Source organism: Megalops cyprinoides, chromosome 25, assembly GCF_013368585.1.
Source record: "Megalops cyprinoides isolate fMegCyp1 chromosome 25, fMegCyp1.pri, whole genome shotgun sequence".
Lineage (NCBI taxonomy): Eukaryota > Metazoa > Chordata > Actinopteri > Elopiformes > Megalopidae > Megalops > Megalops cyprinoides.
This window is the reverse complement of record NC_050607.1, coordinates 14,468,128-14,603,327: the sequence shown is the minus strand read 5'-3', so window position 1 is coordinate 14,603,327 and position 135,200 is coordinate 14,468,128. Positions and strand designations below refer to the sequence as shown.

Below are 135,200 nucleotides of genomic sequence, written 5' to 3'. Positions count from 1 at the left end.
TCTTTTAGGACAGTATCTGCTTTCAAATAGGATTTGAAGCGAAAGGCCCAATTGTCAAAAACACAAATGCTTTTATTTTACCAAAACTTTTTGCGTTACTTTTAAGTGTCTTTTAAGTGTAAGTAAGTGTTGTTTTGAATAGTATTTTAATAAGCTGAACAGATATAACATGATTTTTTATTATTGTTATTATTATTCTTATTCTTATTGCTACGTAAGTATTAAGGCCTGAATATAATAAGTTGCCAAATTGTCTTGTTCACTTGGTTAGCAGGTGTCTGGTTGCATGCTTCGTGGAGAGGTGAAGCGTTTTGCCGAAATTGGAGTGGTCCTCACCTCAACTATGCACAGCTAGGTTTCTCTCTCTCTCTCTCTCTCATGGTTTTTCAACCAGTGCTTCTCCTCTCAAAATTTACAGTCTTAAAACAGAAACTGGAAGTTTATAATCAAAGGGGCCAATGTAGTTGCAACACCTGTTTGCGGTCAGCAGTTTGGTGTTGACATGCACACAGTATTCAGATGGAAAAATTTTACTGTGGAGGACATGATCCTCTAACATTTAAGTAGCCATTCTTGCCCCTTACCCCCCCCTTGGGCAGAACAGGACAGCAGCTTGGGTTGTGGAGTGGTGGGTTGGGAGCGGGGCAGGAGTGGTGGGGTTAGGGGCAGAGCATGAGTGAGGTGGGGTTAGGGGGGCGGGTCAGGAGTGGGGTGGGTTTAGGAGCAGAGCAGGAATGGGGTGGGGTTAGAGGCAGAGCAGGAATGGGGTGGGGTTAGAGGCAGAGCAGGGCAAATACAGTATGTAAGAGTGCACATCTATGAGAACCATTGGATGAAAATAACGTTTTCCAGGTTTCAGGTTTAAATCAGGATGATAAGCTAACTAACCAATTTGAAATGACAGACGCTCATCTGTAGCTGGACGGATGGGGAATCCGCAAGGCCCTACAATCTGAGGAGACATCCGTCTCCATTGCCGAATTTTCGTGGCAGATGCCACTTGCATTCGCCACATTGCCAAGCCCTACTATGTGTGAGCATGCGCAAGCCAATCAGGTTCATCCTGACAGCCCATGTGACCTTGATAATGTGAATCTTGTTTACTGAAAATATCCAAATAATCGTATGCTCGTCATATCTTATATTAACGTGCACTACGTTTGCATGTAAAATTTTATAAGAGATGCACCCATGTTTTTCTCTTTTTGTGAGTAGTGTGGGTTTGTTTTTTAAAGACAGTACAAAATGGCCTTAAATTCTCACTGACTTCTTTGACTTGTGGAATGCCTTCAGTTGTTAAATGAATCGCTCTCTATTTTGTGTCAGTGTTCAGTTACTTTTTCATGTATACTTTCTTTGCACAACCTCATGTATTTGAAAAAATAATCTGTTGTACTTTTGGAAACAGTGGTTACTTGGCAAAAGCATGTCTGGAAGTAATGAACTAATTGCCTGATTGTCTGATAATCCATATTAAAAATGACTATTTCTGTAACAAAATATCAATTTTTAAATAAATATTCTTACTAAACACACATTTCCTTCTAAGTATACTTCTGTTTATGCAAAATAAATGGGGTCTAGGTGCATATTTTGCTGTTAAATGTGTTTATCATTAACACTTAAGCACTACAAAATTATGCAGTCATTTTCATTTTAGACCCATTAGGAATAATGACTGTTTTGCATAGAGGTGTGACAAGTTTGTTTCAGGATGCCAGAGGATCATTTTAGGATGTCAGGATTTCAGAATACGGTCTTCCTGGTAAGTACATCGTGGAAAAAATGGAGACAAAGCAGACGGGTTCTGGAGCCAGCTGTAGAGGAAGACAGAGGCAAGGTCAGCTCAAGGTCACACGTTACAGACAGGAAGGACAATGGAGGAATCAGGACGCAGAAATCTACTGTAAGGTGAAAAAAAAACAAAAAGGAGTATTGCTTTTTAAATGAAAGGAGTATATACTATGATTGCTTAGGCTTCTTAAAGAGTAACAAGGTGAAAATTGTTTTTACATCACGATTATAATGCATATTTAATGTGTATGAGTGTATCTGATAGTAATTTGAATTTGATTTTAATGGTGTGAACACAGTCAATACCAATTTGAAAACATACCGCAGCAAACATCAAGTTTTTACTGGTTAGTATGTGTAACAAAAAACTTTCATTCCCCCACAGAGGCAACCCTTGATGGTTTAAAAAAAAATTATCTGTCAGTAATTGCTGTAGAAGAGACTGTGTGTGCCAGGTGTGAATGCGTCGGAAAGGTGCAAACAGCTTTTCTTTAGTGTTGTTGTTTTCGACGGGGGCGGCGATTTGACTCTCTCCCGACCTCTCCTGCACCGCAAGCAGCGGCAGGCAGCGGGCGAATCGGCGCTAATTGACACGCGGTAGACGGCCGGCTGAGGACCTGTCTCCGTGGCTTCCCTTTGAGCCGGATCGAGTGAGCTGCGTCGGCGTGGCCTTCCGTCGCTAATTAGAGCTGAAACTGCCGACTGCTCTGACGCGCTCCTCTGATTGGGCCCACTTTATGTGCTTTTAATTAAGTGAACTGCAGGTTGCTAGCTGTACTCTATACTGTTATGCCTCTTTTGTCCAGCCTTTTTACCCCTACTTGTGGCTTGTCATTCTAGCTCTTTTAACTAGACTTCTTTTACTTGTTTGTCTTCTGCCCAAGCCCCCTGTTCCCCTCCCCTCCCCAGTAGCCCAGAGTCACTCTTTTTAGTGGTAACAGAATCACAGGCTGCCTTCTGACTCATTGGCCAGGCTGAGGAATGCACATTCCACCGAGATACTGTCGGAGTATCTGTCAATCTGCCATTGCTGTCGGAGGCTGCGTGGCCCAGCATCCCTCTGCTGTAGTAGCGCAGGAGCCAGAGGTGTCACCAGCTGGTTGTGGGTTGGACCTCACTGTAGGCGTGAGATTACAGTTGTATCCTCAGGTGAGAAGTACAGTAACATCAGTTTATTACTTACCTGTACAAAATAGAAACAGTATATATACCTAAGCATATATGTACAGGAAGTCCCCAGCCCAGCCAATTCGTTAAATAGTGTAATATCACCCTGTCTCAAGTGTCACAAGTGTGGCTTTTTTCGTTTGCGCCAGATGTGTGGGCTGATGCAGGAGGAGGCTTGGATCACAATATTTACATACATCATCTCCCGGGGGACCAACAGCAGTGTCGGAACTAGGATTCAAATCTCTAACCTGTTGGTGACGATTTGGTGTTTTCTTCAGAAGAGAAGAGCAAGGAGGTGACCCTCAGCCCATACACTGCAAAGCTGTCAGCAGTGTCTCTGTTCAGGGGAACTTTTATCAAGCAGACACCTGAACCTCGAAGCTTTTATCAGGTGAATTTCATCTCTCAGGTCCTGGTTTTCTCAAGTTGCGCTTTAAAAATCTGCACAGGTGTGCTTTGTGCTGTGAAGTGAAGTTTCCTTTGCTTGTTATGAACACAAAGTCGAGGCTGCACCACACACACACACACACACACACACACACAATTTTCAATTATTGACTGTAGGCGAGACAAGCTCTCAGCACACAAGGTGACACTGAGAAACCATGAGGATGATGGGCTATAAAGGGCAGGCAATAATCAATTAACCATCCCCTGACATCAGCAATCCAATGCGACTGCTTTTTAGAACAAAAACCCAGAAATGGCACTCCACCTATTGACATATCCAGGGGAGAGCTTCTGCTGCCATACAGGCTGGGAACAAGGAGTATTCCTGTTATTTAGTATGTGAGTGGAGGCAATGTTACTGGCCCTGCAGAAGGTCACGGCGGTAATTGCTTTGCAATGGAATGTCAAGGAGAATTCTGGGTAATCGCACTGTGTGGCGTTCACTTGAGCAGCGTGTGAGAGCCACTCGAAGGCCTCTGTCATAAAGGAGGTTGTGGGTAATATGCAGATGAAGCGTGCAGCTCTCTCGCGTCTAGTGCTGGGTCAGGGAGAAGCCGTATATCATTTGAAACGCCCACCCTCCCGTCAGGGCATTAAGTAGCGTGTGGGTATAGGGATGGCGGGTTGCCCGAGATGGCTGGTCGAGCGCTCCGCCTCACCAGGCGACGAAGGTCAGAGGGTGACGCCCCGTTTTACATGTCTCCAGCAGGAGAAGAAAAGAGGCTAAGGCTCAAGGCCCGCTCTCAAGGACATGTTTGCTTGCAGAGACCTGCCTGACAGCGCCGACCGCCCCTCGGAGACCCAGCCAAAGACCCCCTCAAACCGCCAGGCCCTAAGGGGCCTGAAGGTGCTTCAGTCCTCCTGGAACAAACATAGGTGGGGGGAAAGAAAAGGGAATGATGGGACCTTGAGTGCCACTCTCACAAGGTCTCCATTGCTATCCATTCTCTTCTAATCCAAATAGCTCTTATCAGTACAATACAATAAATGATGTCACCTAAGCATTATACATTAATAATATACAATATCTATACTAGTTATTCATTTATGGGTCAAAGTGATTTATTTACTTTGTAGGTACTCTTATCTAGCAGAAAGTCTCTTATGGCAAGATAAATCAGGATCACAGCAGCAATGATAACAACCAGCACATAACTCACCAGTCAAAAGTTTTGGACACACTTTTCTTTCTTTATTTTTTACCATTTACCACATTTTAGAATAATAGTAAAGACGTATAAACTATGACACTATATGAACTATGAAACGTGTTGTAAACAAATCAAATCAAGTGTTATAAACAAATCAAAACTGACTAACTTATATTTTAGATCTTCAAAATTGCCATTATATTTTTTAATTAAAATTTTGGAAAGAAATTCATACATAGACATTTGTATAAGAAAAAAATTCAGACATTTAAGCATAAGTCTTTCGATTAAAATGTCTTTGAATGCACGTTTCCCCTAATCTTAATTAGCTGTGTCGAAACTTTTGACTACTACTGTATGTGCAGAACAGCCAGTCACACTGTAAATTACCACTAAATTGAAAAACTGTGATATGAGAAATAATGCCTGACAATTATTATTTAGAGCAACATTATAGTGAACTAATAAACAAGCTTTAGAAACAGCATTACATTAATGGCAGCTATGAATAGCGGTAATGAAGCACATTGCATTAACCATTTTTTAAACGATTTATGGCTTAACTAATGGGTTTTAGGTATTTACCATACACATCTGCTCCGAATAGGCATGCTCAGCAGAGAGTATTTAATATATTTATATATTCAGACCCCATTGTGTGCATTTACCTGTAGTCAGGTATTTAGGGGATGTCCTGAATTGTATTGTGATCATGTTTAATGCACTTTGTCCTCAGCTTTAAGTTATGAACTAGAGTATAATGGGCTTTTTTCTCTTTTTTTTGCAAGCATTTTGCATGTTTCAGTAATGGATGAACTTACGATGGAACTTAAAAAAGTGTAGCATACTGCTAAAGAGCAGTATTCATAACCAAAAGGTTACCGGTTTGATCCCCTGCTTGGGCACTGCTGCTGTACCCTTGTGCAAGGTACTTAACCCACAATTGCCTCAATAAATATCCAGCTGTATAAATGGGTAAAATGTAGAAAACTGTAACCTGTGTAAGTCACTCTGGATAAGAGCATCTGCTATATGCCAGTAATGTAATATAATATAAACTTAAGTCATTTTTTATGAATACTGTTCCTCGAAGTTAAGAACAAAGGCTATGGAATGTGTCTGTTCATCAGTGGCGTTCTGGATTCCACAGAAGGGTACACCCAAGGGGCCTGCACGCTGAAGCTCCCTCAGGCGAAGAGTAATGAGCACGGGTACAGCTTCAGCATCTGACAGGGTCGGGGGGTTAAGACGTCTGCGCCCGGCTCCACACTCTGAAAGACACACGGAGACGCACTGCATGTCTCACGGCCCACCTATGCTCCCACACTCCCACACCCCGCCTTCAAAAAGGCGCTGTAAATACCCTCCTCCTCCCCGCCGCAGACTCGTGGCCTCTCTGGCCCTCCGCACGCACCTGCTCTCGTTTCCCACGCTCTCCTCTTCACCTCAGAGAACCTTTCAGCTCCATCCCTCCTCTCCCAGCCCACACAGTCTCGCACACACTCAGCCAAGGCACCGAGCCCTCATGCACCTTTACATAATACAGATCCCAGGAAGACGATGGCAATAACACAGAGACCAAAGAGCAATAGGTGAGATTGCGCTTGTGCGGCATCCGCGATGCTCTCAAGATGCTGACGCTGAGTCTCCATGTGGCCGAGTTGCATCCGCTTGTCCTCAGCACGGGCAAAATGTTCGGCTGTTGATGTAGATGTGATTTAGAGTCAGCTGGTTTTTCCTTTCATTTTATTCAACCAGGAAGGCCACATGAGAGATTATTTCCCTATGCCAGTGATGACCTGGGGCATCACGGGAGATAGGGAATGGAAGTGGTTTAGGTAATGAGTCATGTGGAGGGTGATTTTGTGATTGGGACCCAGACGCTGGGGTTACGCCGCTAATATTTGTCCTCCTTTTTCAATCTTCTTAAGCTTGTATTGCATTAAGCTCACTTGTCTGCCACATCCTCTTTGCTCATGCTGGAGCGTTGAAGCGACAGGAATGCAGTCTTCCCATGCTCACGTATGCAGCAAAAGGACATTTTTTCACACTCCAAGCGTCACAGTGCCCCACAGCAGAGCGAACACAGACTGAGGGATGGTTGCACTCATACTGAGTTGATAAATGTATTATGTGGTAATGAAGCCCACCCTGCCCTGTTGAGACAAAGTCAAATGTGTTCCGCTGTGGCGGCCATTGTCAGCAAATGACACCCGAGTGAGACCCGAGCCTGGATGGGAGCCATAGGGCCACATCACCTTTCCCAACTGGGAACCACACCCCTGCTTTTTCGATGAGTATCACGAGATCCTTAATGATAACAGTGAGTCAGGGCCTTTTTTTAATGTGTCTTCCGAAAGACAGCACCTCCTGCTGCACAGTGTCCCCATCACTCCAGTGGGGCATCAGATTTCTGACTGATGCCAAGATGAGTGCCCCCTGCTGGCTCGCTGACAGAACTTCCAGCAGCAGGCCGCTTTGCTGGCCCTCCCATCCAAGCACAAAAGAAGCCCAGCCTCATTTATTTTCAGGTGTTTGGTCCAGGAAGTCCATTCCAATAATAAGCTCTTATTTTTTATTGACCTGTTTTGTCATATTTCAGGAGTATTTATTCTTGATTGAAGTGCAATAACTGCTGACCACAGTTTCCTTTCAGCTCTCGGAGCCTTGGTACTTTTTGTCTTGCCACCAGACGACTGATATTGCTTGTCCTCTTTCTCAAGAGCTCAATTTTCCATGGCTGTTTTACTTAACGAATGAACCAACTCTTAATTAGGCCGACAGAGGAGTCGTTCCGGCAGCAGCATTTGGGAACACATTGTGGGAGTGAGGTTCAGAAGGAGCAGGCTTAATAGGATCCTCTGCTATGATAATTAATTAGTACCCAGCTAAGTTTGGTAAATACCTTTATTAGCATGCAGATGACTGAAGTGTTTACAGTACCTCTCTCTTTTCACCTAAAATGGCTGTCAGATTTCTGCTTTTCTTAGACCATTCCATGTACTTATATATCCTTTCTTCCTTCCCTCCTTCCATGACATTTGCTAACATTTGTTTTCCTTCCATGGGGTACCTAAATAGAATTTAGAAAATGCCTTCGAGTGAGTTAGTCTTAATCTGCCATATTAAAAGGAACTGTATACCTGTAGTGCTAACCATGCTGTCATAATGTGCACATCATAATGTGCAGACAACTCCCAGTGCAAGAGCCTCTAATTCAGCGTTTCCCAAACTCCTCCTGGAGGACCAATCATCCTGCATGTTTTAGATCACTCGCTGCTCCAGCACAGCTGATTTATGTGATCGGTTTGTTATTAGGCAGCTTCAGGAGTTCATAACGAGTTGATCATTTGAATCAGCTGTGTTGGAGCAGGGAGAGATCTAAAACATGCAGGACAAGTGGTCCCCCAGGAGAGGTTTGGGAAATGCTGCTCTAATTAACACCATCAGGGTGCCTGTGCAATGCGTGCCAGCCCCGCCCTGGCCGTGCGAGGCCGCGGTATTCAGGAACACCCTCTCCAGGTCCGGGCGCCCCCCTCTGCGGTCCACCGGCGTGGTCCCAAGGTCAGAGAATCCCGGGACGTGCATGCAGGAGACGGTGCAGGTGTGCACCGGTCGGGAACATCCAAGCCTTGGCTATAAATAAGGCCCCTGCTGTCTATATATACCCGCCTCCTCATACCCCAGGAAGCATCTCAGCTCTGGGCCCAACACGGGCCAAACAAACCACCACCACAGTGTTCAGGGGGGCGTAATCTACGCACGACTGTCAAATATTCATTTGGCTAAATTTAGCGTGGAGGGGGGTTGGGAGATGCTAAGTATAGCCGCCTTTCCGTGAACTTGTTTTATTTTAGCTGCGTTCCGCTCGGAGGCCGCTTCTCCGGGAGTCATCTGGTCCGCGGCTGATGTGACCGCGTCCGCCCACGCATGACGGCGTCGGCCGTGCGCACGGCTTGTTTAAGGGGACCGCGCTTATTTGAAGGCGGCGTTTCTCACCGGTTTGGGAAGCTGGGTTTGTAACATGTGAGGTTTGCAAACTATGCTGGATATGCTTGTTGTGAAGGCCTGCCTATAGTGACAAATCTTCAATGCACTTTGTTGTAAAGATCAGTGTGGAGAATGGGGGTATATGTCACCCTAAGCCAAGTGACACATGCATGAGCACACCCTCGGAATTGATGTGACGTATGGTTTCTATGACTGCACATTACAGTCGCTATGCATTGCTAGACAGCATGTGCTTCCATGCCGTTTTTATATGTGCCCTAGCATACCATAAAGTATTCATCATACAGGCAATAGTATGTTACTATGTTATATATTTGTAGAGATGGTTTACTAAAGCAATTCAGGTTGCCCAAAGATACGATAGCAGTGTCCTACCTGGGAGTCAAACCAGTAACCTTTGTATTGCCAAGCCTGATATTTACCACTACACCACACCTCAGTCAATCAGTCCAGCTCAGACTCAATGTATATTGAGCATTGTGTGTGTTTCTGCGTATATATATATATATATATATATATATATATATATATATATATATATGTGTGTGTGTGTGCGTGTGTGGGTGCATGTGTGTGCGCATGCACGTGCATGTGCGTGTGTGTGTGTGTGTGTGTGTGTATTTGTATGCCTGTGCATGCATGTGCGTACATATGTGTGCGTATGTGTGTGTGTGTGTGTGTGTGTGTGTGTGTATGTGTGCGTGTGTGTATGTGTTTGCATGGTGTCAGAGCTCACCAGCACTCACCCAGCCCTTCACTGTGAAAGTGTGTTTTGCTAACAGTGTGGGAGTCATGAAAAAAGGAGTGATAATATCCCCTGCTCTATTTCCAGTTTCCCCTGAGACCAGAAAGAGAGAGAGAGAGAGAATACATCCAATACCAGCGCCACTCACAATGGATGCAATTCTCCCAGTACAGTGTCCCAGACAGCTCTATTAAGATGAAGATGTACTTACCTTGTGAACAGAAGTGCTTTCAGACATCCGGGGGGACAGGCGATGCATTTTCAACGCTGCTGCGCCTTAAAAAAATGCAATTTCATAATTACGCTTCATTTAATCAGAGCGAAAATAGTATCATTATCATAAAGCAAAAAAAAAAAACAACCTGCAAATGAAAGCGTGCCGACGGATGAATTATGCCTGTAACAGTCATTTCTCGACCTTCATGTCTGCGGCTCTCTCCTGTCCTTTTATAGCTATTAATTCAGATGTAGATGCCTTTACTAAACTATATTTTTAAAAAAAACATCACAGCAGCATTTTACTGCAGAGTGTATTTTTTCCTCTAAGGGCTTATTATTCACCATTATGGGGAAAAAAAAACTTGCATTTTGTAAACTGGAGTAAATAGCAGTAGTTCATTAAGCCATTATCCTGATCATTTGACATGTGTCTCAGTCGTCAGAACAGGTCTTGCGAGGTTACAGTCTTTAAAAAGAGGCCTGAGTTTGTCATTTACTAACAGCTCAGCCACACCAAGGAAACCTCTCTCCCTGGAACAATGAAATCTTTGCAGTCACATGTCTGATTCCTGACAAACAGCCCAGCATAGCAACCGAGGAATGAGTTGGACAGTAAGCACACCTCTTGGTTTCTTAGCAGGTTATCCGCGGTTACTTAAAGCACATTAAAGTATCTTACATGTTTTCCATGTGGCCGTGTGCTGAAGCACTGTGCAAAAGTCCTCTGGTCAAGGGTATTATAGCAGTTCGCAGAACTGAACCTCATAATTCTTGTTTTCAATCCCATACCCACTCTCTCACACATTATCTACACATATATCGAATAGTCTTCAAATCCCAGGCTGACGTCGTCGTATTTTGAGGTCTTGCTTGCGGGCCATGTGAAAGGTGAACTCTTGCAGGCGCACCTAATGCGGACCTTTCGCCCACACACCCGCAGCGGCACCTGAGGAGGGCGCCCAGGTGGAATTTCTTCCGCTGGTTTTACGTTTCCCAGAATGCACCTTTTCACCGTACAGTCCAGCAAAGTTATTTTTGCTACTTTTGCTATTTTTATTCCAGCTCCACTCTGATGATGGTGTCTTAAAAGACACAGCCTGTGGCATGTCACACTGTAGTGGTGGTGAGTGACAGGGTGATCGCTCCTCTTTGGTTTGGCTGGCCTCGGGATTGCCGTACAGCTTCATGAGAAGTGCCTGCACCTTTTAGACAGCGGCTTTCACATGAAGGCGGTTGACCACCTTGCCAGTTCTCTGCAGTGGTTATCTGCTGATGATGCAGTCAACCAGCGTCTGCGTTCTTCTATTGAGGCTGCTGCATCACCGCCTGGGACTGTCTGTGGGAGACTCCATGTTGCTCTTAAAGGGCCAGACCAAATCCCCAATATGGGTGCATGACCTATCACTTTTAGATTAAAGTCACTGGATTTCCTGACACATTAGATTCAGTGCTACCAACCGCCAGTCCTGTAAGGACTCTGAGAACTAGGAGGAGAGAGTAATTGGCGCTATCGAGACAACAACAGCTTAAATCAGGAGGTGGATTCTAGCTGAAATGAATGTCTGCAGACACTCTAGGCCTCCAGGACCGGGGCTCGGCGTCTCTGCATCTGTCTGAGAACTGCTGCTCATCCCACTGACATAAGGCGCTGTGGAGTCACATGACATCACTGCATTTCCTTGATTGACGCCTGTGATGAGGTCAGCGCAGCCACAGCTCTGTGTCACTGACTAACATGAGCAACGGCCGGTCGTTCCCACGGCTCTTTGCTACTGAAACCTGTCGAGTCATCCGTACAGCAGCAGATTTCCTGCCTTAAGCTGAAGCTAAGCTAAAGTGCTACCACACTGCTTTTCAAGAAAATATCAGCCACTCCTGAAGTCACACTGTATCAGCGATAGCCCTGATTTAAGAAACTAAGCATCTCCCATCTTGTGGCCAGGTCCTGGCTTTGCTTTGGCAAGTTTAAAACAGGCACTTTTTGTGTCATTATACTGTGCTTAAAACCCCACAAAAAAAACTGAATAACAAATCTTCAAGAACTTCAGCGCACCCCCTTGTGTTAGCTACAACTCAAACGTGTCAGTGTCTCTGTTCAAGGTGACCACGACAGTTCTGTGCTCTCCCTCATGAGGTCCCTGTCTCTGTCCAGCTGGCACGGTTCTACAGCTTTGTGGGTCACACGACCCCTCATCATCACCCCATTTCCCACAGTGCATCTGAGCTACACAGCACAGCCAATCGGGTCACCCCTCACAACAGCACGGCAACCAGCCAGACCAGCTTCCACGACCTGCTTCTGAACTGATCGCAGCCTGTTTCTAAGCCTTGGCTATTGTGAAATTTTTAAAATCTATACTTAATACTAAAAAATGAAACAAAAAAAATCACAAAGCAAACAATAGATACAATCATATACAGTACCAGTCAAAAGTTTGGACACATTTTTCTTTCTTTATTTTTACCATTTTTCAGATTTTAGAAAAATAATAAAGACATCAAAACTGTGAAACAACACAAATGGAATTATGCAGTGGCCGAAAAAGTGTTATAAAGAAATCGAAAATATTATATTTTAGATCCTTCCAAATAGCCAAAAGATATTTTTTAAAATCATTTTTTTGGAAAGAAATTCATACGTAGGCATCAACTTCATGCTTTATGTTTGTCGAAGAAAAAAAAAGTCAAGCATTGAAGCGTAAGTCTTTAGATCAACGTCTTTGAATGCATGTTTCCCATTAGCTTAATCAGGTGTGTCCAGACTTTTGACTGGTACTGTACAAATGTATTATTTATGATTTTAAGAGGGGGGGGGGGAACAGCCGTCGATTTCATAAGCTGTAAATAATACATTTATCTAGGTAACAATTCATTATTGATGTGAAATGAAGTCCTCGGTGATAGATGCAACGCTAATGGGTCTATACGTGAATCACACAAGAAGTGGTGGGGAAATCCATTAGCGCTGCCTGCCTCTTCCATTTAACTCTCATTGGAAAATGAGCACAGACTACATGTACTGCCAGGCTTGTTTTACATACATCTCTTCCGTGTGGCATCACACTTCAGTGAAGGCACAATAAATCATCTGCATGTCAATAAACCGAAGCACATGCTTGGCTTTATCAACCCCCAGAACACCCACCGTTTGTATAAATAGTGCCTTGCCTAACATAATTAGATCTGAGGGAAAGTTGGTATAGGCAAAGGACGCAGTTATGTTGCTCATAAACATGTAGTTAGATGGCTTTTCTTTAAGTGCAAAGAGGAGGCCAATTAATGTAAAATGTAAAATCAGGACACAGTAATGAAGTATGAAATGAACTTTTGAAGGAAGTTCATGAAGTAAAAAGACATTTTGAAAGAGAAATCTTTCTAAGAAATAAAATACAAATATGAACAAATGAATTACTATTATGGTAAATAACGAACACTCGGTGATTCTGGGTGAAACTTGATATGCCATAGAGTAAAACTGTATCCTTTACTCCAACCATAAGGCTGAAAAAGTGCAAGCATAAGGTGGCCAACATCCCCCTGCCAAAATCATAAGAATAGACGGATAGAATCAGAGTCGCTTGTTGAGTCTGCTGGGAGGAACTGAGACATTGGCCTCCTTTTTGGATCTATGTTGTGCAGATAGAAACAGATTCAATCATTTTTACTGGCTGTGAATCAGCTAATATGAGCTCTGATGAGTGTTCCAGATGATATAGGGATCCGCTAATCTGTGCAGAATCTGTGCAGCTCTGAGTCCCAGGTAGGCAGGATAAGCTACTGTGATCAGCTGGTCCGTGCGTCCCATCAAGAAAGACTTCAGGAACCCAGCCACAGGCCACGATGTGCACAGTTTGTGGGAAAAAACATGTTTCAGCGCTGAGTTCAAACCAGATTGATGTCCGCAGCCCTGTGAGACTGTGGTCCAGTCTGAACACAGCGATGTTGTTCACGACACCTCTGATTGTAGTGGTCTCTGGTTCGAGGTGCCCATGGCGAGGGTCCAGCCTCTGCCCTGCAGCTCCGCCCTGGGGCCTGACGCACTCGCCTCCGGCAGCTCTGATCTTCCAGAGACTGCCTCCCGGGAGCCATCACAGGGCCAGCCGGGCCCCGGTCTAGAACAGCCTGGCCGAAATACCCTGGAGCTGGTCATTATCGAAAAAGGCCCCAAGGTCTGTCCAGGAGGTGTGCACAAAAAAATCCTGACTCACATTCTGCACCACAGGTATCATGCAGGTTTCCCTGCACATTGACCTCTTTATCCCGACAAAGCCTCCTTTTCCTACTACAGGTGCAGCTAAAATGATTGGCAATGTTCACGAGGTGCTTTTCATCTTATTCCTATTCAGCACAGCCAATATCCCTTTTCCAGCATGACTCACGGTGCTTAGAAATGTAACATATTCCATATCCCAATGGATGCGGCGCTTTGAGCAGTGCTGGGATTCGGGCCCTTCAGCCTGGCCTAGCTTGTCAGTTGCAGCCCGGTGTTGTGTGAACTTATTACCGGGATACAGCAGGGCTGGAATGTGTGGGAATGACACGCCCCTCCATCCTTCTACGCCCCCATTGTGTGTCTGTGTTAGGTTTCCATCCCAGTGGACTTAACACCCAAACGCCACTGGAGACAGGAGTTGGAGGCTGAGAGACAGACTGAGAGAGTGTGACTGCGGAAACAAAAAAAGCAACAACAGCAAAAACAAACACACGGGTTTGTTTTTCATAAGATGTCATCGACTTTTTAATGCACCACCTGTTCTGTTCTGTTTCACCCAAGAGGAGCCTCCCAGAGGTCTGTGTTTCTCACGTTTTACTGCGTGATTAAGACTGTAATTTATGACTCTGTGATTCCGAGACGCGAGCTGTTTGTTTTCTATCGTTCTCAGCTATGACCTGATTGGCTCCTTTTTGAGAGAAAAAAAAATTTAATGAAACCAAAACAGAAGGTCATTCGAAGATGATGTTGTCATGTCTTGGATAAACGTGCCATCTTGTTTCATAATTGCAGTGAAATTAGGGAAATGGATGTTCTTTTACTTTTTTTAAGCAGCAAAGTCTTTCTGGCTTTTGGAAATGACACAAACATTCAGAACTGTGTGGCTGCCCAGAAAGCCTTGGATAAATATCTCTAATGCATTGTGAAGAAATGTCAGAACAGAGAGTATATCTAAGACCCCGTGAGGCATTTTCCTTGATAGCTCTACCATAAGAGAAGCTAAGCTCCGCATGCATGCATTACATAGTGAAGGATGAGAGCGCATGTATATTCAGAAGGAAGACTGGCTGAGACTGCAAACAGAAGGGGGGGGGGGGGGGCTGGTGTGGAGGGGTGGGGGTCAGAAGCAGAAGATTGATTCACAGTGACAGCGTCTTAAGGCGAGTGAGGGGAGTGGAGGAGTGGGGGTGGGGGGTTGGGAGGAATCAGACAGCCTTGCACTCATCCCTTGAATCGCCACTCGCCAAGCGGGAGCTCCGCCCACCCACACCGACAGCAGAATGCACCCCCCTGGCAGATCGCCACAGTCCGACCATGTGACATATGTTCGACCCCCCTCCTCGCCAGAGGAGCACTCTGAGCATGGCACACACCTGATCCTCGCCACTGATTGGTCACATCCGCCTTCTGTGCGTTATCGGCCTTCAGCTGCAGTCAGCACTTAACCTGCCCTGACTGAAATAGCAACCAGAAGGTTGCGGGATCGCGTCCCAGGCGAAGTATTGCTCTTTTTTTATCCTTGAGCGGGTAAAGCATCCAGGTGTATTATGGATAATCTGCTGTGTACCATGCAGCCTTTGTGAGTTACCCAGAATAAGTCTGCCTGTCATGCAAATGGACGATGTTATAAAACAGCAGAGAAAATGAGGCACGCGTGTGTATGCCAAACCAGCAGCGGATTAAATTCATGGAAAACGGGCGGCAACAGGAAAACATACGAAAAAGGCTGGCTTGCAGCGCGCCACAGACATGCATTCATTGCAGGGTAATATTGCAGATATCCTGTAGCGCGTTTCATCGATTTCTCGCGAATGCCGGAAAGATGATCCCTCCCTACATGTAGATCAATCAGCTGCGGCACTGCTTAAGTGGATCACATGGCCGAAATCAACCCATTTGTTCTTGTTTTTTTTTCTGTTCAGAAAAAAAAAACGTAATGTTCTGTCCTCTAGCATCCATTAGTGTGCATGGTCTTTAACCTCAGCTCTGGAGAGGAGAGGTACCATCACTGTGGACATTAATCACGGAATGTTCGGCGGAAAGGTTTTGTCAAACAGTGGATGACAAGTACTCTCCTGCACCTGTTGTCGTCCCATCTTCTTTCATACTCTTCTGCAGGTGTTTGGCTATAACGACTGTCTAGTGTCATTACAATGGGAATATAGAACTATTTGCAAAAAAATACCTCCAAAACCATTTGAAGTCCTCGGTTTTTTTTTATTTAAGAGTACTTGTGCAGCTCGTGAACAGCATCTAGGCACTCACCTGAACGGGTTTCTCTGATATTGCAACACGTTTACTCGAACATTTCCTTGTGTGTGTCTCTTTTTAGAATAAATTAAGAATAAATCCAGCAAAAACTGGTTCTGTGCATTCACAGTGTGGTCAAGTGACATTCAGCTGTGCCATATTTCAGAGCAACTGCACCGACAGTGTAACTTATCACATGGAAACACCACTAAAAATAATTACAGCAGATAGGTGGTAGGCACGAGGCAGCTACGATCTCATGCAATTTCTTAGATCAATAATGTAGGCGGGGATTGAAACGGCTCGATGCAAAAAATAAATGTTAGATGATAATTGACGACCAAAGCTGTCGAGATAACGCCTGTGACTCTTACTCAATATAGTGTTTAAGATTCAGAGCAGACATTCTTGATAGTCTATCTTTTCTCGAAACTCCACCTTTAATTGCCTTTGAAAGATTAAAGAAGACATTTTAATAATCTTCTGACTTGTTCCAATTTATTCCTCCTACTCATAATGACTTAGTTTTAGATGTAAAAATACTTTTTTTTTTTCTAATGAAGAGGATATTTAACTCCACCAAGGAATTGTCTCCTCGGCCTGTGTGCAGTCTTTATTAACGTTTATGAAACAGTAAGTGCAATACCTCTGATGAAGACACAGTACGGTAATAAACTTCAAGCAGGTCTCTTAAATAAATGTACGCGTGGTGCTATCGATGTCTCCATTAATTAATGTGGGCACATGCTGTATAGAAATCAAGGCAAACAAAACCAGGGGCAAAATTCTTAATGACAATCCACATTAGCCTTGTAGAATATATGCAATAAAATGTTTTGCATTAAACTATTTGATACAATTACCATGTCTGTATAATAACCACATTTGCTCTAGGGGACAAACTTGCGCAATTATCGCGTTCTGTGCGAGTTCTTATTAGCTGAACTTCAACAGTAACTTGTTGTGAACGCTTATGTTACCCAAAGGGTATATACCGTAACACTCCTTTGGAAGCTGATACACTGCTAAACTGTTTTATTATTCATGGCTACAATTTTGTACAATATTTTTTCGGTGGTTATCCACAATGGGCACCTTGTGCATCACAGACAGTTAATGGTTTAGGCTGCAAATGAACTGAAGTGGCAATTTGAAATGGATGCAGACTCCTTTCCGTTTGGAGGCACGATAAAGCATCGGTTTCCTCTAGGATATCATAAGGCTTCAATGTTGAATGGTTTCTTAAGCCATAAAAAGTAGTCTGGTTTTCAGAATTCCTCAGAATATTTACTGAGAAAGGGAAATCTCACCGCGTGGGTCTGCGGACCCTGAGACGGATTCTACGGTCAATCTGAGTCGTATCTCCTGCGACAGATTCTCACGATGCTCGGTATAAAAAAAAAAAACTCTGTCCCAAGTCTTTTTCTCCCTAGTCTGCTCTTCTCCCTCTCCTAATCAGCTGCTCTTTCGCTTTCGTTGCGGAGGTCTCACAGCATGAATGAGCAATTAAAACACGGCTCCTGATTGCTTTGTGTAGCTAACGTCTGCTCAGTGCTTGTCAGCTTTACATTTTTTTTCTATCCGCGAGGCGCAAATACCACTTCTCTTTATCTCTTAGAATTACTAATCTTCCCACCGTACACAGAAACAATAAGTCAGAAAATAATTACTTTTCTCACATCTTCTTAAGTATGTTTAAATTACATCAGAGGAGACATACCTATCTTTATGTCTATACATACAAAGCAAGTGGATGTCCATTATTACAAAGTTAATTAGCATTTTTGTGCATGCAAACATTTTCTGGGACAAATTTAACATATATATAAAGGTAGCATGTATTGATTTGGTCTTAATATTTCCAACTGTGTGTGTGTGTGTGTGTGTGTGCGTGCGCACGTGTATGTGCATGCGTATATGTGCGTGGGCATGTGAGTGCGCAGTTAGGTGTGTGCGTTGTACGCGTGTGTCTGTGTGCGCACACACTAGCGCTGTCTCCAGCTGTCCTCTCGTTCGTGGGCCTCTCCTTGGCTCGTGTTAAGTTTGTGGCAGCTGTCATCTTGCCATTGGACAGAATCTGGGACATGTGAAAGTGATTCCGACTCGCAGTGGAGGCGGCAGGAGGCCGGGGGAGAGCGGGCAGGAAGTGACCGGACCGGCGCGGAGACAGGTGAGCGCCACAGGACAAACGCTCCGCCAGGTCTACTGCCACCGCAAAGGGGCTGACAAGGAATTACAGAGAGCCCCTGGCGACTCAGGTTACTAAGATCGACTACAGTGGTCAGGTTCAGCTCCTTCTCCTCTTTGCATGATAGAGAGCATTTAGAACAGGTCAGGGGGGATCCAACACAGTGGCCAGGTTCTTCGGTCATCATTTGTTCGCATGACAGGTTTCAGATGCAACTTTGCGGAACTATTATCTTATTCTAATATCTTTCTAGCACTCCTATATAGTCACCGATCATACCAGCCTGTCCGCATCAGTTGGTATGTGCCATATGGAGTCTGTATGGATGGTATTATCTTTCTCTGAATATATCACTTAGCGTGCCTCGGCTCTATGCAGTTGAAAAAATTGCTTGACACGCCATGAGTGATTACCGTACATCGCGAAAACGAGCTGATATGCCGACGGCTGATCGTTCACACATGTGGAGCTCACCTTTGACCCCGCGTTGCGCGGCGCAGCAGTGACTGGCGTATACTTATATGACCTGCATGCGGCTATCGTAATAGTGTAATAGCCTCCTGGCCATTTGCACAAACACACGGCTTTTCGTTGTGAGCCCTGGAGACGCCCGCGAATGCTTAGTAAACCCATTTATCCAAACGCGCTCCACTGCGAGCGCACAGTGCTTCGTAATTGGCCATTTTTAAACCTTTTCCTTGCTCACCAAAGGCATACGGTATGTCTAATTCAGGCTATTTCACTGTTATCTTACCTAATTGCAGCTCCTCTTTTGAATAGGAAAGCACTCGTGATGGAGAGGGTAATTATATGCCTGTATGAGTACAGCATGGTGCCTCAAAGTATTCATAATTGCTCATTGACAGACAGTCTCCTCTCCCCGATGGGTGCAGCTCAGTGGCTTACTGTAGAGACAGATATTACACAAAAATGACCTTAAAAGAATAAAAGCATTAAAAGAATAAAGCGTTCTGGAATGATAACTCGGAATGATGCAGAGATTTCGTTGCAGTGTCCGTGTACAGTCACGGTGGGAGATGCGGAGAGTATCATTGTGCATGGTGAAATACTGTTGTGTCTGTAAAGTTACAAAGCGCCGCTTTTGCGACTGCTGGAACAACAGTGCCAATACAGCTGAGATTTGCTACATGCTCACAGTGTCCTTGTTCAGTTGTTCCCGGTTTATACTGAGCCAGCTAAGGGTACTTGAATGGCAATTGCCTTATCATTCTGGGGCCATTCAATCCACTCTCTTGATTTGTGATTTGTTGTTTACTTTGACCGTTAAATTTACTTGCATGGCACTGTTTGGTGGCTGTGGGGATTGATGAAAATATGAAAATCATATTGATGAAAATCATGAGAAAACAAGAGAAAAAAGAAACCCTTCCTGAAATGTCAAACTTTGAATAGGCTGTTACTGTCCTCCACCTGTAGCTAACCCTGCAAACATCCCAACTGGGTTAAACCGACAGAGTGATGCTGTCATGTGACTTTAACTTCTGCTCAGCCAACAGCAGGCGAGCGTGTTAAAAACACACAAAGGTGCAGTGTTTCTAAGTTTGATGGACAGGTGCATCCTGCTTTACGTTGACCCAATGCAGCCCTGAGACAAAAACCTCACATACTTACTATTATGCCCCAAACACTTTATGATTTATTTAAACCACACGTTGGCAGTACATTTTCCCCCATACCATGGTCTTCATCGTGGAATTTCTGCAACCCTCACCTGTTTTTCAAGCTGGCAGGAAGCAAGCTGGTGCAGCTTGTCTTTCTCTGCTCCCTGCGATTAAACCCACTCCAGGCACCTGAACACAGGCACATGCCTAGACGGCTAAATTCATCCTCATCACCGCAGACAGGCACACCCAGCTGAGAGCGGGGTCCGGGAGGGGGTTCTGCGATGTTAAGCGAGGTGGTTAAGCAGAACCGTCCCTTTATGAATCAGCAAGCACGGTATAATCATCACTTCCATCAGCTATGAGCAAAAACACTGTGATTCACTGCCGCTGATGATCCCTTTCAACATTTTAGGTATTTCATGGGCTTTTATTGAGATGGAATCCAGTGTCAAGTGCTAAACACATTTCTCGGGCTTTCGTTTTGTTCCTTTGCACTATTTTAAAATGTTTAAAGTTGAACCCTTCAAGGTCTGGCTGATGATGCCGGCAAAGAGGCTATTGTAAAGCCGCAGAGGGAATGACACTCTAACAAGCACGCACATACACACTGCTGGCGCCTGAAGTAACACAGTGAGAGCGTAATTGTTTTCTTGCAGCAGCACAGCGTGATGGTTGACAGTCTTCATAATTACACACTGACAGCGAGTCTTCTGGCTGGTGTATTCAAAAGAGCGGTGCACTGTAGAGACCCACAAAAATGGCCCGAAGCAACGCCATTATGAAAGCATTATAGGGTGGCGACAAATGGCAGGAACACAGCTATGTATGACCACAAAATGTAGACCGGAAAGGAATGTGTTATTCTGCATGAGTGTGTTTTTATAAGCTGGCACGAGACTGGACAGTGGAGAGTGGAGACTTAAGAGCTGTTGCAAAAGGACCTGCAAGCAGGCATGCACGTGCACAGACACACACACACACACACACACACACACACTCACACACACTCACACACTCACACACACACACACACACACACACACACACACACACACACACACACATATACACATACAAACAGTTCTGCCAACGTTCTCCAAACAATGACGCAGTGGACATTACCTGCCGTCCATCTATGACATGGGACCAAATTATTGAACCCAAATTATTGAACCCAGGAAAAGTGAACTGTGACTCCACGAGAGAGAAAACTAGCCAGAGAAAGAGTCTCTAGATGGCAAGCCAACAGAACAGCACCACAGCAGCAGCAGCAGCAGCAGCGGGGTCAGAATTCACTGTGCCTGGAAGAGGTACTCTAATGAAGAGTGTCATGTTGTGCATTCGCTGCTGAAAGAGTCACCCGGCCTTATAAAGACATTACAGAACAATGCTCCTTAATAACAGTGTAACCCCACCCCCAGGCTCCAGAGCACCCAGGCCAATTAACTACTTTGATTTCAACAGTCTAAACACTTTTATATGTAAATTAATTCCGCTGCTTGGTTATTTTTATGCTGACACGTTTGGATGGGTTTGTTTGATGGACGGTGAGTGTGTGGCGCTTTCGATGAGGAATGTCCCTCCCCATTATGTGAGTCACGAATCTGATTTGTCAGTAATAACTAAGCAGCCCCCCCCCCCAACACACAATTCTGAGGGTTACCTGTTATCCTGTTCACACACTGTCATTTGTCATAATAAATCAATGGAGTGATGCAAAAAAAAACACAACCCCACAATCTGTTGCTGCCCAGCTGAAAAACATCCAGCCACATTGAATGCACAGCATAGTATTAAACTGCCACCTAGTGGCCCACTGCCAGCAGCAGGACAGTTGCACAGCATACAACTGACTGACACAACAGGTACAAGGCAGAGGGTGGTTATTACTGTGCTACAGACATTCCTGTCCTGTAGTGTGCCAAGCAATGGAACACAATGGGTTTTCAACAACATCTCATCCAAAGCCATCATTAACAAGGCCCTGGGGAAAGAATCCTTGAGAACTTTTTCTTTCCACAGTGCGCCGCTGGCACTGTGGTGTGATTCTAGTCCTCATCCATGACAGAGAGGGCTTGCCTATAAGGACATATGACTTCCACTGCCAGGTGTCAGAGAAACACTCCCTAACAGGCTGGCATGGCATCCTAATGAACTCAGGGTGTAAGCCACATAAACTCTGTATATGGCTACTAGGTAGCTCAGTACACGTCACGCTGGAAATTCAGCTTCTGTCTCTGTTTAAGCAACAAGTGTTCTGATTTTAACGTTCCTGAAGGGCCTTGGTCTAAAACAGAACATCTGTGGGTAGCACAAGAACACAGACAGCGCCAGAATCTCGTATTACCAACTGGAATCTTCTACACGGAAGACGGAAAACATGCTGGAGCTGAATACTCTATCTGGTCATAACAGAATATCTGTATAAGCAATCCTGATTCTGCCAGTGCATGATGGGAGTTAACATTGTCACGGACTGGGATTTCAGCATTTGGATGTGCAAGGTGATTGTGCAGCACATCCAGCAGAAGGTCCGACCGATGCGCTGAATTGTGCTGCTGTAGTATTCTTGTCACGGTTCTGTTTTCTGTACTCGCATCTTGTACGTCATCCTCAAGGGTGTCTGCTAAGTGACAAAATGTAAATGAAATGGCAGGTTTATGCTGCCCCCACACTGGCGCTGAACATAGACTGTAGCACAGCGGAAAGGGTCATTCTGATCACTCAGTCGACGTATGGTCGTATTGAAGTCTACTTCATTAGCACGCAGGAACTCACAAGGGTAAACACTTGCATTAAGCCTTCTCTTGATAACAATATTTTACATTACATTACGAGAATTTAGCAGATGCTCTTATTTTCGTCTGTTATTAATTACCTTGTTTGTTATCTTATGCATTGGTGCCAGTTACATTTTCCCAATATTTACTGCATAACCAGAAGAGAGCATGATTGCAACAACACCAAAATATTTAGTAGAGCAGTACAGTCCCCCCCCCCCCCCTTCCTTCCTGACCCTTATATGTCAAGATATTACAAATTCCCTTTGAAATTCCTCTGGTCATGGTGTCTTTTCTTGACGTGCTGCCCAGTTTCTAGGCTGCCCCATTAAATAACCTGTTTTGCCATGTTGCAGGCATTAATTTGTGGTGCCGGTCCCATTACCAGCTAGTGTAGTCTAATCTTACAGTCCCGAATTATTATAAGATCCCGAATTCACCCTTCTACGGTATAGTTTTGCTTGAGTTTGGTTTCTTCCTCCATTGCTTGTTGTAGATTGTATGAAAATAAATTTCCTGGTTTAAAGTCTTGCTGATTCACAAATGTTCAGTTGGAAACGTTTTATAATTTCTTCATCCCTTTCAATTTAATTTTTTACATCCGTAAGAATGTCCAAACAAAATTCTGTGTTTTGGTTCCGGCGCCTCACAAGACATTGTGTATGTGGAAAAGTGAAGGACATTCTGTAAAATGTGGAAAAAGTAGAGCGTTCATTCCTCCGTAAAAGATAAAATAATAACATATGCAGTCCAGATACAAACGGTACACTTTTCAGTGCTTTATCCAATCCAAGTGTAACAGAGTGAATTATTCTGAGTGCCTTCAGTCATATATTGAGTCTAGCGCCAGAACTTTAAATCCAGGTCTCTTTGAGATGAAAGCCAGACCTCTGCCCCTCTGCCTGCGCCACGCACAGTACCCATAGATGCAGTGTCGAACCCAAGGCGCACACCTGAACTTTGATCAAGAATTGTTCACGTTAAATCAAATCGTATATGCGCACATACAAATTTACCATACATCATTATAGGAATCACGGTATTCACACAGGCAATACGGCCCTTAGTAAAAGGTCTCTGGCCTAAGAGCTAGCCTTAATTTTGTGGCCGTTTTGGGCTCTTGTCTGTCAAATTCAGTGTCATTTTTTTAATGCGTCACGTCTTTTCTCTCGTCTCATTTGTGATCGCTTTGCACACAAGTTGAACAAGTGTTCCGCACGGGGAGAAGCAGGACTTAGTGTTCAATCTGACCACGTGAATATAAACATGTATTTTATCCTTTCATTATTCCATTTTAGTGACCACAGAACGCACAGAGCTGTGTAGATAAGCCATAATATCGGAAAAGTTTATTCAAAGTCGAGGACAAAGTGCATCGCGGTTTTGGATAGAGGCCACGAAGTGAGTTGCCACGAAGAAGGTACATCCGTATATACATACAGTATGTTTTAGAGGACGTGTAATGACATGGGGATCCATGTTAAAGTTTGTGAGTCGCAGCGTCCTGACAGGATCTGCTCTATATCATCACTGATGGCAGACCTCATTTTCCATCTTCTGTGTTTGGGTAGAAAATTCCACCAGCTCTTTTGTTTTAAATGATCACTCACCGCCAGCTTTTTGAATAGTACTGCAATTAAATGTGGCTATGGAGAGACAGACGCATTGAACTGACCCATGTCCTCCGTCTCTTTACATCCAGAACTACAATCGTGTATGGTAAGATACATTTTCAGTCTACGCATTCATGCAAATCCCCTATTAGAATTGGCAACGCAAGGTTGACTTTAACCACACAACCAAAGATTAAATGTTGTCAAAATGTGATCTGAATTTTTTGTGCAGTTGCCTTGACGTGAATACTGTAAATAGGCCAGTTTACCCATGTGAATTCATTTATTTTCAGCACTGCACTGAGTTTAACAGACTTTACTCAACATTCCACTGGTAGGCCCACATATGACAAGCGAGAACTTTTAAAATAGTTACGGCGATTTTTTTCCCACATTCCAATAGAGACTGGCACATTGCATTCGATACCTACCTACCTACCTACTGTAGGACATTTTTCATAAAAGACTTTGAGAGGCATAGCCTACTTATGTTGTTTCGGCGTTTTCTCTTTAAAATTTACATACAAATTTAGTTAAATGCTCCGTATTTACGTGTGTGACATTCAATCTGTAGATAAATCATCTAAACATACTACAGACTTACAATAACTGCACAAATGCTTATGAAATTTCGTTTTTCAGATTGGATTCAGTTGGATGAAATGTTTGAAGTAATTTCACTGACGGGGAAAAAAAGTTTCGTTGCAACTTGTACACAATTAAAAAGTCACTCGGTTATGATTTCGTTCCATCGTCGTCTGTCGCGCTCTGCCACTCCTTGCACTGAGCCGAACAAGGATCAGGTACCGCTGTAGCCTACAGCTGCTGCGTCCACACGTACCACAGCGCTGTGATGATCACCGCTACGAAAACTGCGCAAGCAGCGAGCTCCTCAATGCTCAGGGATCGATAGCGGGTCTCTCCCGTTTCCTTCTCCCCCCATAACTTCTGCCTTCGCGCTCGGAGAGGCTGGATTCTGGGGATTCAAGCACAGCAGGCACAGACAGCCCCACAGTGAACCCCTTCCCAGCACTGGCATAAACGACCACCGGTACAGTGTACTTTTCTAACACTCACTGGCTGATGTCAAAAAAACATAAAATTTTAATATAAGAAAATGTGCGAAATGGGGTTACAACATGATTATGCAAATAAAGTGAACAGATGTTGTTGTTTTTTTCCCCACATTACACGCGAGAACCGTTGAAACACAAATTTGTAATTGACAACAAACAAAACAGCCTGTAATAAACTTATATTGTTTTAACAGCGTATGTTAAATAAACATTTTGCATATCATTATTTTCCCAACGAGAATAATATGTAAGAATTGATCGCGTAATACATAACTACTCAGTAAATGGCTATAATAAAATGACGGATAAAACGATGAATGAAACGATGAGCCAGCAACAACTAGTCCAGTATTTTAAAAATTAGGCAGGTAATAAAACCGTACCTTCGAATTGCGTTCATCCTCAGTCTTCAAATGAAATCATGTAGGAATATTTAAAAGGCTTCGGATGATTGTCAACAGATTCAACACATTGCCGTCAGGAATTAGTGTCGCTAATTTCCTGTTGGTTTCGGTCATTTGAAGTTGGGATGGTATCTATGATTTAAAAAAAAATCAGCGTTCGAAACAGGTGACGGCGAGACCCAGATTCCAACCTCTGAAAAATGCTAAACTTCCCAACTGAAATGCTGTTGCTATCACCAGAGTGAGCGTGCATGCCAAATTTACTGAAAAAAATCAATGATACAGTTATCGGAGACTCACGTAGCGAGTGAATAATTTCATTACCGGTAGGCTAAATGAATTGAAGTAGGCTTGTTGTGAAGAGAGAAACAGGCTGCAAAATAACAACACTAATAGTCTATCTTAGTTGACTCAAGACGACATTCACGACGATTTTCATTTAAAGTTCATATACGTTCTTTGTGTATGTTTAAATTAAAGAGTCTCAGAATTAAAGAAAATTTGCCTGACGGAATGAAGTTGTGTCATTTGTAGGCGTTCATACATCACATGAACTACAGTTCCCAGAAGACAACGGGCGAACGACAAACGTGCAAAAAATTCAGGGCTTCCTCCGCGAGACTTTATACACCAATCATATGGAGCCTATTAGTCACATGACCATTCAAACGCGGTTGTTCCCATAATTTGAAATGTCTCGTTTGTTGATGTGAAAAAAGGTGTATGTCTTATCTAATGTTAACTATGTCTATTTCTTGTCTTTAGATGTATGAGTTACGTGAGCTTACTGGACTGATCTGTGTGAATTTTATAACAGTAACACTTCAAAAAACCTGATTTTTATCTAGGTACTAGCAAGCTAACTGGTTTACTGAAAATCTAAGAAAGACACGGCGTGAGTGATTTCGAGTAGCTTACATTAGCTAGCTAGCTAAATACCAAAATTCGTAATACGATACAGTAAGTTTAGCTTGGTGCCTCTTTTAAGAAACAGAGCTGTCTTCCATACGTTTTCAGGTAAGTTCCACCTACTCGATTATTTGATCTCAAGTGTGATAGATGGCTAACTTAATACTAGTACACACCAGCTGTTGGCTAGCTAGCCTTTATATCTTTTTGCAGACAACCGGGCCTAGGCGGCTAGCTGGTAAGTTGTTTGGCAGTGGAGACATGGTTAGCTCAGTAGGTAACTAACTAGTTTGCTGTAAGGGGTGAAACTTTTTTTTTTAAATGTAGATAGCTAGATAATTTCCCGATTCCTGTAGCTTGCATAATTCAGTTGGTTGAAAGTGCCCGTTTGTTGGATAGCTAATTACTTACAGAGGGCTGGATTAGCTTGCTTGTTAACTGTATTACGGGGTAACAAAGTCTTTCCAAGATGCAACCAGTTAATCGATGAATTATGTTGTAGATGTGTGCCTGCTGTTGATGTTTAAATGAAAATGTCAGTGACTACAACTAGAAATATTTTGCTCCTAGCTCGGCCTTGAGCTGTCAGCACTTTGGACCCCGTGCCCTCCTCCAGAAAAATATGGCTTCGCTGAATAACGACGGTGAAGATTTTTTTTTCTTACAATAAATGAAATAGCGGAATTTTATTTGCAGCATAGCATGGAGGTGAATTATGATGGATTCGGTTCTAATTGGAGTTCATTTTCGTTTCTGTTCCAGATTTTTTCTCGTTGGCCGAGGAGAAGTTTGACTTCGACCTCTCCCTGTCACCTGCAAGGTGCTGAATTAATATATACCTTGTGCTCGCCTGATCTGAAACAAACCTTATGGATTAGTACAGCAAAACGTTTGCCATGCACTGTCTGCTCACATATACCTTTCCTATTGCTAGATGTAGTCGATGTAATGGCAAAACGTATGTGTTAGTGTAGATAATTGAGTTTTTAAACCTTTTTAGATAGTTACTCTCACTCTAGTTACTCCTTATAATTATATGTTTAATTTATCACTTGCAAAAGGTATTGTAAAACAGACTGTTCATAACATAAATTCAGGTGGTGCAGATAATTCAGAATACTTGTGGCAGTTTGGATTTGCGGTCCATCCGATGCTGCTTCCAGAAATTTACCACTACTTTCTTTCTCCAAAACCTGCTGTTCTTTAAAAGATGGGAGTTTAATGATGTTAATGGTCATGATTTAGGCTAAACATCAAGCAGCAAAATATATTGTGAGCACAACCTTATAGAATATCTGTTTTAGGTTTTATTAACATCAGAGTAGATGCTTAAATTGAATGCAGTTATTGGGAGGTATTTGCAATACACTGTTTCTCACAACGACGGGTGAAGATGAATCAGCAGTTTACTGTGGAACAGCACAGCTTCTTCTAGGTCTTGTGGTTGTTATAGCCACATCGTATTTGGACTTTAAGATCTGCTTCACTGTGTGAATGAATTTTTCCACCCCTCTTGTGGGCAGTGAGAAGGGGGGCGAGGATGACGACAACGAGGTGTTTGTGGGTCCCGTGGGGCACAAGGAGAAGTGCATCTCGGTGGGCATCGAGAGCCGCACGAAGGAGGGCAGCAGCACCAGCAGCGGCCTCTCCCTGGGCGTGGAGATGGGCAGCTGGAGCCCCCTCACGGGGGACAAGTTTGAGCAGATCGTCAAAGAGGCCCACCTGGTGGCCCACCAGATCAAGAGGAACGACGACGACGGCGAGGCCTGCGGCGGTGGGCGGGCCGCTGGGAAGGAGAAGGAAGAGGAGGCCGTGCCCGCCGCCGAGGGCAGCGCGGCAGAGTGCTTCGCGGAGGACGCCGCGGCCAAACTGAGCGCGCTCGGCGGCCCGCCGGCAGCGCCGGCCGCACTCAGCCCCATCAAACGGGAGACCTTCTGCATCCAGGACAGCCCCCTCAAACAGCTGCCGCCCGCCATCCAGCGGCGCCTCCTGCAAGCTGGGAAGAGCAGCAGCCCCGCAAAGCCCGCGGCGAAAGCTGGCGGCATGGCCAAAGTGGCCCCTGCTCAGCCCAAAGTCGCTCTGAGAGGGAAATCTGCCCTGTCCTGCAGCAAGGAGGTGCTGCCCAACCGGCCCACTGTTCCCGCAGTGAATCAGCGCTCCGCTAACGCCAGAGCGAACCCTCCGGGCAGAGCGAACCCTCCGGGCAGAGCGAACCCTCCGGGCAGAGCGAACCCTCCGGGCAGAGCGAACCCTCCGAGCAGAGCGAACCTGCCCCCTCCTAGCAAGGTTTGGAACAATATTTCATCAACATTCGATGGGGACCTATACAGTGCTTCACAGAATTTATACCCTGTTGTAATTTCCATAGCTTTTACAAAGATGAGCTAATACTTGTTGAATAGAACCTATTCAGTTTAGTCAGTAAAACGGCTGGTTTTTGGTCATCCAACAGGCCCACATCTGTTCCTTGTGCCAGCTGTGCTGTGCCATGCCTTAAAGGTTACGCATGCTTGTTTTTGTTACTGGTATACTATCAGTTTGCTCTGGCATACTTGATAAATGCGAATGATATGCAAAGAAATCAGAATTCATTATGTAATTGTTTGGTAATATTAATACAGTTCAAATTAAAAGTAGTTTGAGGCCTTCAGTGGGCACTTAAGTGTGAGCAGATCGTCAAAGAGGCCTGAAATAAATGACAGTGGGGATGTGAAATGGATTGGGGTCTCTTGGCCCACTGGCTTAAGCAAGCATACGCGATAAAGTCCCACTCCCTGTTAGGTACCGAGTTCAGCATGTTAAACGGAGAGCCGGATAAATGGCTGTCGTTGGCGTTTTTAGGGGAAGGTGGGGCGGAAGCTGAGCCCCTGCGGCCGTCGGCTGAGCAGTGCAGGCTCCTCGGAGGACCTCCTCTCGGACACGGCGAGCGTGGCGTCCGACGTCAGCGACTCGTCCTTCAACACCAGCCTGCCTGGGAGGAGGGGTCTCCCCGCTCCCAGCAAGGTAAGGAGCACATGACCAGCAGCAGTACTGGTCTACACACCTGGGTAGGAACTGCCTCGCGTGTGTAGTTGATAACTACTCTTAGCATAGTGATGCACTTATTTGGAAGTCGCTCTGGGTAAGAGCGTCTGCTAAATAAGGTAATGTTATGTTGTCTGAGGTGTAGTTTTAGCAATGTGCATGCGGGCCTTTCTAGGGTAACTCAGGATATAAGGACGTGATCAAACGGTCGGCCATTCAGCTCCTTGACCACAAAGACATTTTGTAGTCGCATAGTCCGAATCTCGAATGTTCCTGCTCATCTAGATGCAAAGATTCTGGGCAGCTACATTGAAATCTCTTTCTGACACATGCGGTCAGCTAGAAGCTAGAAAGGGAAAAACGAGGAAAATTTGTGTTTCAAGTAACAAAAAAAAAAAAAATCAGTTAAAATCACAGTGCAAGTGATGATACATTAGTAAATATATTTGCCATTTGATGGGAAGTTGTGGATCCCTCAGTTGCCAGAAATTCTGTCATGCTTATCCCTGTTTTCGGCAGTGGTGAAATCGGGTCACTGAAAATGCGTGCCGAGTGGTAGCTGGGCTGTGAATGGGTGCCAGCAGCAGTAATATCAGTGCTGTGTAAACCTGATTAAAGGGCGCACTTCCGCTGTGGGCATGAATCGCTTTTCTCATGTCGCTCAGGCAGGGCTCCGGGCACCTCCCGCCATGAAAGCGCCACCTCCGCAGAGCCGGCGGACCGTGGACAGGAAGAACACGTCCTCCTCCTCTTCCTCGGTGTCCAGTCTGAACTCCAGCCTGTCCACCTCGCCCTCGGCCAGAGGTGAGGCCTTGCAAGCCCTGCTGTGTGTGCGGAGGGAAGCCGTGTCGACTTCTAACAGGTGAAGATGAGGTGATGACGTTGCTAGGAGACGGTGCTTAAGACTGCTTGCGTTTGTTCTGGCCAGGTAAATTCAACACCTCCCTGAGCTCGGGTGCAAGTGCGGCGAAGGCTCGGGTGTCAAGCAGCTTGAGCAGGCTGCCCGGCTCCGGCCTGACCTCCGTGAGGCCCCGGGCATCCTCCGCTGCGAGCCGAGCCCCGGAGACGGCGACAGCAGGGAGGCCGTCTGCCTCGGCGGCGGGCAAGAAGCCGGCCGAGCCCCAGCCCAAGCCGGTCAAGTCCACCCCTGTCAGGAGACAGGACCCCGCCCCTTCGCAACAGACCCCCGCCAGTCGACCCCTGTCGAGGGCCGGCTCCGTTCCCAGCCTCCCCTCCGCCTCGGCATCGGCCATCAAGCCCGGAAGCGTCGTCCAAGCCAACGGCAAGCCCAAGGCCTTCGTCGCCCCGACTCCCACGAATCAGGTCAAGGGACCGCGGCGATCAGAGGGTGAGGATTGGTCTGCTTCACCACATGGGTTCATTCTGTTGTCAGCAGCCTGTGTGGCTAATGTTTATCAGTCTTTGCAGTCACACCTACTATGGGTGTTGGAAACCTCATCGTTTCCATTTCTCTTTTTCAGCTCCTTCACCTGATGTGCCGAAGATGATGAAGCCAAAAAGACTGATGTCTGCAGGCAGTGCTGGAAGGTAGCGATGAAAGATTATTATTTATTATTATTATTATTATATTTACTTACTTCACAGGTTAAACACATAGCTCGAGGGCTCGTTCTGTTCAGGAGTTGAACCCACAACCTTAAGGTTACCTGGCCCGTTCCCTTACCACTGGACTCCGTGTTTGGTGTGGTCTCCTCCCGCAGCCTCCATCAGAAAGCGGAAGTCTCCCGCACGCCCCCCGAGAGGTCCAAGTCCGTTTCGGCGCAGGTCCGGCGCTCCTCCGCCCTCCCCACCCCGGTGAACAGGCGGATTTCGGGAATCCCCATAATGACTCCCAAGAGTATGAAACCCGGTCTGACCGCAGAGCGGCCGCAGCTTCCAGCGTCGGCCAGGAAGATCAGTCAGGGGAGGTGAGACTGAACCGGGACTGAACCACTCTCGCTCACTCTCGGCTGTTAGAAAGGCCTTCCAGCCAGCAGCAACATCCAACCAATCAGTGTTTCTGGGTAGTTAAGACCTGACCTGAAATGAGACTGTATTGGGTGGTTGTGTCATGTGGGATTGCTTTGTTGTATAACTGTAGGTTGCAGGTCGTGGTAATGTTGGATGGTTCAACGCTTGTTGTGTTGGATCATTGTATTGGATGTTTCTGTGTCTCCTATTGAGCCTGAGTTCTGCTTTAGGTTTCTTCCGTTTAGCTAGGCAGTTTTCCCTTGCCACTGTCACCATAGGCTTGCTCTTGCTCTGAGTTTCAGCCCAGGATCTCTGCAAAACAACTTTGTGAGAAAATCCCTTTTAAAATGCACTATATGAATATAGGTGAATTGATTTGAATTGTTTTTTTGGCTCGTTCTGCAGCCCCTCTCAGATGAAGCCGGCCCAGCAGTCAGGCACTTCAGGCCCTGAGCCCGCTCCCAGGGAAGGTTCCTCCTTCCAGCCCTGCTCCCTGGTCTTCTCCCTGGAGGACGAGCCCGAGGGAGTGGCCAGCACCGCCCACGCCCCTGACACGCCTGAAGACACCTCCGCCTACACCGCAGAGGGTCCCTCTGGGCACGGCTCGGATGACCATAGATCCACCGAGCACAGCACAGAACAGGAGGTGCCTGAGAACAGCAGCATGGACCAGATTTCTAAAGAAACGAGCACCCAGCAACAGGAAGTGCCTGAGAACATCAGCAAGGACCAGAATCCCCCAGACATTAGCACCGAGCAACAGGAAGTACCTGACACTAGCAGTAGGGACCATAGCACCCCAGAACACAGCACCGAGCAACAGCTTCCGCCCAGCCCTAAGCAATTCCAGACACCGCAGCGCAGCGTGACCAAGACTCCCCAAAACAAAGAGGTAACCGTTCACGTTGCCAGCTCTGTAACCTTTTCCCAGTGCTTCCCTGCAGGACAAGGACAGTGCTGATGCCGTTAATGAACCGTGTGTTTAATTCCACATCGTTCGGCTTCAGATCTGCTTCTTCCAGCTGTTTACCGTCTCTCTGTATTTTTCATTGGCTGTTTACTCGCTGACCATGCATTGGCAAGTTTTGATTGGTTGTTCACTCGCTGATTAACAGGTTTTACTGGTGGATGCTCCGTTTTGATTGGTTGTTCACTCGCTGATTAACAGGTTTTACTGGTGGATGCTCCGTTTTGATTGGTTGTTCACTCGCTGATTAACAGGTTTTACTGGTGGATGCTCCGTTTTGATTGGTTGTTCACTCACTGATTAACAGGTTTTACTGGTGGATGCTCCGGCTCCAGTGTTGAGGCCAGAGGACAGGCCTCTCATTGACCTCTCTAACACTCCCGACCTGATCAGAACAGTCCCACTGAAGCCCTCTGGTGGACAGGTGAGATAAAGCACTCCTTAGCACGATAACAAGGTGGTGGCAGAGTGAGGCCTCAGAAACACATGAATGGGTGGAGCCACCTTGTGACTTACTGATTCGGGCCAATTGTAGTATTTTTGCGTTGGAGAGCAGAGAATTCTAACTGATTTGCACAAGTCAGTCTGTGCAGTACAGCTCCATCTGTCATGGGGTTCAAGTCGCCTCACTGCCATAAAAGCATTGTATAATAGTATTGCATCTTTGTTGTACGCGGCTAAAATACTTTCATAACCAAGGCATTAAGGTTGCTCTGTAAAATATGAATGCTGCTCATATTCAGCAGCTGTACTGCATTGATCTACCCTTAGTTCCCTTTAATGGTGGTCCTAAATCTTTTTTTTTTTTTTTTTTAGCTAATTGACCTGAGTTCTCCGCTTATTTCCTGGAGTCCCATTGACAAGAAGGAGAATGCCATGGACAGCGCCCCCCTCATCAATCTGTCCTTTTAATGTCATTTACTGTATTTAGTTTCATGTCCCCCCCTTTATCTATGTGTGTGACATTTTAAAATAAGCCAGAAGAATACTGTGACTGTGATGCAAGATTGTATGTTCTGTAGCGTTTATTCAAAATAAAGCTTTGAAGTATTAACATGTGTTTTAGGAAAAAATGCGTTGGATTTGTTTGCACAGAATGATTTCTTTCGTCCAAGGAGATGGATTCATGTGGACTTACTGAAGATGCAGGGGACTGTTGTTCACTGTACACTGTAAATTCATATCTGTGTGGTTCGTGTGGGGTTTTTTTAAGGTTCTGCACTTCTTGATTCTTGCTGCTCTGTGTCCTTTTTTGTCGCCCAAATGCACAAATAAACGTCCCGATCTGAAACGCCGGCGTCCTGTCGCTTGTGTCGTGAGCATCCTAGCGAGCGTCGCGCCCCCGTCCCGCAGCGGCCAGACTCAGTCGGGGAAGTTCCTCAGCTCGCCCTTGCTGATGTTTCGCCCGCTGAGGATGACCACGGCGGTCTTCCCCTCCAGGCCAGGGAGGCGGCCGCCCCCGAGGGCTCCACCAGGAAGCCCGGCGGCGTAGAGCGTCGCTCACCGGCACGATCTGCTCCACATAACGCCTGCACAGCGCGTAGGGCAGGGAGCCTGGCACACCCGGCCGGCCACACACCACACACATGCACACAGGCTGAGGTACTGAACAGTTCAACATCCATCAACTGTACGCACATTTACTTATACAGATTACCTAGCCTCTTAGCTACTTAAAGCTGCTTATGTAGGTTGTGGCTGTTTTGTTAGATTACCAGTCTAACAATGGATCCATGTATGTTTAACATGCACAGACTATTGAGAATTAGTCATCCCTTATCTTACTGCCCATTTTACCAATAATGCATGTCTAAAGGTTAAATACATTTAGAAAACTTAAGAGTATCACTATTACAAGCAAGAATACAACAACAGGTCTAAACAATATTTAGCACTTCTGTCCCACTTGTACTTTCTCTCGCTCAAACACCACACTCACAACCTGAGAGAAGCTGGGAAACCCACTGCACAGGTAATGAGCCTTTAAATGCGCTCAGGTGAATTGAATTAGCAATTATTATCTAACAAGGTGGCCTCCAGGTGTGGAAGCGAGCTAACCCAATCAATCACAAGTTTGATGAACGAAGTGCAGTGATTGTGTCCAGGCAGTTGGTGCAGAGGGCTAAGCCGCGTGGGTTCGGCGTGCAAGGTTGCTGTCAAATAACAATTGGTATGTCAAACCAAAAACTTCCCCTGGGTCACACAGACCCATCACTGACTCTTTTTAAAGCAGAGTCCCATTCTTATAGTGCAATACAATAATGAAATAACTTAGATAAGAGTTTTCATTTGGACAGCGGCAGACGAGACAGACCAGCCTGAATATGATAATGAGTTATATTTCACTATTTAAGTAAAGGTCAACGCAGTCAAATCATGTGGAAGAAATACGCAATCATTACTTCCTTCTTCTTCAGGACATGTTGGAATCGTTTGCGGTTCAAGCCCCCGTTGTTCTCTGTTCTTTGCTCGTTGCCGGTCGTCGGTTGTTTTCCAGTTGTTCTCGCCGAGTCGCTTGTCAAGCGCGCAAAAAAAAAAGGTGAAGTGTGTCCAGGCAGTTGGTGCAGAGGGCTAAGCCGTGTGGGTTCGGCGCGTGAGGTTTGCGGTTCAAGCCCCCGTTGCCCTCTGTTCTTTGCTCTTTGTCGGTTGTTGTCCGGTTGTTCTCGCCGATTCGCATGTCAAGTGCGCAAAAAAAAAGGGGAAGAGCGCCCTTGTGTCGGTGGCGTCGGAGGAAGATCTGCGCCTCACTCCCGTGAGGTTGCGGGTTCAAATCCGGCTGTCGGCGGCACGGGACCTTGGGGGGGACTGCGTCTCCCCCAGAGGTTTCGGAGAGGTGGAAGCAGGGGGTTATGAAGCGGGCCGCGCCGGCCGGCTGGGCTTTTGCTGCGCGGCATGTTGCATGGGTGGGGGGGACTGTGTCTCCCCCAGAGGTTTTGTAGCATGCCGCACAGCAAAACCCCAGCCGGCCGGCGCGGCCCGCTTCATAACCCCCTGCTTCCGCCGCTCCAAAACCTCTGGGGGAGACGTAGTCCCCCCACCTTCCCCCCCCCCCCCCCTCTTCCCCCCCCCCCCCCCCCCCCTCCTCTCCCCCCCCCCCCCCCCCCCCCCCCCCACCCCTCTTCCCCCCCCCCCCTCCAAAACCTCTGGGGGAGACGTAGTCCCCCCCCCCCCCCCTCCTCTCCCCCCCACCCCCTCTTCCCCCCCCCCCCCCCTCCTCTCCCCCCCACCCCTCCTTCCCCCCCCCACCCCCTCTTCCCCCCCCCCCCCCTCCAAAACCTCTGGGGGAGACATAGTCCCCCCCCACCCCCCCCACCCCCACCCCCTCTTCCCCCCACCCCCACCCCCTCTTCCCCCCCCCCCCCTCCTCTCCCCCCCACCCCCCCACCCCCCCCCCCCCAGAGGTTTTGGAGAGGCGGAAGCAGGGGGTTATGAAGCGGGCCGCGCCGGCCGGCTGGGGTTTTGCTGTGCGGCATGCTACAAAACCTCTGGGGGAGACACAGTCCCCCCCACCCATGCAACATGCCGCGCAGCAAAAGCCCAGCCGGCCGGCGCGGCCCGCTTCATAACCCCCTGCTTCCACCTCTCCGAAACCTCTGGGGGAGACGCAGTCCCCCCCAAGGTCCCGTGCCGCCGACAGCCGGATTTGAACCCGCAACCTCACGGGAGTGAGGCGCAGATCTTCCTCCGACGCCACCGACACAAGGGCGCTCTTCCCCTTTTTTTTTGCGCGCTTGACATGCGAATCGGCGAGAACAACCGGAAAACAACCGACAACCGACAAAGAGCAAAGAACAGAGGGCAACGGGGGCTTGAACCGCAAACCTCACGCGCCGAACCCACGCGGCTTAGCCCTCTGCACCAACTGCCTGGACACACTTCACCTTTTTTTTTTTTGCGCGCTTGACAAGCGACTCGGCGAGAACAACTGGAAAACAACCGACAAAGAGCAAAGAACAGAGAACAACGGGGGCTTGAACCGCAAACCTTCTGCACTGCCCCCTGCTGCCCTTCTGGAGACCTCCTCTGGCCTTTAAAAGGTCAAAGACAGTCGGTTTTGAACCTGGGTCCTCTCGCTTCATAGTCCAGAGTTCTACCTCTGCGCCGCCAGAGAGTAACGCTACCTGCTCCCCGGTCCGATTCTTTCTACCGCAGCACCTACCGTGACCGACAGAAAAGAAGTGCATAGCCTGGTGTCAGGATTGGTGTCAGGTAATGGTTTCAGAGCGAGTTTTTTTTAATTATTATTTTAAAACAGAATTTTAACTCATAAAACAATTAGCATGATGACTATGATGCAAAGAAATTTTCTAACCGGTATCGGAAGGAAGTATCGGCCAGCTTCTCTACACAGTCCTGCATGCTTCAACTGTCTTACTATGCCTAACTCTTGCGATGTTTAAAACCTGTTGCTTGAAGTGCGCCAACCAGCAGCGAACAGGCCTGTGGCTTCAGGTCCTTTCACCGTGCTGCCCGTTTGCACCCGGAACAGGCGGCTTGAGTCTCCATCCGATCAACAGCTCCAATTAAGGCCTGCATAAGGCCTGCACTGGACCAAAGCAGGGGCTTCTGAATCTCCAGTGGTAATTGCAATGAAGAGAATTAAATTGCTACTTTGTACATTTTTTTTGTAAACTGCCGTTTCACTTGTCACACAAAATAAAAATTGTATACCTGTCAATTAAATGGGAAATGTTTTATTGTATGCTGAATGGTGCTGACTGAAAGGTTTCCCTTGCCCCCTCTCAAGGCATTGACAGCTTTCTCCAACATCAATGTACTTTTTAAAGTCAGAAATTTTCTAAATTTCTACAATGTTTGATCTTGCACTACAATCCAAATTATAATTGTGATGCTTATGTTGCTGATGCTTAGCATTTAACTGTAGTCCATAATGTGACTGAATAAAGTAGTAGAGTAAAGCATTCACAATGCCAACATAGTTTCACACTTAATACAAGAGTGATGAGCTAGAATTCGAATGAATGAATTCAAAGTGAAAGTGAAAATGTATGATTTGAGCTGGAACAATGACCCATACCCTCTCATCTCAATCAAAAACCACTACTTTAGATTACTTCATGTCACCATCTCAGAACAGACCTACAAATCCATGTCTTACAGCACTAGTCTCTAACCTTGCTCCTGGAAATGTACTACTTTGTTTCCCATAAAAATGGAACATCAATTTTTGAAAGAGTGGAGGCAATGGGGGCACTGTCATCAATTATATTAATTATCAGTTATAGTTGATTGTTTCTGGAAATTAGGCACTTTCTGTCAAAGCTTCCCTGGAATATTGTGCTTCAAATTGCTGAAAGCTAACAAATTTATAATGAACTTTTTCCAGGTTTTGTCAGTCAATATAACAAAGGAGCACACACACAGCACCTTTTAAGGATCTTAAAGTGAATCAAACTGGGCGATTACTAGATGGTCAGACTGAAGGAGCCAAAGTGGGAATTTAGCTAACACAACAGTAACTCTACTGTACTCCATGGGATCTTTGACTATAGTGGGTCAGGCCCTTGGAATAACATCTAATCCAAAAGATGCTGTCTCCTATAAGAGTGTTCTTACTGCAGTATATGGAATGGGGCGGGGCTGGCTGTTTGAGAGGAGCTGGATCCTCCAGTCCCGCCCACTAATTCTTTCCACTGGAAGAAAGAAAAGCATTGCTAACAAGTCACGATGGTTCCACGGGAAATGAGAGGAGGAGACACCTGCAAGGGTTTTATTCAAGACTCTCCAGGGGTCTGCTCCCCTGAATACTTTTTCAAAGCAGCGGACATTTTTAAAGTGCACAGCGCAGCAAAACGCGGCTCTAATTTCACAATATGTACTTAATTACAACAATGACAATAAACCATCTTTGCTATTTCATATAAATGGAATCGTTCAAGACATTTCCTCAAAACAGAGAGGACAGAGTACAGAAAATCAAAACAATCAACACAGTCTGTACACACTTCACACCCAGTATCGTACAGGGTTTACAGATGAATCCAATCACCACCAACTATTTTTCTCAAATAGTTGTTAGTTGTTAGTTTCCATTAATATGTATATTTATGATAATATATATATGTTAATATTCATCTATCAATTTGCTAGGCACATCTCCAGTGTATATACCACTTCCATACCATACAGTACTGCTCCTTTATAGGGACAGTAAATTTCATTTTGGCAATGATGTTTCTTTTTAGAAATTCAGTTGCTTACTGTTCAGATTTACAGTTTACAAAAATTATGCCAAAATTGCAGTTTAGTTAGATTCCAAAGAGATTATGCAAATATTTTTATATTGTCCAATTTCCATAGGATGCATTTTGGTGAAATAGCTGCGGCGTGGTGAAAATAAGCACACTGACTTAACCCCTCAGACAACTAAGAAAGATCCAGCCCCGCCCCTGAATTCAATTTAATTTGCATTGACCAATGCCAAACACCAGGTCTGCTGGCTGGAGCTGGGGTTGCAAGGGTCTCCAACGGCACAGTGTCCAGCTAGTGCGCTGGAGGATCCTACTTCCTTTTTCATCACAGAGAGAGGACTGGCCCACCAACACTTCCGCAAGCAACAAGCGCTTACAGCTCTGTAGAAGATGGCACACTTTAGCATTAAGGGGTGATTAATGGGCGATTTGTGAGAACATGATCCAAGGACAACAATCAAATTTTTTTTAAACACGTACATCACAACTGGTACATTTCTGACTAGTACATGTACAATCCTGTGCTTGTAGCTGTACATTAGAATGTCCCTTTCCTATCAGGCGATACAGACCATTGCCAAAGACAATGTGACCTGTGACCTCAGCGATTGCACTAAATTAGAGATAGCCCAGCGTTTCGTAACACTCACACTGAGCGATTTGTATCTCGGTGCACATTCCAACCAACCGTTTTCGAGTTTGGCCAGAGAATACAGTGTTCTGTGTGCTGTGCCCTTGTTTTTCCTGTGTGTTATCTGGCGCTTTTACCTATTAACTGCAGCTGAAACCGAGCACGATAGTATCGTTACCTCTATGCAAGGAAAACATTACATTCCGTCATTTGGCCGACGCTTTTATTCAGATCGGCTTGCAAATAACGAGTCCAAAGCACAAGAGCAAACAAAGTCCTTTTGTAAACAGGCAGCCAATTCAAGCCCACGGTTCTGTGCCCTTTTTGAGTGGTTTGTTTCCAGCTGAACCAAAATGCACTTGTTCTTATTCCACACACACTTCTGGTGAACCACAATGACAAACTGAACTGAGTTCCGGACAGTTCCGGAGTAGTTTGTAATTTCATCTACGGCTCTAAATGTCCCAAACCACACTATTTAAATCAAACAAGCAAACAAACCTGGTATCAAAGTTCCCAAAGTGAAGGAATTATTCTGCTAAAAACAAAATTTTGTTGTGTGCCCATTTGAGCTAAAACACATACTACACACCACTAGTTACAGCTGTGATTGGTCACTCATCAATTAACAAAGGACAGCCTCCTCCACAGACAGATGCAGCACTTACGCTAAATAACACACAGGAAAAGCATCCATAATAATATCATAAGGTCATTCCTCATTAAATCAACCAATATCTCATACACTTTGGTCTCAGATTCACTTCAGACTGTTCAGCAAATGTTCAGCAGCCATTCACATAAACTCTGAAGTGTAGTCGTTTTATTCCAAGTACTTACTTGAATATACCCATTTTAAATTCAGGTCAGGTTTTGGCTGTCTAATATCTCAGAAAATACTGTACACACAGGTCTGATTTTTTTCGCAGCTGGGTAAGGCCAAGCCAAGGTTAACATTTACATTAAATAATAAAATTCCCAGAGCCACTTGATATTATATACACAAGGGAAAAGAGGTATCTCTTGTTTCCCAAACACATTTCATTGCCCATGTAACTGGATCCTCTCAAATGTTATTGATTAATTAGATTAATTTTTGTGCAAACTCTTGATTGTGCTGCAATTTTTCCTTGTTTCTACAGCAAATCATGTCTCCAAAATGTACCCAAGAATCTTCATTATTGTATAATTACTTTATTCATTACTTTGGTCATTACTTCATAAGGTTTAATGTATAAAAATATCTTTATTCATTGATTTTGTTCACATAAATTTGGTTTTAGAATTTTATACTAGTAATGGAGTTACGAATTATCTTAAAATAAGAATGTGGATAGTTTTAATATTTCAGCAAATTAAATCTTTGTTTTAGCTCAATTTCTAACATCAGGCAATATATAATTGATTTTGATTTCTGATATCTAATGATAAAATAATAAAAACCTTGATCAACTGGGCATGACCAATGAAGGTATTCATGCAGCCACTGTTTAAAGAAAACCTGCACTTGCAGCACAGAATGAAAAGGCTCTTTTAAAGTATACCAACACAAAAAGACAGCAACCAGAAAGCTTCCCGTTGCAGTTTCTGAGCATGCCCACACAGCTCTGTTTGTGGTTGGCTGGGGACTCGCATCACAGCCATCCTCACAGCCACATGCCGCTAAAGATGCTCCGTGGCCTTAGCACTGGGCGTATGCGCGTTTTCAACGATGTTACCCAGAAGACCTTCAGGAAGATCCGGTTTGTCTGTTCTGAGTGAACATGGCTGGTTCCCATCTCAGATACAACTTCAAGTTAACAGAAGCCCAGTGGCAACCGCTGGGCAGATACATAAACAAATAAACTACTGAAGTGATACTGGATTTTTGCTTTTGTCTTTGCATACATCCATACATAGGAGTGTAACAAAACACTCAGCTTACCTTTTAGTTCAATACATAATACTGGGTTCACAGTTTGATACTATCACAATATTCTGAACCAAATTTGAATGGAAATAAATTATGACTAACCAAGATTCCTAGTTTATTGCTGAAGTATAAAGTGTGCAAAACCTTTTTTAAAAAATTCTTATTAAAATTATGAACAAAATAAGTGGAAATTATTGAACATTGATTATTTGGTATTTCTCACAGACTTATACATAATTCCAAAGCATTTAGGCTCCTATATGACTCTACAAAATGTATATGACTCTGCATCTGACTCCAACATGACAGGAAATCTGGAACTCCATTATGGGATGTTTCTTTGGATCACCAGCATTTTCATGATGAAATAATGAGTAAAATGATGCCAAACTTGTGTTGATATAGTCAACTAAATATATTATCAAATGATATTTTAACTGTCACAAAAGAATGGCAAGTCAGTCTTTGTTTGTAAATGTTATGACCATTTGGGACTGTAACTGTTACCATATGGCCTTACCCAGCTGTTAACATGGATCTCATACAAACCTCATACAAACCAAAATACTGTATTACCTGTATCAGTTTGTTTTTCACACACTTTATACACCAGGGGGAGCAAAATCTACTCACCTCCTTGACGGGCTAATTCATTAGGAAGGTTAGTAGGCAAGCATGGGATCAAATAGCAATGTACTCAATAGCTCAGTGGCATTGATTGGTAGGTAACAGTCACGACTTGCTCTGCAATGTTCTCTGTAATTAGTTCACCTGAAAATGATTAGTTAATTGTTTTCGTAATTGATTAATTGCTGTCGTCATTCTTGTCAGCTGGCTTCCATTAACCTTCCTAATGAGCCATTCTGCCCGGCGACCCGAGACGCTACTATGTAGTATGCACCCGTGGTTTGTCAAACAAAAGCGTTATTGCAGAACATAAGGAATATTACATTTTGTATATAATAACTACACACTAATTCCTTTGAAATGTAAAAGTTTAAGATGCCGCTAATAGCTCCACATTTGGTTTTGCCCGAATTTAAAATGTCCAGAATGGGAAAAATAGGATAATTCTGGTTCACGTGTTCACAGCACATGAACTTTAGAGAGCTTAATTCAATTTAAATCCATCCATGTTCCACACTTTTCTCTCGGTTTGAAACCACGTGAATCCAAATTGAAAAAGAAAAAATAGCGGCCATTCAAAAGTGTATGGGGTGCAAACCACTTGCCACTGAGCATGGTACCGAGGTCTGTGCTAAGCCATAAAAGAGTCATTGGGAGCTTTTAAGTGCATTCATTCAAAGCATGCAACTCATCGTATAGACTAGTCACTAACATTATGAGTACAAACCGGTACTCTGCAGGTTTTCCATTTTGATACAGATGTTGCTTTTGACGTTTAAAGACAGTGTCGTCTGGCTCCAATGGATCAATGGCGTGTTGATGACACCCAACGGGCTGGCTCTTACGGTCTCCCTGGCTTCTTTCAGCATCTCTATGGTAATGCTGTCTCCACACGTCTCGTCCATAACGCTGGGTGGTTAGTTACACGTGCAAACAGAAAAGTCACCATTAGTCATGAGAAAATATTGATTTACTGTAATAACAAGACAGATACTTCGTTGATCACTGCTGTGTCGAAATATGGCACGTGACAGTGATTTGTCGAGTTAATTTAACCTGCATTTTCTCCAAAACCGTCGACAGAAAACCTGCTTAGCTAGCTACAAAACCAGCTACTCAAAACAGCACAAACCCAAATTAGCCAGCTTTTTTTCCTTTTAAAACTCTTTCTTCAAGGGGGTATTTACTTGCAATAACTGTTACGAGCTCGTTTTTACCTCACCTTTTGACGAATAGCTTTCCAGACAGCAAATTACGAACAAAACACGACAAACGTTATAGGTTTTCTCTTAGCAACCTTCCTAAGGTAAGCAGAAAACAACAAAAACAATTGGAACAAAAATCAATACCGTTATTTGTTTCTAGTGGGACACTTTCTTTTGATGCACTTTCAAAGATGGCGCTCTCCTTGAAGCAGCGTGAAACGTCGGTACCTTTACCTGAATAAAGTTACATGTATTACCTACATGAATTTAATAATTTTGTTTTTATTAAATTATTGTATGAATCATGGGTATTGTAAGACACGTTGTATGTGCGATGTCAGGCGGTGTGGACAGCTCTGTCTCTGCCCTTCTGCTGAAGCGGAGAGGTAACTGTTAGACCTTATATTGTCCTGTAAGCTGGCTATCTGGTTGATATTTATTGTATATTAGTTACAGGTAGGCAAGTAAGTTGAATTTAACGAGACAGTGGAATTTTGCATGTTTCGAATTATTTTTTATTTTACCAGGCTAAGTATAACTGGTTAGTATTTTTGTAGAAAACAAAGACCCAGCATGCTAGTCAGTTATGTCAGATCAGCGTTTTTAGCGTAATTGTAGTACTGTACTATTTGTTATCGATTTCTATAGATAGACATTGAACCTGTCTAACGTAAATATTTAATCTGGTGGAAATTAATCAGATAGCAAGCACGTTAACGAGTTATTTGACGTGATAGATGGTAAATTTAATAAATGAGAGCGTATTGGCATAGTCACATGACAGTGTTGCCTGCAGACAGACTAACAGTAAAGCGTATTTTGAAGGTTACCACGTGACCGGCGTGTTCATGAGAAACTGGGACTCTCTGGATGAGCGAGGCGTGTGCAACTCGGAGCAAGACTGCGAAGATGCGTACAGAGTGTGCCAGATGTTGGACATACCTTTTCACCAGGTCTCCTACGTGAAAGAATACTGGCATGAAGTGTTCAGGTAACCAAATAACCTACCCCACCACGCAGGCACATATTTTGGATTTGTATTTACAAGTTGCATTTTCCCAGTCCAGTAGAATGAACTGACAATTTCAACAATTTCGCAGTGTTACAATAATAGAGAATCAGGGGCATAAAACGCTCTCATAAATTTGAGAAACTAAAAATACTTTCATAAAATGTAGCTTAAAATGCATATGAAGCTTGTGTTGTCGTCAATGCCAAAATCATCTTTGAAAATACTTTATCACGCTTGCGGCACGCTCTGATATATTCACACACTATTTCACACATTATTGTTCCTCTTTGCAGTAATCTGTTGAAGGAATACCAGAAGGGGAGGACACCCAACCCAGACATCATGTGCAACAAGCACATTAAATTCAAACACTTCTTCCAGTACGCCATAAACACCTTGGGTAGGTGACAGTGTGGAGTCCCAAGGCAGCGAGATGATTGCTTTGCAACTTTAAACATAATCGTCTTCCTGGAGGGTCACGCTTATGTTAGTTTTTGATTGGACCCCTTCCATATTTGGTCCATTCTTACATTTGCCATACACATTTACATCCAGTCAGTTCATTTATTGGCCATATACATTTACATCCAATCAGCTGGGTTAGAGTACCTGGATTTCTTGAGAGATCAAGCGTTTGTTATTCTTTCATTGCCTTTGTCTTGATCACGCTTTATTATAGCTAATTGGCATAGGAAGGTGAAGGCCATCTTTTCGCCAACAGGTGCTGACGCCATGGCGACAGGCCACTATGCCAGGACGTCCCAGGAGGATGAAGAGGTGTTTCAGCAGAGGCATGTTCCCTCACCCAAAACGCTCTTCAGAGATCGCTTTGAGATCAGAAACCGTAAGCAGGCGTTTTCAAATGCACTCTGTCTCATTCTTTCTATGCTGACTTTGTGAACCAGCGACTACATTACGGTCAATATTCCTTAATAGGACATATGATAGGATATTAACTATAGCAACTTAAATGTGCTGTCACTGTCTTCTAAGTTGTGTAATATTGGCTCAGTTTATTGTTTGTAATCAAAGCTTATTTTGTCCATAAAATCCATCAGTTCTTATTGAGAGTATTTTCAATGAAATTTTCCTCATGGTCTTTATTTGATTATGTATATTTGCTCTCCGTCGGCCATTGCTTGGTTTTAATCCTTCTATGTCTCTGTTGAAGCTGCCAGACTGTATCAGGGAGCTGACCGCTTGAAGGACCAGACGTTTTTCCTCAGTCAGATCTCCCAGAGTGCACTGCGGCGGACGGTTTTCCCACTTGCGGGACTCACCAAGGACTATGTGAAGAAGATGGCTGCAGAAGCACGATTCCAACATGTCCTGAAGAAGAAGGAAGTAATGATTGCATATTTCTTCCACATGATTTGACTGCGTTGACCTTTACTTAAATAGTGAAATATAACTCATTATCATATTCAGGCTGGTCTGTCTCGTCTGCCGCTGTCCAAATGAAAACTCTTATCTAAGTTATTTCATTATTGTATTGCACTATAAGAATGGGACTCTGCTTTAAAAAGAGTCAGTGATGGGTCTGTGTGACCCAGGGGAAGTTTTTGGTTTGACATACCAATTGTTATTTGACAGCAACCTCATGAGGGCTGTTGAAGTATACCTGGTATGATCTACAAAATGCTGTCCCCTGGTTCATACCTGAGCACTTGTGGACTGTTTATAGTACATTAGATTTTATGATCGGATCACTCAGACATGTTGAATTATAATCTTTAATCTACTATTTTTTATGATCTTTATTGCCAGAAATAACTCAACAGCTTAATGGATCATTTTATGATGAAATTGACTTTCATTTAAGGATTAGCTTGAGTCTCCAATGAATGCTCTCTCTCTTGCAGAGTATGGGGATCTGTTTTATTGGAGAGAGAAACTTTGAGGACTTCATACTAGAGGTACTGTTACCCCTCCGAATTAAAGACAGTATATAGATCCGCTTAATTGTCATTATAGGACATTGCAAGAATTATATCCAAAAGTGTCTGCAGGAATAGATGGATTATTTTTAGGTTTGCAATATTTAAATGGCTATTTTTACCAGCCTAACCTGTCTGTAATTCTATAGTTAAAACAGGTGATTCATGATGTTTTTTAATTAGACTGCTAGGGTCTGGTTGATTGGCATGGCATGACTGTCACTTTGCCTTCTTTAAAGGAGACGCAAATAGTGGTGTTTATGTCCTTAAAAAAGTAAACCCAATTTCATTCACGATGTATTCACTATTTCACAGAGTGAGTAGATCTTACTCAGTGTGAGAACAGATTTTATTAGCTTCCTCTGAATTATACTGTCCAAATGCAAAAGTATTGTTTGAGGCCAAGATATATTTCAGGAATGAATGTCTGAATCCTCAATGCATAGTTATTATGGTCATTGTGAAGTGTAATAAACGCCACAAATTGAGACTGTTCAGGTGTAATAATTTTACAGATTTATATTCAAGCCTCATAAGTTTCCTGTAATGATTTTTTTTAAATCAGTACTTGGAGCCCCAGCCTGGGAATTTCGTCTCAGTTGAAGATGGGAAGATCATGGGACAACACAAAGGTAACCCTTATTTGTGTAAAATGCATTATCAAAATGCACTCCCTCATGTCTCATCAAAGGCCACCTAGGCTAGCGCTATGGGCAGATTAAACATTTATATTACATTCATATTCAGTCATTTTGCAGATGCTTTTATCCAGTGCAATACAAAATTAAAATTGCACACAAAAAGGTTAGACTCGGGGCAGAGAAAACCCAGGGAAAGTGTTTCGTTGGACGTGCCAAGTCTTAACAAAACAGCCTTGCAAGAGGCATAATTGTGGTGTTTATTTGGTATCGCCAAACACCCAAAAAATTTCCCCAGGGTTTATTTTCAAATACATGTCACTCCTTTCCAAGAGCTTAAATATTTAGCTTTGCTGTGATGTGTACGGTGAATCCTAACTGTAAGGGAGACTGCTGATCTCTTTTCAGAGAGCAGCTGTGGTTGTTGCTTAAACCTGAATGCTTGCCTTTTCACTCGTTCTCTCAGGCTGGTTCACCTTGACGCTGGGGCAAAGGGCGAGGATTGGGGGACAGAGGGATGCCTGGTTCGTGGTGGACAAGGACATCACCACGGGGGACGTGTTCGTGGTAAGGGAGGGGCTTTAATCACATTCACCAATGGAAATCCCCCAATGATAATGTCCCAACCCTTCACTCACCAATCAGAATCCTCCCCCTAGTGACAGGAGCAGTATCTGATGAAAGTTCATATTTCAGTGACCTTTGGAGAAGGCTGCATGTATGAGAAAGCTCGGGTCGGTATCCTGCAGTGGTTGTTTGTGATTTATTTGCGGTCGTGATTGCCCTCAGCTCCGACCGTGGATTGGAACTGACAGTTCAGGGCTTGTTCCCCAGGCCCCGACCACCAACCACCCGGCGCTGTTCAGGGACACGCTGCGGACCGACCGCTTCCACTGGATCGCCGAGGAGCCGCCGGCCGAGCTGGTCCGCAGCAGCATGATGGAGTGCCACTTCCGCTTCCTGCACCAGATGCCTCTCAGTGAGTCACATGACCAGCTACCACTGCCAGCACAGATATTCTGTTTACTGAGCTGATATTCAGCTAGCTGCGGTTAATGCTGCCAATTTTTGTCTTTGCCATTGTTGAAAGTAAATGTGTGAGGACTTGCTGTCTTATCATGAAGGTTCCTGAAGGGCCTTGGCTGAAGAAAGCAGCCAATAGCATACCAATGTAGACAGCACCAGAATGTTTCATTACCTCTGATAGAAGGAACACAGAGCGGAACTGTGTAATGGTGTAACTCTCTAACAATGACTGTGTAATGTAACGAGCTCTCTGTGCTCCAGGTCCTTGCACTGTGACTCTGAATGCAGACGGGTCCGTTTGGATAACCATGATCCAGCCAGTGAGAGCCCTTACACCTGGCCAGGTGAGTGTCACAGACGCACGCCTAACATCAAGGAACCTTAGAATGGAAAAAAATTCTACATGGCATACCTTAACATTTGATTTTAATCTTCATTAAACCATATTGAAGCAATAGGGTGTAAAGGTCTTGTGAAGGTCCTGCCAGTCTTTTTAGTCTGTGGGCATCATGTAGTTTACGCGTCTGTCTCAGTTCGCAGTGCTGTATCAGTGTGATGAGTGAATCTTCTCTATCTCAGTTCGCAGTGCTGTATAAGGGTGATGAGTGATTCCTCTCTCTGTCTCAGTTCACAGTGTGATGAGTGATTCCTCTCCCTCTCTCTCAGTTCGCAGTGCTGTATAAGGGTGATGAGTGTCTGGGCAGCGGGAAGATCGTACGCTTGGGCCCCACAGAATACACCCTGCAGCTGGGCCGAGACCGCCTGAGAGGTGCCCCCTCTGACCCCGACTGCACCCCAGAACCCGTCAGCTGAAGAAACACAGATCCAGGTTTATAAGACGGTGTAACTACTCCTTAAACTGGGCTGAATGATAAATAACCACATCCGATGTGGGAGAGTGACTGTAATTACTAGGGAAACAATGTACTGGACAAACATATTGAGAGGTTTTACTCTAGTATGAGAGATCATTTTGTCTGTACTGTTTAACAGTGAACATACTGTTTTGTATAAATATTCGGCACACATGGTCATGCATTGCAGTGTATTGAATATTTTGAGCGTTTAGAATATGTGTCTAATTTCTTCTGGTTGCAACAACAACATTGGTGTCCAAGATACCGTTCACCATATTTGGTGAGGAGCAGAAAATGGATTTCATTTTCTTACAGTAGCTTTAATGTAAATTGAAAACACGTTTTTATATATATCAAAATGAACAGTTTAAAGTGCCTTTTTTTTCCTTTTTCATACTGTTTTACATTGCCGTTTGTGGACTAGGGAAACAATGTGTAAATTGTTTAGCTTAACTTGAACAGGCAACTGAAGCTGTTGGAGTCTCGTAAATATCGGTTCATTAGAGGGACACATGACAGTATTTCAAGTAGACGTGGGAATTGTACTTGACCATTTTCTGATAGAACTCCTGATAAACCATAAGTCTTACTTTACTGTTTTCTGATATTTCTTTGTGTCAGTTGTCCTGTATTTTGTTATGATAATTGTGTGTATTCCAAATGTAGACATATATCACGTGCAAGACTTTAAAATGGACATTAGCTTAATATCCCTACCCTTTGTGTAAAAGGTTACTTCACCTCCTTACTCCCTGAAAGGAATTAGATGCCTGCTGTAAAGCATGTTGACCTTGAATGAGAACGTATGCCCCGTATGCCCATAAAGTTCTCTGCCGTCTCCGTTGCAGTCAGTCTGACTGTTCGGAGATGACGGCTTGTGACTCTGATGGACTTGACTTGACGTATTCAGCGCGTTGTCCTGTAATTGCAGAATGGCTGCTCTTGTAGCGCCTTGAGAGCGGTTTCTTAGTGCTGACTGGGGCAACAGTGTAGCAGGACTCGTAACCAAAAGGTGATTCCTGTGATTCCCCACGGGGACACTGCTGCTGTACCCTTCAGCAAGGTTCTTAACCCACCACAGCCTCAGTAAATATCCAGCTGTATAAATGGATAACATTGTAAAAACCTGTAATTGATGTAAGTCGCTCTGGATAAGAGCGTCTGCTGAATGCTAATGATGTAATGTAACTTTGAGCTCATCCGTCGTACCACTAGAGGGCGCTCATCGTATATTTTATGACGATTGTGATTCGATTGCCTAAATACTCACTCTCTCGTGGGCAATGTGGAGGGTACCATTAGCACCCCCCCCCCTATGGCAGAAGCCACTTTTTCGACAAAAATGCTGACGGTGAGTCTATTTTTCTACACTGCTGGATGTGGGTCTGGGAATAAATGCCTAATAATTGTACTATAACGCCACAGTGCCATACCACAAATAGAAAAACAACCCTGAAAGTGGCCATGTAACTATAAGTCAAGTCACCTATGGCAAAGATGAGAACGGACTGTCGAAAGGAACGTTAAGGTATGAGTGGGATGAGAATATTAACAAAATCATGTACAAGAAAAATACTGACAAAATTTGTTATAAGGTTCATTTGGGAATTATTATTTATGCTTAATTTTGGTTTGTATTTCCCATTTCCCACTGTCTGTACTCCAGAAATCTGCGAGTCGTTAACGCATTGCGCCAAAAGTTGATTTGTTTAGATGTGTGCAGATTGTGGTTTGGATTTTATTCACTTGTGAGGTGAACGGGTAAATTGGGTTACAGCTGATTAACCCGTTCACTGGACCTCCTCAAAGAACAATGTGCGAGTTTGAATATATTCATATCTAGAATTACAACACATTACCATACAAAACCGGAAGGATTGAACTGTTTTATCTCAAATTTCCAGCGTTATTTTACTAATTAAAACCACCAAAAAGCGCAACAATTGTAGGACTAAATGGAATTCCATAACCTCAATACTTAAACATTTGTTGTAATTGGCAACAGCAATGTTGCTTCACAATAAATACAAATACGACTTTAACACATGCTAGAGGTTATACTTCCTGAGATTTAATTATTATCAATGGTAAGTTTTACTTTGTATGAGGTTAGGTGCATATATTTCCATTCTTATTAAAATGTTTTTATCACTGCAGAAATCTCCACGAGATTTGTAATTCCTTAGAAAACAGAGGAAGCTTCAGTGACAAATGACTTTTGGAATGACAAAATGAATTTAAAACACAATGCATGTTAACCAACTTGAATCGAAAGACAGATGAAGCGCTGCACCATTCAAATATCAAATAGCTTCGCGAATTTCCATGAGAAAGACCACTGCGAAAGTTCCCCGTGGGACGAACGCCACAGGTTTATGCTAATCACTTTCGAAGGAGGGGAGCGGCGGAGCCATTTTGTAGTCATTTTAAACTTAACGTGGAAATAATGAGGCTCCGCTCCTCGGATACAGCATTGAGGTGTTTTTTTCGGACCCCAACACCGTCCAACGGAAGCTAAAAGCAAGACGATGAGCTGGGACAAGGTGGGTTAGCAGACCTTTCGGGGGTGTTTTCGCGGTGCGGTGCGGATCTTAAGACTTTTAAACTATGGAACTGCCAGTGAACTGGATCTGGGTTGGTTTTCTGTTCCACCTTCCTCTGATGGGATGTTTCGATATACACCTTTGGGATACAGCACACCCAGGGGCCGTTCTGGCGAATTTATCACTCGGAACCGGTTGGATTTACAGAATCGACATGACTTCAACTCCGAAATGCATCCAGGACTTTGTGCAGATAGGCAGCCAAGACGGAGTCCTGGCGCTGTCCCGAAAAGTGAACTGTGCGCGCTGTCGAAGCAACCCAGCGCCGCTGTATTTCAGCATCAGGTCTGTGACATCTGAAAATTTCATTTTGACGCATTTTAATGTGTATGTACACGGACAAGACTGCTTTATTAAATTCAAGAGAAAGAAGCCCACAGGTAAGTCAGATATTTACGTTAATTACCTTTCCAGCCTGGAGGCGACTTCCTGCTTTTCTTCGGGTCATGCCCTCGTGAATGTATATGAACATTTACCTGCCTTCAGTCGGAATTTACAGTTTTCCAGTTGGTCTTGCGCAGAAACGGACTTGAAAATAGCTTTCAGTAACGGGAGTTTGAAACTGGGAGAGGATGTATGCATGCAGCCCGGGCAGAGGAGCCAGGTGGATTTCGCTTGCGTGCTGCACAGCTCGCGGAGCGACCGCGTCTCCCTGCGCGTCAGCTTGCGGTCACCGACAATGCGCAAGCAAGCGCTGTTTACAGACTCCCATTCCGCGGGACGGGATCCGCGGAGGAAACGAAAGAAAAGAAGCGTGAATAGCGCACCTCAGTTTCAGCTGCCCAACTATCAGGTGTCTGTCCCGGAGAACGAGCCGGCGGGAACCCGCGTCATCACACTCAAAGCCATCGATTCGGACGCAGGAGAGGCCGGCAGGCTCGAGTATGGCATGGAGGCGTTGTTCTACAGCAGATCCAACGATTACTTTCAAATCGACCCACAGACCGGAAGCATCACGACACTGCAGCCTTTGGACAGGGAGGTCAAGGACACGCACGTCTTTAAGGTGACAGCCACTGATGGCGGCACTCCCCCGAGGTCGGCCACGGCTTACCTGACCGTGACCGTCAGCGACACCAACGACCACACGCCCGTGTTCGAGCAGCAGCAGTACAAGGTGAGCATCCGGGAGAACGTGGAGGTGGGGTTCGAGGTGATAACCATCCGGGCCACGGACGGGGATGCGCCCTCCAACGCCAACATGATATACAAGATAGTGAACGGCGAGGGGGCCAACGCGGGCTTCGAGATCGATCCCCGGAACGGGCTGGTCAGGACGCGGGTCCGGCCCGACCGGGAGGCACAGACCCAGTACCATTTGGTGGTGGAGGCCAACGACCAGGGCAAAGACCCCGGGCCCCGCAGCGCCACGGTGACGGTGCACATCACGGTGGAGGACGAGAACGACAACTACCCCCAGTTCAGCGAGAAGCGCTACGTGGTGCAGGTGCCGGAGAACGTGGCTGTCAACACCAGGGTGGCCCAGGTGGAGGCCACCGACAAGGACGAGGGCATCAACGGCAAGGTCCACTACAGCATCATCAGCGGGAACGTGAGGGGCCAGTTCTACATCCACTCCCCAACTGGCGTCATCGACGTCATCAACCCGCTGGATTACGAGACCAACAGGGAGTACAACCTGCGGATCAAGGCGCAGGATGGGGGCCGGCCGCCACTGATAAACGGGACAGGGATGGTGGTGATCCAGGTGGTGGACGTGAACGACAACGCCCCCATGTTCGTCAGCACGCCCTTCCAGGCCTCCGTTCTGGAGAACGTGGCCATCGGCTACTCTGTGATTGACATCAAGGCCATTGACGCCGACTCCGGGGAGAACGCCCGGCTGGCGTACCGGCTCGTGGACACGCCGCCGGGCTTCCCGTTCGCCATCAACAACAGCACGGGCTGGGTGACGGTGGCCGCCGAGCTGGACCGGGAGACCACCGAGTTCTACACCTTCGGCGTGGAGGCGCGGGACCACGGCGCGCCCGCCATGTCGTCCTCGGCCAGTGTCAGCATCACTGTGCTGGACGTCAACGACAATGTCCCCACGTTCACGCAGAAGATGTACTCGCTCAAGATCAACGAGGATGCCACAGTGGGCACCAGTGTGCTGATGGTCACCGCCATCGACCGGGACGCCAACAGCGTGGTGACGTACCAGATCTCCAGTGGCAATACACGGAACCGCTTTGCCATCACCAGCCAGAGTGGGGGCGGCCTCATCACCCTGGCTCTCCCTCTGGACTACAAGCAGGAGCGGCAGTACGTGCTGACTGTGACCGCCTCAGACGGCACACGCTACGACACGACCCAGGTCTTCATCAACGTCACCGATGCCAACACCCACCGGCCCGTCTTCCAGAGCGCCAACTACCAGGTGCTGGTGAGCGAGGACAAGCCCGTGGGCTCCACTGTGGTGGTGATCAGTGCCACCGACGAGGACACGGGCGAGAATGCCCGCATCACCTACGTCATGGAGGACAACGTGCCCCAGTTCAAGATCGACCCAGACTCGGGCGCCATCACCACCCAGACGGAGATTGACTATGAGGACCAGGCCTCCTACACGCTGGCCATCATTGCTCGCGACAACGGCATCCCCCAGAAGTCGGACACCACGTACGTGGAGATCATCGTGCTGGACGCCAACGACAATGCTCCCCAGTTCCTCCGGGACGTGTACCAGGGCAGTGTGCTGGAGGATGCCCCCGTCTTCACCAGCGTCCTGCAGATCTCTGCCTCTGACCGCGACTCAGGCTCCAATGGGAGGCTGAGCTACACCTTCCAGGGCGGGGACGACGGCGATGGAGACTTCTTCATCGAGCCCTACTCCGGCATCATCCGGACGGCTAGGAAGCTGGACCGGGAGAACACGGCGGCGTACAACCTGAAGGCCTACGCGGTGGACAGGGGCGTGCCCCCTCTGAAGGCGGCGGTGGACATCCATGTGTCTGTGCTGGACATCAACGACAATGCGCCCGTGTTCGAGAAAGACGAGCTGCTCATTTTCGTGGAGGAGAACAGCCCTGTGGGTTCCGTGGTGGCCCGGATCTCGGCCACCGACCCGGACGAGGGCTCCAACGCCGACATCATGTACCAGATCGTGGAGGGCAATGTCCCGGAGGTCTTCCAGCTGGACATCTTCAACGGGGACCTCGTGGCCCTGGTGGACCTGGACTACGAGGCCCGCACGGAGTACGTGATCGTCGTCCAGGCGACATCGGCGCCGCTGGTCAGCCGGGCCACGGTGCGCGTCCGCCTGGTGGATGTCAACGACAACGCCCCTGTGCTGCGGGACTTCGAGATCATCTTCAACAACTATGTCACCAACAAGTCCAATAGCTTCCCGGCAGGGGTGATCGGGAAGGTCCCGGCGCACGACCCCGACGTTTCGGATAAGCTCCGCTACAGCTTTGTGGAGGGGAACGAGCTGCGCCTCCTGATTCTGAACCAGGACACCGGTGACCTTCGGCTGAGCAAGGACCTGGACAACAACCGAGCCCTGGAGGCCACCATGAAGGTGTCCGTCACAGGTAAGAGCTCTGCCCACCTTACCCTTAGAGGGAAGACATACTGCATTTCTGAAAAGCTGTTCTTAAATGCCTTCTGAAGTGAGAATGGTATTGCGCGGTGTTACAGAAACGTGCCGCTTTGTCTGCTCGTTTACTGTGTGATTGCATTCCTTGAAAGGTTGCAGTCGGCATGGGCCAGCCAAGGTGCTTCAAGTGTTCATTGTGTGTGTGCATGCGCTCCAGGCTGTAACTAAATCTGGTTCTGCAGCTTCTCCCCCGTTTGTGTGGTGTATCACAGTGCTGGTGGTTTACAGCAGCGGTTAGGGGTGTTTTCCCCGGTCTTTCAGAAACCGCTTTCATGACAGATAAATCAATCAATCAGTAGTGTTCTTTATTGGTGTTTTTGAAGTTAAAGGAGTCGTGTAGACTTTAAGATGAGTATGGTTTTGTGTAATTGCCCTGGTAGCATTCACTGGCCTGGTTCTCCCAGGGATAGTCTTATTGAGAGATGTCACTGTCAATATGAAACTTGGCTTGAAATTAACAGGCCTGCAGTTTAATCTTGTGCAATAAGGCATATAAGCAATTAATATTGAGAGGAAATGGAGTTTGAGATTGTCATGTCAAATTATGTATAGTGTCGTCTGACATGTTAAACAAAGCAGACAGACTGACTTGCGTGTCAAAGTTCAATGCCATGTTGAGCCCTTCCTGCCTGTTGTAACGTGGAACCCTATCTAATCAGATGGAATCTTGGTGTTTTTCATTTCTGTCTTTACGGTGTGGTTGTATGCAACAGCAACGAATTTGTGTTAAACAGATAATTCTCTACCACTCCAGACTTCAGAAGTTAATCATTAGAGAACAGGAAACACATTGCTCACACCCACCGTTCCCTCATAATGACCCAGACAGAGACACTGTGACAGAGATGAAACTACGCTACATTACATTACTGTCATTTAGCAGATGCTGTCATCCTGAGCAACCTACATAGATTGTCATAGGATAATATGTGGTCGTATGTAATATTTAAGGACTTAGAAATGATCCCTTGATGACACTGCGTCTGCTCATTGCGCTGCATTTCTTGGTCTGTGGTTTGCCATTCTCACTCATTGACACAGCGGTGTGTTCTGGGGACACAGACCCCCCTCAGGCCACTGTAGCCACAGCGCCCCTGCGCTCTCACACTGCCCTGATCAGGCCTTACTCATTTACAGTGTCACCTCTCCGAGCCTGTCCCACAGAGGCCGACTCCCTAAATCAGCTTTGTGTCTCCTTTGAAATGAAGGTGCAGCTGAGCCCCCGTGTGAGTGCCCATGCTCACGGTCACTTAATGCCCCCAAAGGGGCGGTTGTCACTGCTATTAAATGGGCTCGTCCAGTTTGACTCATCCGTGACAATGGTGATACTGTGGTCGCCGTGGCGACGGTGACCCCTGTGGCCCTACAGGAAGCCCAGACTAATGCGCTCCCCACCCCCACCTCCACCCCTCACCCCCCACCTCCATCTCAGACACACCCTTATGTCAGATGTTTGGTAACCAATAGCGCTGGTGTCATGACCTTTCAACCCCTGAACTTGGGCAGTGGAGACGTCCCTCTGGGCTCAGGTGAAACTGGACAGGACCGGTTTACGGCAGCCTCGTTCATTTTTATTAGTTTGGCGTTTTTAAGTCTCAAAAGCTGTCCTTGTCTGAAAAATTAAGTTCACGCATTCCCTGCCTACACTGTACAACTATGTTGGAGCCCATTCAGAAGAAATAATTACATTATATAGCATTTAAATTGAATCCTTGCTGTAGTTTTCACAGGGAGAGAATCATACAATAGCCATGCCTATGAGTGTAACCATGCAAAGCAATGGATCTTATTTGGATCAGCTCCCTGATACTAGTCCACCATCCAGATTGTCCCTCAGCTCCAGCTTGTGCAGATGGCTGCTCTTTAGACCTTTGTTTGTGTTGGTTCTTAGGCGAGCCAGTGGTTTTACCACTAAAAGGGCCTGACATATTCGTGTCATCCATCTCGCGGATTGCTCCAGGATAAAGAAGGCTAGCATTCCAGTCATATCAGCAGTCTCTCTTCCCTGCAAAATCGAAAAAAGAACAGAAAGAGGGACGGGATGCGTAAATATTGTGTCGTGGATTGTTTTGCGAGTTCATTAATGTTGCTCAAACGTTTAACAAGCTTTTCCCTTAGCCGAGGGGAGTCTGTGCTATTTTTATTCTGGAAAAAATTCAGAAGTCACTGTTTTCCCAAATTTCTGTTGTGCCACTGATCAATAACTGTGATGACCCCTTGGTTTGGCCCAAGGCATCAGAAAACAGGGCGAAGAAGCAGACCTCTGTGTTGTTGGCTGAACTTGCATTGGGGGCATTCACAAGGCTCCTGCTCCCTTTCTCAGAGATCGCCTTCGGCTCTTGCCTCACATCTTGATGAGATGATAATCACGTGTCAGAAAATAAAGCGATTCCTGCAAAATGATCGTTTCCAGTCAGTTTCCCACTCCTGCCAGCCAGAGCTCAAAGCGTGCTGTTACACGCCCTGCTCCCCTACCCCCCCCACCCCCACCCCCTCACCTCCCGCATATCACCCTGTGGCCATTTCGTCTGCGTCTCACTCCGAGCCAAGTTTGGGCCCAAAACTGCACGGGACATTTTTAACATTTCTCCTTTACTCTGAAGTCATAAACTTCCCCACAAATGCTGAGAGAGCTGCACCAGGCAGTCAGATTAGGAATCAACTGTAAAATGTTATACCATTACATTACATTACATGCATTTACCAGACGCTCTTATCCAGAGCGACTTCCAGCACTAGAGAACAGAAGTGTATCCATTCAAGTTAAATGAGCAACAGTGTTAGACCAGGCTAATGACACTCTCAGACCAGATAGTGTGAGCATAACACCATTCAAGCCCAACCACAAGTTAACTTGTGCAATCTGAATAGGCAACGAAAGCCAACTATACTACAATACATCAGTCACTATAGCCGGGGTAGACAGCAAGGTTCTGGGTACTGTCTGGTTTTTTTTTTCTTTCTTTCTATCCAAGGAATCATGTAACTGGGTCAGCCATTACAGTAACTGAATGAGGATGACTATGCGTTGGATGTTCTCAGCATTTCACCAAATACACAGGGTCACATGCACGTGCTTACTGTAATAATCGGCCCCAAAATGTCATTTTGTTTAAACTGGAGAAGATCCAGCAATATCTTCAGCACTCCAGGGCTGGGACTGGCTGTTGCTGTGGTAGACAGGGGTACGAGGCCTGTGCTGGGATAGAGAGACACTCGTGGGAACAGGAAGGTGAGGATTTTATGGCCAGACTCTGGCAGGTAGATGGCACCTGATCCTCTGTCGGTTCAGTGAGTTCCGGGTGTCAGGGTGTCAGGTGACGGCACACAAACAGCAGGGAGATGGGCGTTAATGCAGAATGTTTTAACCCCCTCCGAAAATGGGGTTCCTTATGTAACCTTAATGGTCATGTACTGTCCTGCTGCTTACTGATACAGTCATAGCTTCTAGTGTGTTTGTTTTGTATTGAAGGGTCTGTACAGGGATCATTGAAGACATATATATTAATGTTTTTATCATATTATGACATTTAGCCGTATAGATAAATGTTCATAATCAGCATCTCCTTCCTACATTGTATAGGTAGAAGAGCTAGTGTGAGGGGTTGTTTCTTGCTAAGGGACCCATACTTGTGTGAAAGTGTCCTGAATTTGATAGGTGCACAGCAGGGGAGGGGGACAGGGGGCTGGGCCCAGCTCCACCCTCACTGCAGCGGTGCTGATGCCTTCCCACATTTCCCACACAACTCTCCTGACATCATCCTCCTCCCCAATCTTATCAAAGGATATGATCTGCGGGGATATACTACAGTGTTCCATGTTCAGTCATTACATTACGTTACATTATTGGCATTTAGCAGATGCTCTTGTCTAGAGTGACCTGCAACGATTACAGGTTTTTACAATGTTATCCATTTATACAGCTGCATAGTCCAGTCCGGTTGCAGTCTGGGGTGCGCTTGTCTCTCCCTCATGAGAGTCTTGACTGTGTGGAGGCTCTTTCAGACCCGCTCTGCTGATCCCGTTTTCAAAATTACCGGTGTGTGGCACTGCCTTGCATACAGGTCCTAATGTAAGCAAGACGGCTCATTTCCCAGAATGCATGTGGGCACAAAGGGAAAGCTACAGAGTCCTGGAGATTGTTTTGTCTTCTTTTCCTTTGGCTGCTTTTCTTTTAGGTCATGCTTGACTGATAAGTGCTTTATTCGCAGGTGATTGTTGATATAACAGGACATAGACAGTGTCTTTGCCTGCTGGTCTATCTCTTTCCTGTGCCGTAAGCTGCTGGTGGCTTTGTTTAGGTTTTATGCCTCCGTATCATTTGTAATGAGGGGCTGTTTATGTGCCTCAAATGCCAATAAATCCATGCCAAAGAGGTGAATCATTTTTATAACAGCAATAAGGTGAAGATGTTTATCAGATGGAGACCAGGAGTCTGTTTGACATTATTATGGGGCAGGTTGTGTGTGTGTGTGTGTGTTGTGTTAGGAGTACTTGGAAATATGAGCATGGTGCAGTGTGAGTATTCCTGGAAATAATGTGTATGAAAGGGACGGTGTGTATGCTGTGTGTGGATCATAGGAGCGTGTGTGAAAATGGGACACTTTGTGTGCAGAGTGTGTGTATGTGTAGTGTGCGGATCACTGGATCATGTGTAGACAGGGGACTGTGATTGTGTGCGCAGTGGTTAGACATAGGGGATTGTGGGATACAGGAGGCACTGTGACCTGCGCTGATTGAGCTGGTGGGGGCTTTTGGGATACAGGAGGCTGCGATTGAGGCGTGGGGGGATTGTGGGGAACAGCAGGAAGTGTGAGATGCAGTGGCATGTGTTCAGAGTCCTGACAGACTGTGTGCCAGCTGCTGCTTGCTGCTCAGACTCACTGCGCCGTCCTTTTGTTGCCGTGCCTCACATTGCTGCTCATTCCCGCTGCTCCTGCCAGCTGATCTCCAGTTCTGGCTGTCCCCTACTAAGCAACTATCAATACTTAGTCATTCCTGTTTCTTGCTGATCATTTTCATATACTTGTAGATTCTTAGCAGAATGAATTACATGCTCTATTTAGACAGACATGCTGATTGATGAGTGTGTGTGTGTGTGTGTGTGTGTGTGTGTTTTGGGGGTAATGTATATGCGTGTGCACTGGTTGGTGGTGGAAACGCATGTGACCTCAAGACTATGAGAGTGCAGCAGGTGTGACCTTGAGTGACACTATGAACAGCCTTTGTGAGCCTGTTGTCACAACAGAAAGCTCTCCAAGCAGAGATAGTGGTAAACTGATACTCTGACTGTATCCCGATGACCCCTGACCTCTGACATCACAGCTCTTCTGTGCTACGGATCTGCGGGTGTGGACGTGCTGCCCGCCGTGTCTGCGGATGACCTCTGACCCCAGGCGTCACGGTGGATTACTGATGAGCGTGCAGATCGGCCACTCAGGCGTTTCTGAGGTAGAGGGAGGTAGAGACGGGGAGAGCAAGTTTGATTTAGATTCTATAGATGTGAATTTATAGAAAATGATAAGAGAAAGAGCAGTACTATATCCAAAGCAACAAAACTAAAGCCACACTCTAGGAAAAATTCAAAAACCTATAGTGAACAATTCAAACAAAACAAAGAACTGCTTTAGCCCCAACGACACTAGCACCTCTTCTCCCTCTGTGTCAGAATCAGCTCCTTCTATTGTGCATTGGTTTTTAAACATGTCGTCTTTGCCCTTCCCCATGAAGAGATTAAGCACAGCTGTTCGCTCCTAATAGAGTGCAGTCTGGTGGTGCAAATCTGAGGCTTAAACCCTGCAGTTGACCCGCCATGGTCATCATTCTGCATAGTTACGTGTGGACATCGCTGTGCGAATGTAAGCGTTTGAAACTGATGCGATTATTCAGTTATGCAGAATATTCTGTACTGACATTTGGGATTTGAACCCATGACCCCCTGGTTACTTGACCACTACATTGCACTGCTGCCCCGAAAAGGGGTGCTTGCAACAGTCTATCTCAGGCCTCTCTGCTCTTGAGTCTCCCGGTCTCTCCCTCTCTTCCTCGCTCCCAGACTTTGTGGCATTCCCGCGTTGAGAGGCAGCGAAACCTCATCTCTCTCTGTCTGTTCCTGCGGCACTTGCAGCAGCCTCTACATTTGACCTTGGTGTCTATAGAAACGGTTATTACATTACAGGGTCTGTCTGGGTCACACGCATGCAAGACTACACCAAGAGCGCTTTCTGCTGGAGCCCGCCTCTAAATCTAAATCTACTGTCCGTCCGCTTTCTCAAATGAGTTATGGATGGTTATGGGCAAACTGCAGTGCGTTCAGGCCGGACAAGCTGGAGTCTCTATCGCACTGCGGCCGCCCGGGTTGCCACACAGACCTCCCCACGTCACGCAGCGTTGCACTGAGCGTGGAAGCCGACACGCGCTCCGAAAGGCAACCTGAACGCCAATTAACCTGAAATAACAGCCGGAGCGCCCCCCCACCCCCCACCCCCCCCCCTCCTTTCTCTCTCTCCCCCTCTGTTAAATGGGCAGGAAAGGAATCTGATTCGTGTTTAATCTTGCAGAGAGAGTTGAAACGGAGCAGGCGCAGGGAGAAGCCAGAGGCAGGGCGGCGGGAGTGCTTCTGGGCGTCTCAGCCGGCCCAGCGACGCTGGACGGGTCAGACCTTTACATGATCGATGGTCTCCTTGAGCAACAGAGTCTACGAGCGACATCATGATATACCTCTGATGGAATTTCTGCTGATCTATTGTGCCGTCATGCCCACATCAAAGGCAGCTGAGTCACGCAGGAGATAACTCACCCGTGCGTTCTGCTGCACAAGAGAGTCATTTTCAGCTAACCGTTGGCTTATTTGAGGAAATCTGTGTCTGGACATCTGAGGCATTCTTGCTGACAGGGCACCTGGAGCTGTCTGAAAAATGATCAGTTTTTTTTTTTTTTACCTTGCCGTTAGCGTTTCGCATGTTCATCTGATTGGATCACAAAATCCATCTTTAATTCCTCTGGGGGGGGAATGTCTGTAAATATCCTGAAATGAACCTGAGGAAAGTTGCATGTACAGTACCAGGTGCACACAGAGCCATAGGCTTTTATAAGGTTGAACTCTAAGCTGGTGCTTTCAGGATTTTCTCAGACCCAGAGGAGAACTTTGAGTGAATTTTTAGAAGTTCCTCTATCTGTCCTCCCTCTCTGGGTCCTGTCTGAACTGGGTGTTTCTGAAGTTCGGAATTCCAGGACAGGGGGAGCAGCTGGGGATCTTCCTTGGCTGTTACCTGTGCTGGAGTCCTGGAGGCTGCTGGGAATTCAGGCTGTAGGCTGGGCAGATCCATCAGACGCTGTCAGAAGGGTCACTGGGAGTTCCTCACTTGGAATCCCAGAGACTAAAACGCATCAGTTGGGGTAGCATTGTGGAGCAGAGATCAGGGAGCTAGATTTGTAACCAAAAGGTTGCAGGTTTGCACCCAGGGTTGGGGTACTGCTGTTATACCCCTGACCAAGGTTCCTAATCTGAACCTCTTCAGTAAACCTGTGACTGCACAAAGGGATAATATGTCACACAGAAGCAATGAAAGACACCTTGGCTCACAGCCTCTGCCAAGCAGACAAGTAATCCTTATCTAGCACTGTAATCAGCGGTGTGTACGCTTGGAAGACGGAAAGGAGAACTTGAGCGGAGCATTCCTTTAAATTGCACTTTCTTTGTTGACTCTGAATTGCAGAGCCTGCTCATTGACTATTGCATCCAAGTAGTAGTCAGCCGTGAGTCCCTTTCGGCATACCTCTGGAGCGCCGAGGTGCAGAGCTTTTGTAGTTTCAGGTAAATCCTCTTGATGGATGTTAGTCATTTGTATGCAGAGGGGTGTTAAGTGAAATGTGATATGTAAAAGCCGTTGCTCCTTTCTCTCGGTCGAGGTCCCGAGATGTCCTAGCGCCCTGGGCATGTCTGTAATGGCTTGTACAGGATTAGGCAGAGGTGTTTGCTTGTAAACGGGCTTGTATTCGCTCAAGGCCCAGGAGAAAGTGGGCCCAGCCAGTTGCATTCCTGGTGCACAGGTGCCCCCCCTGACCCTCACCTGAGGGTACATGATAGAGGTGGTGGAATGTACATCTATCACCTTCTCAAACCCTTTCATCCCTGTCCCTTTGACACACGTATCTTCAGCTGGTTCAGCTGAAGAGTGTAAAAGCCTCAAAAAAAGATCCAATGTGAGATTGGAACCATTCAGTGTGGATGGGAATTCAGACATTTTGTGCGGAAGCAAATGGAGGTGTCGAATGCAGATGAGATTTTTATGCTGAGTGTGGATGGGAGTCCAGGTGAGAGTGAACGGGACCATTCAATTGTGGGTAGCAATTGAGTTGTTTTGTGTGTGTAGCTCTTGACGCTCTACATAAGTGGGACTTAAGGTCAGTGTGGATGGGACTTGAAGTGGTTAGTGTGGTTGAGCTTTTCCATTGGCATGAACAGTACAAAGAGACACGAGACAAAGAGGAAAAGAATGAAACTGGTGAACGGGACAAACCATAAGAGTTTAGATATTCAGCATGGATGGGAACTGAAATATTCAGTGTGGATGGGAGAGCTACTCTCCCGGTTAAAGGGGCCTGATTAACCCGTTGAAGGGCAGTTTCAGGGTTGTGGCCTCATTAGCAGGTTTGGGGGTGAGGGATACACACCCAGACCGTACCTCTTTCCGCGAGACGGGGACTCCCAGGCTGCATCGGGGAGGGGACCTGTTCGCTCGGGCAAAGCTCTCTCCCTCCTCTCGGTCTCCCTCGCACAAAAGCGCCTTTGTCTGAACGTCAGGGGCTGGAAAAGAGCCTGCGATCAGCCGAGGGCAGCGGAGTGTAATATTACACGCGTTCGGTGGTCACCGGCGGGAGCGGGAACGCTAACGCGAGATATTAGCGCTCGTCTCGGGCGAGCGTAAGAGGGAGGGAGTCCGCCCTCCAAGACATGTCGTTAGCACGCGGTCAGCTAATGACAGTGACCACACTGAGACCACTGCGGTGTCTGCACGTTCTCTGCTAAAATGCTAGTGCTGTGCCATCAATGTCATTAGCATTAGCATGAACGGTATGGCTGCGATCACAAAAACTCCGGGCATCTCTTTCAAGAACTGCCAACGCCAGAGATCACATTACCGAGAAATGGTACTCCGTCATTTATACACAATGGAACAGCGAAAGGCATGTTGGAGCTGTAGTTATATAACAGTGTTAGGGTGACAGTAGTGAAAACCTGTAATGTACTTTATAAGGACTGATTCTGTTGCTGAGCCTAGTTGATTCAGTAACGGAGCCCTTGCTGTGTCTTGTCTGTGGTCCTCAGTTGTGCTCTGTCAGGGATGCCCAAGTGATTGGATTGTCATCCAGGCTACCTGATTGATTGGAAATGCCTGGCTGCAGTTTGGGCTGCCTGGTTGATTGGTAATGCCTGACTCATACAGGGGGAGTTTGATGAATCCATCCCAGTTGGAGTGGACCATCATTTTCAGAAGGAGAGGCTGTTTAAGTGTTGCTATGCCCCCCTCGGTGAAAGGCAGTTGCCCTGGGAGGAATTCTCACTTCTGGGGGCGGGCAGCATTGTCATGGTAATGTCCGGTGGCGCTCACTGAGCACACTCGGAGTCAACAGACTAGCCAGTCTTCTTGCAGACTCCTTCCTCCGGTCTTTCCTAACACTGTGCTCTCACCTGAAGACAGTGAGGCAACCAGGTGTGTCTGGGTTAAGTACACAGAGAGACCAGGTCGCACTCTCCTCCTAGTAATGTTCTAATGGATATTTTTAAAAGACATCTCACTTTATAGATAGATTTCGGTCTACAGTGTCAACTACATTTACACTGAGACTGTTAGCAACTGTTAACTGCTTTTAATTGGTTGATCCCCAGATATACTCATCAGCATTCTTCACACACACACACACACACACACACACATCCACCCTCTTGTTTGGAGTCTTACACTATGATCAACAAATGGGCCAGGGTGTTCAGTGTCCCTAACCCCGCTAAAATGTTTGTTAATGTGAAACGTTTTCCATCTTGAAAGCGAAAGGCCCACTGTGGTATTTCCCAGAGATACACAGCACAGTGCTGCTGCCCTTATCTTTCTGACCGGGGCTCTGGGTTACAGGGTCTGAAATGCCAGACTGTATGGGGTGTACGCGGTGCTGACGACGGCTTCTCCGCGTTATCTCCCGTTGACTCCTCCTCTCTCATGAGTTATAGAGAGAGAGAGGAGAGGTGGAGCGATACTGAGAGAGCCTTTATCTGATCCCGAGTGAGTGATGAGGCAGGGCGCCAGGGGATCGTGTTCGCTCAGAGAGCAAAGGTATCGGCGCCGGTCCAACTGGAACGACTTACAGAGCAACTGCACAGGCCGTATTCCAGTTACGCTCACGGGCAGAGCAACTGTACAGGCCGTTTTCCAGCTGTGCTCACCCATAGAGCAGCTATGTAGGCGATATTCCAACTGCAACTGTACTACTCGGCTACAGAACAATTGCACAGGCGATATTCCAATCGCACACACCTACAGAGCAACTGCACAGGTTGTATTCCAACCATACAGTTGATGTTCCTACTACTTGCCTAGAGAGCAATTGCATAGGTGATATTCAACTGCATTCACCGACAGCGCAGCTGCACAGGCAATATTCCAACTAGACGGGTGATATTCCAACTGTGCACTCCTACAGAGCAACTGCACAGGTGATATTCCAGTAGTAGTCAGTTAAAGCACAACTCTGACTTCTAACTCCATAATCTAACTTTACCTACAGTCCTCGGTGAAACAGTGCCGGATGCATTAGGGGCTTACAGAAATGTCTGTGCTTGTTCCTGTGGGACTCTTCCATAGTGGGGAAACCAAGACTTTTGAATTTCACACTGGTAGACAAATTCACTCAATGAGCTCCTCTGCACATTTTAGGTATTCATACAGTGAATGAACAAGTCTACTCTATTCCAGATAGGCACAAATAGAGCAGGTCTGTGGACTAAATACTAAATCTATAAACACAATGCTACAAAGTCCAGCTGGTTTTAATTTATAGGTGCTACATCTTAGTGGGCTCAACAACACATGTAAGCCAAAGATATAGATATATCGCACATGATGATAATTCGCATAGTTAGTGGAGTCTTTGGGACTTCCATGCCTGTATATTCCACAGGTCAGTGGAGCTGTTGAGACTTCCATGCCTTTATATACTACAGGTCAGCTGAGACTTTGAGACGTCCATGCCTGTGTATTATACAGGTCAGTGGAGTCTTTGGCTTTCATGCCACCATTATGTAAATTCATTAACTGTGGGGGAGGATTGGTACGCTGTTGTTCTCAGTGTCACATGTCACAGTGTCACAAAGGACAGAGCCTTTATCTTGGATCACACTGTGTCAGGGTGCTACACACTCTTTGGTGTGTCAGAATTCACAGAGCACTACTAGGCTGGAAGGCAAGAACCATCAGTGGAGGTTTAAGAGGACTCCATAGAGATATGCTGGAGCAATTTAATCAGCTGGTACTCTGGGCCTCTGTTTTTACTTGCCGTTGCATGGACTTGCAGATTTTTTTACAAGTTTTAACTAGTAGTAGTCTGATTTCAGATATGTGGATATTTCACAGATTAAATAGTTTGGGAAGCAATGAGTTTCTCAAATGTTCCTACCTGCAGTTTAGCTTAAATTGTGAAGTGAAAGGTAGGGGTTTTTTGTGACCCTCTTAGCCATTGATCCCTTGAAATACTTGCTGTATGATTAATGTATTGTTGTACTGCCAGGTCTGTCTGGGCAGCATAGCATGGCTCTACTGGCCCAATGCAGGCAAGTTTGATTGGCAGTCTAGTCCTCTACTTCAGTGCGTATTAATTAGCCGCCTCTAATCTACCTGTTACTGATGGCTGCCTGGCCCAGTCCCTCTGAACATGCCCTCGCAAGGCATCATGGGTGCTGGACTCCGGTTGTCATTGTGACATCAGGAGGGGGTCCCCCACTCTGCACTGGCCTCCTTTAGTACTGCCTGCCACATCCTCAAAGCTCATGGACATCCGCTGGGCAGCCACGTGCCAGGTACAGTGTCGAGGGGAGATGACATCACACCGGGGAGTGTTTGGCGGTTGGTGTGGTTAGTGTATGATGGTTATAGTGGAACTGAGGTGAAAGCTTATCTGACGTCTACCCTCTGATCCCACGCTTCTTCGCAGTGGGGTTAGCACAGGGTTCAGGGCTCCTCACCCTTCACATCCTACCAACTGCTGCTGTAGCACCCAGCGCATTGCATGATGGTTAGCGCTTCAGCACGCGTGGATCGACCCTTAAGCGGGCCCCGGAAAATGCTAGAACTGAACCACTTGTCGCAGCTGAGCTGACCCGGTCTGGGAGCAGTTCTCCTGCTTTCCACGGGGCTGTCGAGGCACTCAGCATTGTGCTCCTCAGTCACCTGGGCTGCCCCCCGGCCACCCCGGCGGAGGCGAAACGTGTGCCTCTGCTCCTCAGAGAGGGGGGGAGGCCCATCGGGAAGGGGGCGGGACCGGGGCATTGAAAACTGTAGTGGAATTTGTAGCAGCGGGGGCTGTCGCCATGGCGACCAGAAGCGCTCTGGCGAGCTCTTCCTCGGGGAGGCGGCTGGCTGCACGGGCCCTTTTTCGTGTTGAGGAGACTGAGAGCCCCTGGAACACTTCTAAAGCCAGCAGGGACACACATTGTCCCCATGCAGACTTCTGTCAGTGACAGACAAAACATTTCTGCATAACAGACTGTGCAGCAGCACCGAGTGGAAGACACTCAGGAGGGAGAGAGACAGAGAGAGAGACTTATGAACCAGTGTCATTTTCTGTTCGTTAATTCAGATTTGTAGCCACTATTTACTTATTTGTTCCTTCTTTCCTCTTTTCATGTATCCTTTGTATGTATACATGTGTATGTATGTATGTATGTATGCATATGTGCCTGATACATTCTGTCAGTCTTTACAAAATTTCATGCCAATAAAGCTGAGGGGCTGAGGAAGACTCCAAGGGAGGGAGTGAAGGAGCGACGAAGAGGCAGAGAGAGAGAGAGGGTGAGGAAAAAAGGGATGGAATGAGATATGGGAGTGAAGGAGCGACGAAGAGGCAGAGAGAGAGAGAGGGTGAGGAAAAAAGGGATGGAATGAGATATGGGAGTGGGAGCGAGGGATAAGGGAGAGATGGAGGGATGGAGAGAGGAGAGAGAGAGGGAGGGAGATGGATGGAGAGAAGGAATGAGGGAGAGACAGAGAGCGGCTGAAATTGGGGCATTTGTGCATGGTCTGTCCTGTGCTCCGCTCAGACACAGGTTAGTGACCAGTCCCGCTGAAGGGGGTGCAGAGACGGGGAGAGGGAGTGCTGGCAGGATTCGGGGGTGGTGGGGGGTGAATAGAGGTGCATTATCTCACTGTCCCAGAGAACAGAGGGAAGTCAGACCGAAGAACTGCGATCACTGAGCTGTGACTGCAGAGGCCCTCTCAGAGAGAGGGGTCACAACCCTCTGCTGCTCCTCGTACTCCGCCTACCACAGCCTGCGAGTCCACTCACACCTGGGCCTCTGCTCCTTTGGCCTGTGTGGGGGTACGCTTCTTCTGGCCAGTATCCATCAACCGTTCAAGCGCTGCATTAAAGTCTCCAGAAACTTCTGCTGTATATTTTTACTTATTTCATCATGCAACATTGGTCATGTATAGTTCCATAACTTCTCTACAGAGTCTCTCCCTCTCTCCCTCTGTCTCTCTCTCTCTCCCTCTGCATCTCTCTCTCTCTCTCCCTCTCTGTCTCCATCTCTCTCTCTCTCTCCATGGTGCTGAGTGGAGGTGGTGTTAGGTTGCCACCATTGTTCCTCTTGGTTACTGATAAACAGAAAGCATAGCAACCAGCCCTCCAACGACTGGCTCACCACAGATAAAAGAGGGGGTTGCAGGGGGAACAGAGGGGCTTGTGTAAATTTAAAAACAGGCACACAGGCGTCATGGGGAGGGTGTAGAGGCATTTTTGTGGCTGTTTCGAATACACAGCCTGGAGGGGCGACCTCTTCACCCCCCCCAATTAAGATGTTATCCCTCCAAGTTGCAGTTGCAGTTTAAAGAGGTGGGTCTTCAGGAAAACAGCCAGCAGAGGCGGCACTGAGGTGAAGTCATGTGACTGCCAGAGTTAACGTCTGCTGTCGTCTCCGACACCAGCGCACGCCTGCGAAGCTGCCCTGTAATTGGAGGGTTTCATACCTTACCGGTTACGTTTCGAGCTGCCCGTTTTATTACTCCATTGTGTATTTCTGCGGACTTGCACGCACAAGCCTTGCCGACAGGTCCTGTTATTTTGAGAAAGCATGACGCTTGTTAAACACAGTGTTTAAAACCTGTGTATTGTTTGCAGACCAGCATGTGATGTCATTCACACTGCACATGAGCAAATATTTACAACACAGAGTGCCCCTGTGGGTACGCTGAAACAGTATTCCGCCCCAGCCGGCCAATGTGACGGTCGGAGTCGGGGAGCCGGGCTTCTAACCAGCTGGTTACAGGTTTGAGTTTTGGAGGTGAAATGGGAGAGGATGTTTTGTGTGTTTTTTTTTATCCTTTTCTCTTCCTTTTGATAGACAGAGATAGAGCATGGTCACTTTCTGATGCTCTGGTCGCATGTGGTTGTCATTGTCAGCTGTCTCATTTGGACCTCACTGCACAGCGTGCAGGCATTTATGGCTGGTAACCTGTGTTAATTAACACTGATGAGTTCGGGTTACTGCCTTAAGTTCAGTAGGCCAAAGGAGACATGTGGCAGTAATGGAGAAAAACGTTATCGCTCCACAGCGGAGAAAGTACAGTCTGTGAAGCAGCCTGCTATCCTCAGCCGGGATTTAGATACAAGGCTTGGGAAATCCGATGATTCATGAGAATGAGGTTCTGAGGTCAGGTCTTTAAAATGAATGTGTGTCACGATAGAGGCTGTCGATTTACCTCTGAGAACTGAGCTTTGTGTCATGAAGGGCGATATCTTTAAAATCATGGAGGAATGAGGAATGTCTGAGGAATATCGGTTAAAAAGTATTGGGGTAAGGGCTGAAGATCTATTTTGAAATCATAGAGGTTATCATAGAAATCATAGAATTTAGTGGTTTCAGTATCAAAGCTCACGTTATTGACATGCTACACTTTTTTAGGAGAACTTGCAGGGGAGGTGTAAGTAAGTTCAGGTGTTATAGGGTGTTTGATTTCAGGTCTGTTCGTAGTGAGATTCATTTGAACGGCTGAGCGCCTATGAGTGATTTGTGCACATTACACGTTTCTGTGCATTAATAGGGGGTGGAAACAGTGGTAAAATGTTGACATTAATGATACCCCTCCCCTCCCAGCGCCCTCACTGCTGCGGGTGACAGGTGAGGTGACACACGGGAATGACCCGGCTATCCCTGCTTCTGTCCCTCCCTCACACTTCTGTCACATGGAGGCAGGAGGGTATGAGAGGTGCCAGTCAAAGGTGGGACGGGGAGTAAAGGGGGTAATGACAAATCGTGTCTCCAGAGTTGTCATTTTAGTTTGAAGAATGACGGCATTTGGCATTGACGGCGTTTTGCCACTCGTGGCATTCATCCCACCTCTCCACCCGGGAGCCGGTGAAATGGCTTCACCCCAAACAGTGTGTGGACGGAATCAGTGGCTGTTGATACGGCCATACGCTGGCTTCGGTTCCTGGCCCGTGTGCAGTTGAGACGAAACAGGACGGGTGTGTCGCACATTGTGGAAAAAGCGGTGGAGCAATGTGTGAGCATCCGTGCTTCAGCCGTTGATTTATGACGCCTCATTATGATGTCATCAGTAATCACCCCTCACAGAACTGGACTAGTCCGGGCATCCTGACTGCCGTGAAACATGCTGACATGTGCTTCTTCTTCTTCGTATGCAATTGGTCGACGCTGTCATCCAGGGCTGCTTGCAGACAATTGAAGAGATTCAGAGCAGGTTACAAATAGCAAAGAAGCAGTAGCACGTTATGAGACAATGTACCAGTGGCTTATAATACACAAACATTATGGCATAGTGGCATACATAAAGTGGTTGAACTGTTACATTCTCTTTTGTATGGTATGTTAATGGGAATAGTGGCATTTGTAGCAATGTGCCTCTGCATGTGGAATGTTTCACTCGAAACGGCGCATGTTGAAGCGGATCAGCCCTTGAGGACAGAAGTGGCGTAATATTTTGGTAAAACACCCATGTGACCCCGCCTGGGGCGGCAAGCTCCTCTCACCCAGTTACCCGAGGTCAAAGCCCACAGGCGCTGGCTGCGTTGACCTCAGAACCTGGTTACCGCCGGTTGCCGTGGCCCTCCCCCCTGTACGTGAGCGTGCACAAAAGAATGCCTTCGTAGGTGTCCTGGAGAAACCGAGCTCCTGTCAGTGCTGGTGGAGGGCGCGGGGGGGGGGGGGGGCTGCGGACAGATACACTGACACACTGAAACACCGAAGCACTTGGCTGCAGAAATGCGTTGACTGAGGAGGATTCCTCAAACTGGCTCACAGAGACTCACTGCTTTGTGTGTGAACAAGAACCCACGGAGGGCCGGGTTATTAATAAAACCCAGATATGACTTTAGGAAGTGGACGAAACACAGAAGGGTGTCAGTCCTCATATTTAATTTAGTACCGTAGGATGAGAGAGAGGCTCCCGTGCTGTAGACTCTAGAAAAACAGGCTGTGATTCTCTAGAGATGACTCTCTGTGATAGAACAGTCCGAGTGGCCTGAAAGCTACTGAGGAAATAGAGCAGGAAGTCTTGTTTGTGGTACGTGGAGCCGCAAATGAGGATTTAATGTGGGGGGGCAAATATTTGACGTGGGCATTTTGCCAAGTTGGAGCGCCTGTGTATAACATTCAGTAGAGGATCTCACTCGTGCACAAACACTGGTTTGCGTTACATGTGCTGCATCCAGGTCAGCTTCATCTTCGTCTGTCTTTCTGTGTGTCTGTCTGGGAATATCCAATCAGCATGCAGCAGGTCTGCCTCAGATGCATCCAGAGGAGAAGAAGTGCCCCTCCCTCTAACAGTAGGAATAGTTTTGACATGCGTGACTGCGTTCGCGCTACGGTTTACATATTTCCAGCCTTGTTTTGATCTGGCTGGGCACTTAGTTGTCATCTCGTTATATATGTCCATTGCCTGAGGCCACGATTGACGCTATCTCGAGATCTCACCTATTTCCATGTGCATTTGAGTCATCTTCCATTTGCAGATCGCCTCAGATCAGGTTCTACATTCGTTAATTTGCTCCTTTTGGGTGTTTTTGTGAATGCCACAACAGTCGGGTCAGAGTCACTTCATCTCGACTTGTGTTTCATATCTCAGCTGGTATGAAACAGCAGAGGTTGTCTAGGCAGTCAAGAGCAGTAATTTATGGCAGTTCACATATCCTGATTATAACCTGCCCGAAACGGCAGGTGAAACAGATCCTTTTTTAAATTATGGTAATGTGTTTCGTCTTGTCAGAAACTCTCGCGAAACAAAGCCGTCAAAGCAACGAAATCCCATCGTAACCGACTCGCACAAAATGACTCGGGTTGAATTTGATCCCTCAGCACAGGATCACCGGAAATGTATTTTCCAGTGATGTGTGCCGCTGGAGAGCAGAGAAGTTGGCTGGTCGTTCCCTGATGCCATTCATCGCTGCGCACTTTGTGTGTGAACGGTCACTGGCCATGCGCCCAGGCCTGGGAAGCAGGGGGTTCTTTAGGTCAGGAATCGCGAAGTCCGTTGCCGTGGCAGCTCCCATCACAGGGCGGAGTCCTGGTAGCGGGTGGGCGCTCCGAGGGCCCTGTGATTCGTTGATCTCCTCGTATTCCCCCACCGTGGTCTGAGGCGTAAGGCTGAAGCTTCTGGTGTGTAAGAGACACCTGGGTACGCTGCCCTTTGACCCCGTAACAAGGGGAAGTGCGACTAAGTAACTCGATTAGGCTGTAACTGTGAGAGCCAAGGCTCAGAGCTTATGTCTTTAAGCCGGCCGTTAAGTGAATTTGAACTGTGGGTAATCAGTTAGCGACACCCCTTTGATTTCTGCGGCTTTACATTTTGAAGGCGTTCTGGGAGCGATCTGCGGTTGCTATGGTTTTTTTCCTGAAGCGTGCGAGGACAGCGGGGCTCGTTGTGTGGGTTACGCGTGGGGTAGTCAGCCAGTGGGGATCGGGCTCGCAGCGTCCCGTGACAGGATCCGCTTTGCCGCAGCTAATTTAATAGACCCTGAACTTGACGCTGTCTGTCGTGTAGCGCTGAATTCAACAGGCCGTGAAATGCGGTTACAGCCCCTGTCATCAGAACCTTCACCAGCCAGCGACACTGTGATCAGAGCCCTGCTTTCTGCCTCTACACGGCGTATCCTGCTCAGCTCAGCCTGTTCACAGAACAACATTTCCTAGCGGAGGGACAGTGACTGAGTGGAGGAAAATGGCCTCTAACCACCGAGCCAGACCATTCCCATCAGCAAAAGTCCCTTCAGTTCAAGTCATTGACAGATGCATTTCCATTCAAATGAATTTCTCAATGAACTCATCTCAACTTGTTACTCATACACACATAACAACTGAACGTACGTACAGTACGTTACTGGCATTTAGCGGATGCTCTTATCCAGAGCGACTTACATCGGTTACAGTGTTTTCTTTAACAATGTTATCAATATATACAGCTGGATATTTGCTGAGGCAGTTGTGGGTTAAGAACCATGGCCAAGGGTCCGGCAGCAGTGCCCCAGTGGGGAACTGAACTGGCAACCTTTCAGTTACTGCTCCTTAACCACTATGCTACACTGCCACCCTGTAAATGTCCCTGCAGGTTTTCCTAAAAAGAGCGCAGCACTTCAGGAATGTAAGCTTTGGTGCTGTTATCCTGTAATTCGAAGGTCCATCTAGTTGACTCTCAAAGTCCATTCAGGGGAGATGGCCCTCTGCTCTGTGTCAGAGGGGCTTCAGTGTCAGGATTTTAAAGTCTGTTACTGAAACTGCCCCCTCTACCTCTCTCCCTCTCTTACCTTTCTCCTACTTCCCTCTTTCTTCTTGCTCTCTTCTCTTCTTTCCTTCCCTCGCCCTCTGAGTGATCCTAGCATTCCTGGTGGATTGGCTGTCAGAATCTCTGACCCCCTACCCACGGCACCTTATCTGGAATGGATTAGTTTTACTGTGCGACCGGCGATTACTTTGGTCTGTGGTGGGAGATAGACACTAATACCCAATAATAAAGATGCCTGTGAGATGAGGAAAGCTCTTCCATGGAGTGGTTCCAGACACAGCTGTACCCCAGCCAGCCGTGCAGGAACTGCTGTATAGATGAGGGGCAGGAAAAGAGAGAGAGGGAGAGAGAGAGAACAATAGCACAGTGGCATTGGTGAATTTGCTGACGATGCTACTGATTTGTATTCCCATTTACTGGGCACTGTCTCTCCGAAACACCTAAAGAAGCCACACCCCTGTGTGTGTGTGTGTGTGTGCCTTTGAGCAAGTGAATTGTGTGTCGTGGTGTACATATGCCTGTGTTTGTGTGTATGTATGGATGTGCGTGCGTGCGTGCGTGCGTGTGCGTGCGTGCGTGTGTGTGTGTGCGTGCGTGCGTGTAGGCATCACTGAGCTCAATGCCAAGCTCTAAGAGTTATGGAGTGCCGGAGCAGCTTGCAGCCTTCTAAGGCTTCTGAGAGTGTTTATTTTAGCAGAACTGCCTAGCATTACTAGCTTAATAGAGTGTTTATGGTTCGCAAGTGCCTGATAATACCCTCGTAGGACAAAATTATACGGTGTCAGATTTTACACCCAGACTGAAACATGACACTCCAGTCCGGTGCTCGGGGGTCTGTTGCGCAGGGAAGCGGGGAGACGTGATTGGCAGAGACCAGTTCCTACAGCACAGTAAGGCTAAGCTGTACTTGTTGTTAGTGCTTTGGCTGTCATGTGAGGCTTAAGGCCTAGTCATTTATGAAATTAGATGTAGCTGCCCTCTGTCTCCCTCACGGACTCTACCCTCACAGCTGTCTGTGGCCCATCCCATCCATACACTCCAAACCTTGCCCTGTTAATTATTCACTGGGGCTTTTGAGCATAGCTCTGCTTCCTGGAACAAGGGCTGGGAATGTGGTCACAGCAAGACGTCGCCTCTCTCTTGACTCTCCTTCTCCCTAATTTACTGTTAGGGCTGGGGTGGTTCCAGAAGTTCTAGAACTCCTCACATGACTACAGTAGCTCCTTCCTCCTCTTTTTACTGTTGGGGTAGGGCAGTTTTGGCGCTTCTAGAACTTTCCACATTGTTGCAGTGGAGCGTAGCTCCCTATTTTGCATTGTTGTGCAGCCAGATACCTTAAATCGCTCGGGTGACTACACTCTGTATTTTCCCTTCTGCTTTTTAAAGCGGTAGGAGTTCTTACGTGTCCTGGAGTTCCAGTGATAGAAATTTCGATTCTTTAAGCACAGAGAGAGAGTTTTCACCGTAAACTTTATTAGTCCGGTATTGTTTCACTTTAAAGCCTGCGCAGTCACGCGACTTCGGCATTTCTGGACTGTTACAGCACAGTTCTGTTCTTTCTGAGCTGTTCCAAAGCTCTGTGTAAAAGTTGGTAGAGTTCTGCTCCTTCTGGTCCGATATAGCAGCAGACACGGCAGTTCTGGAGCTCCCTGCAGGTTACAGTATCAGTGACTTGATTGCACACCCAGCGTGCATGTATAGACAGATGTGCCGTTGCCTGTTGCAATCAGTGAAGCACGTTAACGAGTAGTGATTTACCCTGGTAACATCAGCCTCACTGTTTCCTGAAACACTCGCAGCCAGCTGGATCCTAACCCCGTTAGTCTGTACCTTTAGGGGGCATCCAGTGTGCCACAGAGTTGCAAGTGAAATTGGCACATCTCACAGTCTGCTTGATATGGAGCCTTGATATGTGTGTTCAGATGGCTGGACACTGTAGATTCCCCCCCCCCCACGTTGTTCCCGGGCTTTCCTGCTCTCCGGTCAGCAGTTTGCTAGGAGCCCAGGACGTTTTATCCGAAAAGTGTGTCGGTGCATTTCTTTCTTCGATTTTGCTTCCACGCTCCAATACCTCCGTTTCATTTCCACTTGGCTTTCTTCCCCGTGTCAGAGAAGGGGGGGGAAAAAAATCCCATTATGGGTGGGATGGTGAAGCGGTTTCCCTGCCAAAGCACACAGGATGCCTCCGAGCCAGCCCAGCGCTCTCTGATAGGTGCACCGGGCGAGGGGGCGCTCCGTCCTATTGGACGCGGCTCTGAGGGGTACGTGAGCTATGGCTGGGAACGGGTCAGCCCAAGTGTTATTTTAAAGCTCTGTTTATGGGGAACGTAGGAGCTCTGAGCTGACTGGTGCACTCCCATCGCGGCTTAATAATTTACTCTGGCTGGCCGCTGTGATAATTCACCACGCAGACTCTTACAGGAATCACTCAGTGCATTTGTGAAGTCATATCTGTATCTTAGCAGCAAGCTCATTTTGATTTGCACAGCTTTGCTAATGGATTCTAACAGTTTTTTTTTCTGTGCAACAGCTTGTATATCTGAAATTCAAATGAAAGGGAGTGGAGCTGGCAGTTAATCTTGGAAAAGATAGATTTACATTGTTCTTTTTTCCCCAAAAACAATCCTTTGTACACCACTTCTGTCAGACAAAGCCCCTCTTGCACAGATAAGACTATGGTGTTACGGCTCTGCTGGTCTAACCTAATGTTCGACACCAACTGAGGTCAGATGTCAGGTGTGTGTTTGCAGTAAAGCTTTCCCCCGTGTGCCTGTAACTCAGGAATAATATTTGAAACTGTCACTCATGCCAGAATTTAGATTAGCTGTCCGTTTACTCAGCCACCTGGGAGAACAATCACCGCTGAGCATGTTCAGGTGCATTCCTGAAGAAAAGGGCAGGGCCTCGTGCCTCTCTGCTCTAATTGGCTGGCTTTGTTGTGATTCAAAAGTTTGAATAGCCAGTTGAAAGCAGAGGATCAGTTGGCTCAGTGTCCTTCAGCAGCTCATAACCACAGAGATTATCTCCTCAGCTGTCTCTCTCCTCTAAATGTTTCCTGGGGCTTAAAAATTAACTTCTGAAGCACATTAAAACAGACCAGGGTTTCTAAGGCAGTTCCTGGTATATGACAGGCTTTCTTTTATTCTCCCAAATTGAATTGGATGGGTTGTGGGTGAATTTGGGTTGTGAGGGCACATTGTTTTTGGGAGGCGAGTGTGAGTGTGGTAAACCTGCACATTTTATTCTTTTCTCCTTTTGTATTGCCCTCGTTTCATGTTTTGACAACTTTACAAGGGGGCGATGTCACCTAGCAACTAGTTGTAATGAGGGGTCTGTGTACACCCTGTCTGAAAGTCTGAAAGGAGGGCCCGTATTTTGACAGGTCTGGGAGGGAGAGACTGCGCTGGGGCAGCGGAGGGGGGGCTCTGTTTGCACCCTGTCCCACTCTGTCTGGGGGCACACAAGCTTTGTCAGCTTTGTGGTGTGAACCTGCGGCCTGAGCAGAGATTAGAGTCTGTGACCACCCTGTCTCTGTTCGGGGGGGTGGGGCGGGACTGGGGGGGACTGCCTACCTTTTCACAGCAGTTGTGTCATTCACTCTGCCCGCTCGGGCATCAGTGGCTTTAAAGCTCTGTGGGTGGGATATAAACTGCTGGTGGTTTTATATATATGGCATATCAGTGACTTACAGATCACAACAACCTTAACTGCATGGCACCGATGGACATTACTCTGACTGTAGTCTGTTTAGTGTCCCTATTATTATTAATAACCATCAACATAATGTCACATAACTGTCACTACTATGTGTTTTCTAAATGTCCTCTACAATGTAATGTCTGTTGCTCTATCAGCTTTGTGGGATTTTATTATTTTTTTTAATACAGTTTAAATGGAGTCTCAAACAGTTTGCTCACTGATACGAGTACCTTCTTGCAGCGGCTCAAATAACTTGCAGATTATTCGATTAAGAATTAGCCTTGGAGTTTCCAGTACTTTCAGAGATAACTCATAACTCAGAATGCTGCAATTCCGTGAATAAATGTGGTCTTCTGGTACGGTCCTGTTGCGGTCAGTCTAGTATCAGAGTGGTCGTGGTTGATTCATGTTTCTAATATGACACCCACAGGTGGTTGCCACAGTCTGCCTGAGAGCACCCTGTTTATTTTACCTTGGAAAAGAGGGACCAAAGATGGTGCGTTAGCGGCATTGGTGAAAGCCAGGCTCCCTTTCACCAGGCCCTCGACCGTGTGTTCCGTACGAGCGAGCTGTCACCGCTGCGAAGGGAGGCGTTTACAGTCGCCGCCACCTCAGTCCTCACGGCTAAAAGGTTGAGCCGACGGTCGCGCGAAGCGCCGCTGTCGGGTAGTAGAAACAAAGCGTTTGCGAGGCAGACGGGGTGTCGAAATTCCAGCCGTGTTCATGTTCTGTGTGAACCTCCGTGTCAGAGAGCTGATAGCGCTCCCGTGTCTTTCAGCTCCGCCCGAGCGCCGACTGATGCCTTCAACAGCAGAGCGCTTCAGCGTGAGACTGTTTCCTTTAGCCGGGTGCCAACAGGTTGCTTCAGGAGCCACTTAGCGATGTAGCTACTGGTGACGGGTGGCTGTTTGATATGACTGGCTGGGAGGTGTGCCACGCTCCAGAGAGGTGTGTGTGTGCGCACGTGCGCGCGTGTGTGTGTGTGTGTGTTTGTGTGAGAGAGATAGGGTTAGGAAAGCGGAGGCACTGTGTGGTCTGGAATGAAAGCCAGTAGTCATTAAGGCAGTCCTTAGTTAAAATGTGTAATTAATCCCTGACGAAAGCCAGCTCGCTGTTCACTGAATTCACACTGCGTCTCAGCGCCTCAGTGAAGACAGGCTGTTGTTGTGATTACAGCCTCTCTCTCAATCCATGTGTTGCAAGAGAAAATGCTTTAAGCGGAAAATGCTTGAAGTGGATGAAGCTTGAAGCTTGAAGCTTTTATGAAGGTTGTTATCTGTGTCGGGCACTTCTTGGTTCATTGTCATAGCAGCTGTGCGCAATGTGATGCGTGTAACTCCCAGTTGGATAGGCCCTGTATCACGTCTGCTGCAGTGGTTGGTGTAGTGAGTGTAACTCTATGGGCAGTGCTTGGTCTGGTGCATGTTGCTGTATGGGCAGGTCTGTGTGGTGTCTGCAGCTGGCAGTCTGGGCGGCTTTGACGGTATTTGAGAGGACAGTGTAACAGAGTGGAAACGCAGGCTCATTGTCCACTAATTATAAAGCGCTGCGTTCACGTGAGAGCGCTCCCCGTCACCGAGGGGCGTCGCCGAGGGGGACCCCCCAATCACAGACCCCACCCCCCCTCAATAATGAGGAGGCAACAGGCAAAACTGCCGCGGTGCAGGTCGACTCCTTTGGCCCCTCCCACCAGCTGCAGCCCGCTGAACCCGCCAACCCCACCACACACACACACACACAGACACACACACACACACACACACACACACACACAGAGTAAACCAGTAACCTGCCGTGACAGCCCTGAGCAGCCCTGGGCACTGTTAGCATTAAAGTGAGTCATGGAGGTTTCACACTGACAACTAGGAGAAGTGGGGGGGGGGGGATCCTGTGGTCTTTACAGAACAAGAGGTGTGTATGTCTGTGTGTGTGTGTGTGTTTGTGTGCGGGTGATCAGTTTAATACTCTTCATTGCCCCCCGCAGTTGATACAGCCCAAAAGTAAAACAGAAAGTAATAACCCCAGGAACACAGGAACAAAGGTATGAATTCACTGCTCCACCCCTGACAGTCTGAGACGCTCACAAAACATTCAGCTCCAATTCACCTCTGAGACAGATCAAATACAAGCAGACTTAGCAGACCTCCCCATTCAGGCAGACTTACACAGTGCAATCTGAAGTCTGGCAATCTGCATGCAACAGTGATCAAAACTGGAGTAAAACTCACTTAAACAATAAAACCCAGGCTTAACTCAAAAATGTGCGCTAAAAACGACCTACAAGACTTAAGATAACTGTGGGAAAAAATGCTTGAGCAAAGTTTGATTGAACTAAGAGCCAAATGGGCACCAGTCACGTTGCTTGTCCTGCAGCTTTGCAGAAGGTGTTATTCCTTATTCCAGGAGCTGGAAAGGGGTGAAATTCCGTTCAATGAAAAATCTAATTAATTCAATTAGGGGATCCGGGTCTGAGGAGAACTGAGGGAGTAACGCTCCGGCCCCTGGATCAGAGCCGGGTCCCTGATTTTGCCAAATTGCTGCGTCAAACACAAGTCAAGTGTTTTTATCCTCCGCACGAAATTGAGCGCTCGGGCCAAGAGTCAAAACAACACACGGCCAGCATCCCAGCTCCTCGCAGGGGCATAATATTTGTCAGGAAATCGCCTTTTAAAGAGTGGAAAGAGCGCGAGGGTTCTTTCTTTCGGCAGGAAACGGTCTCGCTCCAGATCCTCTTGAGACTGCTGGAAAAAAGGGTCGTTTCTAAGACACAGTTGCCTGCTGATGAAGCATTTAAGATGAAGGAAATGAGCTTGCGTTCAGACTCGAATATCATCGATCCCGCCAGTAAGATCACAGCCCTGCCACAGATTTATGTATTGAGTAGCGCAGGAGCATATGTGGTACAGAGGAGCATGACTGTTTATATTTGACTTGTTCCCATTTTAGACTAATCGGTGATTCATGACTATAATTGAACGTAATGAGAGAGATGGTGATTCCCATGCCCTGAGCCCTGAAGTTGATAACGTATTTGACTTAGCATTTACTGTAGCTGTTTATCAGGTTCCTGTGTGTCTCATATTCTGGACACTGTGTGTCTTCAGACGTTACGTTATCTAATTATATGTGTTGAAAATAGCTGGTCTGATTGGGTCCTCTGGTACATGGATATCATGTTGCCCAGCTGTATGTGGTGTATATAGTTTGCCTGACTTGATTACTAGTCTGTAGGTGTTGCATTTTCTGACTGTACATTTTGCAAATATCTTGGTCTTTTCAGTAACTTTATATGGTATATAGTTGTCTAGCTTTTTGGTTTCATCTTAGTTGGCTATAGATGTCAAATGTAGCTCCTCTGGTTGTGTGTGTAATGTCTGACTCTTCATTTTGGCTGTCTGCCGGCTCTGTATATGGTCTGATGGTACATGTAAATGTGATGTTGGCTGACCTACATGTGTTCAGTATGTGTTCAGTATATTTGGTCTCATGGTGTGTATAGACGTTATGATGTATAAGCTACATGTGTTCAGTATGTGTTCAGTATATTTGGTCTTCTCATGGTGTGTATAGATGTTATGTTGTACAGTGCTGGCCAAAAGTATTGGCACCCCTGCAATTCTGTCAGATAATGCTCAATTTCTCCCAGAAAATGATTGCAATTACAAAAGTTTTGGTAGTAATATCTTCATTTATTTTGCTTGCAATGAAAAAACACAAAAGACAATGAAAAAAAAATTAAATCAATTATCATTTTACACAAAACTCCAAAAATGGACCGGACAAAAGTATTGGCACCCTCAGCCTAATACTTGGTAGCACAACCTTTGGACAAAATAACTGCGAACAACCGCTTCCGGTATCCATCAATGAGTTTCTTACAATGCTCTGCTGGAATTTTAGACCATTCTTCTTTGGCAAACTGCTCCAGCTCCCTGAGATTTGAAGGGTGCCTTCTCCAAACTGCCATTTTCAGATCTCTCCACAAGTGTTCTATGGGATTCAGGTCTGGACTCATTGCTGGCCACTTTAGAAGTCTCCAGTGCTTTCCCTCAAACCATTTTCTAGTGCTTTTTGAAGTGTGCTTTAGGTCATTGTCCTGCTGGAAGACCCATGACCTCTGAGGGAGACCCAGCTTTCTCACACTGGGCCCTACATTACACTGCAAAATTTGTTGGTAGTCTTCAGACTTCATAATGCCATGCACACGGTCAAGCAGTCCAGTGCCAGAGGCAGCAAAGCAACCCCAAAACATCAGGGAACCTCCGCCATGTTTGACTGTGGGGACCGTGTTCTTTTCTTTGAAGGCCTCGTTTTTTTTCCTGTAAACTCTATGTTGATGCCTTTTCCCAAAAAGCTCTACTTTTGTCTCATCTGACCAGAGAACATTCTTCCAAAATGTTTTTGGCTTTCTCAGGTAAGTTTTAGCAAACTCCAGCCTGGCTTTTTTATGTCTCTGGGTCAGAAGTGGAGTCTTCCTGGGTATCCTACCATAGAGTCCCTTTTCATTCAGACACCGACGGATAGTACGGGTTGACACTGTTGTACCCTCGGACTGCAGGACAGCTTGAACTTGTCTGGATGTTAGTCGAGGTTCTTTATCCACCATCCGCACAATCTTTCGTTGAAATCTCTCGTCAATTTTTCTTTTCCGTCCACATCTAGGGAGGTTAGCCACAGTGCCATGGGCTTTAAACCTATTGATGACACTGCGCACGGTAGACACAGGAACATTCAGGTCTTTGGAGATGGACTTGTAGCCTTGAGATTGCCCATGCTTCCTCACAATTTTGCTTCTCAAGTCCTCAGACAGTTCTTTGGTCTTCTTTCTTTTCTCCATACTCAATGTGGTACACACAAGGACACAGGACAGAGGTTGAGTCAACTTTAATCCATTTTAACTGGCTGCAAGTGTGATTTAGTGATTGCCACCACCTGTTATGTGTCACAGGTAAGTAACAGGTGCTGTTAATTACACAAATTAGAGAAGCATCACATGATTTTTCAAAGGGTGCCAATACTTTTGTCCGGCCCATTTTTGGAGTTTTGTGTAAATTGATACTTGATTTGACTTTTTTTTCTTTCTCTTTTGTGTTTTTTTATTGCAAGCAAAATAAATGAAGATATTACTACCAAAACATTTGTAATTGCAATCATTTTCTGGGAGAAATTGAGCATTATCTGACAGAATTGCAGGGGTGCCAATACTTTTGGCCAGCACTGTATAACCTACACATGCTCAGTGTGTCTGGTGTGAGTGTGTGCCGATGTCACATCGCGTGACTGCGTCTCCTCCTCTCCACAGACGGCCTCCACCGCGTCACCGCCCTCTGCACCCTGCGCGTCACCATCATCACCGACGACATGCTGACCAACAGCATCACGGTGCGGCTGGAGAACATGTCCCAGGAGCGCTTCCTGTCCCCGCTGCTGTCCCTCTTCGTGGAGGGCGTGGCCACCGTCCTGGCCACCAGCCGCGACAGCGTCTCCGTCTTCAACATCCAGAACGACACCGACGTCCACGGCAGCATCCTGAACGTGACGTTCTCGGCGCTGCGGCCCGGCGCGCCGGCCGGCCGCTACTTCCCCTCGGAGGAGCTGCAGGAGCAGATCTACCTGAACCGCACGCTGCTGACGCTGGTCTCCACGCAGCGCGTGCTGCCCTTCGACGACAACATCTGCCTGCGCGAGCCCTGCGAGAACTACATGAAGTGCGTGTCGGTGCTGCGCTTCGACAGCTCGGCGCCCTTCATCGCCTCCGACACCGTGCTCTTCCGGCCCATCCACCCCGTCACCGGCCTGCGCTGCCGCTGCCCCGCCGGCTTCACCGGCGACTACTGCGAGACCGAGATCGACCTGTGCTACTCCGGGCCCTGCCGGAACAACGGCCGGTGCCGCAGCCGGGAGGGGGGGTACACCTGCGAGTGCCTGGAGGACTTCACCGGTGAGGCCCTTCTCTCCCCTCCCTCTCCTCTTTCCTCCTCCTTTCCTCTCGGTCTTCTCTCGCTCTATTCAGCTCCAGTTCAAATTTGCTTTGTTGGTGTGAAATACATTTTCTTTCTATCTCACTCTCTCTCCCTCAATCTCTCCTCTGTTTCTCCCTCCCACTTTCCTCTTTCCCCCCTCTCTCATGCTCTCTTCTCTCTCCTCTCTTTGGTCTCTCCTCTCCTTCTCCATCCCTTTTTACTCCGTATCTCCTCTCCTTTTTCCTTGTGTTTTTTCCCCTCTGCTTTTCCCCTCTCTCTCTGTGTACACAGCTGCATGGAGCAGCACAGAGGCTCTTCAGAGAGTTTGTTTCTCACATACCTGTAAAACAGGCCGCACTTACTTTCCAAGGAGTCTAAGCTGCGCCTTTCAATAAATGTTATATTATAATGCCATTATTTTTGATGAAAGGTGATGCACCGAGCCAAGATTAAATCTGTTTTGTTATTATTTGGCCTGGTGCTCTTTTGAGGTGATATTTGTGCACACGGCTTGGAAATCAGAAGGCTGCATTGAACTCGGTGAGATGGACAATATGGTTGCTGCTGTGAACTCAGTGTGATTTGACCCCAGAGGTGAAAGGTAAAACTAATCACTCATACAAAACGATGGTGTTCTGGTGCTAAGGATATAACACCCGGGTGTTATGCGGGGACCTTTAATGCGGTCCCTTCATCTCCCTGTGCATTGTGGGATTGAGCCTTGAGTTTTCCCATGCCATAGACTGCAGGTGCTCTGCTGGAATGAACTCCAACCAGGACTTGTCATCTGTTTTGGCAGCAGCTTCACTTCCATTCTGGGTCCCAAATCCTCTGTCAGAGCCCCCCCTTCACAGGGACAATTACCTCCTAATCACCTCTCCCAGCCTTTGAAGGGCGCAGCAGTCTGTGGTCATTATGGGGGGGGGGGGGTGATGACAGGGGGGCTCGACTTCATCGTGCCGCAGTTTCTCACATTAGAGGAAAAGGGATCCATCTAATTCGCTCGGAAAGGGGGATTATCCCAGCGCCGGACGGGTCATTACCAGAGCTTCTGTTTCCCTGCCACAGAGAGCGGCTCTGTGTACACGTCCCGTCAGAGTAACGGGCGACGCGCAAACCCCTGTTAACAGGACGTCCAGCTGGGACAGCCGGATTAGCAGTGCCATCCAATCAGCGTACAGTTCCGTCCCAGCCTGGGAACCTGAGCTCGGTTCCTAATGGTCCAGCAGATACCGCCCGCATGTGATTGGTTGGTCAAAAAACAAAGTTCTAAAAAAGTTCCAGGTAGATTGAAATACAACATTGACTCGCTTTGGGAGCTTCTCAAATCACAAATATGCAACAAAGCCCATTTATCATCCATTGCCGGTCTGGACTCCCCACAGGCAGGTTCAGCGCTGTGTGATTGGTCTGAGCGTGGCAGTGAAGACTCTCTCTGACGTGACAACATGCATCGAAGCCCGTCTGCCCCACCGCTTCTCTTCTGGAGTCACACTCTGAAACACAGGCTGTCAAACACTGACTGACAGTTAATTAAAATAAAAATTCGGGAAAAGTGAAAAAAAAAAGTCATTCCTGCATAGCTATCAGATGACTCTGGCAACTGTGCTGTTGTGCTCTGGATGTCTGAGCCATTAGTCATTAGTCATTAGCTGGTTTCCTGGTAAGTCCCGTTTTACACAAAGTGACCCTGATACCTGTGTATTTACACTGAACCTACCTACTACTACTGTGTACATACACATTGTCTTATTACAAAGGCAACAAACAGGTTTGTTTTTGAGTAAGAGCTAGGTAACAGTTTGTGTGCACGCAGCTGTTACCCTATATCTTTGTAGACACAATTGTGGAGTGGGACCTGCCTGGTCTGCTACAGGGATGTGATGACATGTGCAATGCTTTTCCTAGTGATAGAACATGCCTCTGTCTGTTTTGGAGGTGCAGAAAGCGGAACAGTCCGCATTCCGTGTGGCTTTTTTATGTTGTGCCTTTTGGATCAACCAGGAAAGGTGTGGCTTGTTTGGTGCACTGCAGGTTAATTCTTCTGTTGGAGCATGTTTTAATTAAAACCCGTTCATACCTTTAGTGAAACCCTAAGAACTCTGGGATTGTTCTGAAACTGTACTTGATGAGAGTATACGGGTAAAGGTGGTTTGAGATTGTAAATCATTCAATTACACCTTACTCTTGATTTTGATATCCAAAATGATATCCAAAATGATATCCAAAGTGCTTATAAAAAGCTCTTGACTTCTTCTGAGGAGCTTAGAGGGCAGCTGTTTCTTTATTGCCACTACAGTATATGCCATAACCACTGCTGTTCCCAATACAGTGTGGTAAGGCTGTGACCTAGAGAGGACCAGAACTGGGGTAGTGGACCCGTGACAGGTGTTTGTGGACTAGCACGACGGCTCTGACCCAGGCGGAGAGGCAGGCCATTGTCCTCCCGGCATTGTGCTCCGAGCCGTTTGATTTCTTTGGGCGCTGGGGGGGTCAGCCGAGGTCAGGAGCACAGCAGTGACAGTATGGTTTGTTTTGGCACGCTGGAGGGGAAAAGAATACCCTGTCAAATTGAATCCGTTTAGAAGAGAAGGGGGGTTTGGCCCGGTCTTATACGCATGTCGAGGACACGATGGTTTAATTGCACCTGTGAGAATAATCACGGCCGCAATGAACTGCAGTTCCAACAATGGGAGCCGCCAGCCAGAGGCCTTTTCCAGGAAGTGACACGTGCTCCTGAGAGAAGGAACGCAAAGGAAAATTTCAACAACAGCCGCCAATCTCCCAGCGTAGTATTAACCAAGGAGTTTCACTGCAGAATGTGCTGTGCTGAACAGAAAAAGCTCCCGTTGTGGAGGTATCGCCCATGTATAGTTTGAGAATAAGATGACTCTCATTTTATGTAATATTTCCTTTAAATGTGTTTTTAAAGAGCAGTTTTAAAGCCAGAGAGAAGGTTTTAAGGTAGGCTGTGAAATGCCTCATGGTTTCAGTGAAAAACGGCGAAGGCAGCGGTGTTTCCTTGTCATTTTGTGTTTTGGTTGTTTGCCTCATGTGTGATACGCATCGCCCTCGAAGCTGACAGCGTAATTGATGTTACCAGTTGACTGACATGTTTTCAGCTCTCTGTGGGGAGAGGGGGTGTGGTTTATGAGCTGTTTTCGGGCGGGGCGGGGGCGGTGGGGGGTGGGTGGACGTCTCTCTAACCCGCGCGGGCTCTCTCCCCTCCTCCCCAGGCGAGCACTGTGAGGTGAACGCCCGCTCCGGGCGGTGCGTGCCCGGGGTGTGTAAGAACGGGGGCGAGTGCGTCAACCTGCTGGTGGGCGGGTTCATGTGCCAGTGCCCCGCGGGGGAGTACGAGAAGCCCTACTGCGAGATGAGCACCCGCAGCTTCCCCGGACAGTCCTTCGTCACCTTCAGAGGGCTGAGGCAGAGGTTCCACTTCACCGTGTCCCTCATGTGAGTACTGCGGCCCTCTGCCGAAAGAGCCCCGCTTTCTGTACCCCACGGCCTCTCTGGCACGCTGTTTCTCTGTACCCCAGTGTCTCTCTGTACCCCTCTGTCTACGCCTGTACCCCAGGGTCTCTCTGCCCCCCACTGTCTACGCCTGTACCCCGGTGTATCTTTGTACCCCACTGTCTACGCCTGTACCCCTATATCACTGTCTCTCACCGTCTCTCTTCATCCTGCTACCCCAATCCTCTGCCATGTCACTGAGCCCACAGTCAGCATCACAGCTGGGTTATGTCCTTCTACAGTGTCAGGCGTTATCAGCCCTGTGCGGACGGTCACACGATTCTCAGGACACCAATAATGACAGAACGTGTGGAGAAATGGATGCGTCTTGATGCAGCTCCTCTGTAGTACACTGCAGTTTGTGGAATGTGTGGCTGTGCTAATAAACAGCGGGAAGCGAGCTTTGTCTGCCAGGCGCACGTGTCAGGACACGTCCCCTCTCTGTCACTGATCCCAGAACAGCCACTTCAGCGGGAATAGAGGCTTTTCCCTGACTCACGACTGCGTGGAGCCCACAGCCATCACAGTAGACACTCAGCCTAAGACCCATGTTAGTTGTAGTGTCAGAATTGTTCTTCAGATGAGTTCATTTTGTGAATGAAATCACTGCACAAACAATAAAAATGATTTGTGAAACAATCAGATGTTTTTACCTAAATGACATTACACTGAGGTACAGATGGTAAGAATATGAACAGACAAACGTTAGATGGATGTCTGGACAGATACACAGACAGACAGACAGATAGGTAGGTGGGGAGATAGCTTGCATTCCAGGCTCCCAGCAGCGCTGAAAACAGGAAGTGGGGCACGGTGGCAGGGCATTATCAGTGTTTTGCTTTATTGGTGGTGGCTTCCTGCGGGTAGCAGCTGGTCTCTGACTCCTCTCCCCTGGTCCTGTTAGGGGTTAAACGAGACGCGCTGCAGGGTGCCAAATCCAGAGCGTCCATTTCCTGTCCCGGGCAGGCCCGGCCCTCTCTCACGTCCCCTCTGTCTGCAGCCTCTCTGTCCTGTCCAGGTGCTCTGTCCTGGCCCCTCTCTCTCTCTCTCTCTCTCTCTCTCTCTCCCCTTCTCTCTCTCTCCCCCTCCTCCGGTACGTTTATGACCCCTCTCTCTATTCCCTCGGTTTTAAATCCATCTTTTTCTTTCCTTTCAGCTTTTCTCTCTGTCTTTGGATGCCTCTTTCTCCCCTCGATTCAGCTGGCTGCTATTTTGCTTCTGTCTGAACATGTCCTTCTCTGTCCATCTTTTCCAGCACTCCTCTTTTACCATCTGTCTTGCAGCCTTCCCTACCCACCCCTCTCCTTTCCCTCTATGCTCTCAGCCCCTCACTCTCTCTTTATCTTTCCAGTCCTTCTCTGTTTCTTTATATCTCTAGTCTCTTTCTCTTTCTCTGTCATTTTTCTCTCCTTCCATCTCTCCAGCAGTCTCTCCCTGACAGCTCTCTCTCTCTCACTGCCTCTGTTACTCAGAGTGGCCTGTGTTTCTTCTCCCAGGATGCTTTGCGTCAAAGTGTAGTGCGGCTCAATAAAGACTGGCCGCGCACTGTGGTGAAAGTGACCGCTGCCTGTGTCGCAGTGCAGTGCTCCAGTCTGTGTGAGCTAGCCGTGAGTGTGACGTTGTCCCTTGCGCCCGCAGGTTCGCCACCCGGGAGAGGAACGGCCTGCTGCTCTATAACGGGAGGTTCAACGAGAAGCACGACTTCATCGCCCTGGAGATCATCGAGGAACAGATCCAGCTCACCTTCTCTGCAGGTGAGAGACCGTGAGAGTAACCGCTCCCTTTACCATAGCAACTGTGACCACCCTCCACCATGGTAAGGGTGAGGCAAAATAACAGCAAGCAGTCGCATTACCTTGGTAACAGATATCACACATTACAATGGCACAGGTGTTTCGAGTGTATTCTTGTGTATTTGCTGAATTGGTCCAGCATTAATGCTTGAGATAGGGTTGTCCCTTATTTCTTGCATGTCACTTGAATTTATACAGATTAAAGCACACTATCAGTGCAGCTTTGAAGGGTTATCTAGTTTCCCTGTATGAAATCTGTGTAAATACTATTATCAGGTTTACACCTCACCCATCCCTCTGATAATACATTAGCAATAAATACAGAGTAATGTGAACACCCAGCAGTTCAGTATCTGATCTGCCTGCTCTATGGCGGCATTGCAGGCCTCTGATGCATTGTGGTTAATAAGTGGGCCAGCCCCTGTTTGTACTGCTAAAGGGGATATGACACGCTCCTGTGGTACGTGATGGATGTGCAGGTTTTTATGAGTCCAAGAGTCCAGATCCTCATTTAACAGTCTGCTGGAGCTTGGAGAGGAAGCAGCTGGTCAAAGTGCAGTCAAATGCACATCCCTTTCTCTCTATCTCTGTCTCTCTCTGTCTCCCTCTCTCTCCCTCTCTCTCTCTCTCTCTCTCTCTCTCTCTCTCTCCATTATTTTCCTCATTATCGCTTTCACTCCACCTCCCTCATGTTTTTCTCCCTCTCTCACTCTCCCGTTATCCCCATTAGCCCTGTGTCACAGGCCGCACGAACTAAGCCATTGAGCTCAGCTCTGCTGTCCAAATAAGGGTCCTGAATGAAACCGGAAACTGGCGAATCAAACAGCATCTTGTTGTCAGTGCCACCTGCGCTCAAGAGGTGGCAGTCATTTTGTCTGTGACATCAGACGTGTCATTAGTCTGGCTATTAACAATGAACTGGGGGGGGGGGGGGGGGGGGGGTAGTTCAGGGCTCCGTCCCAACTCCTCACGGACACAGAGAGGAGAGACCGTAAACACAGAGTTACTGTTTGCCGAGCCTGAGGGAGAGCTCCTAACGCGGGGCTCTTGCCTTTGGCAAACAGGAACCAGGCCCTCTTTGAAGCTGTGCTTTCTCTGAATAACCGCCGATCTCTAAGCATTTTCAGAATGTGACTTACTGCTGTGTTGTGAGGCTGGTCTGAGTGAAGTTTGTGATCTATGAGTTCAATCAGCATTATGACAGAGGGGAGCAAAGAGAAGAACGACAGAGGTACCTCTCATATATAGAAGTCAAGACTGTTGATGTATTTCCATGCATTGGCTGCGACCAAACTCTCGCTTGCTCCTTGTTCGAAGAGGCGGAACAGAAACTCACTGTCACTGTCTTATTTTCTGCTTCCCGTTCACCGTTTCCTTTTTCCTTCCTCCTCCAGGAGAGACCAAAACTACGGTGTCCCCGGTGGTGCCCGGCGGGGTCAGCGATGGCCAGTGGCACTCTGTCCAGCTGCACTACTACAACAAGGTAAGTCACCACCGGAGTGCCCGCCCCCTTGTGGGAGGAGTCTGCTCATCAGTCATGTCCCTCACCGCGGCAGCTGTTGCCGAGAGGAGGAGTCGTCCGTCTGGGTCATGATCAGAACAAAATCACTGCAGCACAAATACTGAAGAGGCTGGCCGTGTGGTTGATTTAGATTTGATCAAAAGAAAGCTTAAAGAAATTCAATCTCCGGTGTTGTTGGATGGCGGCCATCTTAAGTGATGCAGCGGATGTTGATTGTTCAAAGACGTGTATCGCATGCAAGAAATATGTGCGCCGACATATATATTGTGTGATTTTGTGACATGGTTTACATTACTGTCATTCTTGTTGCTTTGTCTTTACAAAGTTCTGCAGATTCCCCCTTGACCTTGCATTGCAGTGTTAACCTGTGCTGGTCCTGTTTGTCAAAACTTGATAGAGGTTTGTTTGTCACAAGTGAGGAAAGTAATTATTTGCTGGAGCACACAGGCCACGTGTTTAGCGAGGAAGGGAAAAGCGGTGAGCTGCTGGGGGACGTGGGACCCTCTGTGGAGTCGGACGACAGTCCCTCCTCCTCAACCACAAAAGACTGCTTTCTTCAACCGCTTTGATTTGTCGCTGTCGTAGCCCCAGCACATTGGACACTGAGTAAGCCATTGTAACTCTTCAAGCTCCTCGTTTGTCTAAGATGACCCGGGTCACGTTTCATAGCTTATTCAATGACACCCCCCCCCCCTTCCCTCGCCCTGAGTACTTCCTGGGAACACAGACAATGCAGTCGTCTCACTTTCCACTCTGCGGTAGCGCAGCGCCAGGGTTATCAAAACAGTTTGTTTTTTAGAACATGAAATATTGCCCGCGGGAATGTTATTGCTTGGGTCAGAAAGCGTGTTTCAAAGCGTGTAGTGTCATTCTGGAAGCGGCGTGCGGAGTGTAGCTGTTGTATCTGTCTGTTGAGTTCCCGTGCCTTGCTGACGGATTGCTCAATCTAATCTGTCTTCACCTGTAGGACTGACGCAGTAGTGTCATATGCCCATGTGAGTGCAGAGTACCCTCTTCTTATTGGTGGAAACCTATATGACCTCATCACTTGTCATGCGCCAACCACAGCATGTGAAGCTGTTCCTCTGTATTGTGATTGGTCACTAATGTTGGTTCTGCAAAGACAGTCAGTCAAAAGCAGGGAGATTAATATTTGTCCCGCGAGTATCGTGGCATTTCTTTGTTATTTTTAGTGACTGAATGTGTCACCTTCTCTTTACTGGAAACCTGATATTGTCTGCAGTCATTGTCGGTTTACCTCTGACAGACACAAGTGCCCCCTTCAAAGACTGGCGCTTTGTAGATGGTGCCTGACCCCATCTTTCCTTATAACACAGTCAAACTCAGAATTGGGCGTAGGTGTTAATCTGGTTTGTGTAAAGGACACTTAAGGCAGTTCTTTGAAAATTAGCTACTCTTTAACTTTGCAGTTGCTATATTCTATTGGTAATGAACATGTTTTCTTGTAGAAATTCCCTAACTATCTAAAACTGTGAATGTATGTGAAAGTGTGGAGCTGATATACGTAAATTACCTTCAGAGGGCAGATTCATGAATGTGTGGTATGTCCAACCAGAGGCTTCCCTGGGTTTTGTTACCTGTCAGAGCAACCCTTTTAAGTGTTGGAATGAGTATCACCAGGCTTCAGGATTTGGGGACCCCAGATCTAGAGACTTATGTGAGGATCGCCCAACATTTAGCTGCAGTTAACAGGGCTTATCATCCATCCGGCTGGAGCCAAAAGATTTCCATTGGGATTTTTCATGGAATCCGACTTTTCTTTTTGCCCTCCTCAGGCACCACTAAGATTAAAGGCTGCTAAATCATTGTGGAGTGACCCAATCACCACTGAAGCCACTGATTTTGGTTACGGGGTCAGATGTCAACAACAGAATGGTCCCCAGATGTCACCCCAACTGTGTCTTGGGAAAAATACGGGCCTCCTCGGGCGACCCCTGGGGTGAGAGGTCGCCGTGGGGAGAGCCTGGTGGTCGCCATGGGAACAGACGCACTCGTCAGAACCATTCTCCGTTTGCAGAGAGGGTTTCTTTCTGAGATGTGTCCCATTGACTGTCCCACTGCAACAACGGCAGGAGAAGAGATTTTTGAAATTCCTGATTTGTTTGGAATGTGTGCTCCTTTATGGGCAGGGAGTCCCTCGGGCTGGGCAGATCATAAACATGCTGATGCTTATAGGGGTTGAAATGAAGTCATGGCATTGCACAACCTGAGAGCCCGGGATGTGATTTCATACGGTCTGAGGAAAAATGTATTTATTTGGCTTTGGTCTGTTTAAAACTTTAGAAATGTCAGTGGCTTTGTACTTCATAACTGAATACTCAGTTTTTTTAGAGATTTTTTTGAGAGATTCCTTGGTATGTACAGTGATTAACTTGTACAGTAAAGAGATAAATCATCCATACTTACTGTAACCTTTCGATTTCGTCACTCCCACCACTGAATTTAAGAAAAAAATATATACATATAATATTATTCATGTATTTATTGATAATCTGTGACATAGAAAAACATATCTTTTTGACAATGTCTCAATGCAATCTGTTTCTCTGTTGCAGTCAACTGGCTTTTGGCCCATCTGATTATTGCATCATAATAATTACTAATATTTATTATAGCAATTATTACACCATAAATAAACCTGCAGAGGTGTCTACATAACAACGTGTTATTACTGAGGAAGTAAGGGTAGTGAGGTCATACTTGCGGTCTGGTGGGAGGGGGAGGGGCTTCGCAAAGAGGGTGGGGTTTCATTCTAAACATCCCTGACCTGGATTTTTGCTACGAGGAAATGAAGAGGTGTTGGGTACCACATTCACTTTGAGGGCTTGTAAAACTCAGGCAATGAAACGGATATGATGAGACAATAATGTAGATGCGAGCTGTTGATATTGCTATTTATGGAGGAAATTAAAAGGGTTGCCTCTGCACAATGGCGTCCCCCGACGCCTCTCTCGGCGGCCGCATTGTGATGTAAAACGAGCCGACTCTCTCCGCCCCCGGTTCGTATTTAGCTCCGATAGTGACAGAGGAACAATAAGCAACCCCCCGGTGGGTTGTTCTGGGAGGACAATGGGCCGTTCGAGCGTGTCTCTCGATGCGCACCGCAACTCGCTCGTTAACTCCGCCAGAGCCGTCCCGGCCTGGAGCGCTGCCCTTTTTTTACAGCGCGTGCGAGTGAGTTACTCCGCACCTCAGTGCGACGGCCGTGCGGGCGATTTTTAGGATGCTGAAACGTGGGAAACGTCTGCGATGTGAGCTTTATCCAACGGGAAGCCCTCTCTCAAAGGCCCATCCTTTTATTATGGGAATGACGAGATAGCAGCACCGCTGGGAAGAAACCCAGTGACCTGCTCTTCATCTTTCAAAGTAGACAGAGTGTTAGAAGGCCAGTCAAGGCATTTTTACTGCATAGAGAACGCTGCCGCTTAAAGTTACTGCTGCGCAGAACAATCTGGAAGTGCTAACGGCTGCCGATGGGCTCGTTGCCGGCTGTATTGCGCTGTGTGGTAGCATTGAAACTCGTTGCCTCGGTGCTGTTTCGGCTTGCCTGAAATGCCTTGCCGCTCGACAGCATGTGTGCCGTCCCCCTTAGCTTTCGCATACCGAGAGAACAGTAAAGGTGAATTAAATAATAGAATTAAACAGGGCCACCCACGTGCGGGTCTTTATATGCGCAGTAATAGCGGAGTCTGGAAAGTGCTGACTATGAAGAGAGCGCGGTCGTGTTGCAGGTGTGAGCCCTGCGGGGGGGACTGTCTCACCGTCCCGTTCGAGGGGGGGGGGGGGGTGCAGCGACGCCTGTCTCCCGCCGCCCCCGTACTCCTCGGGACGTCCCGGCACATTCTTGTTAACACCCCCTACCCCGGGTCTGTGCTTGTCAGAGGGGTTGAACTTGTCATCTGGGAGATGTATGTGCTCTCGGTTTTGCTATCAAGATTAATTGAGGGGGAAATGGGACTGTTATTCTTCGTTAAGACTTAAAGCAGATTTTTCCTGACCTCGGAGAGAGAGGTTATCGATACAGATATCACAGTAAAACAGTCCAGCTGAATTTGGTTAGACCCGAGCCTTGCTACTTTGGATGTCTTTCTTTCCCTTTGGTGCAGTTTATTATTTTATCCAGCCCCCCCACCCCCACCCCCCCATATCAAGCAGCCGCAGAAAAGAAATTCCGTTTTAATATTATATGCCAAAGTAGAAGCTTAAAAAGGTCATTTTCATTGTTTTATAATGAAAAGACTCGGTTAAAGGGGCATTGAACCTCAAAACATCTCTGCTTTCATGTAGTTTCCTTGCCTTTCACATTTTTCGACGTGAGAATGCACTTGTGTGCTCATGATACATCAGACCGCTACATTCTCCCTGCTCTGGGGAGTGACAAGAGTGTTGAAACCTGACTACCTGCAACAAGTTTTTTTGCAAACATGAGGTTGACCAGTTAATCCATGTGTATTTATAGTTCGAGCCTCTTTTCTGTGTTTGAATGTGAAATGCCTTCTGGGATTTGTATGAGACTTAGCTGACCGTAGAATTGGTCACAAAACCGTATCATTTCAAATGAGCACATGAAGAAATGAGCCAATGAAAGGCCCTTTTACTGTGTGATGTTTCCTACTCTAATAAGGCTGGGAAGCAACACACGTTATCAAACTGCATTTGATTTATACTTTAACTCAAGTGTGGAAGGTAGCCAAAGTAAGCTAAGTAGAAGTCACAGACAATTGGCAGAGGTTTGTAAATAAGAACAGTCGCAGACGGAGCCGTGGGTGATGGGCAATTGGAAGTTGGAGGACTCAAGGGTGATGGGTGGAGGTGGAGAGACGATGGGGACAGAGGTTTGAAGTGTGAGGAATCGCTGATGATGCTGGAGGTGTTTTTAGGAGGATCTAACCCACGCTTTCTCTCCCATGATCTACCCAGGATAGCCTGCACCTCCTGGACTCCAGCGGGGTGCTGCACATGCCCCTTTATACAGCCTGGCTGGAGCTGACCCAGAAGGAGGTACTGTAACGCACGCCGGCCCGGCTCTCAGGTGGCGGTGCTGGCTCTGGTTCTGAGCTGCAGGTCTCTGTCGGCTCTGAATCCCTCTCTTCGGTCTCTGGGCTGCCCCCGGCCCACCGGCGTCTACTGGCCCTGTCTTTGGGTTAATGACACCACCAGCGATTCAGCAGTTGTAGCATGGGCGTGTGAATTATGGCAAGATCATTCAGAAGCATCCGGAAGTGCTGTGTGTCAGATTGGGTCAGTTGTTGTCAAAGGTCGTTTTTGAACATGGCTGTCTGGGATCTAGCATGACGTGTGATGAAATAGCATGAGCATTAGGGTAAAGTCCGTGAATGGATTAAAGTAGAAACAACAAAACGCAATATTTCTGTTCCTCTGGTCACACCTCTCTATGTGGACCCTGTGCAGTGTATTCTTGGCACTCCTCAAACTTTTTGGGGTTTGGGTAGAACAGGACCTGGACGTTTTTATGCAAGTACAGAATGAGATTGAAAACATGTGTTTTTGCTTGTAATGCTGTCCACTTGCAGTGCTTCAGTGACTCAGGTATTTCTCATTCAGGCTACAGGATGGGGCGCTACTCTGGCTCAGCCTGTTCTGTTCCTTATTGTTTAACCTGAATAGCCTAGTAGTTCAGGATTAGAACCTCTTACCAGAGGGTTGTAAGTTCGAATCCTAGGTGGAACATTTTTTGTTGTATGCTTGAGCAAGTTAGCATGCCTAACCTGAATGGAACCTGAAATGAAATATCCAGCGGTATAACTGAATTGCATGCTATGCATTGTTGTGGATTAGGGCATGTGCCATGTGTCTGAATAATGTTATAATGATGAAGCATTTCCTTGTGTTCATTGGCTGAGATGCTGAATACACACTCACAGTCTTGTGGTGTGATTACTGCAGTGATGCTCCTCTTAAACACTTCAAATGCGGTGTTCTCTGTCCTTTCACATAGTTTTACCTGAGAAGGGCATTGGGAAAAGCCTGTATAGTACAATATAGGTCCATCTGAAAACCCAAATCCTCAATCCTTAGTTAGATATGGGTTTCAACCATTACTTTCATGCCATACAGAGAATTTGTATTGCATACGAGTTTCCGCTGATACATAAAGTGAAGATTGAGGCAGGTGGAAAAGTGAAATGGAGCCGTGCTTTGCAAACCGCAGAGAGTCAGGTTTCAGCCATTCACTCGAGCCGAAATGGCGGCTACAGCGAATGCCGGCGTCAGGTTTCCTGCTGGCGTATTTCCTCTAATAGGGATGATCGTGTGATGTGAGAGATCACAGACCTTTAATAAGAGGCCGGAGTTTTATCATTCTGGCTCAGGGAGCTCGGCCCTCCCGCCGGCCCGATAGGGGAGGGAGACGGAGACAGACACAGTGACATCACGTCACCCCCCCTGTCATCAGCGTGACCCGTGTTGCTCGGCTGCAATATACCACAAACGCCTGACCTCGCACACGCACCCTCAGTGTCACTGCTAATACCTCAACAGTGGCTTTCAATGCCATAAATACCGTTATTGTTCCTGCCTGTTTGTTTGTTAGCCTCTGTTATACAGAGCCACTACAAGCCAGTCATTCCAAGTTACATTAAAATGCATATATCACAAGGAGAGAGAACAACAACTGGAGTGACGGTACGGCACAGTCACGCAGTGAATGGCCGTCAAGCTGAAAAACAGCGCTGAGATATAAGCAGTAATTATCTTAGCATACACAGTGCTCCTAGCAATTATCCAAGCAGCGTACTGTGGCTGCATGACACTTATGTGCACTTAGAGCCTAATAATGATCTCTAGAGCCATTTTACCACAAGCAGCCTTTAACGTGGATTAATTCTCTTCAGCCCACAGATGTGGTTGAGCGAGTGAGTGACTGCAGCTCTGTCGCCGGTCTGATTTGCGGTTGGAAATCCACTGGGTCCTGCAGTGATTGTGACAGTCTGGGGTTATCACTCTGTGACTCCTCCTTGTCAACATGTTTATCAGGAGAGAGCCAGAGCTCTTGAGTCACACGGCAGTGCCGAACCTTGGGCTGATATCCCTCTTCACTGTCTGGCCCTGTGGAGCCGTCCCTTTGACCTCGGCATCCCTGTAATCAGGCGTATTTAAACCATGATGGCACATCTCTACCCTTCTTTGCAACCTGTGACCTCCACCTTGTCTTTCCACCCCATTCACTTTCTGTCTAAGACAGCGGATCGCAGATCTCGTCTGCTCACTCCCTGATGTTAACCCCAATCGTTTTGACTGATCTAGGATCAGTTGCCCTCTACTAAACTGTACCAACGTCAGTTGCTCACGTCAGCCTTCAGTAATGAGGACACAGCAGCACTTCTTTTCAGTCACAGCGTTTTAAAGAATCCAACCTTGAATTTTGCTCTGTGGAGTCCAGGACGCCCATACAAATCACTCACTGAAGATTACTCTTCCTCGTCAACATCCTGTCTTCCGTCTAAATACACCGGGCCTCCATTCTTCAGACGTTCAGAGGAATTTCAACTGGAGGAATATTTACGCTGGCAGGATTATACATGAGTGCCTTCTGTCAGCCGAGCGTAATCTCCACACAAAAGGTGTGAAGGCTCAGCCCCTTTGATATGTCAGATATTTCGCTTAATAGATCCAAAGCTGCGAAATGCGTTCCCCTCTGGGCATGACTCATTAATTCCTGGCTGATGATCGGAGGGTTAATCGTTTCAATCCGGACAGATTAACGTCAAGGCTGGGGGCCCTCATGTTTAATTGGGATATTAGAGCGATGTGTGGTTCTTTCTGGCGGATATTTACCCAGCAGTTGTTCAGTTCACAGACACACATGTAGAATGGGATTGCATTGGTTTGATATGCCTGGCTGTCTTGGTTGTTGCCTCAGAGACAGGCGTTGAGAACTGAGGCAGAACAGAACTGTGTGTTTGACAGGGAGGCGGTGTGGAGCGTGGCTTCAGGCTTGAGAAGCAGGTGTAGGAAGCGCAGGTGTGTTTTTGTAAACGGGCACAGGGGATGCGAGTGTGAAAGACTGATCCTAAATGTCCCGCGTTCCTCTGTTCACCCTCTCCTCCAGGAAGTCTTCACTTAGCCCCTACAGCAGTTCTCCGGTTCCTGCTTCCCCAGCGTTCCTCTCTCTCTGCTGTTTCCACCTCCGAGATCTCTCCGGGTGAGGCTCCTCGGCTTATGTAGCATGACTAAATACAAGTATCAAGTGTTTCTCTTTCCAAGCGACTGGCATGGCAGAATGGAAAGGGGGGATTTATGTGCACTGCCGTGAACACCTGACACACCTCTCTCTCTCTCTCTGTCTCTCTTTCTCTTTCTCTCTCAGTATTTTCCTCTCGCATTCTCTGTCTCTCCTACCCTCTCTCCTCCACTCCTTTTTTCTGCAGACCGCACAGAGAACCCAAAAACATGTCTGTTGTGATATGTATCGTCTTGATGCACAGTATTTCTACAGCTTTCAGCGGTTGCCTTTTCAGGTTAATAAAGCTTTCCTTCAGAATTATGCCACCTGCATACCTGCAGACGTTACCCAGCCTGGTTGCTGGTGTTGAACAACTTCTTATGGATGTTTTTTTTTTCGCAAATATCATAGCATTGGGTCCATTTGTCGAGTCTAAAGTCAAAGGAGTTCTGAAGGCACTGGATGAGATTTGAGAGCCCTCGCTCGCATACCTGCCTGACCGCGACGTTTGGTCTGTACAAGAGGAGAACAGGGATAGACAATAACGCCCGTCCGTCTCTCTCTTCCTGGAGAATAGGAGCCGCCTGATGGATGGGATTTGTTGCAGAGGGGAGAGCAACGTGAGCCCTGAAATGTATAGCTTTGAAAGTGCTCCTCTTGTCCTGTGGGCAGCTGAACACCTCTCCGCTGCGTGTACGGCCTGGGGCTCTGTCTCCACGGAGACCGGCAGGCCCTCTTCAGTAATCCACTCCTGTTGGCTCTCATGTCCAGGGCCCAGATGAGCTCATCTGGTTGGAACTTGGCACCTGTGGGGGTCTCATGGGACACCAGGGGTCATCACCCGTCAATAGACACCCTGACTGTGTGTGTGCTGGGAAGGAGGGGTGTGTCACGTGACTCGCAGGTGTGCTGTGGGCAGCCACTTTAAACCATGCAAAGGCTCAGTCTGTAGAGGTGCGTTCGGGATGAGGGTACGTTTCCTCCCCCAAAACCCCAAACAAAACCCTGACCTGCACACACTGCCCTGCTACGCTTATTGTGGAAACAGCGCCTATCAGGCCCTCCTCTCTCTCAGTCTTGCACGGTGCTTTTTCTCCAGGGCGTGGTCCCAGCAATCTTTATCTCCTCTCTCGAGCGTACCCTATTCATAGAAACGGTGAATACGTTTATTTTATCAAATCTGAACGTCGTCGTCTGAGGGCCGTTCTTGCTCTCCTGTCATTCCCACGTGTAACGTGATCTCACAGATCTGTGTGCAGCGGGTAAGCCTGTCACGGCATTGACTGACACACGGTTAGCGGGCGTAAGAGTAGATGTTGCCTGCCAGCTCTGTTCGCCTGCAGGCGCCCTGGCACCAGGAAGCCCCGGCTTCCGCCGCCTCTTTCATCCGTGCGTGAAATGTCAGGTCGGCCCGGCTGCGGGTAACCGGAGCTCTCTGGGAGGCAGGCTTCATGGTTTCGGGCCATAACAGCCGCATTCTCCTGTGCTAGCCTGCGGCTCGGATGTATCGTTTCGGGGTGCGCTCGCACGCCAGAGCGGTCCGTGTTTTGAGGCGCGGAGTTGGGGGGGGGGGAGAAGCTGTCTGGAGAGCCCCCAACCCCCCCACCGCTGCGCTTTGTGAGGCGCCGCGTTACCACGGCACCGGCAAGCCCTTCGCCCAGGGAGAAGAATGGGGGAATTGTCAACACCAAAGTGGAGACTCTGAAGGGTCATGTCTGTGAGCCAAACTCGCTGTCAGTAAGAGATCAGGAAGCTCGCACAGTGCCAACTGCGTTTGTCTGCTGATTACTTCCAAGGCAGAGAGCCTCTGATTTTTCTGCAGTCAACTGTATGAGAAGACGCTGATCAGTGCTATGGTGGAAAAAAAAACAGTGAAATGGATTGCCCGTTTTCAAGAGATTCAGAATTATTCCTATTTTTCTCCGCTGAGGAATGGAGTCTCCTCTTCTATAGGAGGGTTACGGAGGCTCCGCCCCTGCCAAAGCATGATGATTGACAGGTTGAGGTCTTTGAGGAGTAGCGTGGGAGCACTTTCGTGGTTCTGTGGAACACTTGCGGTCAGGCAGCTGGACAAATAGAAGCAGATCTCCATGGCTAGTGTTACAGATAGACAGTGTTGTTGTAAGCTATGTTAAGTAAGTCCTTGGGGAGTGTAGATTACCCCAGCCTCACCCTCCTGGTCTCGAGGCGGGGCTGCCGGAGTGGACGTCTGTGAGACAGGGTTTCTCACAGTGTGACTGAGCTGGGCGGGGCTGGGCAGGGCCAGGTACTGCTGGGCGGGGCAGGGGCGGAGTCACAGCAGCCCTGATGTGCCACATCTGGACAAACATCTGCGCAGTCTCGTCTGCACGGGGGGCCGTCTGTCTGGCGCTGAACGAAAGCAGATCTGCCATCTGCTGCGAAACGCAAACCTGAAAGGGAGAAGCACCTGCACCCCAGCCAGCCAGGTTAACCCTCCGCGGGCTGAGAGGCGTGCTGGCAAGCACCAACCAACACCTCCCTGTGGCAGCCTGCCTCTCTTTACCTCATTTTCAGGCATTTAAATCCAGTCCTGATCATTCATTCACGCTCTGAATCAGCACAGGGACACGCATTCTTTGAAAGCGCCAGCAGGTCATATGAGCGGCCTCTTTTGAGACGGGCATAAAGGCCGGCGTATCGCGTTCCCCGCAGCGCTTCCTGTGGGCGGGGCCTGACTAAACAGGATCCTGTGACGGCTCCACAGTGCTGTGGGAGTGATTTGTTTACTCCATAACTTCACAGGTGTGTCTTTTAACCCCTGCACAGTTATATCCGTCTGTGATTTATGTGCAGTCAAAGCATGAAAGCCATTTCTGTTTTTTTCTGAGCAGTACGTGGAAGTCTGCTAGGCTTTCAACAACAAAACAACAACAGATGGTATCTAATATAATTTTGTTCCAGAGGGAATGAAAAACAGCAAAATATGTTTTGCCTGTGTTACCTGTATTCAGAGGTGGATGGGAGTCCTCAGGATGTGTTATTCAACCAGCCATCACCATCAGTGATCACTGTGGCCTCTCTAACCAGGGAGCATTGTGATCCTCAGTTACCCAGCAAGCACCTGGGAATGTTTGATTCTGTCTGTGTTTTCTGTGACATGTAAACACATCCCTCTGTTTGCTAACACAAACGCTACATGTTTTCTGTTAGGGGCGCTGCTATACGGACGCTGGAATTCACACGCACTGCCTTGGTTGCCTTGTAGGTGTCTGTTTTTGGTACATAAAGAACAGAGGCTTCACCCTGAGGCCCTCAGGCACCGGCTGGGTAGGCGGGGAGAGCACCTCTCTCACCTGCAGTCCGTGGGCCCGTGCCAGCCTGAGCCTTTGAGGGGCAGCCAGTTTACATAGCCAATCACGCGTCACATCCAGTGAGTGCCCGAGCCCCCCCCACTGAGGCTCTGAGATCCATGGAAATCTCTGTGTCTCGAGTCACAGGCATGCACCCCAAACCCACAGCACTGTCTCGACCAAACTCATTTCCATCATGGACCCCAGTGTTGCCCAGTCCTCTCTGCACTCCGCCCCCCCCCAAGCTCATCGTCCCCACTCCTGGCCCAGGAGCTCTGTGGTCGCAAGCATTTTAGAGCCGCATCTTCGTCAGCAGGTGGTTCGCGGTTCTCATCTGATCCACAGCTTAATCAATCAAGACATGAATATGAGCAAAGTGCGGGATTCCACAGACCTCCGTGTGCGCAGTGCGCAGACATGGTGGTTTTGTGAACGTCCTCCTTTTGCAGAGGATCGTGTGTAGAGTGGTTGTGTGTTATGTAAGGGTGAAGCCAGGATGATGGGAGGGATACCCATTGCTGGCTCCCACAGGCTCCTGCTGTTTCTGATTTTCAGCTGCATTAGAGCTGGGGAGGCGGGCGCTTGGTCTGCATTAGCCGAACTCTCGCTCGGCAGGTATTTTGTGATGAGCGTGGATGTACACAAAGTCCTCTTTAGGACTCCTCAGCCGTGCGTTTTCCCTTGCTCACTGCTGTGAAGTGCGGATCAGCGTGCCTTAAACAGGGTTCAGTAGTTCATGCATCTCAGGAAAAAAAATGCAGCCCTGTGTGGCGAATAGGCCTAAATCATAACTGCATGAAAGCCTGCATTCCTTTACCCCGAGTCTGAACGTTATGTAAATGAATGTGGAAAAAATGCGAAAGAATTCTCCTTTTCTTGGCAACTGGGACTCAGTTGTTTGCCCTCGTTTGATTCTGCAGTGGTTATTCTGTAAAAAAAAAAGAGTCATTTTCTTTTCTTGGCGGCAGTATATGTGGCAGTTTTTCTTTTGCAATGAGTGAAAGATTAGGAAAGCAGTGCTGGGAAACAGCATTCCCTCAGCTGTGGCTGCCTTTGTAGTGCTTTAATCAGGGCCGGGCTGGTCTCAGGGGTCTCAGCCTCACCTTAGTTCACTGTGTTGCGCAGTACACGGCACTGAGACGAGCTGGCACAGTATCAGCAGCTCCTGTCTGCCCCGTCGCTGTGTGTGTTCCTCTCCCGCTGCTCTGCAGAAATAATACTAATATAGAAATAATAGTAGTTCTGTTATCATTATGGTGATTTTGAATTTGCTTCATTTCTCATACCGAACACACACACAAAATATCAGAATAATTACAAACACAACAAGCAAGCTAAATGTATCATTTACAACACTACAAAACTCCTTAAAGGCTGCCTTAAAAAGGAATGTTTGGAATCACTCTTTTAAACTGTCCACGCTCAGCAAGTCTCTGATGGGACCTGGCAGTGTATTCCCTAACCCCGTGCTGTATGATAAAAGGCTCTGTTTACTGCAGATTTAAGCTAACAGCAGTGCTGCTCATCAGTGTCCTCAGATCTCTCACTGCTCTATGGTAGTGCAGTTTCATCTCTCAGCACTCTATGGTAATGTAGTTTCATCTCTCAGCACTCTATGGTAGTGTAGTTTCATGTCTCACTGCTCTATGCTAGTGTAGTTTCATGTCTCACTGCTCTATGGTAGTGTAGTTTCATCTCTCAGCACTCTATGGTAATGTAGTTTCATCTCTCAGCACTCTATGGTAGTGTAGTTTCATCTCTCAGCACTCTATGGTAGTGTAGTTTCATGTCTCACTGCTCTATGCTAGTGTAGTTTCATGTCTCACTGCTCTATGGTAGTGTAGTTTCATCTCTCAGCACTCTATGGTAGTGTAGTTTCATGTCTCACTGCTCTATGCTAGTGTAGTTGCATGTCTCACTGCTCTATGGTAGTGTAGTTTCATCTCTCAGTGCTCTGTGGTAGTGTAGTTTCATCTCTCAGTGCTCTGTGGTAGTGTAGTTTCAGCTCTTGATGCTCTGTGGTAGTGTAGTTTCATCTCTCATTGTCCCCGTCGTAGCATTGTTCACTGTTTTCTGTGCTAGTGTAGCTAGTCTTGTAGCTAGTTGAGTGTGCTTTTCTGGACTGTTTTCTTTCAGAGTGTTAAGTGCAGTCTGCCTCTGTCCGTCAACGCGGCTGTTACCCTGGGACACGAGCAGCAGGTGTGAACTGCGCAAGCAGTTGGACCTTGGGGGGGGGGGGGGGGGGGGGGGGCGTACAGGGGGCTATAAACAGTGCCCAGCGACGGGCCGGCTCGGTGGAAAGGCCGCGTGCCAGCGCCGGCCTGTTTGTGCCTCTCCTTCCTCCTTCATGTGTTGGTTGGCGCAGCTCCAGGGCTTTTTTATCGAGATTCCAGGGCTGGTTGTTTCCCTTTCATGTTGAGTGAGCTATCATGGCTCAGAGGGGAGAGGGCGTCCATGGGAAGAGGCGAGAGATCTGAGCTGCCCCCTTTCGGAGCGGAGCTCGCGGGTTTGGTTTGCCCTTGAAGGAAGCTCTCTCCAAACCCTATCAGATAACACAACAGCTTCATTCAGTTCTTCCACCATGGTTCTCCCAGGCATTTTTAATCAATACAAAACCAACAAAATGTCATCTGGAGATTAACTGCAGATACTGTAGTCTCTGTATATGTCACGGATGGATTTGGAAGAGCTCAAACCACTATCATGAGCCGAGTGGGGCATTCACAGCCAACCCTTGTTTTGTCAATAGATAGTCATCTGGCTAATCGCTAACGCCCTCGTGTCCCGCTAGCAAGAGCCAGAAATAACGCGCGGGCTCGCCTCGCTGTTTTCGTTCCACTAGGTCATTAATCAAGGGCAGCAGTCCTATTAAAATGACTTTCTGACAGCCTCCGAAACACGCAGGCCTTCAAAGCGGTCGCTTAAACAAAGCGTCCCACAATGCACCGTTCCGCGGTCCCGCCCATGAAGCCGTCAGTGGGTCATCCTCTTGGCCGCGTCGAGCTCCCACAGGAAGGAGATGAAAGACAGGCCAGAGACAGACAGACCCCTCTGTGTGAAAAATAAGGTCAGGAGCGTGATGTTGTTTGGAGACCGCCGTGGAAAAGCGGGAAGTGTTTTTCCTAGGTGGAAAAGGGGCGAGGCCAGGTATTAACGCTGATTTTTGCTGCCGTGCAATGGAAACCGCGTCGTCCCCGAGAGAGGCTGGACACGGAATGGCGTCCTAGGTCTCCCTGTACATTCCCTGACCTCCCAGTGCCTCGTTGCCTTGATCAAATCGGCCGCACGTGTGATACTTTTTAACTTTTAAACAAAGCCGGCCACCCGCTGCTATATTTGAGATGGCAGAAATAAAAAGGCCCATATCTCCCGAACGCAACCTGCCATCAGCTGGGCTTTGATCCCCAGCGATACAGCGCTCCGTTCCTGATGGAGGAAACACATTTCCATCCCAGAGAGCCAGATAACGCAATCTCCCAATCTTCACAGGCAGGCTTTCAGAACCTACGCAGACCAGGGAAAAGGACCAGGTCTCAGAGCAGGATTGCGTCTAGAGCAGACGTTACGAAATGATCTTAGTCCTCAACGGTGACCTTATGTAAAGGGCCTTACTCGATTAAACCAATAAGATTACCAGACCTAATCTGATGTGAATTTCGCAGTTCAGTGTACCTAAACAATAGCTGTGACCTTAAGCGCTGAAATATACTCTTACCCAGTCAGGTTGCCGTTACTTCACCGTCTGCAGAATTAACAGCTTGTAAGGCCAATCACACAGATAATCCACTTTCTAGAAAGAGAAACTTGCCCTTGGTGACACAGGGGATTGTTAAACCCAGGGGAGGTTTTTGTTTGGCCATATGAAAGATTGCAATATGCATTGTAAGGGCCTATCTTTTGGTGGCTGGGTGCTGTATCCTACTGACCTCTGTCCCTGGGTTTGAATAGTTGAATACGCAAGCTAAAGTAAGAAGTAATTTTGAGCTCTGGCTAGCTAGATGTGCTCTTGATTTTTTAATTGCTAATGGCAAGGGTAATTTGTTGATCACTTTCCATCAACAAGCACGGGAGCTTTACTAATATAGGTTATGTAAACTGTAGGTTAGTGGTAATTACTGACATTGCTTGTCTGTCTCTGCTTTTCCAGATTCATGTAACTGGTCAGTGTGCCTTCATGATGTGTTGTCTTATGCCCTATTACTTCCTGTTGTGGTCACGTGACTTCTTTCTGTGTTGCAGCCCAACATCGGACGCCTGGGAATCCCCCACGGGCCCTCGGGGGAGAAGGTGGCCGTGGTCGCCGTGGACGACTGCGACGTCGCCATGGCGGTGCGCTTCGGCGGCAAGATCGGGAACTACTCCTGCGCTGCCCAGGGCACGCAGACCGGGCAGAAGAAGTGAGTGAATGTGTGTGTGTGTGTGTGTGTGTGTATGTGTGTGTGTGTATGTGGTCCTTTGCCAAACCCCACACCCTCTGCCTTCCTACATCTGCCGCTTCCCTCCCCTCACCTCCAGACACCTCCTGTTGGGCAGTTTCCTCTATCCTTATGACCCCTGGGGGTATTTCCTGGGGCACTACTCACACTGTGGAGAGAGCTGAGGAGTTAATGCTTTATCAGAGGCCTCTGGTAAATCAGCTGTCGCTGTGATACATCACACACCTCTCCATCCTCTGACAGCCTTCCCAGGTCGTCACGCTCCACAGAGCTGGAAAGGCCATTATTCTTATCTCTTCATCATTTGCTCTGCTCTGCTGATTGTTTCTGTCACTGAAAGCAGAGATGGTGAAAATTAGACGGAGCGTATACGCAGTTAGCAGAGGCCGTGTGCGCGCACTTCAAAGGCAACGCAAACGAGCCTGGATGCCCTCCAGCCAGATAAGCTGGGCGGGGCTCATTAGCTCGCCGCGTCACTCGGTTTTCCAGTCGAAACCCGATACCCTTGGCCGCCAGAACGAGGCACAGAAATGGCACACCCCTGTTGGTTGGTCCTGTCTGTGTCCTGTCAAGTATTTTTGTCAAAGTCAAAAGTAAGCTTCAGGACAGACGTGAAAACGTGTAGATGCATCTCAGAGGGCCAGAACGAGACTCATTGTTTCTCTGAAGCATTTGAAACATTAACCACATTGTTGACCTCACAAAGTAATACTGAACTTTGTATGCAGCTGTATAGTTTTTCAAAATGTGCATTATTCAATTGCATCACCCTCAGTCTACCTAAACCTAAGTATTGACAGGTCAGTGGTTTGGAAGCGGTGTGGTGTACATGCTTGTTTGAGGCTATGTGTCCTTACTGTGTCTGTTAGGAAGCTAACATCAGATCACATTGACTATCCTCTGTGAGTCTTTCAGCCATTTAATGCAGAAAATCGCCCGTGTAGAACATTCTCTAAGTAATGCTCATCAGCACGCCAGTGAGAAGAATATCTCCTAGCACCATGTCTTTGTCCAGAAGTGTTTGACTTCTCCATCAAACCATGGAGAAGGCCATGGCCACTCAGCACGTGGTTCTGACCCCACAGGTCTCTGGACCTCACTGGGCCGCTGCTGCTGGGAGGGGTTCCCAACCTCCCAGAGGACTTCCCTGTCCAGAACCGCGACTTTGTGGGCTGCATGAGGAACCTCACCATCGACAGCAAGCCCGTGGACATGGCCAGCTTCATCGCCAACAACGGGACCATCGCAGGTCTGTCCCTCATCTGTCACCTGCTCTTTGGGACAGGCTTTGGTTTGTCTGCTTAGGTCAGCACTGTAGGCCCTCTCCATAAACCCAGGATGTTTTATGGTTCATGTCCTCTTTCCAGTGGGGAATCATATATGTAAAATCTATTCATAGTTATAAATCATGTTGTTTAATTAACCCTTTGCTGAACTTGCACGAGACAGTGTTAATGGTTTTTCCCGTTATGCCTGTGCTTTTCCTGTTCTCCATCTGTGACCTCCTGCCCAGGCTGCACAGCGAAGAAGAACTTCTGCAATAAAAATATGTGTCTGAATGGAGGCACCTGCGTTAACAAGTGGAACACCTACTTCTGTGACTGCCCCCTGCAGTATGGAGGGAAGAACTGCGAACAAGGTGAGACACCTGGGTGTGTACGTGAAAGAGATGGGGATGTACATTTGAGAGAGAGAGAAAGACAGAGCTTTGTGGGTCTGAATGAGCGTGTGAAATAGCGCGAGTGTCTGTGGGTGTGTGTGTGTGTGTGTGAGAGAGAGTGAGAGCGAGGGAGCGAGTGTGCGTACCTAAGTGAGAATGTTCCTCTGAAGGAAGCCCAGTGCTGTCATGTCCCTCTCTCTCCCGGCTGATTAATGGGACAGAGTCTTTGTTGTTGGCATGGGACTTGCGGTGAGGAAGCCAACACCGGAGTTAATGTGGCTCAGCTTCCTGCGAAGGAAACGCATCCACATCCACAGGAACGCTGTCCCTCACACCCTCAGACGCTATAGGACAGCGCTAAGGAGGCGTGCTGCCGTAGTGACAGCCCCAGCGCAAGCAGGTGACGTACCGGCGACACGTGAGCGCATTCCTGGGATGGCGGGATCCCCCAGGGAGGAGGCGGACGGCGTTGTGGGAAAGCGTTTTCCTGCGGCCTGCGAAAACATCTTTTTGTCTCCACAATAACAGCGCAGGTTATGGGAGCTTCAAAGCTGCCTTGTTTTTTCCAGCTCGGATTCTTTACCATTGAATAGGTGCAGACCTCAGTCTGTAGCCGTGACCCTTACATTCTGGCATCCATGGAGTTTTCCTGTTTTTTTTTCTTCACTCATAGAACCACTCCAGGTCACATTTAAGCTAAAGGCTAAATATTCCATGTGATTTATTATGTATTAACCTTCTGGGAAAGTGAAATTGAAAATCGACTTTATTTGTAAAACAGAGTGTGTTTTGACTTGCTGCCTCTGTTGATGAGGTGTGAGGCTTGTACGTCACTGCCTCTCTCCATTAGAAGCGCGGGGCTCGTCTCGACTCTGACACAGTGACACCCACCCGCTGGGATGTAATTACAGGAAGTACAGAGACTGGGTCAACATGCAGCAGAGCAAGCTGTGGGTGGAGTCAAAAGTGACAGCGGTGTTATGGGAAGAGTCAATAGGGTTACAGATTCATGGGGGGTGGGGCTATGACTGACAGTAGTGTTGTGGGTGGAGTCAAGGGGGTTGGCGCTGTTATGGAATACATCTCAAGGGATTTAGTGTTAGTGTTACTGTGCTGGTCTGAGGGCACAGACTGTAGCTTTGAGATGAAATGATGGCCAAGCCTCTTGCTTGTCTGTTTATGAGTTAGATTTACTAACTGCACAATTACTCTGATGCAAGTCTCTACCGTCAGCTCTGTCATACATCATACTGCTGATTGATTCATGTGTGCCTGCGCTGAGCAGTTTTAATGATAGCTCTGGATGGCTGTAGGCTTGTGAGGCTTTTATGGCCTGGGCTGTGTTATGCTCTGAAGGCATTCTGATCCCCTGCTCTGTGCGCGTCTAGCATGGCCTGTCCAGTCATGCTGAGCAGGATCTTAAAAGCGGAGTCATCAGAATCCTCTGGTATGAGCTTTGCCATGATGTCATAATGAACTGTGATGCGTGAATGTGGGGAAAAGTTTAGTGAACAGAGCACACACACACACACACACACATTTTCCCTCAAACACATACACACACACACACACACACACACACACACATACTCACTCAATGCTTTAGTGACTAACACACGTCCTGTGTACCCAGCACAGATTTAGCATTTGTTGTGATTGTTTAACGGCAAACCTGCTCCTCCCTACTTATATTCAACTCATCCAATGGGCCGCTTTTCTACTGGAGCAGAGCAGTGAGTCATGGAGTCCTCATGCTGGAGGAATAGGGGCGACATGGGCGATGTGTCACCCTATCCGTCTGAACTAGCATGGCTGTGTTTCAGGACTGCCCTATTCCCAGGGCCTGGATACGGCTCCTTCCCTGCCTGACGGTATCAGGGACCAACTGTTTATGCTGCATTAGGAGAAGCGCTTTTCAGAGCGACTGGAGCGTGGAGTGTGAGATGGAAGATAGAGGTGTAAGAGGGGGGTAGAGAAACAGAGGGAGATACAGAAGGAAGAGACAGAGGGAGAGAGAGAGAAGAGGGGGAGACAAGGAGACGGGGAGACAGACGGAGAGCAAGGGGGAGAGAAGGAGACAGACAAAGATGGGGGCGGAGAAGGTGTATGTGGGGGGGGGGCGCTTGCACCAGCTGGCTCCCCCTTTCCCGCCATCTCTGCGGATAACCGCCATCCTCGCGAATCGGGAGCAGAACTCTCCCCGCGGCGCTTTCCTCGGTTTGGACGCCTGGCTCGTTTCCAGGGAAACGGCGGCTGTAACAGTCAGGGAGAGACATGCCGACAGTAACACTACCAGCGCCGAGCCCTCCCCGCACGGCCGGCGGGCTCTCGTGCAGGGCTTTGCCCGAGGTTTACGCCTCAAGGCCCTCTTTGTGAAGGACGTGTTTGCATGAAGGGCGACGCCCTGCAGTGAACACACCTTCGGGGTAATTGCGTCTGCTCCCAGAATTAGGGAGTAACGCTTTATTTGAGATTTCACAATGCGTCTATGGAGAGGTGCCTTGTTGCTATGGAGAGGTGCTTTTTCTGGAAAAATAACGTGCTGTGTCTTGGATTTCTGTGTGACTCCCCCCCCTCCTCCCCAGCCATGCCGTCCCCCCAGCTGTTTAACGGCGAGGCCCTGGTGTCCTGGAGTGACCCCGACATCACCATCGCCATCCCCTGGTACCTGGGCCTGATGTTCCGCACCCGGGAGAGCAGCGGGACCCTGATGCAGGCCAACGCCGGAGAGTCCTCCCAGGTCACCCTGCAGGTGAGAGACCGCTGACCCCGCCCTCCAATGGCATCGCCATCCAGCAGCAAAACTGTGAAGCGGGAGAGTCAAAGACACAGATGGACCACTGTTTAACTTCCTCATACCCGTCTCTCTCCCTGTCTTTCTCCATCTCTCTGTTTCTCTTTCTCTCTCTCCCTGTGTCTCTCTCTTTCCCTCTGTCTCTCTCTCTCTCTCTGTGTCTCTCCCTCTGTCTCTTTCCCTCTCTCCCTCTCGTTCCCTCTCTCTCTCTGTCTCCCTCTGTCTCCTTCTCTCTGTCTCTCTCTCTCTGTCTCTCTCCCTGTCTTTCTTTCCCTCTCTCTGTCTCTCTCTCTCTCTCTCTCTCTGTCTCCCTCTGTCTCCCTCTCCCTCTCTCTCTCTCTCTCTCTCTCTCTCTCTCTCTCTCTCTCTCTCCTTCTCTCCCCCTCCGTTGCAGATCAGGCAGAGTCAGGTGCGCTTCGAGGTGCTGCTGGGAGAGAAGCAGGTGGCTGTGCTGGAGTTCTCGCAGGTGCGGGTGAATGACGGGGAGTGGCACCACGTCCTGGTGGAGCTGAAGAGCATCAAAGATGGAAAGGACATCAAGTACATGGCGCTGGTGACTCTAGACTACGGCATGTTCCAGGTACATCAAGTCCTCAGAGTCCATAGATTGCAGCATATTTAGGATAAAGGCATCACATAGTAGCAGCATTGTTTGTCTGTAACAGTCAGGTGTGATGCACAGTATAACTCATTTGTTTGGCGTGTGCGTGATTCAGAGAAACAGTGAGCAGTACGTATATTATAGTAGCACTGGTTCTGACCCACAGAGGACAGTGGAGATCGGGAATGAGCTGCCAGGCTTGAGGCTGAAGAGCCTTTTTGTTGGAGGACTGCTGGGGGAAGATGGGTCAGTCCAGCATGGTTTCCATGGCTGCATGCAGGTGAGTTCCTGTCTACGCCTGTCCTGCCTTGTCTGCATCGATCTCCGTTTGTCCTTCCCTGTCCCCTCATTTATACCCCACACCCTACACACTTCTCCCCACCTCTTCACATCTGTACACATCTGTACACCCCAGCACGCACCTGTCCCCGCTTCTACACACCTAGACACCTGAATATTCCTCTACTCGCTGATGTCATAGGTTCTCCTCCAGTCCTCCACCGTCTGCGCTTACCTGTATTTAACACCTCTGTCTCACCCCACCACCCCCCCCGACTTTACCTATGCGGGAGGCGTGTGAGGGTGGTCATGTGACGTGCTGTGGTCCAATAGGGTGTGCGGATGGGGGAGACGTCCACCAACACGGCCAACCTGAACATGCAGCAGGGCCAGAGGATCCGCGTGGAGGAGGGCTGCCGCCCGCCCAACCCCTGCGACTCCAACCTCTGTCCCCAGCACAGCCGGTGCAGCAACGACTGGAGCTCCCACACCTGCGTCTGTGACCCAGGTAGCCCCTCCCAACTGACCCCGGGACAGCCCTACACCCAGACTCATCCTCATTCCCCTTTAACTTTAAAACTTTGCACAGACTGACCCCAGGACAGTTCTACTTCCAGAATAATCCTCATTCCACTTTAATTTAATAACTTTGCACAGACTGACCCCAGTGCAGTTCTGTATAAGGACTAATTCTTATTCATCTTAAATTCAGACACTGCCCCTGGTATAGCTCTTCACAGAGATTAACACCTAATCCCTTAAATCCTACGTGATCAGACCCTTTACACGCACTGACCTGAGACCTAACCCTGACCCTAAATGCTTTTTAATCAAAAGTTTTAATTATCCCACGAAACACTGCAGAATTCTGTATATATTCATACACTTTTAAAAAGATGGATTTATTTACTCCCCCTTTTCAAGTTTGTGCAATTTAGAGGTTGTCACGGTGCCTGCTGTTATGACAACGTCTGCCGTGTGTCTGAGCATGCTCGGTCCCGCCCCTTCCCAGGGTACTTTGGGAAAGACTGTGTGGACGCCTGCCAGCTGGACCCCTGTGAGCACGTGTCCACCTGCGTCCACAAGCCCGGCTCCTCCCACGGCTACACCTGCGAGTGCGGAAGCAACTACTACGGACAGTACTGCGAGAACAAGTAGGGCCCCTGGCCACGCCCCTTCTCCTGCCTTCATTTGTCACGCCCTCCCACTCTCTGGCCCCTCGGACACGCCCAGTTCATCACTCATTCTGCCCAACAGTTGATTGATGTTTATTATGTCCTCCAAACACGGGAGTTTATTCTTCCTGTAAACAGGTTCTCTTTAATCACTGCGTGTGTGTGGTTGTTGGTGTGCATGTGTATGTGTATCTGTATTTGTGCATGCAAGTGAGCATATGTGTGCTTTTTATGTGTGCGCGAGCGTGTGTGTGTGTGTCTGTGTGCGCGTGCGTGTGTGTGTGTCTGTGTGTGTGTGGGAATCTTGCAGGAGTGTGTATGTGTATTTGTACATGAAGTGAGCATGTCTGTGTGTGTGTGTAGGAATCGTGCAGGAGTGTGTATGTGTATTTGTGCATGAAGTGAATATGTCTGTGTGTGTGTGTGTGTTTGTGTGTGAGTGTGTGTGTGTGTGTGTGTAGAAATCTTGCAGGAGTGTGTATGTGTATTTGTGCATGAAGTGAGCATGTCTGTGTGTGTGTGTGTGTGTGTGTGTGTGTGTGTGTGTCTGTGTGTGTGTGTGTGTGTGCGTGTGTGTGTGTGTGTCTGTGTGTGTCTGTGTGTGTCTGTGTCTGTGTGTGTGTCTGTGTGTGTGTGTGTGTCTGTGTGTGTGTGTGTGTCTGTGTGTGTGTGTGTGTGTGTGTGTGTGTGTGTGTGTCTGTGTGTGTGTGTGTGCGTGTCTGTGCGTGTCTGTCTGTGTGTGTGTGTGGGAATCTTGCAGGAGTGTGTAGTGTTTGCATGGTGACTCAGAGCTCCCTGCAGTGTATGCTTCATCTCAGTCTGCTGTGTCGCTGTGCAGAACAAACCATTTAAACCCCCCTGCCACGTGTAAGGACACGACCTGAAGTCCTGCTCACTATTTTCACGTTTTTCTGTATCACATCTCACCCCAGTTAACCCCAGTGTAGAACCTTCCTAACTTAGAAAAATAGAAAAATATTTGCCTTGTCAGTCAAGTACGCATTGCCTTTGATATGAGGAGTGGAACACATCCTGATATTTGCCCTCAACTGATGCCAAGATTTAAGTACCTGATGGTGTGGTAATGAGTTCCATGTGGTGGCCCGTGCTTTCTGGTGACTGTTTTTTCACCACACTAACTCTAGAGCTGGCTTTAATTTCAGGACGAATTCGCCGATGGTGTCGAAGCCAAGGAAGCTTCATCGCTCGTGCCTTTGTGTTGTTTTAGGTGTTAACAAGTCTTGTACTAAAAACCCTCACTATCAGGTCAGAAAGCACAGCAGATCTAAATCTGTTGTGTTTTTTTCCATATATGGGTTTAAGTTGGTGTGAGGGATTTCCCAGCCAGGGGTATTGATAACATAATGTATCATTTTTATTTCTTTTCCTCGGGTGGTTTGTAATTGGATGATGGGAGTTAGAGAACACTTAGTTTCTGGTAGCTTCAGGGTATAAACGGTAGAAAATCACAGATAAAGATGGATTTCTCTCTCACAGGGAAATAAGTGGAATCTATTTTTAAACGGTAAACTTGATATTTTTGAGGATGTCTTCATTTACTGTACCTGCTTCCCTGCAGCAGTAATGCCATTCTTCACTGGTTTTCCTGCAGTTTTTATTTATCAGCTGTGTCCATATCACCGTTTTAAGACCAGCAGAGTTACTGTTTTAATTCAGCTGCAATGTCAGTGTGATTATTCATTTACCCCCAGTGTCAGTGTGATTGTTTATTTACCCCCAGTGCAAGTGTGGTTATTTACCCCCAGTGTCAGTGTAGTTATTTATTTACCTCCAGTACGAGTGTGGTTATTTACCCCCAGTGTCAGTGTAGTTATTTATTTACCCCCAGTGCGAGTGTGGTTATTTACCCCCAGTGTCAGTGTAGTTATTTATTTACCCCCAGTGCGAGTGTGGTTATTTACCCCCAGTGTCGGTGTGTTCATTTACCTGCAGTGACAGTATATTAATGCTCTGATAGTGTCAGTGTATTAAGTGTCTGAGTCTTCCACCACAGCTTTTCACTGGAGTGATGCGCAGGCAAATTTCTCTGCCATTCTTTTCTGAGGGAATGAGGCACTGTATACTACATGTTATTTGTTTGCACAATTGCATCTCACAAGACTTATCTCACAGAAGAAGTGTACCTTAGATCCAAAATTACGTATCTGCTCATGTTTGGAGCAAATTAACCTGAGAACAAAACAAGTGTAACAGTGATTTTTACTGTGCTGGAACTCAAAGATTAATCAGCCCTCGTGGGACATGACAGTCACTGTCATAAAGCATAACGCAGTTCATCAGAGGTCGTTGAACGGTCGGGTATCGGTGACCGGGTTCTGGAAGGGGTTGATGAGAGGTTCCGGTGCTCTGCCTGTGCAGGGTGGACCAGCCGTGCCCCCGAGGCTGGTGGGGGAACCCGGTCTGCGGCCCCTGTAACTGCGACGTCAGCAAGGGCTTCCACCCGGACTGCAACAAGACCACCGGGGAGTGCCGCTGCAAGGTGAGCGTGACCGGCGCCGTGACTGCCGTGCTGCCGTGTGCGATTAGCTTCTCCTGGGACACGCTGAAAACGAGATGCCACATCTAATAGGGTAGCATATAGGCCGGCAGTGTTGCATAGTGGTTAAGGAGTCAGACTCGTAACCAAAGGGTTGCCAGTTTGATTCCCGATGGGGGCGCTGCTGCTACACCCTTGGGCAAAGTACTTAACCCACAATTGCCTCAGTAAATATCCAGCTGTATAGATGGATAACATTGCAAAAACCTGTAACTGATGTAAGTCACTCTGGATATGAGCATCTAAATGCCAGTAATGTAATGTATAATGTATAATCCTGATCCATGGTAAGTGTCTGTACATAGGCAGGTTGCGCATGGATAGACCACCTTTTGTGGTTCAGATGTTATGGTCGTATGTTGTGTATAGTATGTAGTATGGTGTGGAGTACTCACATTTGTCCCAGCAAGGTGGTGGTAAGTAGCAAGCAAACATTTCCTCGAGCAGCTGGTGTGAAACGGAAGCCCTGAGTACGTACCCAGTAGGTGGCGCCCTCTAACCCCACCCCTATGCCGCAGGATAACTACTACAGGCCGAACGGCGGGGACACCTGCTACCCGTGCGAGTGTTTCAACCTGGGGGCCTTCGGTCGCACCTGCGACCCCCTCACCGGGCAGTGCCCCTGCAAGGCGGGCGTGATCGGGCGCCAGTGCAACCGCTGCGACAACCCCTTCGCCGAGGTGACGGCCGGCGGGTGTGAGGGTACGCTCTCGTTTCGCTTGCTCGGCAGAGCCTCTGAGTTCAGGGGCACCACGTCCTCAACACGCAAGACCTTTAGGTGTCCCGTAAGGAAGCAAGACTCAGGGAAAATATCAGACCGCGCTCAACAGACATTTATTCATCCAAATGTGCTGGAGATGTCCAGTTAATCACTTTCCCTGGGGTTCATTTTCAAATACTTATACAACAAGCATACCAACAAGCTACCATATTAGTCACACATGCTAATGAAAATTCTGGTCTTTTTTTAGAGAACGGCCCTAACTGCCTTTAGAAGGGTCTAAATAGAGGGCTGTTATGCACGTCCGTCGTTTCAGTGAGTGTAGTCTATGTTGTGTTTGCGCTGGCATTATCTTAAAAGAAAATTAAAATTAGGGACAGCCTCTTTAGATTTCAGCACTTCACCATGTAACACAACATGAAAGCCAGCTCAAGTGCCGTGTTTCCCCCCCATTAATCTCCACTCCTTTATTGCCTAAGAAACTCTTTTATGTTACGGCTGTGGTGTCGTGTAATGGCTTGGGAGGATTATTGAGATAATTAGAGGGCTGTTTTGTTGCCCTTTTTAAGGTTGAACAGTTAACGGCCCTGTTCCCTCAAGTTCATTAGTGACAATTAATGACACGTAGTGGACAGCTAGTCCCTTACACTTCCTCTTATCTGTCACCCGCAGTTGTTTACGAGGGCTGCCCCAAGGCGTTTGACGCCGGAATCTGGTGGCCCAAAACCAAATTTGGGCGTCCTGCCGCCGTGAACTGTCCCAAAGGCTCCGTCGGTGAGTAAATTGAAGGCTTTCTCTTGGTAGCAGGTGTTTTTCTCGCTTGGACTAAGAGTTTCAGGAGTATCGGAGGTCCCTTTTTCTATATTCGGGGCACCCTGGATCTTTGTGCTTGGTTCTTGAGAGCGTTCTCATTGGCTGTGCATGCTGACGAAGCTTGCTTATAAGCCCAGCATGCCAACGAATTGCTGTCATTGGTGGAGCATGCTATTGAAGAGCTCTGAGTCACTGAGCAAACAAGTGAAGCGTTCCCATTGGCTTTGCTTGCTCGCAAAGCGTCCCCATTGGCCGAGCATGCTAATGAGGCCGGGCCCCTGGAGGGAGAGTCAGACAAATGCCGTGCTTTGTCAGTTGGACTTGGCAGCGTTTCCAGGGAGACGGGCAGGCGCTAGTGATATTATAGCCCATTCAGTGCGGGCAGAATGGGGCAGAGGAGATCCGTGTGGGACTGAACGCTCTCTGAACACGGTGGGCGTCAGCTAAGTCTCAACTGTTCCAGGGAGCTGGGCTGACTGAAAATGCAGGTAGCGCAAAGGCAAAAAGAGAGGCTCTCATCAAGGCCTCGCCCCCCTTCAGGTTACCCCGGTTACCATCTGCCACACCCCCATCCCTGTCTGGAACTCAAAAGCTGTACTCACCTCTGTGGACATTTTTTATTTGTTGTTCCACTGGTGTCTTTCCAAGCCTGAAAAACTGACTCAGCGCTCACAATCTCAGTGCTGACTGCTGAGAGCTGTCTGCGTGCAGCCACAGTGTACACCGACTCATTCTCTATCCCGATCCTTTCCCCCCTTTGCTTCCCTTGCCCCCAGGGACGGCAATCCGACACTGCAGCGAGGAGAAAGGCTGGCTCCCTCCAGAACTCTTCAACTGCACCACTGCCACCTTCTCCGAACTCATAAAAATGGTGGGCCTCTCCATATATTCACCCTTACTGCTTTTCTTTAAGACCTGTATCTGAAATATAGTGAAAGATCCTCTCCAGTCTAATGCTGAATTGATTTATATTGAGGAGTCCACAAATATAGTCGTAGATGTGTGTAGATATTTTCTTTCTAGCTCGAGTATGGCCACCTCAGGTATTTGCATGCATTTGACCTATTGTCTGGAAGATTGGGTCTGATCTGGTAATCGCATATCTGCGCCCTGCCCTCTCTGGCTGTCACCAGAACGAGGACGTTGCCCGGAACAGGAGCAGGATGGATGGGGACAGGTCCAGGACCATCGCCAGGCTGCTGCGCAACGCCACCGACCACACCGCCGCCTTCTACGGCAACGACGTCAAGACGGCCTACCACCTGATCTCCCGGGTTCTGCAGTACGAGAGCCAGCAGCAGGGCCTCAACCTGGCCGCCACCCGGGACGCCGAGTTCAACCAGGTACACTTAGGGGCAGGCAAATGGGAGTTTCATGGAGTCCATGACACCTCATAGAGTCCAGACACCTTGGGGTAGCAGTGCCCCCTGCTGGCTGGTTATGTCTGGGACTTGTGTGGTGTAATTATTGTAATGCACAATTTAAGCAGCAAACGTTGCGTTTTGGTGTAAGGCTTTCTTTTGAGGTAACGAGTTGGGTAAAATCAGTAAACCCTCCACCACAGGTGTTTAAAATAGACCCTGCTCAGTCGTGGGTGGCTTGCATAGTTGGTAAATGACTCTGATTGTTACGAAACTCTGCTGAACTTCATAAAGCCGTGTTTACTGTGGCTCAGAGCAGTTGAATAGGTCCATAATCTCCCTGTGATGCTGCAGGCTGGGTCCTCCCGCAGAGGGAGATGCCTCTTCAGGCAGCTCATTGGAGGGGATTATGTCTCTGTTATGTAGCATGTAGGGACTAATGCCCCCACTGGGAGAGAGGAGGCCCTGGGCTCTCAGGTGGGATTAGAACCGACTCCAGCCGAGCGCTCTCCTGGCACAGATCAGGACTCTCCTCTGTCGGTCCGGTACCAGGGACTTTAGGCTGAAACTTTCAGAATCTGAAAGTGGGCCTGTTTGGTCCAGGATGTGGCTGACAGAGTAGGGGGCTTAGTGGTGGAGAGGGGTCAGAGAGCAAAGGTGTGCTGATAGGATTCCTGCCTGGATCACCTGGAGCACTCCTGTGCCATTCAGACCACCGGCCGCCCCTCTGAGCAGGCTTATGATCTAATGGTTTACAGATCGCTGTATTCTGGTGGGGTGCTGTAGACACAGTTTATTCTTAGTTGACTCGTAGTTTGCAGTGTTCTCCTGTTCATCATGTCACAGCTTATTAAATGACTGTGCAATGAGAGACCTTTTTATGAGAGAAGTGAAAAATATTTGGGTGATATTACACTGTGTGAGCGCTGTGTGACCGCTGTGAGTTTGTACACAATAGGCCTTTCCTAGATATCCAGCAGTCTCATCTTCTGATTGGATAAAATGAATGTGACACATAAATGTCTGGCTGAATGTTCCAGAACATCTTCAGGGCGGGCAGTGCCATCCTGGACCCCAGCAACAAGGAGCACTGGGACCAGATCCAGCGCTCGGAGGGCGGCTCCGCCCACCTGCTCCGGAACTTCGAGGAGTACGCCAGCACCGTGGCGCAGAACATGAGGAAGACCTACCTGAAGCCCTTCACCATCGTCACCGACAACATGAGTGAGTGAACCCTCCGACCCACAGCTTCACAGTGCTGTTAACCACATTGCATCTGACTCTATAAGCAATACTGTACATCATTCTCCTATTACAGGCCTGTGACTAGATGCCTGTGAGTTACATCTGTTCATTTGCGTGAGCTCAAGGAAACACAAGGCAGTTGTCTGTGAGAAAAATGAAGGCGTGGAGCCTTGCAGGCCATCTGCTGTCTGCGCCTTTGTTACATCCAGCCAAATGCTTTCCCTGGGTTTGAGATTAAATTAATGCCAGATACTTGTGGTATATGAATGAGAAATGGTGACAGTGTGGTAATGACATACCAGGTTGGATTGTCGGCTGAAGAAAGACAGGACATTGTGGGATTGCATGTGTTCTACATTGGTTGTCTTTCCTTTCCCTTGTGGTCAGTTGTTGCCGTGGATTACGTGGACCCCTCCAGCCCGGACCACGCGAAGATCCCTCGCTTCCAGGAGATCCTGGAGGCCTATCCCAAAGAACTGGAGTCCTCCGTACAGTTCCCAGAATTCCCCTCCAAAGCAGCCGAGAGCAAAGGTAGGCATTTACACGAAGGTGATCTTTGGACCCACACAATTCTTAGTTGATCTGTCATTGATCCTCCATGTCTCCAGAATGTCTCACATGTAAGATGTTCGTCACATATCTGTAAACTTGCCATACGCAAACCGATGTAAACCTGAACCGTTATCCTCAATAAAATGTTCAGCACAAGCTAATGTAAATCCAAGCTGGAGTTATCATTCATATAAATGCTACACATTCAGATTTATTTAAGCCAATGCCTTACCTATCTGTATAAACACTCCACACACAAACATTTAATTCTGTGTCTGGATAAAAGCTGCATATGCACTCTGATGGTGGTGGAACCTATATTTATGCGTTGTGTATATGTTCTGCAGATAAGCCGATTGTCCAGGCTGTCGTTATCATTCATATAAATGCACTGTGTGCTATTGTTAGCTTTGGCTGGGTTCATGGAGAGCTGTTTCAACCCCCCCCCCCCCCACAGTGAACCCCACATACGAACCCTCAGCTCAGACGGACACCGCGCCCCACGAGGACCACACCTCGTCCCTGAAGAGGAGGCGCCACGCGGAGATTCCCGGCCCCCTCCCCGTCGCCGTGGTGATGGTCTACAAGTCCCTGGGGCAGCTCCTGCCTGAGCGCTACGACCCGGACCGCCGCAGCCTGAGGTTCGGCCCCCCGACGACCGCGCCTCTCCTCGGCAACCTGCGGCGCTGCCCTGATTGGCCGGGTCGCTGTGGATCCCATACTGATTTATCTCTGCTGTAACCCTGTATCCCCCTCTGTCTTGGCTCTGTTTGACTAACGGACTGAATTGCATACTGTATATCAGAAACTGTACACATAAACCAGCCCAAATAAACAACAGAAAGGATATAGTGCTCACAGGGGAACAAGCACGAGTTTTACACAGGGAACATGTCAAAACATTGGGCGCTGTTTATATACAGTAGGACTATCTTCTGTATACTATGTCGCGTATACTGGGGCAAGTCTGAAGGTGGCTGGTTGCCCGGCAACTGTGATTTGAAGAGCGCTGTGTCCCCTCTCTCTGTCCAGGCTGCCCCTGAAGCCCGTCATCAACACGGCCGTCGTGAGCGCCGCGGTGCACAGCGAGGGGGGGCCCCTGCCCACCCCCCTGGAGCGCCCCGTCACCCTGGAGTACAAGCTGCTGGAGACGGAGGAGCGCACCAAGCCCGTCTGCGTCTTCTGGAACCACTCCGTCGGGTGGGCCCGCCTTCCGCAACGTTCACGCAACATTCACGTAACATTCACGCAACGTTCAAAGAGTGTTACACAGAGAAGAGCCTACCTTCCCATTCTCAACATTCACATTACGTTCACACAATATTCCCACACTGTTTCGCAGCGAGGGGCCTGGCTTTCCGTTTTCAACATTCAAATACTGTATGTCACAGATGCGACTGCCTTTTCATCTGCAGCATTCATGCATTGTTCACACAACGTTCACACAATGTTACACACAGAGGATCCCGCCTTCCCATTAGCAATGTTCATACAGAATCTACATACTGTATATCACAGACAGAGGAGCGGCAGTGTTCATATAACATTCTCACAGCGTAAATCAGGAGCCTGCTTTCCTGAGCGCACGTAACATTCCCATAATGTTCACATAATATTTAGACAATGTTCACATGCATCACAGACAGGGGGAGCTTGCGTATTGTTCCTCACACAGAACATTCAAACCACATTGACGTGAATAACACACAGGGGAGTTTATTTTCACACGCACAGTATGTATGGTTCAGTACTCACGTTGCATGTTCAGTATGGAACATTCATGTAATGGTCACCCACATCGCGCACGGATAAGGCCGCTTCCGCCTCACCCTGAGGTTTGGAGCTCTGACTGGTGCTTGTTTCCCGTAGGATCGGAGGCACAGGGGGCTGGTCCTCAAAGGGGTGCGAGCTGGTTTCCCGGAATGACACCCACATCAGCTGCCAGTGCAACCACTTGACCAGCTTTGCCGTGCTCATGGACATGTCCAAACGAGAGGTACCCCTTTCCACTGCGTTACTGTCGGCTAACGAGCTAACAAGCAGCAAGGAAGAGGGCTCTTTTGCACCATAACTCCACATCATTTATTAGCCTTGCTAAAGCAGTTCACATAGCCCCCCGATGACCGCGCCTCTCCTCGGCAACCTGCGGCGCTGCCCTGATTGGCCGGGTCGCTGTGGATCCCATACTGATTTATCTCTGCTGTAACCCTGTATCCCCCTCTGTCTTGGCTCTGTTTGACTAACGGACTGAATTGCATACTGTATATCAGAAACTGTACACATAAACCAGCCCAAATAAACAACAGAAAGGATATAGTGCTCATATAGACACCCACATCAGCTGCCAGTGCAACCACTTGACCAGCTTTGCCGTGCTCATGGACATGTCCAAGCGAGAGGTACCCCTTCCCACTGCGTTACTGTCGGCTAACGAGCTAACAAGCAGCAAGGAAGAGGGCTCTTTTGCACCATAACCCCACATCATTTATTAGCCTAGCTAAAGCAGTTCACATAGCCTACACTTTCGCTCGCCATCCATGTATTCTGTTGGATGCTCAGTGAAACACAGACAGTGCCACAGATGGGATTTGATCCTGCAACTTTGTGGTTACTATTCCCTCTCCCATAAATGCCATAAATGATGTATTTGATGAAACTGATGAGAACAAAAGCATAGTTGTTCTTTTGCATGGGGTTTAGTTATTTCTTTTTGGGTTTCCATTTTCTGAAAAAATAGATTTGTTTGCTTTTGTGGTATTCTGCAGTTTTCTGGGGAGGTGTTCTTTTCCTTTCCTTTTACTTTTCTCTGAAAAGCACGCTTTTTTTTAAGCAAATGTTATGTACAGAGCTTTTGAAAGTCAAGGTGTCTGCCTGTCCCCGGCCCTCCCAGCACGGCGACGTCCTGCCGCTGAAGATCGTCACCTACACGACTGTGTCGGCCTCCCTGCTGGCCCTGCTCATTGCCTTTGTCCTGCTGGCCATCGTGCACAAGCTGCGCTCCAACCTGCACAGCATCCACAAAAACCTGGTGGGGGCGCTCTTCTTCTCCGAGCTCGTCTTCCTCATCGGCATCAACCAGACCGACAACCCGGTGAGAGACGCCGGCGATTGCCGCAGCGCGCCTCTGCAAACCACACGGCCGGTTTTAACACTTAAACTGGGTCAAAGCATTCCTTTTACGTTGTGGTAACTGCAGACCGTTGCTATGATATTGCAACATTTTGTGGGGGGTCGGGGGGGATTTTAAACTAATCATTTAATTAATAATTATTAAATGTTTTCTTTATATTCCTGAGCAACGTGAGACGTAAGTTAAAGAATGGCTGTAACATTAAAAGCCTGCGTACGAATGGGACAGCTAGTAGATAGCAAGCCCCTCTGTGGCTGTTCCTTTGACTATGAGCCTTAAACACACTACTGTACTACCGTATCGCTGTTGTTCATTCCTGAGTATAACCTATCCACTTTATTTCAGTGCAGGTGTGCGTTGATTCTATAATACACTCCAATTCAGCTTCGGTTATTTAATTAGGGGGTTTTAAATATGCATGATACCTGTACCGCAGTCTCTCTCCACAGAAGGAGACAAATTGATGGTATTGTGAGCAGGAAGGGGATTGGGTTTGCCTGAGGGTGCTCTGTGCTGCGCTGAATTAACACGTCTGAGGTACTTTCTGGATCCCGTTTACAGACCATAATACAGAAGGGTTACCAGACTGGCAGAGCATCAGAGGTCTTTATGAATATCGCTGTGTTTATTGAATAATATTTGCGCTGTTAAGAGCTTTAGGTTGCGTCTCGTTGAGCTGAAGGGTTAAGCCTGGTTTCCATTCGCCTGCACTAGCTGCATGTACACCCTTCTCACGCAATGAACTATCATTAATATGTAAGAGGCGCTGTTCTATCTAGCCTAGCAGGAGGCATTGGGAAAATCTTTCTAACTGTGGTTTTTACACACGAGAAATATGCATTCGACTGCTTGAATCACCTATTCTACAGGCCAGCGTGCTGTTGTATCTTGGGAAGCTTGTATTGGATGGCGTTGTGATCAAAAGCAAGGCTCAAAACCGAAAGGTTGCCGGTTTGATTCCCCACGGGGTCACTGCCGTCACCTCAGTTAATGTCTAGCTGTGTAAATGGATAAAATGGTAACCTATGTAAGTCACTCTGCATAAGAGTGTCTGCAAAATGACAATAATGTAATAACATAATATAAGGTATCTGGGGTTGGCCTACATACTGTTGGAAACCACTCAGGTATCAGGAGAGTCAGTGGAAACCTGATGATGTTGTGACTCTAAGATGTAATGCATTTAAAAAGATTTACTTCCATTTACTGATTACATCGTAGCACATGACAGACATGACATGAGGTGTGAAATGGGGCACTGATGTTTGCGTCAGCCAGCGCACAGTGATGACAGGCTGTTGTCATTTGTTTAGGGATTTCGGTTTTTCTGTTCTGCAGGGTAGCTTTGTGTTATTTACTGGCCAGCCTCACACACCCAGATCAAAATAAACACTTCAGGCAGGTTTGCGCACGTTAAAATGCATCTCGCTCTGGATCTTCCACAGAACAGTCGTGGTCGGCTGGTGACACTTTGAGGATCGTGAAGCTTTAATCACATAATGCCCAAGGGTTTATATGAGAGGCGAATGCACGAGTCTGTTCTGTAGACACGCACCTGCGGAGGATAGGCAAACTTCGACCCCACACACACTCATCTGCGGGAGGGTACGGCTTCAATCCCACACACACTCATCTGTGGGAGGGTACGGCTTCAACCCCACACACACTCATCTGCGGGAGGGTACGGCTTCAATCCCACACACACTCATCTGCGGGAGGGTACGGCTTCAACCCCACACACACTCATCTGCGGGAGGGTACGGCTTCAACCCCACACACACTCATCTGCGGGAGGGTACGGCTTCAACCCCACACACACTTATCTGCGGGAGGGTACGGCTTCAATCCCACACACACTCATCTGTGGGAGGGTACGGCTTCAACCCCACACACACTTATCTGCGGGAGGGTACGGCTTTAACCCCACACACACTCATCTGCGGGAGGGTACGGCTTCAATCCCACACACACTCATCTGTGGGAGGGTACGGCTTCAACCCCACACACACTCATCTGCGGGAGGGTACGGCTTCAACCCCACACACACTCATCTGCGGGAGGGTACGGCTTCAACCCCACACACACTTATCTGCGGGAGGGTACGGCTTTAACCCCACACACACTCATCTGCGGGAGGGTACGGCTTCAATCCCACACACACTCATCTGCGGGAGGTTACGGCTTCAACCCCACACACACTCATCTGCGGGAGGTTACGGCTTCAACCCCACACACACTCATCTGCGGGAGGGTACGGCTTCAACCCCACACACACTCAATCTGTACAATAAGCTTCAGTCCCCCACATACTCACCTGTACAAGTAGGTGGGAGTGCTGTATAAAAGGGGTCAGCCTCACTTTCCCACACACACCTATGAATGAATGAGTGAATCATGGCCTGGTCCCTGTGGCTCCTACCCCAAGTGGTAGCCCAGTCCTGCGGTTTAAGATTCAAGATTCCTCTGACTCATCCAGCGATATCAACCGTTCTGAGATTAATGATATTCGCTGCCTTTCAAGTCTGCTCTCCCTCAGTCTTGAGTAATAAGAATGTTCCTCCGGGCTTAGGGCAGGCAAGCCCTGACTGGCGTGTCTGTGCGCCGGGACCAAAGCTCGCAAAGCAGCCGCCGTTAGCGGGAGGGAGGGGCGGGGCCAGGGCGGTACCACACGCTCTCCAGGAGAGCTGGAGCGAGGCAGGTTACATATTTCAGGAAGCTCTCTGAGTCACCTGCCAGTGTGCCTACTGTAGGTTCTGTCTGTCTAAGGGCAGCTGAAATGTGAGTCTGACGAGCTAATGCAGTGGAATGCTGCCAGTCATGAACCACCTCGGCAGATTCAACGTATTTGTGGCCGCTCTGAGAGTCTCAACAGCCCTTGCAGTTTAATGTATGGCGGTTCACACTGTTAAAGAGAGGACAGTAACCCGGGGCAGGGAGGCGGTCGGGGCCCTGTGGGTAGGCGTGGGATTGGCTGACCCCCTGCTCTCCTACCCCCCCCCGCAGTTCGTGTGCACGGTGATCGCCATCCTCCTACATTACTTCTACATGTGCACCTTCGCCTGGATGTTCGTGGAGGGCCTGCACATCCACCGCATGCTCACCGAGGTGCGCAACATCAACCGCGGCCGCATGCGCTTCTACTACGCCATCGGCTGGGGCATCCCCGCCATCATCACCGGTAAGAGCTGAACACGCCCAGCGCTCCGGCACGGCCATTTTCAGTCCCCGTTTTCCTGCTGTTACTGTCCGCCTCTCTCTGTCTCTCTCTCTGCCCGTCTCTTTCTGTTTCTCTTTGTCTGTCTGTCTCTGTTCATCTCTCTGTCCCTCTTCCTCTCTGTCTGTCTGACTTTCTGTTCCTCTCTCTCTCTGTCTGTCCCTCTCTGTCCTTCTCTCTAGCCATCACTCTGTCTGTCTCTCTCTCTCATTGTTTCTCTCTGGCCATCTCTCTCTCCCTCTCTCTCACTCTCTCTCTGTTCATCTGATACACCGTTCCCTGTGGGGAATCTAGACAGTTTCTCTGTCCTTTTCGTGATGTTGGAGTGTAGACTTCCTCCCAGGGTAATTAAGGCTGTTGGTTCCTGCCCTGAGAGGCTCTCTGGTGTCAGATTGCTGGCTGGTAGGCTCTCAGAGCTGCGGAATTAAAAGGCAAGGCCTGGCTCGTCCAGCTGAGCCTCACTGCAGAGTCTCACGCTCTCCCACCCCCCCTCAGGTCTGGCCGTGGGGCTCGACCCGCAGGGATACGGGAACCCTGACTTCTGCTGGCTCTCCGTCCACGACACCCTCATCTGGAGCTTTGCTGGGCCCATCTCCATCGTGGTGCTGGTGAGTGCGTTTCTGCTCTGGAGCTGCGCCGCTGTGGGCCGACAGAGCAGCCGGCTGACCTCCTTTTCCATTTTTTCTGTTTCTTGAACAAACAGCAGCTCCCTCACCATCATTTATTCTCTGTCATTCTCTGTCACTGCCATCTCTCTCTCTCTTTCTCTCTCTCTCGTTGTGTGTCTCTTTTCTCTCTTTGTTCTGTTTCTGTCTGTCTCTCTCTCTATGAACACCATTGTGCAGGAGTTACTAAAAACACAGATATACGTATCTGCAGAAAGGGGTCTCACTGACTAAGACAGTTCATATCGCTGAACCTTAGGTGTGTGAAGTGTGTATCTTCCCCCTTGTCCTCTTTCTGTCCCTCTCCATCTCTGTATTTTTGTCTTTCTCCCCCTCCTTTTCCTGATGGTGAAAAGAGCAGCATGATTCAGAATGCCCTGTAAGCCGAGGCCGTCTGTCAGAGTCATGTTCAGCGCATCCCCCTTCCTCCCCCCCGACAGGTCAACATTGTGATATTCGTGCTGGCAGCGAAGGCGTCGTGTGGACGAAGGCAGCGGACATTTGAGAAGTCCGGAGCCATGTGAGTTGTTGAGGAGAGATTCACCTATGCATGTGGAGCGTGTGGCCCTGGGAGAGCGACTGTTGTGGGGCCGAGGTGTTTACCGCTTCCTCCCTCTGTGCCCCAGCTCGGCCCTGCGCTGTGCCTTCCTGCTCCTGCTGCTCGTCAGCGCCACCTGGCTGCTGGGCCTGATGGCGGTCAACAGCGACGTCACGACCTTCCACTACCTGTTCGCCATCTTCAGCTGCCTGCAGGTACAGTGTCCTCTCTGCGAGAGCTGCAGCACAGGTCTGAAGTGACATCACAGCAGGGACGTGTGATTTGTGACAGAACGTCACAGCGGTGGCACGGACACACTCCTCTCTGCTGTTGACTCAAACCTTAATTCTCAAATGCAGTGGAGCTGAGATGGATGCGGCCATCCACACTGACGTTTCTAAGTGCAGTCATTAATATGGGGTTTGTGGCAGGATTGTTTGGATTTATTACTAAGTGATTACTCCAAAAATAACATTTGGGGAAGGGAGGATATGCTCTGTAGTTCCGCCTCTCACAATCTAATCAAAACTACCCTTTAGTGATGTGGAGGTGTTCATAATAAGTTTGAATTATTGCCATTTGTGCACACAGTGATAGGGGAAAGCTGTCATGAATTTTTGAGTAACTGTCACACTGAGTGAATGTGATAATAGATGTCTGACTCCATTGCTCTCCTTTTTAGGGCCTATTCATCCTCTTCTTCCACTGCGTCTTCAATAAAGACGTGCGGAAGGGTCTGAAGAACGCATTCATGGGGAAGAAGACTCTGCCGGAGGAGTCCACCACCACCCGCACCACTCTGTTAACTGTAAGACATCGTGCTGGTTACAGGATGTCCCCTCACTGCAAACTACACACCTGCTAGGCCCTGTCAGAGCCAGAAGGCATCATAAACAGTCATACACACACAGCACAAACACCATGGATGTGAGTCTACCTCTCAGAGAATGATTAAGGTTATAAAACCTCCTGCCATCGAGTAATCTCCTGCCATGTTGTTTCTCCTTACACGTGTGTTGTAGTGCAGTGGAGTTTGGGTAATACCCAAATTGGAATACTTCAGGCTCATTGATGCAGTCATTGCTGGTCATGTAGTTTACTGAGAGTTGAAGACGGGATGTATTGAGTGAGTAGAGGCAGAGAGCGGGGAGAGGGAGGAAAGAGACGAGGGGAAGGCTGAACCGATAGGATGAAGATGGAGAGATCAGAGAGGACGATAAACAGAGGAAGGAGAGAATGTTAGGGGTGAGTGAATGTGAAGAGTGGGAGCAAAAGGAGGAGCTAGTCAGGGCAGGGGCTCAGGATAGGAGCAGAGAGAGGGGAGGGAGAAAGGGATGCGGAAGGAGAAGAGAGAGAATGGGGCATAAGGGTGGTGGAAAGAGGGAGAGGAGGATGAAGATGACAGAGGGAGGCAGGAAGAGGGAATAAGGAAGAAGAAGAAAGAGCGTAAGAGGGGGATGAGGGTGGAGAAGAGAGAGGGAGAGATTAGGAAGAAGAAAACGGCAGAGGAGAGGATGCCGGGGTGAGCACCCTGCACCTGTGACTGACCCCCCCCCCCCCCCCCCCCCCCCGCCCCCCTTCTCCACAGCGCTCTCTGAACTGCAATAACACGCACGGGGAAGAGGGGGCGCTGTACCGCACGCCCATCGGCGAGTCCACCGTGTCCCTGGACAGCACCGTCAGGTCAGCCAAGAGCCGCGGCAGCAGCAGCTACCGCGCTTACGCTCACAGGTAACCGGGTGACGCGCGCACGGCCTCCCTGTCCCTCCCGCTAACCCGCGCTAACGCCGCAGCCTCTCAGCCCGTGCGCTTTGCCGGGGCCTCGCCTCACTCTTTGCAGGGCATGCCTCTGACACTGCTTCTCCATATTCAAACACTTCATTTGAATCCATGATGAAACAGACAAGTTGCAAAAAGTTACAAATGTAGCATATCTAGAAGCTGGTATCCTGAGTTCTTCTCTTTTTGTTAACACATATGTCATACATACATAGTTATTGATCTAACACGCTGGCTTTCCCATAGGGGTACATTTAGCACCGTCTCTTCCATGTGAACAGGCATCCAACATAAACCTGAAACGGTTATATTGCGAGCGTGTGCACACACACACAGACACAGACACACACATACACACACAGACACAGACACACCACACACACACACAAGCACACACACACACACACACACACACAGAGAAACACAAACATGGGCTCCAGAGTGGTCCAGTTAAGAGGCTTCCTCTGAATGCAGGCTGAGCCCTATAGCCCAGACCTGAGTTCAAGCCTGGGCTGTGTCATTAGCCAACAGTAATATAACCACCTCTGCTCCGCCTGGTTTAGGTGGATTTCTCATTGCATCACTTAATAGTGCCCCCTTGTGAGTCAACAGGCCCCTGTAAAGTGCCTGTAAAGGACACCTGCGATGTGATGTGTGATGTAGTGATCAGGGAAAAGCACTTTGTAACCAGAAGGGTTCAGGTTCGAGTCTCGGTAACCTTTAAGGAAACAGAGTTCTGACCTGCCCTGGATGCGAGTATGTAAACCCAGTGAACATCTCAGTGAACATCTCAGTGACCACGGTGTCCTCTCTCTCCCCCCGTGACCACGCCCTTCGCAGGGACGACTCGGCTCAGAAGCCCAGCGCCTCGTCCGGCTCGGCCAAGGCGGCCAAAGCGGCCAAAGCGGCCCGCGCGGAGGGGGAACCCGTCTTCCACAGGAAGGGCGCCAAGGGAGATGGTACGAGGGCGCGGCCCCCAACGCTCTGCTCCCCTGCAGCCTGGCCTCCCGACACCCCCTCTGTCACACATAGCACCCTCCATCACTGGAACCCTGCTGCTGAACCTGTAGCGTAACATAATTGTGATTGGCCCCGGTGCAAATATTTTTTCTTGCCCCCTGCCCCAAACACAAGCGCACACTTGTACGCACGGACACACACACAACCACAACGTTTCAATAACGACAAATAAAAATACATAAAAATAGGCTATGACACAAAACTGTATGTGTTATACACAAGGTGGGAAGGTGGTATATATAGCTATCACAATTACAAGTAATTTTAGTGATATGTTTGAATGGTTACTTTGAAGACTGCGTGAAATGGTCAACGCGTGAGAGGGCCCACCTACAATAGTAAAGCAGCAAAAAAAATCGGCTTCCTACATGTGCCCCTGACAGCTTCTGGGCCCTGGTGCGCTGCACCGGTTGCACCGTCGATATTTACGCCAATGTGCTGAGCTGACCCTAGAGTTATATGTTACCTACATATACGTTGCATTAAACAGTATATCACATAGATGTCACGTTTTATTTCTAATGGATATAACCCTTGACTTGATTGGTTGTGTTCAGCTGCTTGAGGTGTAAGGTCAGGTCAGAGGTGAAGGTGTCAGAGAGCTCACGGGGTGTGTGTTTGGTCTCAGACTCGGACTCGGACAGCGAGCTCTCGGTGGATGAGCACAGCAGCTCCTACGCCTCCTCCCACTCCTCCGACAGCGAGGACGAGGTGGACATGAAGCCCAAGTGGAACAACGAGCGGCAGCCCCTGCACAGCACCCCCAAAGGTACCCCTAAATTTACTGTATCAGCACCCCCAAAGGTACCCTAAATTTACTGTATCAGCACCCCCAAAGGTACCCTAAACTTACTTTATCAGCACCCCCAAAGGTACCCTAAACTTACTTTATCAGCATCCCCAAAGGTACCCTAAACTTACTTTATCAGCACCCCCAAAGGTACCCTAAACTTACTTTATCAGCACCCCCAAAGGTACCCTAAACTTACTTTATCAGCACCCCCAAAGGTACCCTAAATTTACTGTATCAGCACCCCCAAAGGTACCCTAAACTTACTTTATCAGTACCCCCAAAGGTACCCTAAACTTACTTTATCAGTACCCCCAAAGGTACCCCGATCTGACTGTATGCGCCATGTAGATAAAGGTGTGCACTAGCTTGAATGCAGAAATTGTAACACGTCCATCCATATAGTATCCCAGCATCTGCAAATGGTGCTCACTGAAATGAAATCCAAAACCCCATTGTTACATAGATGTGATGCCCTGGATTTAGGTGAATTTTACTTTGTATTTAGTTTCCTGTATTCCAGTTGTACTTCTTGTCCAGCTGTAATTTGCCCTTGATAAGGAAATCTAAAGTGACAGTAATTGTAGTGATAATAATAAGAATAATCCTTATAGAATTCCGATGTCATATTGATTGGCTTTTACTCCCTGGCCTGTCCTCAGTGGAAACAGTGTCCAATCACGTGAAGCCTTACTGGCCAGTGGAGGCGACCACGTGCAGTGACAGTGAGGACCCAGCCGGGGCGGAAAAGCTGCGGGTGGAGACCAAGGTCAACGTGGAGCTGCACCCGGAGAACAAGCTCAACCACATGAGGGATGCAGCCCCGTCAGACAAAGAATCCTCGTGCCAGGAGGGGGCGCCACCCAACCAGCCCAACAGCAATCACCAGCCAGAGCAGCGGAAGGGTGAGAACCAGAGGACATCCCACGTCCCACAGGGGTTTTGGCTGTGGTGTCTGGGACATCCTGGCTTATGTAATATGCTGCACGCTTGGCACAGAAAGTGCAGAAACAATTAGATCTTGAAGGGCACCGAGGGGGAACTGGGGAAATTTCCTGTGTACAAACATTTTACTTTAGGTTTCATTTAACATGTAAATGAACCTTGATATTCATTTTAAATTTTCTGGGAACAGTCAAAGTATTTGAATATGAACCCCAGGGAAAGAGCTTAGTTGAGCATGCTGAGTCAAAAGGCCTTTTAGTATGCATTTTAAACAAGCACTTATTTTGGGTTGTTAGTTTTGCATACAATTTTAAAGAGTGCTTATCTGGCTCAAGAATGCCATAGATTTAATCAAAGCTGTGATTTAATCACTAATGGCTCTGGACTGTGGAAGGTGAAAGGAGAGTTTTCTGATCACCGACCCTTCGGTTGTAGTTCATAAATTGATGTTATTTGTTATGTGATTTTTTGTTTTTCATATTTTGTCAGGAATTCTGAAAAACAAGATCACCTACCCTCCCCCGCTGACGGACATGACGGACAAAAACATGAAGAACCGGCTGAGAGAGAAGCTGTCCGACTACAACCCGCCCACCATCACGGCCATGACGCCAACGGTGGGGCCCAACGAGGCCGTCCGCCCAGTCACCGGGGGCAACGGCGTCCTCGTCAAGCCCGCTCAGCGGCCGCCCGCCACGCCCCGCGAGCAGCAGAATGGTGTCGCCATGACGCTGCGGGTGGGGGGCGTCAACGGTGACGCCTCCGACTCAGAGTGAGTGGTCATGTGACCTTCACCCTCGCACCTTACATTTACATTTACATTTATTTATTTAGCAGATGCTTTTATCCAAAGCGACTTACAAAAGTGCATACAGTAGGTACAGCGACAGTACGGGGACAGGATGTGTACAGTTCCACAATGAGACAGTTCTCAGCTGAGAGCAAGGTCTGTTTGAGGACGCAGTACTATCAGATTTTTACAATTACAGCCTAAAGGGCAACTAGTACGATATACTTTCGAACGGCAAACTTCAACAACTTCAAACGGCACAATGAGCGTGCTGACCTCTGCTGAGGAAGCTGCCATGGAGGCAGACGGCATGAAATGATCTTAAAATAGCTGAATGAATGTCTGCCCTGTAGTTAGAGAAGCCACTGAATGAGTGTCTGCCCTGTAGTTAGAGAAGCCACTGAATGAGTGTCTGCCCTGTAGTTAGAGAAGAAACTGAATGAGTGTCTGCCCTGTAGTTAGAGAAGCCACTGAATGAGTGTCTGCCCTGTAGTTAGAGAAGCCACTGAATGAGTGTCTGCCCTGTAGTTAGAGAAGAAACTGAATGAGTGTCTGCCCTGTAGTTAGAGAAGCCACTGAATGAGTGTCTGCCCTGTAGTTAGAGAAGCCACTGAATGAGTGTCTGCCCTGTAGTTAGAGAAGCCACTGAATGAGTGTCTGCCCTGTAGTTAGAGAAGAAACTGAATGAGTGTCTGCCCTGTAGTTAGAGAAGCCACTGAATGAGTGTCTGCCCTGTAGTTAGAGAAGCCACTGAATGAGTGTCTGCCCTGTAGTTAGAGAAGCCACTGAATGAGTGTCTGCCCTGTAGTTAGAGAAGCACCTGAATGAGTGTCTGCACTGTCTTAAGTCAGGGAAGCAACCAAATTATAGAAGTGGGTGTGCTGGTCTCCAGAGTGTTAACATTAGGAATGGGTCGTGGTGTCATGTATCCCCAAATGAATTGTGTATGTAGTTTTGCAAAGTGTGTATTGTTGGACTGAGTGCCTGCTCTCCTGTTCATTCCTTGGTCTAACTCTGTATGACTCTGTCTGCTCTCTCTCTGTCCCTCTCTCACCCCACACAGCGGCAGCAATGAAACCTCCATCTGACCCAGGAGGAAATCCAGGGAGACCCTACCTTAATGAGGGGTGGGGCCCTGTGCCTGGGGTGGGGGGGTTAGGTGGGAGGTACACCGCGCCCCCCACCCCGCCTTGAGACCCCTGCGGGCCACACCTCCTCAGCTCCTATGGAGACCAGTATTACTGCAGACTTCTGTCTGCCAGATTATAAGGGAATGTATGAGACTCTACCCTGGAGGGTGTGACCTGTGCCAAACCACTAATGGAGGTGGAAACTACATCCCCCAGCATGCAGCAGTGCTACTCGTGACTGAAGCCAGGAAATACGTGTTGCGGCACGACCAAAGTGGCACTTCCTGCTGATGCGCGTCCCAGTGAGGACCGGAATGGGTTTGCCGTGACGCAATGACATCACTGTGTGGGAGCTCTACGAAAGGGCCTCGCTTGGCCATCCAGAAAGAACTGAGATTTATCTCTGAAAGGTGTCCTCGTTCTGGGACTCGAGAACTACAGAAACACCCCAAGTGCCCTGTTCTCACCACCAGCCTTCAGAGCAAAAATCAAAGTCTTAAAACCAATGCCTTCACAGCCTAATGCATTTGGAGATCACTGTGTCATGGTGTTCTTTTGTATAGTTTCATAGGACAGAGAAGTTCATTTGTACATTGCAAAAAGTGTTTCGAACTTATACTGTACATCAGTGCTGAAGGGTTTGCTCTAGGGAGAACAGGATGCTGTTTTTTTTTTTACCTTATTGCACAGCTGTCTTTTGACATTGGCACGATGTACTACAGCTTCGTAAGCAAATACGGTCCATGCAGAAGGCGAGCTTTGCACCCAGCCTTTGAGGAAAAAGAACGAAAGCGGCATTCAATAATCTGTGGTACAACTGGGTATCATTTCGTGAGCCCTTCCTGTCCTGAAAACAGTAGTCAGACTAACGGAGGAGTGATTCCCTCAGCAGATGCTGTCTGAGGGAAACCTCCAGAGGGACCGCCAGAGTTCTGCACAAATCATGACTCCAGGTGCTCCTGAAGCCAAGCATTCATCCCTTGCCTTACAGTTGAAGCAGCTCAGATCAATATTACAGATCTGAGACAGGACATGGCAACCCTAGTGCCACAGAGCCAGAAAGGTCTGTTTCGTGTTCCACCCAAACCCTTAATTAGTCAGCTGGTGCAATTATTAGTTTAAATCTTTGCCTTCCGAACTCCGTCCTGGAGGTTGTTTTTTAAGATC

The 135,200-nt window shown here is 47.8% G+C and overlaps 4 protein-coding genes across 4 annotated transcripts; 3 read left to right on the top strand and 1 right to left on the bottom strand.

Annotated features, from left to right (window-relative positions):
* Positions 1 to 26,615: 26,615 nt before the first annotated feature.
* Positions 26,616 to 33,497, top strand: gtse1 (G-2 and S-phase expressed 1). The gene is made up of 12 exons (XM_036519725.1): positions 26,616 to 26,706; positions 27,169 to 27,242; positions 27,361 to 27,418; positions 28,122 to 28,884; positions 29,440 to 29,601; positions 30,288 to 30,426; positions 30,551 to 30,970; positions 31,104 to 31,170; positions 31,344 to 31,550; positions 31,999 to 32,485; positions 32,868 to 32,984; positions 33,377 to 33,497. The coding sequence occupies exons 2-12, from the start codon at positions 27,221 to 27,223 to the stop codon at positions 33,470 to 33,472; spliced, it is 2,538 nt and encodes an 845-aa protein (XP_036375618.1). The 5' UTR covers positions 26,616 to 26,706; positions 27,169 to 27,220; the 3' UTR covers positions 33,473 to 33,497.
* Positions 33,498 to 33,922: 425 nt separating this feature from the next.
* Positions 33,923 to 43,264, bottom strand: srr (serine racemase). Its single transcript, XM_036519724.1, is given in 4 exon segments — positions 33,923 to 34,055; positions 34,057 to 34,114; positions 42,658 to 42,851; positions 43,165 to 43,264. Coding segments are annotated over 3 exon segments (381 nt in total). The 5' UTR covers positions 42,848 to 42,851; positions 43,165 to 43,264.
* Positions 43,265 to 43,350: 86 nt separating this feature from the next.
* On the top strand, positions 43,351 to 49,149 carry trmu (tRNA 5-methylaminomethyl-2-thiouridylate methyltransferase). The gene is made up of 11 exons (XM_036520383.1): positions 43,351 to 43,533; positions 43,973 to 44,138; positions 44,453 to 44,559; positions 44,881 to 45,003; positions 45,331 to 45,503; positions 46,022 to 46,075; positions 46,662 to 46,728; positions 47,201 to 47,301; positions 47,569 to 47,713; positions 48,022 to 48,104; positions 48,427 to 49,149. The coding sequence occupies exons 1-11, from the start codon at positions 43,452 to 43,454 to the stop codon at positions 48,571 to 48,573; spliced, it is 1,248 nt and encodes a 415-aa protein (XP_036376276.1). The 5' UTR covers positions 43,351 to 43,451; the 3' UTR covers positions 48,574 to 49,149.
* Positions 49,150 to 51,179: 2,030 nt separating this feature from the next.
* On the top strand, positions 51,180 to 132,889 carry celsr1a (cadherin EGF LAG seven-pass G-type receptor 1a). The gene is made up of 35 exons (XM_036519723.1): positions 51,180 to 54,756; positions 82,830 to 83,468; positions 86,727 to 86,949; positions 88,645 to 88,760; positions 90,194 to 90,282; positions 95,263 to 95,343; positions 106,078 to 106,235; positions 107,360 to 107,523; positions 107,788 to 107,913; positions 110,520 to 110,686; positions 111,123 to 111,308; positions 111,496 to 111,609; positions 111,942 to 112,116; positions 112,621 to 112,762; positions 115,163 to 115,283; positions 115,859 to 116,042; positions 116,734 to 116,835; positions 117,651 to 117,745; positions 118,008 to 118,217; positions 119,276 to 119,459; positions 119,868 to 120,011; positions 120,490 to 120,673; positions 121,065 to 121,232; positions 121,902 to 122,028; positions 122,923 to 123,123; positions 126,166 to 126,340; positions 126,872 to 126,984; positions 127,482 to 127,561; positions 127,668 to 127,794; positions 128,262 to 128,387; positions 129,168 to 129,310; positions 130,199 to 130,317; positions 131,007 to 131,147; positions 131,831 to 132,073; positions 132,603 to 132,889. Exons 1-35 carry the CDS (start codon positions 51,225 to 51,227, stop codon positions 132,887 to 132,889), a joined length of 9,186 nt encoding a protein of 3,061 aa, XP_036375616.1. The 5' UTR covers positions 51,180 to 51,224.
* Positions 132,890 to 135,200: the final 2,311 nt, after the last annotated feature.

Coding starts and splice junctions, on each gene's coding strand:
- gtse1 (XM_036519725.1), top strand. CDS start 27,221: ATGGCTTCGCTGAATAACGACG. Junction 30,427..30,550: donor CACCTCGCCCTCGGCCAGAG/GTGAGGCCTTGC, acceptor TGTTCTGGCCAG/GTAAATTCAACACCTCCCTG. Junction 32,985..33,376: donor TGAAGCCCTCTGGTGGACAG/GTGAGATAAAGC, acceptor TTTTTTTTTTAG/CTAATTGACCTGAGTTCTCC.
- trmu (XM_036520383.1), top strand. CDS start 43,452: ATGGGTATTGTAAGACACGTTGTATGTGCGATGTCAGGCGGTGTGGAC. Junction 43,534..43,972: donor CCTTCTGCTGAAGCGGAGAG/GTAACTGTTAGA, acceptor CGTATTTTGAAG/GTTACCACGTGACCGGCGTG. Junction 46,076..46,661: donor TTGAGGACTTCATACTAGAG/GTACTGTTACCC, acceptor TTTTTAAATCAG/TACTTGGAGCCCCAGCCTGG.
- celsr1a (XM_036519723.1), top strand. CDS start 51,225: ATGGAACTGCCAGTGAACTGGATCTGGGTTGGTTTTCTGTTCCACCTT. Junction 119,460..119,867: donor CATCGTCACCGACAACATGA/GTGAGTGAACCC, acceptor CCTTGTGGTCAG/TTGTTGCCGTGGATTACGTG. Junction 122,029..122,922: donor TGGACATGTCCAAACGAGAG/GTACCCCTTTCC, acceptor CGGCCCTCCCAG/CACGGCGACGTCCTGCCGCT.